General features: G+C 38.9%; 8 protein-coding genes, 1 non-coding gene and 1 pseudogene across 16 annotated transcripts; 6 read left to right on the top strand and 4 right to left on the bottom strand.

Moving 5' to 3' along the window:
- Positions 1-6,072: 6,072 nt before the first annotated feature.
- LOC122671126 (ER membrane protein complex subunit 1-like) lies at positions 6,073-27,178 on the bottom strand. Of its 3 annotated transcripts, XM_043868222.1 has the most exons (13): positions 26,924-27,171; positions 26,476-26,603; positions 26,206-26,268; positions 22,278-22,399; positions 20,371-20,390; positions 20,140-20,244; positions 19,213-20,020; positions 17,318-18,049; positions 13,424-13,645; positions 13,237-13,332; positions 12,910-13,104; positions 12,635-12,748; positions 6,073-6,500 (listed from the first exon to the last, which is right to left on the bottom strand). In XM_043868222.1, the coding sequence occupies exons 1-13, from the start codon at positions 27,022-27,024 to the stop codon at positions 6,240-6,242; spliced, it is 2,967 nt and encodes a 988-aa protein (XP_043724157.1). In that variant the 5' UTR covers positions 27,025-27,171; the 3' UTR covers positions 6,073-6,239. The 3 variants fall into 3 exon arrangements, with proteins under 3 accessions (XP_043724157.1, XP_043724158.1, XP_043724159.1); XM_043868223.1 differs by lacking the exon at positions 20,371-20,390 and having other exon boundaries at positions 20,140-20,252; XM_043868224.1 differs by lacking the exons at positions 6,073-6,500; positions 12,635-12,748 and having other exon boundaries at positions 12,926-13,142; positions 13,178-13,332; positions 26,924-27,178.
- Positions 27,179-55,986: 28,808 nt separating this feature from the next.
- On the top strand, positions 55,987-61,136 carry LOC122638309 (probable beta-1,4-xylosyltransferase IRX9H). Of its 4 annotated transcripts, none has more exons than XR_006329397.1 (6): positions 55,987-56,139; positions 57,078-58,020; positions 59,640-59,880; positions 59,958-60,167; positions 60,395-60,449; positions 60,804-61,136. XR_006329397.1 is itself a non-coding variant. In XM_043831209.1 (5 exons), the coding sequence occupies exons 1-4, from the start codon at positions 56,076-56,078 to the stop codon at positions 60,126-60,128; spliced, it is 1,419 nt and encodes a 472-aa protein (XP_043687144.1). In that variant the 5' UTR covers positions 55,987-56,075; the 3' UTR covers positions 60,129-60,167; positions 60,804-61,136. The 4 variants fall into 4 exon arrangements, 1 of the variants encoding a protein (XP_043687144.1); XR_006329399.1 differs by lacking the exon at positions 55,987-56,139 and adding an exon at positions 56,494-57,047 and having other exon boundaries at positions 57,129-58,020; XM_043831209.1 differs by lacking the exon at positions 60,395-60,449.
- Positions 61,137-64,986: 3,850 nt separating this feature from the next.
- On the top strand, positions 64,987-65,068 carry TRNAS-CGA. Its single transcript has one exon. It is a non-coding gene; the product is annotated as a tRNA-Ser (tRNA).
- A 2,273-nt stretch (positions 65,069-67,341) lies between these two features.
- Positions 67,342-68,243, top strand: LOC122670558 (protein THYLAKOID ASSEMBLY 8, chloroplastic). Its single transcript, XM_043867491.1, has one exon. It carries the CDS (start codon positions 67,385-67,387, stop codon positions 68,123-68,125), a length of 741 nt encoding a protein of 246 aa, XP_043723426.1. The 5' UTR covers positions 67,342-67,384; the 3' UTR covers positions 68,126-68,243.
- A 2,615-nt stretch (positions 68,244-70,858) lies between these two features.
- On the bottom strand, positions 70,859-75,716 carry LOC122670322 (NADPH:adrenodoxin oxidoreductase, mitochondrial). 3 transcript variants are annotated; one of them, XM_043867155.1, is made up of 13 exons: positions 75,611-75,716; positions 75,399-75,503; positions 75,071-75,184; positions 74,918-74,971; positions 74,588-74,704; positions 73,509-73,618; positions 73,342-73,415; positions 72,443-72,504; positions 72,140-72,338; positions 71,878-71,941; positions 71,700-71,767; positions 71,285-71,427; positions 70,859-71,196 (listed from the first exon to the last, which is right to left on the bottom strand). In XM_043867155.1, exons 1-13 carry the CDS (start codon positions 75,698-75,700, stop codon positions 70,966-70,968), a joined length of 1,431 nt encoding a protein of 476 aa, XP_043723090.1. In that variant the 5' UTR covers positions 75,701-75,716; the 3' UTR covers positions 70,859-70,965. The 3 variants fall into 3 exon arrangements, with proteins under 3 accessions (XP_043723090.1, XP_043723091.1, XP_043723092.1); XM_043867156.1 differs by having other exon boundaries at positions 75,071-75,198; positions 75,611-75,628; XM_043867157.1 differs by lacking the exon at positions 75,611-75,716 and having other exon boundaries at positions 75,071-75,207; positions 75,399-75,472.
- Positions 75,717-76,255: 539 nt separating this feature from the next.
- LOC122672688 (protein CANDIDATE G-PROTEIN COUPLED RECEPTOR 2-like) lies at positions 76,256-89,657 on the top strand. Its single transcript, XM_043870161.1, has 6 exons — positions 76,256-76,830; positions 82,128-82,319; positions 88,635-88,797; positions 88,886-88,988; positions 89,302-89,383; positions 89,500-89,657. Exons 1-6 carry the CDS (start codon positions 76,537-76,539, stop codon positions 89,575-89,577), a joined length of 912 nt encoding a protein of 303 aa, XP_043726096.1. The 5' UTR covers positions 76,256-76,536; the 3' UTR covers positions 89,578-89,657.
- Positions 87,494-94,269, top strand: LOC122672689 (protein PIN-LIKES 7-like). Its single transcript, XM_043870162.1, has 5 exons — positions 87,494-87,498; positions 93,364-93,468; positions 93,547-93,647; positions 93,951-94,003; positions 94,099-94,269. Exons 2-5 carry the CDS (start codon positions 93,445-93,447, stop codon positions 94,152-94,154), a joined length of 234 nt encoding a protein of 77 aa, XP_043726097.1. The 5' UTR covers positions 87,494-87,498; positions 93,364-93,444; the 3' UTR covers positions 94,155-94,269.
- A 1,215-nt stretch (positions 94,270-95,484) lies between these two features.
- On the bottom strand, positions 95,485-130,196 carry LOC122672687 (exosome complex exonuclease RRP44 homolog A). Its single transcript, XM_043870159.1, has 24 exons — positions 130,039-130,196; positions 129,802-129,939; positions 129,509-129,666; positions 129,101-129,156; positions 127,215-127,337; positions 126,905-127,035; positions 126,529-126,769; positions 125,513-125,669; positions 121,850-122,090; positions 121,488-121,644; positions 121,239-121,307; positions 119,913-120,038; positions 119,787-119,839; positions 111,388-111,494; positions 110,796-110,850; positions 110,585-110,684; positions 103,690-103,801; positions 101,509-101,629; positions 100,771-100,830; positions 100,562-100,667; positions 100,358-100,453; positions 96,341-96,422; positions 96,187-96,252; positions 95,485-95,872 (listed from the first exon to the last, which is right to left on the bottom strand). Exons 1-24 carry the CDS (start codon positions 130,090-130,092, stop codon positions 95,674-95,676), a joined length of 2,808 nt encoding a protein of 935 aa, XP_043726094.1. The 5' UTR covers positions 130,093-130,196; the 3' UTR covers positions 95,485-95,673.
- An 8,979-nt stretch (positions 130,197-139,175) lies between these two features.
- On the top strand, positions 139,176-141,221 carry LOC122672110 (annotated as a pseudogene).
- A 1,986-nt stretch (positions 141,222-143,207) lies between these two features.
- Positions 143,208-143,564, bottom strand: LOC122672109 (probable xyloglucan endotransglucosylase/hydrolase protein 5). The gene has a single exon (XM_043869607.1). It carries the CDS (start codon positions 143,562-143,564, stop codon positions 143,208-143,210), a length of 357 nt encoding a protein of 118 aa, XP_043725542.1.
- Between the last annotated feature and the right edge of the window lie 269 nt (positions 143,565-143,833).

Below are 143,833 nucleotides of genomic sequence, written 5' to 3'. Positions count from 1 at the left end.
GCATTGTTAATTCTTAATACAATCCATACGTATCGATATGGATATATATTGATCATCACCAACACCATGAATTAAATCCATGACCTTATCGGAGTTCCTGGGTAAACCTGTGGAAAAGGAGAACAAAAAACAAAAACCCCAAAATTGATTGATTTGGGGCAACCAACCAAGCACTAGACATAAGAGACATATATATCTCTTAAATCCATAATAATTTGGTAATTTTTGTATAGACTTTTGATACAAAGACATGTGATTGGGAGGTGGATGACAGTTGTAGTTGTTTGATTCCTAAGTAAGGTTCTTATATTAATGGTAGGCAGGAGTGGAGACAGAATGAATCTTATTCTGAGAAGGAATAAAGAGGTAGAGAGACCCTCGAATTGCTCATGCTACCCTAGCCTGACCAGTGAGACAGCTCGTGACTAAAGAAAAACCCATGAGACTATGAGAGGAGTGTGAGATTTGGGCAATCAATCAATCAGAAAAGGGTAGCAGAGGGAGCATCATAATAATTTTGGGTTTTTATTCCTCTGTAACCAACCATATATCATCATCATCATCATCATTGCCCCCATGAAATATTCATTTCTGCTTAACCACGTCGATTCGGTTCAGGCACTAAAAATATATGCGGTTATATGCATCACTATGCACTTTGCAGCGTGTGAGACCCACCTGCTCCTGGTGGTGAAGGATGAGTTTGTTAGACTTTTTATATTGAGTGATATATACAAAGTGTATCTGTTGTTATTGTTGGCAATAGTACATTGTATATACATTGTGTATTATGGTATGACGGTGTTCAAAGGCTGAGTTGAGCAATACGAATGTGACACAGTTGATGTGACGGTGGATATATATTGATCAGTTGGAAGAAGTAAAATGATAAGTGTATGACCTGATAGTGCAGCATGGACACTTGGCAGTTGTGTTGTCATTGTTGGTAATAGTACATTGTACACTATATGTACATTGTGTATTATGATATGATAGTGTTCATAGGCTGAGATGAGCAATACAAATGTGACACAATTGCTGTGGCGGTGGATATTGGTCAGTCGGAAGATAAGTAGAATGATAAGTGTATGACTTGGTAGTGCAACATGGACACTTGACAGTTGGGCAGTGTTCTAGAGGCTTGTGGGTATATCCGATAGTAGGTGGTAATCTAAAATGGTCCATTATAGTGTATATCAGTCCTTACAGACGGTTTGGAGGTACTAGGGAAGACAGACAATCAACTAGGACATCCGGACATAGATAAGGGCATTTTGGTCTTTTTATCAATTCTACCTAGGGGTGTAAGTTTGGCCTTGTCGACCCGAGCTCGCCCTGAGCCCGAATAAGGCGTGGGCTGGATTTTTCAACCCTGAGGGCGGGTTAGGGTTTAAATTTTCTGGCCCTGGGTCAGGGTTAGGTTGGGCCAAAATTGAGGCCTCCTCAAGCTAAAGCCCAGCTTGACCCTGTGTTAGGTTATGCTTTATAATTTATTGTTTACATTTTACAAAGGGCCGACCCGACCCAGCCCGGCAGGGTTGGACTTGGGCTGAGATATCTCATCCCGACCAAGGGTCAGGTTGGGCTTGAGTTGAGCTAAGAAGACTTAGGGTTGGGCTAGGGTTTTAAAAAACCCAGCCCAACTCGACCCTATTTCACCTTTGGTTCTAACCATTGTGGTGAAGTAAATTTTATTATTTTACAATATTGGTCAGTATATAGGAACAACAGGTGAAGGCCCGATGTAGTAGAAGTGCCAGTTTCATAGGATCATGCAATGACAACAAGTTTATTGGCATTTTTCAGAGGGACAAATGGCAGAATTGGGCAGAGTGATGATCTACATGAGAAAACATAGCTCATTGAGTTTTCTCTCAAACGCAACTAGAAGTGCATCGATTGATACCAAACCAGAAAGGGCATCCGAACCTAGACAAGGGCATTTTGGTCATTTTATCAATTCTACTTAGGGGTGTAAGTTTGGCCCTATCAGCCCGAGCCCACCCTAAGCCTGAACAGGGCTTAGACTGGATTTTTCAACCCTGAGGGCGGGTTAGAGTTTAAATTTTCTAGCCCTGGGTTAAGGTCAAGTTGGGCCAAGGTTGAGGCCTCCTCGGGCTAAAGCCCAGCCCAGCCCGGCCCTATGTTAGGTTATGCTTTACAAATTTTGTTTAGTATCTAATTATCTATTGGTTTATCAAAAAAAAAAAGAAGGGATAATTATCTATTAAACGAAAATATTTACAATTTTAAGATTGGCCAAAGTTTTTTAACCCAAAGAAAAGTCTAATAGTCAATTGAGTATGAAAAAAACCAATACCCAATCACATGAAGTAGGGCAAGTCAATCAGGCCCTAGCAAAAACCAGGGTCAATCAGGGCCAACCCAACCCAGCCCAATAGGGTTGGGCCTGGGCAAAGATATCTCAACCCGACCTAGGATCGGATTGAGCTTGGGTTGAGCTAAGAGGACTTATGGTTGGACTAGGGTATTAAAAAATCTAGCCCAACTCAACCCTGTTTCACCCCGTGGTTCTATCCATTGTGGTGAAGTAAATTTTACTATTTTACAACATTGGTCATTATATAGGAGCAGCAGGTGAAGGACCAGTGTAGTAGAAATGCCAGTTTCATAGGATCATGCAATGACAACGGGTTTATAGGCATTTTTTAGAGGGTCAAATGGCAGAATTGGGCAGAGTGATGATCTACATGTTAAAACATAGCTCATTGAGTCTTCTTTCAAACGCAACTGGAAGTGCATCGGTTGATACCAGACAAGAAAGTTATTGCAATTCTCGTATCATCGCGTAGAAAAGAAGTCAAATGGGAGAGCTTTCGAATTCTTAAGGAACATTTGTGAGTTTTACCTTCACTCAGATATGTGGAGTTAAGGCCCTCCCCGTCACGAGTATATGGCGAAAACCGCCCTCAAAAATTAGTCCACATGAGGAAGATACGAGGAAGATTTTATTTTCGGATGATTTAAAGGACTGGAGCATTTTTTATTCTGTGAGTTTGGGTACACCAAATCATAGTTTGAATGGCCCAGATTTGGCTACGACATAATATTCTATCTAGGTGGCTTAGATCAAGTTGTGCTAGATGTGCAAGATCGGTGACCCGGAATATACCCACGACAGATTTTCTATTGGACGGGCACATCGACAGCGACACACCGAATCGGAAGGATTATTGACTGGTGCTGCGGTGTCCCATCCATGCATTGACCGCGCTCTCAAGATTCCAAATGGTGCGTCGTGATTAATCCCATTTTTACTTGACGGCGTTGAGCATTTCTGACAATGCTTATCGCCCGCGCCATTTTGATCCCAGATCTGATGGACCAAATTTGAGCCATCGGTAGACCCCCGTGGTCCTGCTATGATGTTACAGAGGTGCACCATATAACCTGCGCAAATCCCCTTTGATAGGTTATCGTGAGCCCCGTAGGTTTGTGACGAAGATCGTGCATCCGATGGTCCGTGCGCTTTTTGGAAACATGATCGAACGACGTCAGTTGAAGTCACCTGTAGTCCCCTTGTGGTCCTGCTATCATGTTACTCGGGTGTACTATACACTCCTGATAAGATTCCAATCTAAGAGATCCTGTTCACCTTGCGTTTACTTGACGCGGTTTCGAGTATCTGATGGCCAAAATTCAGCCCCGCCAAATTGAATTGTGATCCGATGGTTTAAAATTGAGCCGTGACTTCGTTAATGACCCTTGTCACGAGAGATCAATTCTACCCCTGAAAGTGGATAAAAATGCTGCTGGATATTCAAACGGGCGTAACTTGCTTATTTTAAGTCCGATTTAAGTGATTCAAGTGGCTATCTTCTCCATTTGACGAGTAGATCTGCTTTGAGATTTCAGGAGGTTTTGCTCAGTTTTTTCTAAGAAAAACATATCACAACAACTTTTGGATGCATTGAAGCCATATAGATGTCCTAAAAAGATTGGTGCTGCCCATTGAAGACTACAAGTGATTCTAGGAGTTTTTGGGTTGAGAACTGAGAGATGGACCAGTGATTCCCTTTCTAATCTTTTCCTCAACCTCTTCTCTGATCTTTCAATCTCTTTAGGCCGCCGATGGTTTGTAATTGTTGTTGCTTATCACCCTTTATTTGATTTGAAACCATAGAAACCAAGTTGCTTTCCTAAAGACTCAACCGAATCTTGTTACACCTTTGCAAAATATTTCTCAGTGGATTTCTGACCTTCAATTATCTCCATCTTTCTCTTCATCCTCTCCTCATTCCCCCATTGAAAGTCCTGCATGTTCTCTTTCTGAATATACCATTTTGGCTGCAGGATTGGGTGGGGCTTTGTTATTATCTACCATAATCAGATTGCTTTTGTTGGCATGGACAATGGTATAGCAGGAAGCAAACTGAAAGCCAAGGCCAAAGCCAGGGGACTGCTCCAAGGGATCCAGGGGGCTCTGTTATTGGATAGCAAATCCTTAGAAGTATAGACAGATTCATAAGACTTGATTCAATTGGTTCCAAAGCAATCAGATCTGATATGGCCATGGGAATGTTTCCAAGTATTGTTTGATATTAAGTGTCTTTTTAAATGTTTGAGTCTCTTTGTCGTTATTGCTCATATGCAATCTAGGAAAGGCTAGGATTGAGAAAGTCAGGATGATTAATACTATTTCCAATGATGTTATGGACGTTGTATCTATTTTCTATTAAATTTAACTTTTCTTTTCATCAGAATTTTTTTTGAAGATATGAAAAAACTGTCGTACGCAATAACACTAGTGTGTAACAAATGAACATTGATGCAAAGCCATGAGCTCAGTCTCGATTGAGACTCACCTGATACTATTGGTATGAACCTCGGGAGAACTCACTCCTAAAAGCACGCTTGTAAGGCGAGGAAACCAAAGACAATATCAAACCCTACCAAGTCCCTTACGGAACCTATGAAGGATCAGTCCCTATATGACTAATTTGGGATAGTAACAGTCGTAGTGTTGTACCAAGTACAATGAATCATACAACTAGCACCAATGATCTCATAGTTAAATGTTATGGATCGCTTCGCAGGTCCTAAAAATCCTTTCACTCATCTGAAGCTTTAAAATTTACAACTCTCACACCTACTCTTTAGTAAAAATTCAAGTAATCATATGCATGCAGAGGAAATAACCATTCTAGCAGGAGATGATTATCTTTACCCAAATGCCTAGAGTTAAAAGCAAAAATGGTGGTAGCAGCACAATACTGATACCCACTCACAGTCAAACACTCTAGCTCAAATTGTTAATTAATCAGAAAAGTTAACAAGGGGTTTTGAAACTTCACCTGATAGATTACTTTCCAAATGGTGGGTTTTAAATTTCTCATCGGGTTTTTTATTAAATGGCCAACACTAACATTGCAACTAATGTTGTAGCAATACCATGAAAATTGTAAGAAAGTACTTTCACCTTTTCATATCACTGATTTGCTTTACTAACACAGCAGAGGTATATGAAAGTCAAATTTGATTACCTTCCCCTTATTTTAGTAAAAAATTAAGAGCTAAATTTTAGAAGGCTTAAGAACAAATTCAGGTAAAGAACAACCAACAGTTCTTTTTCCTTATTGGGAAATATCCTTCTCATTGCAATGTGATATTTTTGTTATTAGGAGATTACTTGATTCAGAACCAACTAAGTCATATCCCAACGATATCAGGTAGTAGATAGAACATTTGTAACGGCATAAAGTAGCACTGCTGATGATCTCAGATATATACATGTTCAGAATTTAGCATTTTCGTGATGAGTTCAAATGGAAATCCTTCTTATTTTAAAACAGCAGTACTCGCAACCACATCAGGGATGTTGCTTTCAACTTCGCATAAGGTAACACGACAGGCTGTCATTCAAATTTTGAAAAGAATAGGACATCCAGAACTTGCAGATGCTGCTTTCAACTCCATACTGGAGAACCAAGGGCATTTTGCATTCAAAAAGATATTCCCTTGAAGCTATTGCAAGATTTTCTTATGCATTTTCAGTTTTACAAGATGTAGAAATTAAAGACATTGCAGTGAAATTAAGCAAAATAGTAACACAAAAATGGATGTTGCAACTAATTAGAAGGGAAAACAAGTAATACTACAAATTGGGAGTAACCCCCTCCCAGTACTAGACTGAGAAATCTGTGAAAAGAAAATCAAAAGCAACTTGATCGGGGAATTAAAAAAATTTGAGAGAAGAGGATACAAATGGAGAGACTGACTCACCTCCATTTTTCCCTCAGTTCTTTCTTTTCCGACAGCACCCATGTTACAAAAATCGCTGCAATGAGTGCAACTATTGTGATCAAAAGCAGAGCATAACTGAAATCCTCCGTAAGCGAATCGTAAGTTCGTGAGGGTGCAATCCTGGTAAAAAAGAGATCCACTCCATATGCAAAGACTAGGGTGGTTGACTCCAGCTTAGCAGGAACCGTTAAAATGCCACGGAGCCCTTCCACTTGCAGCGAATGTGTAACATAGGACTGCATAAATGATCCATGTAACAGTAGAAATAAAATTAACCATCAAATAATAGCTAAAAAAAACACATCACTCAACATTAAAAATCAGACCTAATGATTCCCGCTTTAAACTGATCTTGAACCCATCCCCCCCCCCCCCCAAAAAAAAAAAAAAGAAAAAAAGAAGAGAGAAGTCCATCCGCCTTTAAAATTCACAGCCGAGAGATGAAAACATACCTTCTCCCCCCCCCCCCCCTTTTTCCCCCCAAAGGCCCCGACATGCAAACCACTTAAGCTAGACATAAGGTTCAAAATTATCACAGGAAATGTACACTGTTTCAAGGTATCAAAAACTTCCAATACTATGAGACGAAAACCAGATAATGACTCAAATAGAGAAAATATCATTAAATAAACTAAAATTTCAAAAAATATTTATAAGCAGCATAATTTGACCATGCATAGAGAGAAATTTACTTTACATTTCATGAATTGGATGATATGTTGTCCATCATCTTAATCTATCAATTTCTTCTAATTTCTAAAATTTGAATACAAACATTAGTTATCAAAACGGGCAAAAATTTCAGGAAAATTTCCAGCACACCCTTTATTTTTTGCCAAGAGGACAAGATGATTAGGCAGTATGACCATTGGATAGAGAGGGAGTTCTTGAATAGACCAAATGTCAAATTTATGGACCAGTTTATGTGTAAGGGCCACCATGTATGAGGTCTTCCCCCTTGTTTTCCAATGTTCCCTATTACTCAAACAATTTTCAAAGCATTATATTATACATGGAAAAATCAAATCCAGAATGACACATGAATAGGAGATGAGGTGAACAAAGCGTGAATTGCACTAACCTATTTGCCACATGTCAATCATAAGGGTGTGGGAAGGTGATGCAGTTAAGGGTGTCCAATCAGGGTCAATTAGGTCTTGGAATATTTTATTTTGGCCCATGCATGGGTTCTTTGGGCCTTGGGCTTGTTGTTTTGGGATTTAATTAATCTAATAAGCCTCTTTTATAAGCCCAAAGGTTGGGATTTAAGAGGTACACGGCATTAAGTAGATGGATAACATTATATGGGGGTCCATTAGTAGATTATTTTAGGATTAGAGAGTCTTTTAGTTCTTTTAGAAGTCTTATTTTATTATTTTTATGATTTTACTAGTTAGGAAGTCTACCTTGACTAGATTTCTGTTTCCTCTTTTATTTAAAGCTTATAAACCCCTTCCCCAACAATTTTGGCTAATGGAATAGAATTTCATTTTTACAAGTGGGTGTGTGAGAGCTTCCTCCAACGATTTTGGCTAATGGAATAAAATTTCATTTTTTACAAGTGGGTGTGTGAGAGCTTCCTCCTCCCTCCCCCCATGCTATTTCTCTACCTCCCCTCTTATCTTTCCACCCATGTTCTCCTCTATCATTTCTTCCGATTTTCTCTCCCTAGCAGCAGACCGATACTGCTAATGTTATTTTCTTTCTCTTTCTCTTTATTATAATCCTTTTCTCCTCTACCAATAGTCTATTTCCCCTTTCTTTGCTGCTGGTGTAGTTATTTTATTTTATTTTATTTTGGTGAGTACTGCTGTAGATTTTGAAATAGGTCTGTTGCTGGTTTTATTTGCAACAGCAGATCCATCTCTCTCTGATCTACATTATTTGGCAGAGCCGAAAATACTATAGCGCCTGATTTTTTTGATTTGTTTGAATCACAAATTCTTGTGCTTCAATTTCACATGGAGAGAAGCATAGAGAGATTTGTGGATGGACTTCATGATCTCCAAATAGATTTTCAAGATGTTGCTGATAAAACTAACTTCTTCTATGAGAGAGTGTTGTTTTTTTTTTTTAAAAAAAACCCGAACTTATCTGGGACCCGGGCCAGCCCCTAGCTTTTATTCAGATCCAAAAATAATCAATGAATACAAGAGGGGGACATGCCGCCTTACCTCAGCCCATAGCTAACAGCACTCACTGCCCTCAAAAGGGGAAATCCCACTCCCTATACAAGAGAAAAAACTGCACATTAAAACGTAAAGACCGGCATTCCTGCCTTGTCCTCTCTAATAATACCTGTGAAGCCCCCACCCGGCAAACTGCCCTGGTGGTACGTGACAGAGATACCCACATCACAAGCATGCTTAGCCAGCCAGTCCGCTGCTCTGTTGCTTTCGCGAAACGCAAAGGCCACATGAGCATGAGTTGTGGAGATCACCTCCAAAGCTTCGTTGAACCAGTACCTACCCTTCCATAATATGCATTTCTTTTGGTTGACCATTCTCATTGTGGTGGCAGAATCAGAGTTAACCATCACCTCCATCAACTGGAGGTCCTGGCACAGCTGCAACCCATCTCTCAGGGCTCTGAGCTCTGCTAAAGAGTTTGCAGTCTCCGTAAAAATTAGCAAAGGCTGCCAGCACCACTCCGTTCCTGTCCCTAATCACCCCACCTCCTCCACCCCGACCGGGGTTTCCTTTGAATGCCCCATCCACATTCAATTTAACAGAGTGAAAGGGAGGGCACCAGTAGATGGGACGGGGGAGTTTCAGCTTTGGTGGTGGGGCCAAAATACCGAACCATTGAAGAATTAACTCGTCCCTTGTGGATCCCTGCCTACCTAACTTGGAGGGCAGGCTCACCTCCTTAACCCAGCTTCTCACCCACTCTATAATGGCTCTTGCAGTACGCCGTCTCTCCCCATGCCTTCTGTTGTTCCTCTCCTTCCAAAGCTCCCAACAAATCAAGGCAGGCATAATCCCTATTATATAATCACTGATGCTTCTACTTCCTGCTGACTCATGCCAAAGTGCTACTCGACTTCTAACATCCTGAGAGGGCAAGAAAGGGATGTCAAAGAGCCGGGAAAAGAAAAGCCAAACCTTAACAGCCATAACACCCAAACCCAGGACATGATCCGTCGTTTCCTTCCTTGGTTGTCCACAACAGTTGCATCTGGATGCTAGGGGGATACCGAGAGCCATAAGAGATTCGTCGGTGGGAATCCTGCCTGTAAGAAATTGCCAAGAGAAGAAAGCCATTTTTGTGGGCAGCGCTTGATTCCAGATCCATTTAGCGAAGGGGACCCTAGGATAACCCTGCCGGACTCATGCCAAGCCGACTTTGTAGTGAAACGTCCATCGCTAGCAGGAGACCACACCATAACATCCTCCCTGTCAGAGAGCACAAAGTTCCCCATAGTGATACTGTTCCAAACTGCGTCAAAATCAATGATGCCTAAAATGTCCTCACTTATGAGAGAGTGTTGTCCGTGACAAAAGAATGACAAAAGATTTAGCAAACGAATCAGAAGTGGAAGAAGATTCAACGTCAAAAGAACTCGATTATTATATTCCAATTGAGGATACACAATTTAAAGAGACCAAGACCATTGATTTCCTTCTTCCTCCACAAATCTTGGATGTGAGAAAGTCGATCGTTGTTGATTTTGGTTGTGAGATGCACTGGATCATTGTACCCTCAAAGCCGATGACCGTGGGGGCCAATTGGGTGGTGGTGATTCTCCCCTTCTATAAAATTTGAGGACAAGTTTTTTCTAACACCGAGGGAACTGATGCAGTTAAGGGTGTGCAATTGTGCCAATTATGCCTTGGAATCTTTATTTTGGTCCATGCTTGGGTTCTATGAGCCTTGAGCTTGTTATTTTTGAGTTTAAACAATGTAATGGGCCTCTTTTATAAGCTCAAAAGTTGGAATTTAAAAGATACAGGGGATTAAGTAGATGGACAAAACTATATGGGGTCAATTAGTATATTATTTCAGAATTAGGGAGCTTTTCAGTTCTTTTAGAAGTCTTATTTTATTATTTTTATGGTTTTACTAGTTAGGAAGTTTATCTTGATTGACTTCTATCTCCTCTTTTATTTAGAGCTTGTAAACTCCTCCCCCAATGATTTTGGCTAATGGAATAAAATTCTATTTTGACCATGGTTCGAGAACTCGGTTTGGGACTTGGTTTCGCTCAAGGCCAAAAACCGAGTTGGACCGAGATCTCGGCGAATTGGTGTACTTTTTTATTTTTTGAACTCGTTTGATGGTTTCAGTGGGTTTTTGACCTAGTTTGATCATGCAACTTGGAATACAGTCAATTTTAGGCCATTTAAACACAATGGCACTATCAGATTTTCTAAAATCAAAGTCCAAATAGGAGTTTGACTTCGGACCCTAGGTTGGTAGGCGAACCTTGGTACTAATAGGCCCTATTCTACACATAATTTAGTATAAAAAGCAATCAAAGCATGAATACAATTAATGTAAAACAACTTAAATAAGTATTAGAAATGTAAAATACATCAATTTTAACATAGACCTCTATCAACTCCTCTTTCAATCTCACTTGAATTACTTCTCATGTATACAGTTATACATCAAATACTAATACATCATTCCAATACTAAATACTAATACGTCATTCCAAATTTTCAATTCTATCATGCAAACGAGTGTCGTGCTGGATCAAAACCTCGCAACCTTGGTTGACTCTGCTGAAGCAAGTTAGATTCTGTTTGTGACACATAGGCTTCCCATGTCATAGTGTTGCTGAAGAATCACACGTACTCTTCCACACAATACATAAAAGTGGAGTCATTAACAAACGGAAGGTACACTATCTTAGGGTATGGAAGAGGCGGGCTACAATGAGATTGATCCACTTCTACTGCCACCAGGCTGTCGAACTACCCTCGGCATGTATGGCTGGGTGGGGACTATGAATATGTCGTCCACAAAACTTGACCCAGTGCTCCGATTACCTCCATAGTCAAACTCAGATGCAGAGTGTACTAATAATGGATAGCCAAAGTGTGACAGTAACTGTGGCTGCCCAAACTGATCATAGCCACTATATTCGGAACCGGTGGTGCTCTCCTGGCCATAATCATAGTCTTCTCCAAAGTTCTTTGGATTTGTTGTAGATCTTGCGAGTTTGATGTTTGCTGAAGTATCTCCGCGCAATCCAGCGATTTTTCTATCGAAAAATGGGATCAAAACCAAGTTTTTGGTGTTTTCTGGAGCTTCTCTGCCGAAAACAGCAAGACAACCGAGAGCAGTCGAGATCTCGACTCGGTCAAGTTTAAGTCCATTTATATAAAGGTTTGATTCAATCTCGGTCAAACCAAGATCTCGAACCGAGATCTCGGCCGAGACAATGCATTCCTTCTATTTCGCCTCTAATCTCGTCTTGGTTGTGCAAAAAAGCGAGATATTACCGAGATCTCGCCCGGTGAGTTCTTGTTCCATGATTTTGACAAGTGGGTGCATGAGAGCTTCCCCTCCTCTCCCCTCCCCCCAAGCGAGTTCTCTATCCCCCCCTCTATCTTTCTACCCCACCTTCTTCTTCTCTCTCCATTCTTCCTATTTTCTCTCCCTAGCAAATCGATATTGCTAATCTTCTTCGTTTCTTTTTCTTTCGCTTTATTATCCTCTTTCCTCCTCCAACCGATAGTCTACTCCCCTTTCTTTGCTGCCGTCTTAGGTTCTGAAATAGGTCTATTTAGTTGCTGGTTTTCTCTGTAAAAGCAGATCCATCTCTATCTGATCTTGCATTAGAAGGGGTTACTAGACACATCCCTAAAATTTCTCTCTTTCTACATTAGTTGCAGTCCTCATAATCTATTGTATTTACAATATTTTAAGCAATTTACAACTGGGAAAATTCTGACCAGGATCATGTTTAGCAAAAATTTTGTTCTCTAGAGCGATTCTTTTAATTCTAGCTTTTATAGAGTGGCTTTTCCACAGTGAAATTTTTGCATCTGTCAACCCTAAAATCACTTCTTTGTTTTTTGCATCATTTATGGTAAATATTCCTTTACTATAAAAATCACTTCTAATCAATTGCTTACCACATGAATCAACAACAACAACAACTCAGCCATGTCGCCTACATGGATCCTTGCCCTCCAATCAGCTCTATTCGATGTCATATTTGATACAAGGCCTTAACTTACCACATGAATCACTCTAGAAAATTAGAAATTATGCGAAATGCGGCTGTATTTTCCAACTACATTTCTTACCAGATTAAATCTATAAATTCACTTTATGATCAAAGAATTGGCAGAGTTTTTAAAAGAGAGAAATCTCAACACTCGAGTAATCTTAAGCACCAGGGAACAGGGTAGATCACCTGAGGAATAATTGGCAACGCATCAGTCAGGGGAATAATTCCTTCTTCTTTCTCTGCTTGCGTGGGATTGATTGTTCGACGAGGATCTAGATAACGCTTATCAAGTGCCAGCACCTGCAGAACACAAATTTCCATTGAGTAGGTTGCAAATGCAGAGATATGCAACCACCATTGCTTCTTTCAAATGTCTACAGTTTTCAACTGCTGAAGCCACAACAGGGCAAAATACAGTTGTCACTTGGAAACGAGAATTTTGTTTGTCGATCTCAACCAACCTGATCACCAATGGTACCAATAAGAAGCTGCTTAGAAGTTATACCCTTGGCTGTGGATGTCACTGCCATTGTTTTCACAGAATGGGTGAAAAAATAACTCTGGGATTTCATCACTACTTCAGGCCGAGAATATGAAGATACAGGTGAAGTAAGATTGTGCTTTCCAAGGAGAATCTTCCAAACATCTTTGATATCCTGTGGATGGCAGTCAATTTGGAAATGATGGATTAACTACTTATATATATATTTTTTAAAAGATGGATTAATCGGAATAACAAATACAAAGTACAATAGGGATGTAAAACACTGGAGTCTACAGATGCTTACTGCCCGAGACTGATCATAGATCTCAATCACTGACATCTCAAATCTGTGTGCTCTGAGATTGAAATAGTGGTACACAACCCAGTTCTCACTAATGATCTGCAGACAGAAAATTGCATGCGAGAGAAATCAGTGTCATACCTAGTTCGAACAAATAGCCAAAGAGAAAATTAAAGACCAACCCACTTACAGCTTGGACAGGCCCCTGTGAACCAAGGTGAGTCATGCGGTGCAATATACGACCAGTTATGGTATCAATAAGATAGACAACCAACCAAGACTCCTCTGGAGTAACCGACCCAACTGAACAGTCACCTTTAGGTGCAACAGTAGCTACAAAGAGCAGGTTTCTGGATATATATTTAAATGTCACATCGTGATCTGCTATTACCTTTGCTTGGGTATGAACCACCTACAGATAAGAAAAGAAAAACAGTTTACAAACTAGCATATTAAACATAGATAGTAGCACAAAACAGATGTAACAAGAAAATCATCGTGCATCTAAAAACACCAAATCAGATAAATATTGAACAAAATCAGAACAATTACTATTTCATTTGCTTTCTGGTAGTATTTAAAAACTTCCTGATGCAGATTTATCACCAAACTGGGCTTCTTTGCTTAGGAATAAGTCTAAGGTTGGGTTATATACATGTTGGGCCTTTGATCCCATGGTTTTCCATATAATAGGCCACTTTTATGGGCCTAAAATATGGGAAATTAGGTTGCATACGGGATTAGTTGTTTTAGTTTCATATTTAGTTTTATTTTGGTGTTTTTGTTCATAAATTGAATCAGTTCAACCAATTGTTCAATTTAATTGATTTTAATAGTTTTCTTTTAAGTGCTTAGTGGGCCTGGATTAAGACTCTGTTTGAGTCTATTTCAGTTTCCTAGTCAGTTTAAGTTACCTAATAGGTTAAGGATTGAGTTAGGCCTTTCCTTTTTAGTGTAGGAGTCTATTTTTTTTTGAGTCTTTTATATAAGGTTGTAAGGAGGGAAGTATTGAACACGAATTTTGATATTAATGAAAAGTTTTTTGCTGTTCTTCTTCTCCATTGAAGATTTTTGTTTTGTGTTTGATCAAGGCTGGTGGGATTGGTGTTTGATCCAATCGACACCTTGTGGTGTGAAGCCCGAGTTCAAGTTCTAGTTCAAGATTTGATTTTTATTCAAGATCTACAATCAAACAAGTTGCTGCCAAGAAAATTCTGCAACTATAGTAAGTTTGAATCATCCCCAACCCCTACAAATCTTCTTCTAATCCTCTCATAGCCCAAACCCTAAGATTCCCTCTTTTGTTTTCACTTTTCTGATTACCCAAATCCTGTCCAGACCTAACCAGCCAGCCACGAGATCCCAAATTTTGATCGAAGACTCCCTGCCTTATTGGGAAACTCAATCCATGCCCCATCCTCCCATTAAAACCGTATCAAACCCTACCTCCATTAATTCCCCAAAACCCTACTTTCTGCCCAGCATATTCTGACCATCAGAAACCCTCCATATCCTGACCAAGTGTCCTATTCGCCCTTAGGGAAATTCGATCCAAACCCCTGCCCAAGTTGACCACTCTAAACCCTAGATTCTCTCATCATCCACTTTTCAAAACCCAAAACCCTAAACCTAAGTTGGTACTAATTCAATCTAACCTACTTCCCACCATCAAAACATCTCAGGACCTTCACTGGAAGACTCCCCTACATCAACTTAGCCTTTACCCTACCATCAAACCCTAACCCTAATTTCACCAAAAACACCTATTTTAGCCTAGCCGATTTAGTGTTCATAGCAGATCCTGGTTTATTGGCTTCTAGTAGGTCTCCTACCAATCTAGGACTACATTACTTCCACATGGTTGAATGTTTTTTATAATTTTCATTCACACCCACGCATCACATCTCACACTGGTTGAATCAACCGTGGTCCTTCCCTTAGCCAGCTTAAGCAATGCATAAATTATATACGTCAAATCTCATCACTGTTTAGCAATGAATGATTTAATACCGATGACAGCATATAAATTTGATCGCTCTTTGCAGCCTCATTAGAATTTGTCACTTGGACAAAGGTTGGAGGATCACAGTCTTATATTTATTCCGGTACTTAATATTTACGGAAGTCAATAAGATAATATTCTATCATGGCAGAAAAACAGAATAGGTGAAATCATGACGCTTAATTTGTTCTGCAAAACCTATTCAGTACATTTTGCAAAGCTGGCAATCGGAGAACCAATTTGGTTTTATGCCAGGGAGACCCACGACAGAAGCTATTTACCTTCTAAGGAGACTCACGAAAATTTTTAGAGCTTATAAAAGGAACCTCCACATGATCTTTATCGACCTAGAAAAGGCCTATGATAGAGTCCCTAGGGAGAACTCATTTGGCATGTCCTCAGGAAGAGAGGGAGCTCAAGTAACCTTGTGGATATAATTAAGGACATGTATGAAGGCGTGGTGACGAGGGTTAGAACTGCAGAGGGCCAAAGTAATGAATTCCCAATTACAGTTGGGTTGCACCAAGCATCAGCTCTAAGCCCTTATTTGTTTGCACTCATCATGGATGACCTAACCAGGCCCATCCAAGATGAGGTCCCTTGGTGTATGCTTTTCGTAGATGATATTGTTTTGATAGATTAGACAGTGGAAGGGATTACTGCGAAACTGGAGTTATCGAGATCCAGCATGGAATCAAGAGATTTTAAGTTAAGCAGATCCAAAACAGAATATATGATGTGTAACTTCAGTCAAACCAGTAGAGGAGATGAAGTGGTGAAACTTGAGGAGCGAGAGCTACTACAAAGTTATTCCTTTAGATACCTGGGGTCAGCCTTTAACAAGGAGGGCGATATAGAAGATGATGTTTCCCACAGAATTAAGGTAGGATGGATGAAGTGGAGAGGTGCATTGGGAGTTTTATGTGACAAACGCATGCCTGTTAAACTCAAGGGGAAATTCTACAGGACAGTAATCAGACCAGCTATGACATATGGAGCGGAGTGTTGGGCAACTAAGAAGAGTAATATAGATAAGATGAGTGGTGGAGATGGGGATGTTGAGGAGGATATGCGGCAAGGCCAGGAGAGATAAAATAAGAAATGATGTTATTAGAACCGATTTGGGTGTTGCACCAATCCAGGACAAACTCCGTGAGAGCCGCTTGAGGTGGTATGGTCATGTACAAAGGAGACCCATGGATGCACCAGTAAGAAGGAGTGACTAGATCAGTTTGACGAAGCAAAAAGAGGTAGGGGCAGGCCTAAAATGACTATTGGAGAAGTGGTAAGAAAGGATATGCGTCTAATAGGGCTCAATCATACTATGACCGCAGATAGAGTTGTTTGGAGGACAAGGACCCGTGTAGCCGACCCAACCTTGTAGGAGGATGTCTCTGGGATGCCGCTTTGAGTACTGCTTTGACTTCTTCCTTTACTTTTTTGTTTTCCTTTTTACCTCCTTTTACCTTCTTTTTTTTGTTTTTTACTTCTCTTTTTTCCTACTATTGTTTTAACCTCTATCGGATCCATGTAGCCGACCCCATTTAGTTGGGATAAGGTTATGGTTGTTGTTTGTTGTTGTTTGTAAAGCTGACAATAATAGTCATGTGTACAGCTGATGCTCCCCATATACTGTGGTTGTTCCCCAACGTCGTTCTTAACTATCATTTAGCATGTATTGTGTGTGTTGTGGGGAAGGGGGTGAGTTCGTTGTGGACCATGGTTAAAGATTACAATTTGAAAATAATTATAACATTTCAGAAGAGTAGGTGATTGTAGATCCTGAACATAATAGGGTTCTTGACAGAGAAAATTGGTTGAACTGATAAAATATCATGCTGGGTCTGTCTTCCTCAAATCACACACCATAACCCATTTTAAGCAAATTCAAAAATCTTTGAGCAAAGACTACATCAACCAAGATTGAATGAACTACCAGAAGAACCAGGATTCCTACGTAATAGGGCATTTATAATAAGCTTTATAGGCACAAACAGAAAAACAGTCATTAATAATCACCATAATACGAAGAAAACTGTGCCCAGGGAAGAATACAATAATAATACAGAAAAGAAACCAAACCTCGTTCAATTTTCTTGTTGCAGTTGAAATAATCTTCTCAGACTCTGAAGGGAATACAATAGACCACAACTCTCTGGTGCTAAAGCAGTATTCATCTGTCTCTTCAAGAAAGCAGTTGCTATGTAATGCATGCCCCCTTATAATGTCCTTCTCAGCTTCAACTGAGTACCAATATGTGTTTGGAAGTTCACTTTGAAAGATTTTAAGGACCTCAAGAGTTCTGGGATATAAATGTGCACGTCCACCAGCATCTATAAGAAGGTGGAGCCTCTGTTCTGTCGAATCTGTAAATGGCAGTGGGATAACTTGAGCAATGGAATGAGCAAGGTTGAAAGAACTTAGCTCCTTCCCAGTGTACAAATCAACAAATGAGAGAACACCCGGAGCATCAGAACCAAGCCCACATCTACCGACAACAAGAATAGATGGATTCTCATTCATTGCATGATGATGAGGAACCTGCCACTGGTATATATTAATGCCAGTGGGATACTGACAGGCTTCTGATCTACGAAGAGAAGGTAGTAAAAGAGACCAAACAACCCGTCCATCTCCTGTGTGCAGAGCAAAAAGCTTCCCTGCTCTAGTGAGTACTATCAGAAGCTTTCGAAAACCATTGTGGTCTCTCGTCATTTTGCTCTTCTCAGAGCTTTTCATCCTCATGGCTTGTATAGCCACTATGTCACCAGGGCTTGCAAGCATTAAAGTACCTTTAAGCTTTAGTATGTGTCCCTTCCACAACATAATATAACAAAACAGTCAGGCAGGAATTAATGAAGGGCACATTATTCAACTGTTCTTTCAAGTAGTTACATCTTCAATCATAAGTACAAATACATCATAGATTATAACAGTAAAGAGAGTTTCTGACAGGGTAACAAACAGAATTCCTAGTTCTGTCACATCATTGGCATTCCCCTATATTCTCAATGGCCAAAATTCCAGTTTCTCCGAAAAATGAACTGACATTTTCATGACTCAGAAGAAAATGCTTGCCTTTAAAGAATGTAAACTGTGAATGAAAAAACAAAAACAGAAAGATAATAATGATGGCAATCCAGAAAGCAACTACTTAAATAACAGGGCTGCACCTTTTATTAATTCATTGATAGTTGCTGAATGCTTATCAATGTTTTTTTTTCTTGGTGGGAGGGATTGGCCACCCCTACAAAAAAGCCTTACTATAAGATTTTTTTTATTTTTTTATTTTTTTGGGGGGAGGGGGGGGAGGGGGTGTTAAAGGCATTAGCTTAAAACTCTGGATGAAAAGTCAAGAAAGTAAATTACCAACTACTGACATACTCATTTAGAAGCACCCATAAATTGCTGTTGGGAGAATAGTCCCACATCAGTACCCCTAAAGCCTTCCGTCATCTCATATACCTGTGAGTCCCTCCACCCAATAGCTCGAACTTTTGGTTGGATATTTACAGCTATTACTTCAAAAAACAGTGAACCAAGACCAAAAAAATTGCATTGCTTGCCCCTAGAAAGAGGGTAAGAATGTCAAAAAGTTCGAACAATTTTCCCAACGAAAATAGTGACTCTTTGCTGCACCCCTGACAAGTTAAAGAATGCATCCTGTCCCAACCTACTTATCCAATCTCCCAACAGGAAACAGGAGAAGCACTTCTTAAAAGGCCTAAATATGATTCAGCACATTATTAAACTTTCAAAAGATCACCAAGAGTTCACATTAATCAGGTATTTTCTAATTCCTAACAACTAATAATGAAATTTGCATCTTCTATGGAAATGTATATGTAAATGGCCATGACCTATAATTCCTCAACAAACATGGGGCTCTTTGAAAATCTACTCAATTAATCTCATGGAAGTACAGTATAGCAAGTTCTATTTTAACTTCTAAGGAACCACCAAAAGGAAGAGCATACCTTCAGCCATTCAAACAGGTTGTGTTCCACTTTAGCTACTGATACTCCCTCCTTTTCCAAAGGGAGTTCTTCTGTTGTCACATCAATAACTGAAGCAAGCCCATCTTCCCTACTCCACACAATCTCTCCCTGTTGTAGCAACATAAGTGAATGATCTTCCAGGACAATCAAAGCCCTGAACCCATAAGTCCTGTCTGTCCTTATATAATTGTTGATGAAAACCTTCTGCACATTACCCTTTTGAGGATCCATTTCAATGCTTTCCTCAAGTAAATTACTGTTCCAGTCATTATCAAGCTTCAGTGTTAGCTGAATCCTACTTCCTACATGTTGAATCAATGCAAAAGCTTTTTGGCCCTCTGAGTATGAGAGAGCATCACTAAAAGCTGTCGGATAATTTATTTTTTCTACCACTTCTAGCTTGTTTCCACCAATCAGTCTAAGAAACACAGCAGAAGAATCTGTTTTCAGTGCAACAATGCCAGTAAGCTGTGTAGGTAATATTCTTGCCACACCAGAACAATCTGGAACAAGATCTGAAATATATGTCTGGTGAAAGTTGATCTCTCCATCCTGATAGCTTATTAAAACTAAATGTGACCCAGTGGCATCTAACATCACAAGGATGTCATCAGAGACAAATGAGGATTCTCCAGAAAATCCACCAAGAAAGGCTGCAACACTGTGCTTAAGTAACTCTCCAGTTTTAGCATTAAACTGATATGTGTGAAACTGTGACGAACCATCAAATCCTACAGCATATACGATATCACTGTCAGCTGGCTGAAAAACCCGCTGTATCTCTAAGCTGCAAATGTAGTACCACAAGATATTATTAAGGAGACATGGAGACTGAATGTTGTCAGGGAGACACCAAAAAATAAATAAACAATTTAAATAAAACACCAAATAGCAAAATTAGCTAACCTCTCTGTCGTCAACTCACTCAACTCTTTCCTCCAAAGAACCTCTCCATCAATGCTTGAAACAGCATGGAGACATCCCCTACCAAAAGCAAAAATTAAGTTGTCCAAGTTTATCTGCAAGATTACACTATCTGATGTCAAATTTCAGATATAAATGAAGGAAAGATTTTGAATTGAAAATTTTGCAGAGACTAAAAACCCCCCAACAAAACAAAAAAAGATGTTGTATATATTGCCTTTTTTAAAATTCATCTATAAGACGTAACTAACTGATGTCAAATTCCAGATACAAAAGGTAGAAAATTTGTAAATTGAAAACTTTGCACAACTATGCTTTGGTCCATTCTAATTGAATAGAATTAGAAAGGGGGTTCCGTGGATAGCTACATGTCCAACTTGGTTCCCCTATCGCAACTGTATAGCCTACCATGTATGGAGTTTTCTCCTTGTTTGACAATAATCCTCACATATTTGACTGTTCCAACTTCCAAATAATTTTTCAAAGCACTATTTTGATGTGTGGCAATGTTGGATCAGAATGGAAATCAACACATGGCTATGACAACACAAACATCCAAGGTTTGAAAACTCGGGTCTCGATGCCAACTCGGACCCCTGAAAAACCGAGTCGAGTCGAGTCGAGTCGAGATCTCGCCAAGTTGGTGCACTTTTTTTTTTCTCGACTCGAAGCCTCATCTCGGTGGGTTTTATACCTAGTTTGGGTCTGAAACTTGGTATTCAGACTATTTTAGGCCATTAAAACACAATGGCACTATCAGATTTTGCAAAAACAAAGTCCAAATAGGAATTTCAATTAATGGGAAAGCAGGACAGACACTTATGCTAGAAACCAGGACAGACACAGGACAAACACACTTATTTATACCTAATATCATTTAAGTAAATGAAATTAGATATTATTCATAAATAAGCAAATACCCCTTATTTGAATCCAATAAAAATAGTTAAAAAATAAAATTTCAAAGGGAAAAAAAGTCAACCTCCCAGTTCAAGAACAAAACCTGGATTTTCGGCGGTAGGTGCAATTTTCAACTTTCTAATGCTGGGGTTTTTCTCAAATCTAAAAATTCCATAAATCTTAATATGGTAAAACATTGCTAAAAACCAAAAGTGCGGTAAAATATTCATTTGTTTTGATGTCCAAAAATATATTTTCATTCAAAGCGATTTTGATAGCATTCGCACACACCGAATTAAGTTTGATCGGTACATAACTCCTTCAATATAAATCAGATTTAAGCAATCTTGGACTTGTTGGAAAGCTGATTGCTCAAATCTGATTTATATTGAAGGAGTTATGTACCGGTCAAACTTAATTCGGTATGCGCGAATGCTGTCAAAATCGCTTTGAATGAAAATATATTTTTGGACATCAAAACAAATGAATATTTTACTGCACTTTTGGTTTTTAGCAATGTTTTACCATAATAAGATTTATGGAATTTTTAGATTTGAGAAAAACCCCAGCATTAGAAAGTTGAAAATTGCACCAACTGCTGAAAATCCAGTTTTTGTTCTTGAACTGGGGGGTTGACCTTTTTTCCTTTTAGAATTTGATTTTTTAACTATTTTTATTGGATTCAAATAGGGGGGTATTTGCTTATTTATGAATAATATCTTAAGTAAATGAAATATAAATAAGTGTCTGTCTTGTCTATCTTGGTTCCTGGCATAGATAGGTGTCTATATACCAAGAATTTCCAGCAAAATCTCGAGAACTGGCACTCATAGAAAGGACCTATATGGGCATTTTCCTATGTCAAACCGAGATCTCGACTGAGATCCGAGATCTCGACGAGATATTAACATTTTGAGACGAGTAGGCAGTCTCGTCTTGGGATTTCGATTTCCGAAATCTTGGCGAGATATTGAGATTTTGAGACGCGTACGCAGTCTCGTCTCGGGATTTTGAAAAACCGAGAAACTCGACGAGATCTCGCGAGTTCTCGAAGTATGCAAACAACATATCCACAAAGTTATAGTACCAGTAGATACTGCCACATGACAGATTTAACTGACATGGCAGGAGAGAGAGAGAGAGTTAAATAGATATGAACCACATAATTATATTCATTTAAAGGCATGTAAAATTTATGTCATAAAATTGTATATACTGACCATTACAGATAGAAACTTTTTTGAGGGTATAGAACCCTGAAGGAGAGACTCCCACACCATCTGCCCATCAGGAAGGTTCCATGCTCTTAGAATAGTACCTCCTGATGAAAGGGTAATGACATCTGGAAGAAAAGGAATTGTCCAAACATTAGATCAGTTACTTCATTCTCAACTTATTTTCAGCTTCCAATGTTATAATGCCCACAACCCGATCATATTAGCAAAACGCAGAAAACACAATTGTGATATTTACATTAAGAGCCAAGTCAATAGTTAAGTATAATATCAATGATTTCAAGCAATCAGTGGTTACCTTCTTCAAAAGCCTAGGAGTCAAATTAGAATTGAGCACCATTTCCTGTGGGTTTCAGGTTTATAGTTTATACTGCATTCCTGATATAGGACCTACTGGATTTCAACCCCCATTACTTCCTCTTTCAATCTCATTAGCTCTTGGATCCGGCGGTAGTTTTTTTTTTTTAATTATTAAGAGGCTTTCCAGAAGGCAGCTATACAAGACCTCAAAAAACAGAGGCTATACAAAAAGACTGGAAGACTACAGGGGAAAAATCTACTCACACCTCATGTTAGCTATGGACAATGCAGAAACTTATTTGCAAATAGAAGGGCACTGGATGATCTTCTCCTTAGCCTCAGATGCCACTCTATATGTTGTCCCCGCATTGTTCAGAAAACCCAAACTGTTCAGAAGCCACATTCTAGGTGATATGGAAACAAAAAGGCCCTTTTGCCCAAAGAACCCTCCCCATCAACCCAACTTTCATTTTTTTTGTTTGGCATTCAAGATAATTTTTGCATGTCAGCAGAGTGTCAAATTTCAGTCTAAATAGATCATATCAGTACTTGAGAAATATATATTATTTCAGTCAAAATATTTCAAGTTCAAGTGGCATCAAAGTTAAAATGGTTCCAAGGAGTTTGGTCAAGATTGAGAGTAGTCATATCCAAAAGAACAACTATTTAGGCAGCACTAATATCAAACTTAAGATCAGTGAAATATGGTTAGTTTCAAATTTATGCTTGTTCAGTATACATTTTGATCTGAATGTGTTAGTTGTAACTTAGACTAGGAAAAATACAATTTCACCCTTATTGGGCAGGAAGTAGGATTTTATGTCATGGGCAAAACCAGAACCTTACTATCAACTTTTGGTAGTTTCTTTACGTCCCCCTCCCCCTTTTTTTTCTTCCTTTTTGTGGGTGCCTTATGTTCCCATTGCAGCACATGTGCCTCACTAACTCTTTTTTGGTGCAATATGATTGTTATTCATGAAAAGCATTTGAAATACTCCTATTTTCCCCCAAGTAAGAGGATATAATCAAAACCTGAAACTATTTGTCCAAATAATCCAGCACTTTTTGGTTCTTTGCAAAGCACTTGCCTAGAGAAAAAACCACATGAAACCATTCAAACCCAAGCTTCATCTTGTTAACTAGATCAAAGTCAATACCAAGAGCCTCATCTAGGACACCTTTTCTTGTCTCCTTAACCATAATCTAGCTCTTATAGATACTCTTGTTCATCAAAAGGCCTACTGAACTAGGTTAAGTCGGTTCCTCCTCCATCATGTAGTTCAGTCCAAAATCAAATCCCTCATGAACTCAGCTACTTGTCTCCCGCTTTCTTTATCTCCTTTGGTTCTTGCCTTCTAGTTGCTTCACTTATTTCAACATCTTGAAAGACTTTAGCTTTTACATCCTCCAAGTAAGCAATTACTACAACCTCATATTTTGCTCCCACTTTCAGATGCATAAATATTGATTTTTTCTCGTAAAACTTACATAGAGTCAGTTGTGCTGTAGGATTGACTACAGTTAACATGTAAGGCATTCCTTGCATTATATGTTGCATTCAATTCATGACCATATAGATTCTTAACACTACATGTAAGGATGTACAACAGAAGATCATGAATCGAATTGGACACTAGGGCCCTGTTTGATAACACTCCTGATTCTTGATTCCGCTGACTCCTATTCCACGGGAATAAAACAGGAGTGGAATTCTGTTTGGCAAATCCAGTCTAATTTCATGCTCCCAGAGAACAGATTGGACCCAAGCCCTCCAAAACCAGGATAGACTATGGACAGAATACCTTTTGGATGTTCTGTCTGTTCCGGAACAACCCAAATTGGAACAGAGCCCTATGAAATTGCCAACTGATCCCAATAATGCAAAGACAGATCCGCCACAGCATCCCTCAAAATACTCTTTTGAATCATCAATACATTACAACCAGTAGCCTTAATTTCATTCATCACACCCAGAATATAATTAAGTTCCCTCCTTCAAAATCCGATCCATCTATGTATAATCTGAGACAACTATGCTCTGTTCAATGTCTGACTTCGGCGGCAATATCTGGAACCAGATCACAGTGACCTTAGCATCCGACACCAGCAGTATGATTAACCCTCTTGTTAAACACCAAACCCTTGACAAGATTTGTGTCGTTAACAGTGCTGCCGAGCATATTAATGATCTTGGTGTCACAGAGATCGACGAGAACACGCTTGGCAGGGCCCACAACCATAGTTGTCAAGGTGTCGCCTAGGCGGTGCCTTGGATGCCTTGTACGCCTAATTGGTGTCTCCTTGAACTTTGGCCCTCTCCACCGCCTTGGGTCGCCTAACCGCCGTGACAACTATGTCCACGACTGAAAGGGCAGCATCGACAGCAAGAGGAGTGAGAAGAATTCAGCACTGACTACCAACTAACGACTTTGTTATTAAGAGAAGTGCTGGTGGACTTGATGAGCGAATCGCGATCAATGAGCTCGATAGGAACTGCCGTCATTGGTGATGATGAATTCACCGGGGGCTGTTTAGATCATCTTGACCATTCCTTTGGGGCCAAGGCTGGTTCTGGCGGCATCGGCGGCGGCACGGGCTGCGGCGATGTTGGCTTGGCGATGTCTTCCTTGCGCTTGTTATCGACGTAACTCTCCATCTTTGAGGAGGCGGAGCACGGCTGTTGAACTGTAGTTGTCATCATAAGTCTTCTGAGCTTCAAACCCTAACCCTACAAATGTCACTGATGCAGAGGATCATGAAGCTCCGAACAACTTATCAGAAGCCGAAATCCTGATAATACCGTAAACCTAAACCCAAAACCTATGAGGGAGAAGTGTGATTTCTTCGCTCGAATGGAAAGGAGAAGGGTAGAGCAGAAGTAGTGTCTAGACTCTGGAGCGGGAAATGTTGAGACAATAGAGCGTAGAAACAGAATTGACTCTGTCAGATGCATACCAAATGCTGATTTGACCTTTTTAAGCTCTGGAATAGATACCGGAACACTATTACCAAACACCAATCCTATTCCTAAAAATCACGGATTCAAGAAAAATCAATTCCACCAGGTTTCAGCAGAATAGGAGAGGGATTGTTACCAAACAAGGCCTAGCAATCCTGATTGGATCTTGATAAGGATCAAGCAATCATGGCCTATAAGGTCACAGATCCCTTAAAAATATTTTAAAGGAAAGGTGAGAAAAAGGTACCAATATCAGATTGCCAGATTGGTCTCAGCCAATCCCAATACCTGAAACCATGACTACATGTTACTCTCTAATGGAATAACCTTCAGACAGTGCATTCAACCATATCTGCTTTTAAAATGAAAATAGCCAAACCTCCTCCCCATCACCTCCAACCATTGATAATAACCATTCAAAAGAAAATAATAAAACAGCAGGCTCCTAATAAGTAAAAGAACATAGCATCTAGACAAATTACACAGAAAGTGTACTCTGATTGTTATCTTAGACACAACTATAAGGGACCGCCAAGGTAAGAAAGATGCATTCCCAACAAAACTACAAGCTTGTGCAGGCGATGCAAAAATAACCACTTCTACAAATAGAAGATAATTTACAGATAAAGGGAGTTTAGATATGAAGATAATTACATTTTCCGAGGGCAATGTCCATTTCATCGATAGTTTCATTGGCCCCGAGGACATGTCGCCAAACTGCAGTGAAACAAAATGAACCACTATATCATATATCTACTTCTTTAACAAATTATCAATTGAAGAGTATGAGATTTCTAGATCAATATAGGCTCATGTAAAACCATTTCCTCAATTTGACTTCCTACAATTCTTGGTAATAACACAACAGTTTAATTGGAAAGCAGAATAACTTTTTCAAAATTGGAATGTGCAGCTCAAACTTACAAATGTCCCCCCTACGGAGATCAAGTGAGGCAATAACATTCTCCTCAGTAGAGACAACAACACGCTTTCTACCTGCCTTCTGAGTATGGAAGACCACATGATTTACTTTTCCTATGTACTGTTGATGCCTGGAAAATAGAAATAACTATGCATATTAGTTCCTAGCTACACAGTTTGGAAAAAAATTTAGGTGCCAGTTAGACCAGGTCCCCTTAATTATCTGGAAATTCGGAAGAAAGTAATTACCATCCTGCAAATAACATAAACAGAATACTTACCAAAAATACGAACATGAAAATCAGAAAATGTATAAAGCTGTACTTTTTGAAAAAAAATCACGAAGAACAATTGAAAGATGTTCAATCGAAGTAAAAGGTAACTGAAACTCAATAACTAATGAAAGAAGAAAACTTATAATCGATGAAAGGAAAAGTGAATGAATACTAACCAATCCATGAGTCCTACTTGATCTTCATACAACGCAAAGCTAGGGTTTAGAGAGTAGCAAAGAAGCGTAAGTAGCAGAGAAAGCCGAAGCACCATGGCCATCTCGATTAACCGGAGAGAGAGAGAAATAGATCTAAGAAGCTGACTATATGAGTAGACAAGTCTCCATAGGAGCGGCCGGCTTCTGAAGATTGCGAGAACTTTGACAATGAAAACGTCTTTGATCTCCACACTGTCTAAGTATCTAACTGGATCGGGAAGGAGAAGGGGGTCGGGGGATGTTTATTCCACGCGCCGTGATGGGCGCTTGAAATACACGGTCCAGTTGGATGTTAAGCCGTACAGTGGTTCCCACTCTAAGGCAGATCTCCACGCCCTACCAGGAAGCTTGGATGTGCGATTTGCCCTGCATTTGGAATCCAGACGATAAATTTTTAAAACCGGACTGATTAGTTCGATATTGGTCCAGTTTGGATTTTCATTTTTTAGGAAAAAAAAAACTCAGATTTCAATGGGTTACGATTTGGTTTGATTAATCGAAGGATCCTGATCCTCTATTGCCGAGCTGTTCGGCAGGACCCTACTGTCAAGACACAGTAAGATGGGGAATGACCGCCTTATCCCTGCCCAAGCGTCTTGCCCGAGTGGGGTTAAGGCAATCATTTATCGCCTTGCTATGTCTGCCTGGCAACTTGGCAATTGAGGATCCAAATTGTTAATGGAAGGCTAATCTAAAATTAAGAAAAAAAATTTATAATAGATTTTGGAATAATCGCACTGAGGCTAAGTCCCATAGTCAGTTGATTGGTTGGGACACGATCTATAAACCTCTGGCTGCGAGAGGGCTTGGACACCGCAAGTCCTCAATCCATAACCAAGCTATGATTATAAAACTGGGATGGAGACTAGGGGTGTCAATTCTAGGCCCGGCCCGCTGGCCCGATCGAGCCCGCCCGGTTAAAGCCTGGCCCAACCCAACTCGATTACTAAACGTGCCAGCCCGACATGTTTAGTAATCGAACGGTCCCGGTGTGGGGTCCTAGCCCGTCGGGTGCCCGAACGGACCGACCGATTCCAGGCCCGACTTAGACCGCCCTATTGCAGCCTGACCCAGCCTGACCCGTTAACTTATAAACTTCCCCGCCCCTTCCCTCCAAATTTCATTTTTTTTGTTTATTTTTTTGTTGGTCTTTGACATTTATTGGTTAGATTTAGATGCACTTAACGTAGGTGAGATGAGGCTTAGTTTTAGTTTTTAGATCTTACTTTGTTAGATGTGCTTCTATTTGGTATTGTGTTGCTATTTTTTTATTACCCTCGACTTAGTTTGTTAGAAGTATTTCTATTCGGTGTTGTGCTGCTATTATTTTTCCCTCTACTTACTTTGGTAGATGTGCTTCTATTCGGTGTTCTGCTGCTATTTTAGTTGGTATAAGTTTTATTTGATTTTGAATTGAGGTGTACAGTGAGTGTCCAACGGTGTGATGGTTTGAACTTAAAATTCTGGTTGCATGTCAATTAGTAAACCCACACCGTTTAGAGTTAAACGGCTCATTAGCCCATTTTAGACCCGATTTAGGCCCGTTTAGCCCGAATAAGGTTGCCTCAATTAAAGATCGAACACTGACCGACCGAAATGAAATCGTACCATGCCCGCCCAAGACAAGCCCGAATGCCTAAATGATCGGACACGGTGTAGCCTATAAAATTGGTGAGGCCCGGCTAGGCTCGATTGAGCCCGATTGGTTGATACCCCTATTGGAGACTTCTAAATGAACCCTCATCTATGTGGGCCAAAATCCTAAAAGCCAAATATTTTCCAAACTCCTCAGTCTTTGACCCCCGGGTTGGGAAGAAAAGAGGTTCTTGGACCTGGAATAGTATACCAAAGGTCCTTCTTGATTTGAGGAGAATTGTTTTCCGACGGATTGGAAATGGCTGTACTACGTCCTGTTGGTTCGACCCATGGGTCCCAATTAAATTAGGACAGGTTGTGCCTCCGGTAAATCTCCCTTCTCCAAATTTCAGTTGTGTTAGTGATTTTATTATTCATAATAGATGGGATGTTCCTAAATTAGTCGCATGTGTTTCAACCATCTATTGTGCATACTATTCTTAAAATCCAACTTCATGGGGATGAAGACTCGTGGTGGTGCACACTCTCAAGGAATGGGACTTTCTCAACTAAAAGAGTAGCTTAATTTCTAATTAACTCTTCTCCCCCACAGTCTTCTCATTCCAAGTGGTGAAATTTTTTTTGGAAATTACCAATTCATCCACAATTTAAAATCTTTTTCTGGCGTGTCTTACATGCAGAGATACCAACTCGTGGCACCCTATCGAAATGGATGGTTATCGAGCCTCAATGTGCTCTCTGTAGCTCTAGTGTTGAGTCCATTTGGCATCTCTTTTTGTCTTGTGATTGGACTAAGCATGTATGGGCTTCGGGTCCCCTTGGACTGAGAACTGAGCATCTAGCTGCTCCATCTCTCATTGATCTCGTTACCTTTTTACCTGGCACTCTTCATTTTGATAAGGCTTCCCTGCGTTGGTTTTTTTTCAGTTTTTATGTTAACTTTCTATTTCGGTTGGTTTGTAAGGAACAAGGTGGTTATGTGTAAAGCTATTGCGGACCCTGTGCTGGTCCTTAACAATGTTTCCCGCTAGTTAGCGGACATGGATATTTCACCCCCCACTTAGGCTTATGATGAACTCTCTTCCCCCTTATTATTGCCGTCTCGTATCAGTAGTCAACAGCTTAATTCGAATTTATCTGGCTTGGTGGTCGTAGGAATTTTTGAACCAGATCCTAAACTAGCTCGGTGGGCTTATAGGGTTTTGATAGATGGTCAGACTATCCTAACAAATGCAGGCTGGCTGGCGGCGGCGTCTGGTCTGGAGGCGGAAGTGTATGGGTTGTGGTTTGGTTGGAAAGCTCTACAACAACACAATATCTCGGTTACCCACATCTGGGTCTCAAACCCCACACTTCTCAAACTTTTAACTTTACAATCTTTCTCCGCTATTTGACGAACTTATTTACCATTTCTGCTTAGTTTCTTAGATGCTATTGAACATTTACCAAGTCTAACTTGTCAACTGTATAGGATTGATAGTTTTCCTTCACATCTAGGCTGTACCTACGTTACCTAGTAATATAAATTATGTTTGTTTTTGTCATAAAAATTAAAAAAAAAAATTTAAGAAAAAAAATCAATAATTCTTAATACTACTAGGGGAAAAGACAGAAGCCCCCTGAAATGACCGCCATGCTCCCCTACAAAATAAAAAATTCCCTTTGATCAATTCCCCTACGCATGCTCCCATTGGCCATGTGTTGGTGCAAAGTTCACGCAAACTAGCAGCGACCCCTTGCCCTATTTATTTATAGAAAAGGTTCTCTGAGCGGCTAGAGGAGGGTATGCTGGCAGCCTCTCTCTATCTCTCTCCTTCTTACATGAAATAACCTTGTTGCCTTCTTATGTACGAAACCATTCCTCCACATCTCATTAATGTGCTCCTCATTAAGTGAACCTTCTACCTTTATTTATAGGGAAAATATAGGAACACCCCCCTCAACTATGGCCTCTTTTTATGTCCTCATCTTTAAAACCCTTCAAACACACGGTACACCCCCCCATCTATTGAAAGCATGTAAACTAGTCCATCAAACTAACTTCCGTTTACTTTTAAACGTCAATACTCATCCAACCATTTTTTAGGACCAAATTGCCCAAATTAAAAGATTGAATACGAAAATACCCTTTATGGGTAAATACACTGCTTCATCTTTAAAACCTTCTGAGTCAGTCCACCGAGTTAACTCACTTTTACCTAACTAACAGAAAAATACAAAGTTACTAAAATACCCTCTATACCTTAATACATTAAAAAAGAAAAAGACCAAACTACCCTAAATCCTCCCATCCTTCTAATTACCCCGTTTCCCAAATCTCTCACGAACTCCTCAGGTAATCTCTCTCTCTCTGTCTAGAACCCCTCCCTACTTACTTTGTCACATCTTTGCCTTCCCTATCTTTTGGCAAATAAAATCACTCTCCCACTCAATTTATCACATCTTTTGCAAATAAAATCACTCCCCCAATTTTACAGAAACAGAAGGTTTTTCTGACTTCTAGAGTTCACCTCTTGACTTTCAAGCCTTAGATTTGTTTGCAATATGAAAATTTCTAGAGCCAAAGGGAAAAAGAACAACCAGATTTAGAGAATTGTCAATAACTTATTCAAGACATATTGAATGAATCTGAAACTCTGTTTGAAGGGTCAATTCAAGATGTAGAATAGGTTTGCAAAACATGATCTAGATCTGACGGCTGGATCTCAAGTTATGGGGCATTCCTACTTTAACTGGGAACTAGAAACAACCCAAAAAATTCAGAATCGATGCAGATCTTCAGGGTTCAGAACAGCAATCAATTAACAGTCTATCTTGATGATTGAATAGAAAACTGAAATTAGGTTCAGCATATCTAACCAGAAAGTAGAAATTGTCAAAGTCGGACTAGTATTAGGAACCCATAATTTCTATTAGAACTCAAAGTTATAAAACAGAAACTGAAAAGGCATGAGTTGTATTTACTCCTAAAGGGTATTTTCATCTTTAAACTTTTAATTTGGGCAATTTGGTCCTAAAAAATGATTGGATGAGTATTGATGTTTAAAAGTAAACGACAATTAGTTTGATGGACTAGTTTACATGCTTTCAATAGACGAGGGGATGCATTTGAAAGGTTGTAAAGATGAGGGGGTGTACATGAAAACAGGCCATAGTTGAGGGGGAGTCCCTATATTTTCCCTCCATTTTGGCAGAATCCCCAGTTCTTCATCAAGCTTCCTTTCAAGAAAAATGAAGCTGCTAATCCCACCAAAGCCAGTCATGCAGGGATGACTCCAGAACATCTTGCACTTGCCCAAGAAGAGGTCAGTCTTCTCCAAGCCCAATGCCTTATTGCACCAACTTCATCCCCATGGGCATGTGAAGCTTTCTATGTCAATAAGCGTGCTGAACAAACCCAAAGAAAACTCAGACTTGTCATCAATTACCAACCCCTCAATGCATTCTTAGCTGATGATAAGTTCCCTCTTCCTACAAGACCAGCTCTTATGCTACAACTAGCACATGCTAAAATCTTCAACAAATTTGATCTTAAGGCAAGATTTTGGTAGCTAGGCATTCATCCAGAAGATTGCCCCAAAACTGGATTTTGTATTCCTAGATCTCACTTCCAGTGGAAGGTCATGCTTTTTGGTCTCAAGGTTGCTCCATCCCTCTTTCAGAAAGCAATGATGAACATTTATGCCCCAATCCAAAAGCAAGCCCTCATCTATATTGATGATATCTTTCTCTTCTCCAAGATAAAAGAAGAGCACCAGCAACTTCTCTCACAGTTTTATGATCTCACCATCCAGCATGGAATCATGCTCTCTGCAAAGAAAATAGAAATAGGTGTCTCCAGCATTGATTTCCTTGGCGTCGTCATTAACCAAGGCAAATATGAACTTCAGCCCCACATTGGTAAATCCCTTCTGCAGTTCTCTGATGGACCATTCACTGTTTCTCAGTTACAACAGTTCATTGGCATCATCAACTATATGACTGAGTTCATCCCTCTGCAAACTCAGTTCACTGGATCCCTGAACAAACTCCTCAAGAAAAATCCTCCTCCATGGTCACAGGAATACACCCAGGCTGTTCAAACCCTCAAAGACATTGCTCAACAGCTCCCTTCTCTTCAGATTCCGTTTGATGGCCTACGGATCTTACAGACTGATGCTAGTGATGACCAATGGGCTGCAGTTTTACTTAAAGAATTTCTTGATGGAACTCGCACAGTTTGCAGATACCAAAGTTCCCAATTTAAGCCTACTGAACAACATTATCACTCCACTTTTAAAGAAATTTTGGCAGTCCGATGCGGTATCGAAAAGTTCTAATTTTATCTTATCGGGCACACATTCCAAGTAGATATGGATATGCCCTCTTTCCCTTGTATGCTCCAGTTCAAGCAAAAGGTTCTTCCTGAACCTCAGCTACTAAGATGGGCAGATTGGTTTTGTCAATGGCCTTTCAAAGTTAAGCACATTAAAGGAAAGGAGAATATTTTGTCAGATTTCCTCTCACGAACCAAGGTTTATATCCACACCTCCATCCCTATTTTATGTATGCCCCTTTGGCCATCATCCAGACCTTCATCCTCTAGGTCAAATCCCCATGATCCTGGCCCTTCTCAGCCGCCTCTTATATCAGAGCTTACGGCTCTCTTGCCCACTCTTCCCCCTGAAATTTACTCTGATATTTCAGGAAGAGCCATGGTCACTTACAACACTCAGACTTACCAGTCCCTCCTTGCAGTCTTAGTCCAGAAGTATGGTCTTACCTATAATTGGCAAGTCTGTCACCCAGACTACCCTTACCTTACCCCATTCACAATCACCCACTTTTTTAGCTTTGAAAAAGAATTTGTAGTCTTCTTCTGGCATCTTTTGGTTGTTCATAAGATAGCCATGAATTTCTCTATTCATGCCCTTCTCCACTACCTCCGGTAGACCTCTACCATTTTCTATGCCCCAGCCAGAACAAACATACATTTTCGTCTGGCAGTCCCATCTCATTTTCACAGATTCCTTAGATTATTTGCACCTATCCCCCACTGGATTGATCTACTATCCCGTTTATCCCATGACCAGTTCTATGTCTCAATCCTTTTCCATTGACTAGTAGATCATATCCACCCTACTCTTGTGACCTCTCCTGTCCTAGATCATCACCTAATTGCCTAGAGCCCTTTCTTCTCCATTATTAGCACCTCTGATGTTGACCTCTTCCCTCATCGTAATGACACAAATGCTATTAGAGAAAGTTGGCACCAGTTCATGCATACCATGTGCATCGAAAGCCCGGTAGACCCCGCCATTATACCTCCCATCCTATACCACTCACACAGGTTGGGATGTCAATTCCACCCATCTCCATCATCTTGTCATCCACCATATTATGATGCACCATGCAGAGCATGAAGTTGATGCTTATCTCCAGGATCGACTAATCTCCTCTGACTCGGATTAGTCCCAACAGTTGTCCTACTCATCCTAGGAGTACGATGTCTTCTTGTCTTATTGTACTGTTTGCTTTAAGACTTTTGAGTCTGTACTATTTGCTTTCGAGTTTGTACTGTTTGCTTTAAGACTTTTGAGTCACAAGAGTCAGTACGTATTTGTAATTTATTCCTTGATATGGTTTATATGTTCGGATTTCAGAATGAGTTAAGTCCGCAAATGCTTATAAATAGTGGATAGATCCTTGGTTGTAAAAAATAAGGTTGGAAGGAGCGTAGTCTCTCTTAATAATATTTGGTTTGCTACTACTCCTCTTCTACTACACTTTTCCACCCCCTTCCCCTTTCCCTTGGTATCAGAGCCATGTTCTAAGTCCCCTTTTTCACTTGATTGGGAGGCTCTGCTCCTCTTTTGGATTGTGGTACTTATGAGTTCATCTTCCTTTGGCATGGCCTAATTATGCTCTGGAGTCGTCGTTTTAATGGATCTTCTCTATCAGAACTGGTTGAGTCTAAGTGTCTGCATATTTCAGAGTATTTGTACTTAGATAAGAGTCCTTGAGCACGATGTGGGATTCAGGCTTGATGGCCGTTTTAATCCCTGTTATTTGCTCGGAATACCTGCTGTGTACTTCTACTAAGATTTTTGGTAGACAAAGTAGTTATTTTTATAACTCATTGTTTCACCATTCGGATAGAGTGTGCATCCTTTTTAAGTAAAGCTCTTCATACAATCTATGGCTCTTGACCCACCTCGTACTTCGTCTTCACGAATGGCTGCTTCCAACTCTTCCTCTGTTACTTTTCCCCAATCCCATGCATCCAAGGTTGATTACCTGTATGAACTCAGCTATACCCCTGCTGACCAGCAGATTCACCCGACCAATTTCCCTATTCTCAACCCATATAAAGGTTTTCCTAAAGATTCTTTGTCCTTCACCAAGAAGATACGGACTCTTCTTTCCCCTAAGAAATCCCCTGACTTAAAAGAATATGTCTAGGCTTCTCTTTTCTCCCAAAATTAGGTCGATGCTTCAGGCAAAGAACAGTATTTTCTGATTGAGTTCCCTCCGGATCTTATCCACCAATGGTTGAATTTGGGTTACACTCATCTCCATCTAAGTGCTGTCAAGATGACCCTCACCTTACATGGACATAAAGGCCTGCCGATGATTATGAAACTGGATCTTCTAGATACCAGATTCAAGCTGTACCAACATGCTACAATCACAAATGTCCAGACCACTCTGAACGATGGCACGATCTTCTACACACTGTACCCAAATGATAACATCTCCCTGAAAGATCCCAATCTCCCCACAGCCTTGAAGTTTTTGATCCATATCAATGGCGCTCCACAGGTTGCCTCTTCCATTGTTGCAACCTTGCACTACCAGATCTGCTATCGCCTGCAGAATCATGCATTTGATCTACATACTAGTCACTCCAGCAATGATTCTGCCTTGTTCCTACAAATTGATTATGAGCGGACGTCGACTGTGACCTACGTTCCCCGACAGATGAGTCGATCAGATCTTATTCGTCTGATTCCTGACTCATGGATCACAACATACGAGTCTACTCATGAAGAGGATATTGTTCCTCTCCTCCAATCCATAGATCCCACTTACAAACGATTTGAAGGTGGTCGCACACAAGTCAGCTTCCCCAAACCGACTGACATGGGTCCGTTGCTCCCCTTGTTCTCTACAGAACTCCCGGATCGCCTTGCTGGTGTTCCCATCGATGCTTTTGATGCACAAGGCAATCCTGTTTATAGCTTTCAAAACTCGATCGGACACAAATGGTTCGATATCTGTGACTGCCTAGACTGCTGCCATCTAGATAATGAAGATGACACTCCCCGTCGTTACCACCCTAAGGCTAAAAAGAAAACTGTAGATCCATTGTGGCTTCGTTACCAAAATGGATGCCCGAATGTTGGCCCTCTTGGCGATGACCCTGGCAGATATCAGTTTATTGTTGAGTATGGTTTTAGTAAACCGTGCTCATTAGGATGCTGTTCTCCAAAAGTTCCTCCAGCATCTCTAGCCCCGGCCTCGCGCTGCTCACCCCTGGATCCTTCAGCTCCACCAACCCCAACGGCTCCAACAATTCCTTGCTATTTGCTAGGAAGTGGAGGAGGCTCAGGTTTAGCCTCCATCAGTATAAATTTTCCTCCTACTACTAATTACGAGGACCAAAACCAACGCAAACACAGGTGGAAGATTACTCCACCTAACACAGTTGATCAACAAGGATATAAGCTTAGCAATTCCCTAGTTGAAGCTCAGCTTAACTGGCAAGCAGAAAATGCAATAGTCCAGAACCAATACCTCAAGAAGATTGTAGTGTCCTAAGATCACACATCTCTGGCTCTCCAGAAATAAGAACTGGATGTTGCTTATTTGAAAGGCAAGATTGAAGCGTTACACCAGGAACTGATGCATATAGCCACAACAGTAAAGGATATAGCTTATGCATCCAGTCTCATTTCTGCAAGAGAAAGAGAAAAGAAGAGACTTGAAGACCAGCTCAGTTGGACGCAGGCCCCCTTACAACCGTCTCAAGATTATTATCCAGATTTTCCTCCTGTCATTCAGTATGCTGCTTCTCCGAGGCACCATAGTTTCCTGACAGAAATGTTTAAGGAACTTCAACAGGAACAGAGACGCCTAGGCCAGCGAAAGACATCAAGATCATCATCCTCCTCAAGATCAGGATCTCAACCTCAACCTTCTTCCCTACCCCAAGGACCACCAGTGTCATACCAACCATATTAATCTTATTCCCAACCCACTTTTCAACTAATTCACCCTAGACCATCTCCTCCGGCTTTTGTACCCTATGTTTCCACAACCAAATCACCATCCATCCCACCTGCTTGTTCCCCATTACTCCTTGCTCAACACCAGAATTCTTTGAGCACCTTCCTAAAGCAGCTCTAAACCACCTCTTTTCCACCAAAGATCCCTATTCTTTCCATCCAGGCACCAGATGAACCCAGCCCAGTCGTATCTGAGTCTTTTGATTCCGAATATGATTTGCCCCCCATTTTTGTCTCACAGTATGGTGATCAGGATAAAGATGATCCTACTCAACCTACTGAAGTTCTCTCTGAAGAAGATGAAAACCATCCTCCAGCCCCACAGATACCCGTCCCAGGTTTCCATCCCTACCAGGACCAGGATCCAAAGCAATTGTTCACTTTTGATGGCGCCCCATTACACAGGTGGCCTCAAAAGATTTCAGAATTTTATGCTTAGCTTACTACTGAACTTCTTTAAGCAGGCATGACCCCATGGGCGGCCATTACAAAATTCTTAGCCCGTACTTATGGTACCCTCCGAGAATGGTACATGTCCTTAGGTCCATACCGTTAATTACAATGGGTCCAGCTTAGTGTGGATGACTTTGTTCTTTAACTATATAACGAATTCATTGGCCCTCTTGAAAGCAATAGAGTCAATGCCAGAGAAGAATACTTTCAGATGAAATGTTGTTTGTTCAAAAAATCAGACCTTGAAAGACATTTCACTCGGATGATGGATCGCTTTTATATTCTTGGCGGAATGGATGATGTCCATATGAAGCAAGTATTCCTCAACTCTTTCCCAGAACCTTTAGGAAAAGATGCATTTAAGAATCTCCATAATCAGGGTTTTCAATTGCACCAGATTTCTCTTGGTCGCCTCTACCAGAAAATCCAGACAGCCCTCTAGAGACTGTGTGACCAACAGTAATTTTTCAAAACATGGGAGAAGACCACTGAAAATTAAGGGATACCTGTGATACCTCCTTTTTAAAAATCAAATGCAAAAATCAGCACTGCACTTGTCCTACAAAGAAGAAATCCCATCATTCTAGGCACAAGATCAACAGATCTCCTTCCTACCATCACAAGCACTCTTGACCATCCACCAGGCCACAAAAAGGCAGACAATTCAAATATTTTAAGAGAAAAAAGGTTCGTGGCAAGACCACAGACAGATGTTTCTCTTGTGACAAAGCATGCCACTTTGCGAAGAACTGCCCAGATAAATAGAAAAAGGCCAAACTCATGCATATGCTTACCCAGTATAATGCTTCAGATGACAGAGATGCAGATGTGGAGTCTCTCTACTCCATCGATGATGAATTCTCCCCAGATCTCCTTTTTGCTGTGGAAGAAGAATATTTTTCAGATGATGGATCCGATTTTACCTCTGAGTCCGACGGATTAGACCCCGTCTACCCACTCTCTCCTCCTTTTACACCCTTTCTGGCTTTTTCAGCAGCCAGAGTCCTTCTTCCATTAGCCCTACTGTATATAGTCCCTTCAACTTGGGACCGACCAGTCAAGATCATAGGATACTTTGACACAGGAGTTACCATGACCATTCTAGCCCCATATGTGTTACCCCCCAGTTGTTGAAAATCCCATAAGCAATATTTTATTGCCGCAGATGGTAAAACTTTTTCTGTGGATCTTATTTTCAAATCCCCTGTTACCTTTAAGATCTTCCCCACCTTGACAGTTCGCCATCATGTGTTAGGATCTTCCCTCCCTGGCCGTGATGCTCTTATTGGATTGGACTTCCTCTTTAAATTTCCATCTCTCCAATGGAGTGCCCGAGGTCTAACATATAAAAAGCATTCCTCCCATGGACCACTGTCCCCAATCTTTTTCTAATTGTTCCTTTTGCAGATATCAAACAACAGTTGATCTCCCAATGCTGTGCTGATTCTCACACTGAGTTCCTTACTAAGTGTGACCATCCATTATGGCAGAATCCCCAGTTCTTCATCAAGCTTCCTTTCAAGAAAAATGAAGATGCTAATCCCACCAAAGCCAGTCGTGCAGGGATGACTCCAGAATATCTTGCACTTGCCCAAGAAGAGGTCAGTCTTCTCCAAGCCCAAGGCCTTATTGCACCAACTTCATCCCCATGGGCATGTGAAGCTTTCTATGTCAATAAGCGTGCTGAACAAACCCGGGGAAAACTCAGACTTGTCATCAATTACCAACCCCTCAATGCATTCTTAGCTGATGATAAGTTCCCTCTTCCTACAAGACTAGCTCTCATGCTACAACTAGCACATGCTAGAATCTTCAGCCAATTTGATCTTAAGGCACGATTTTGGCAGCTAGGCATTCATCCAGAGGATCGCCCCAAAATCGGATTTTGTAGTCCAGGATCTCACTTCCAGTGGAATATTATGCCTTTTGGTCTCAAGGTTACTCCATCCCTCTTTCAGAAAGCAATGATGAACATTTATGCCATAATTCAGAAGTAAGCCCTCATCTACATTGATGATATCCTTCTCTTCTCCAAGACAAAAGAAGAGCACCAGCAACTTCTCTCACAGTTTTATGATCTCACCATCCAGCATGGAATCATGCTCTCTGCAAAGAAAATAGAAATAGGTGTCTCCAACATTGATTTCCTTGGCGTCCTCATTAACCAAGGCAAATATGAACTTCAGCCCCACATTGGTAAATCCCTTCTGCAGTTCTCTGATGGACCATTCACTGTTTCTCAGTTACAACAGTTCCTCGGCATCGTCAACTATATGATTGAGTTCATCCCTCGGCAAACTCAGTTCACTGGATCCCTGAATAAACTTCTCAAGAAAAATCCTCCTCCATGGTCACAGGAACATACCCAGGCTGTTTAGACCCTCAAACACATTGCTCAACAGCTCCCTTCTCTTCAGATTTCGTCTGACGGCCTACAGATCTTACAGACTGATGCTAGTGATGACTAATGGGCTGCAGTTTTACTTGAAGAATTTCCTGATGGAACTCGCACAATTTGCAGATACCGAAGTTCCCAGTTTAAGCTTGCTGAACAACATTGTCATTCCACTTTTAAAGAAATTTTGGTAGTCCGACGAGGTATCGAAAAGTTTCAATTTTATCTTATCGGACACACATTCCAAGTAGAAATGGATATGTCCTCTTTCCCTAGTATGCTCCAGTTTAAGCAAAAGGTTCTTCCTGAACCTCAGCTACTAAGATGGGCAGATTGGTTTTCTCAATGGTCTTTCAAAGTTAAGCACATTAAAGGAAAGGAGACTATTCTGGTAGATTTTCTCTCACGAACCAAGGTTCCTATCCACACCTCCATCCCTGTTTTATGTATGTCCCTTTGGCCATCATCCAGACCTTCATCCTTTAGGTCAAATCCCCATAATCCCGACCCTTCTCAGCCGCCTCCTATATCAGACCTTATGGTGCTCTTACCCACTCTTCCCCCTGAAATTTACTCTGATATTCCAGAAAGAGCCATGGTCACTTACAGCACTCAAACTTACCAGTCCCTCCTTACAGTCTTAGTCCATAAGTATGGTCTTACCTATAATTGGCAAGTCTGTCACCCAGACTACCTTTACCTTACCCCATTCACAATCACCCACTTTTTTAGCTTTGAAAAAAAATTTGTAGTCTTCTTCTGACACCTTTTGGTTGTTCATAAGATAGCTATGAATTTCTCTGTTCATGCCCTTCTCCACTACCTCCGGCAGACCTCTACCATTTTCCATGCCCCAGCCAGAACAAAGATACGTTTTCGTCTGGCAGTCCCATCTCAATTTCCCAGATTCTTTAGATTATTTGCACCTATCCCCCACTGGATTGATCTACTATCCTGTTTACCCCATGACCAGTTCTATATCTCAATCCTTTTCCATCGACCAGTAGATCATATCCACCCTGCTCTTGTGACCCCTCCTGTCCTAGATCATCCCCTGATTGTCTATAGCCCTTTCTTCTCCATTATTAGCACCTCTGATGTTGACCTCTTCCCTCATCATAATGACACAGATGCTGCTAGAGAAAGTTGGCTCCGGTTCATGCATACCATGTGCACCGAAAGCCAGGTAGACCTCGCCACTATACCTCCCATCCTCATCAATACACTCACACAGTTTGGGATGTCAATTCCACCCATCTCCATCATCCTGTCATCCACCATATTATGATGCACCATGCGGAGCATGAAGTTGATGCTTATTTTCAGGATCGATTAATCTCCTCTGACTCGGATTAGTCCCAGCAGTTGTAATACTCATCCTAGGAGTACAATGTCTTCTCGTCTTATTGTACTGTTTGCTTTAAGACTTTTGAGTATGTACTATTTGCTTTCGAGTTTGTACTGTTTGTTTTAAGACTTTTGAGTCACAAGAGTCAGTATGTGTCTGTAATTTATTCCTTTATATGGTTTGTATGTTCGAATTTCAGAATGGGTTAAGTCTGCAAATGCTTATAAATAGCGGATAGATCCTTGGTTGTAAAAAACAAGGTTGGAAGGAGCGTAGTCTCTCTTAATAATATTTGGTTTTCTACTACTCCTCTCTACCACACTCTTTCACCCCCCTTGGTATTAGAGCCGCTTGTATATTGGAATCCCCACACCAAGTCAATGGACGCATTGGAAGGAGTGTGAGACGATTTGTATATAGTGGGTCCCACATGGGACAAAGAGGAGAGAGTGTGAGATGACATGCACAAATGACAGTGTTTAAATCATTATTATGGGAAAAAGAACGTTGCATAGTGGTGTGGGTCTTATGCCCATACACAAGAGTGCGTAAAATTATTTTAACACCCCGATTTTTCCACCGAAATCTTTACGGCATGCTTTTTGTATCACCAAGTGTGGATCATAATTGATTCTGACGGATGTTGGAGTCGGGTGCGATACTCACAAGAAAGATAAGAAAATTTAATTTAATAATATAATATTTATGTTATCATATAAAATTTTCCTACGGAACTATGAATAATTTCATATATGTTATTGGACATAGAACCTATACATATAGTAGGTACTCCATTTACTTATAGATATAGTTAGTGATAGATACATTAATTTAAATGTGATTATGCTGATTTAACTACAATGATGCATTTAGGAATTTACCCATTTAATGTAATTATATCATGAGGTTAAAAATATGAATTTGTTTAAAAATTGAGAATTGGAATTTATAAGAATCATTTGGATTTGGTTTATTATTGGGTTCAATTGAACGGAATTGAACCAAACTATTTTGTCTTGAACCAACTGGGTTCAAGGGAGATGGACCATGGGTTGGTATTTTTGTACTTATAGGGAGTCAAGAGGGTAAGATCATAATTTTGGAAATAAAGAGTATCCAAACACTATTCTTGCATGTATGACTATTGGCCCAAAATGGAGGCAAAGACGTCTTATCAAGGGTATTTAAGTAACTTCACATGGTCAAAGGGCAACAAAATTATATGTTGGTTAAGGTAAGGGTGAAAGGATAACTTCACTTTGGTCAAGTGGCTACATGGTAATAAAGTGGTAAAAAAAAAAAAAACCATAGGTAAAATTGTAATTGCGAGGGATAAGGGTACCCATTATTCCTTGTGTCATTGACTTCTATTGTTGAAATTAGAGGTGAGAGTTGGTCAAAGAGGGCTTTTTGGTTTTTTTCATAAGAGAACTATTTGAATAGTATTCAAAGATTCACTTATTCAAAAAAACATCTTGTCATTTCGTTAGTGAAGATATTAGAGAGAAAGGGAAGAGAAGAGAAAGGAACCAAATTTTGAAGCGAAAGGGGTGAAGGGAAAAATCGTGGGAGAAGAAGAGGTCGGTTTTGAATGGTTTATTTTGCTTGGGTTTTTTGAGTTTTCACCATGGGGCTCTAACTGTTCTTCACTTGGCCTTGTTTATTTGATGTAGAAAAATGGAAATGGAAAAACGAGGGTGGGAAATTTGTACTTGTTTCCCACAAACTACCCAAATGTGACTGTTTAGTTAGATGAGGTGGGAAACTTCCAAACAAACTCATTAAAAAAGGGAAAGGTATTCATATACGGGAGATTCTCCCATCAAGTCCATTAAATAGGGGGTCTAAGGGTTTTTATGACATTTCAAATTGGCATTTATGCCAATCTAACTACATTTAATGCAGGTCGTGTACATACACGGCCGTGCATGAAAACTTTTGCCTTAAAAAATTGTTATTTTCTTTTTTCTTGTCAACCTAACCCAAAACATGTGGGACCCGCCCTCACAAGTTTCCCACCCCTTCTTATTCGAAAAACAAACGGGGCCTTGGGGTTTTGAGATAGAGTTTTAGTTTGGGGTTTTTGCTTGAAAGAAAGAAGAAGAAGCTGAGGAGGAGAAGTTGTGTCTTGGACTGAAATTGGTGGATTTTGGAGTGGTGATCTTGAGATTCTTCAACATTGGAGCTGAAGTTGAAGAGTGGAGCTTGGAACTTGAAGAATCAAGCTTAGAAAGGTGTTGGACTGTTGGTTCCTCCAAGGTGTAGGCCATCTCCCCTTCACAAATTTCTGATTTTTATTTTCTGTTTTGGGTATACAATTCTAAAACAAAAAAAGGAAGTAGAGAAGAGGTATGATAGGGAGAAGAACTTAAGGAGTAGAGTAAGAAGAAGAAGAGAAGATGGAATGGGTGGGGGAGGTGTTGCTGCATTGGCCGACAGCCAGCCCGCCTCCCCCCTCTCGGTCTTGTGTGTGCGGTGGTAGTTGGGGTGTTGTGATCCTGGAAAATTATATCCTCCAGTTCCCTGTCCGACCTAGTTCTCCCAGTGCTTGTAATAAGGGGATTGGACTCCACCCAGGCAGAGTGTTTGGGTAGGGATAAGGTGGTCATTGCGCCCCCCTTATTACAGGCACTGGGGAACTGGGCCGGGCAGAGCACTGGAGGGCACAAAGATCCTTGTGACCCCAGCCACTACCTATTGTTAAAAAAAAAAAGAAAAAAAGAAGAAGAGAGGAATTGTATTAATCTATGAAGATCTGGGAATGGGTTTTATTTTACTGGACTTTCTTATGGGCCTAGTTTAAATACTATTTGGACCTAAAACTTTAACATATAGTGTTTTTGGGCTTACATGTATGCATATGTCATAGTCTCTAAATTAGTTAAAATGAATGAATGAGATTGTTTATGTATTATGGAATTCAAATGGAACTTAATATGAGGGAATGAAGTTTGAATATAAGAGGCTAATTGAGTAACATGAACATTAAAAGAACTTAGTATATTTATATGGATCTTAATACTAGTATTATGGGCTGATTATAACAAAAACAATTTTAATATATCCTAAGCTCTTTCCTAAGCCCATATTGGTTTGTGAATGAAGTACCTATGGTAGATTAATGAATGATATAACAAGATTTAAGGTAAGGGTTTCCTGGGATGTTTTGGAAGCAGAACTCACAGGGATGGAAATATACTACCCAATCAAATATCAAAATCATGGAAGTGAGGAGTAAAAACAAAGATCTGATCAACCGCCTACTCTTTCCTAACTCTACCAAGATTTCCTGGAACGCTCTTCCAACTTTTTTGGAACTAGTTGATCTTACAACAAACTTTACTAGTACCATCTTTAGATGTTTCGAGGATGTTAAAATCATAGACATGTTGCACAGTTTGGCTCTTTTTGCCCTTACTGGGAGTACAGATAGAACTGGACATCTCTCAAGGGCAATCTTGTAAATTTATCTTCCTTTTAATTTAATTTATTTTTCATAAAAATGAAGGTAGGGGTTTCACATAATTGAGTAAAGTACAAAATAGGACTTTTTATATATCTTGTACTCCAACTAAGCTTATTATGAATTTTGGGGCTACCTTATGGGCCTCTAAATGGGCTATGAACTGATAAGATGGACCTAACATTAAAAGGGTGTTTGATACACTATTATAGTCCACCGTAGAATGAAATAGAAGTTTAAAAAAAACTGGACTGGATTCAATTTTCATGAACCAATCATATAGATCAAGCTCTTTCTCTCCTTCACTTAGCCGAGTTCCCCTCTTTTGCTCCTCTCCAAACCCCTTTCCCCATCTGTCTCGATTTCTTTCTTTCCCCGTTCTTTCTCAAATCAATTTAATACCCCTTTTTTGGTAGATTCTCTTTTTACAATCCTCATAATGCCTCTCTTTAACCCTTGTGCCCATAAACATTAATCCATGGCCTCAACTGTTGGGCCAAGGGTGAGCCCATAATTTTTGGACCAATCTAATAATCTAATCTCTCAAATGCTATGAAGAACCCAAAGTATAAAATCAATTATAGTTAAGCCCATGAAATCTTAATTAAATTTAAATGCAATACATGAGTTTAAATAAATTAAAAAGTTTCCTCAAGATAATTTTAACCACTCAAATACCATGCTATACATTAAAATATTGAAAAAAATTCTATAATCTTACCATTGGGTAAATGTACTCATCTCCGGGTTCCGTCAAAATCCGAACATGCCAGCACCTAGCAGTACCAATAAGTATTTTATAAGTCTAACTGGGTATGGGGTCTCTCAGATGCCAAAGAGGGTTAACAATTGTTTCATTTCTCTTATTCCAAAGGTGGAGGAAGCATCCACTTTAGATAAATTCAGACCTATTTGCGTGGAAAAATTCTTTAGCAAAGTGGTTTCTAAAATTCTAGCTACATGCATTTCTTCTTTGCTATCAAAATTGGTGTATAAAGAACATGGGGCATTCCAAAAGGGGAAAGTAATATCTTCTAACACTAGTATGGCTTCAAAGCTAGCGAATTTGATGTTCTCCTCAACTCGCGGTGGAGCAGTAGGCATCAAGTTTGATTTCAAAAAGTGTATGATTCCCTCTCTTGGGATTTTCTATTCGCAGTTTTGCGGAGTTTTGGTTTTAGTGCAAGGTTGATTGGTTGGTTGCACAATATTTTCGTCTCAATCAGAATTTACATTTTGTTGAATGGTGGCCCTGTGGGTTTCTTTGGAGTTCAACGTGACCTTCTCCAAGGTGATCCGCTGTCCCCAATTTTGTTCATATTAGCAAAAGAAGTTTTATTAAATATCAAGCCTCTCCCTAGTCTACTTGGTGCCTTGATTCCTTGTCATATGCTTTTTGTAGATTATATTTTTATATTCATCAATGCTTCGATCAGCTATGTCAAGCACTTGAAGTCTTTTCTTTCACTTTATCAATATTATTCAGGTCAGCAAATAAACTTGAATAAAAGTAAGTTGTTCTTTGGTAATGTGGCCATGACGAGAAGGCATTAGATATCTTTTGTTCTTGGTGTTCCTATGTATAATCTTCCAACCAAATATTTAGGAGTGGAAATCTTAAAGGGAGAGTGAAGGTGGATCACTTATTATCTTTGATGGATAAGGTAAAAAATAGGCTCTTGGGCTGGAAAGAAAAATTGTTGTCTATGGCAGGTAGGGTGGGGTTCGTTGGATCAGTAATATTTGGATTGTTGCTTCATAACTTTTCGATTTACTAGTGGTCGTCTTCTCTTATCAAACAAATGGAGGGGTGGATTCGGAATTTTACTTGGACATGTGATATAGGCTCTGTGAAAAAAAATACGGTCAAATGGGAGGATGTCTACAGGCCCAAGGAGAAGGGAGGTTTGAGAATTCGAACACTTCAGGATGTTAATAAAGCCCTTCTAAGTAAGTTGACATGGTACATAAAGCATGGAAACTCAAATTTGAAGTCTTCTTTTGGGGTTAGATTTCTTTCAAAAGAGGGTGAGTGGAGAAGAAGCTACCTTTCCTCTTCAATCTGGCCAAGAGTGAAAAAGTATGGAGACTTGTGATAGAAAAGGAGCAATGGATGTTAATGAGGTTCGTATTCGTTTCTAGAAGGATACATGGTTGGGTAATTTTTCAATAGAGGCATCGCTCTTGAATCCAATCCTGTTTGCTCCAAACTTCCATGTGAGTGATTTTATTTTGTATTTCAATTGGGTGTTTACACAAATTCAATCTATATTTTTAATGATATATTTACTACGGTGTTGGAGATAAAAAAAAACTCAATTTTATGATGGAAGATAAATGCTTCTGTAGTCCTACCATTTCGGGTCTTTTCTCCGTTAAATTTGCTTGGGAGGAAATAAGGAGGAGAAATCCAAAGATACCGTGGTTTTCCTTGATTTGGAACAAAATTTTGTTACCAAATTCCCATGAGCAAGGGTTGCATTAGATCGGTGGATGATTTGTTATGCTCTAGAAAGCTTGGCAGTCCAGGAGCTCCGTAGCAGTCGATGCTTCACTTGGAGTTTTTTGGTTTATACATTTGTATCCCTGGTTTAAATTGAATATTGATGGGTGTTCGCTTGGAAACCGAGGTAGTGCAGGGGTAGGTGGAGTAATTCAGGATTCCCAAGCCAAAGTGGTTGTTGTATTTAGTTCATTCATCGTTCTTTCCAAAAATTATGAAGCCAAATTTCAGGCTTTGGAGAAAGGCGTGGTTGTTGCCAAAGACATGGGTATTCAGGCTCTTTGAATTGAAAGTGATTCGACAACGGTGACGATGGTAGTTTACGGAGGAAAAGTCCCTTGGTATATTAAAAGAAATTGGCTTCTCCTGCAACCTTACTTATCTTCAATTCATTGGAAGCTCTCTCATTGTTATAGAGAAGCTAATTTGGTGGTAGACTTCTTGGTTAAGAAAGCAGCAAAAACAACTTTGCCTTCCTCTTCAATGAGCCTACTTTTGGCTATTAATGATATGTTGCAGATAGATGCAGAATGTAGACCTCGATTTCGTATGGTGATGGTGGTTACTATGTGACCTTCCCCTTGTTGATGGTCATGTCGAAGGTGGGGGTGGGGTTGTAGTGTTTTTCTTTGTAACTCATTTTCTATTTGTCTGGGTATGCTTGGATGTAAAACTTTTATAATTTTAACTTTTTTAATACATTTTTGCTGACCTTTAGCAAAAAAACTGGATGTTTCTTTAAAAAATGTCTCCTGATTTATCCAGTGGCTAGAATACTATGTTAGGACGCCTTAAAAGGGAGTGTCAAACCTAGCATTTTCCCAAAATGAGACTCAACGAATTAGAGATTTTAAAAATTGGATGAGTTGTTGGATATTCCTTTAAAAGGAGAGGATTTTTCATCTGAATCAAAAGATTAGAAGCTCAATTCCTTAGAACGAATTAAATGGTAAAATTTTTCATTTTGAAACAAGAAAAAGGGCAAGAGATCCCTATCTAGTTGTGTAGCACCTGCACCAATGCAAGGACCAATAAGAGCACGTGCAATAACATTTGATTAATGGCAATAATTCATGTCGGGGGGGGTTTGAGCAATAATTGGCATGGTCTTGTCTCTAGGCGCAGGAACCACACGACTGGTTAGCATTCTTTTCCCAAAAATATAAGTGTTGAGAGCACCACACCCGTCCCTTTTGATGTGGTTTTGGATTTTCTAAACTTTTTCCATTTTTATACTAATGTACTTCCTTCAAAGCCAAAAGATGAATGCATTATGTGGTCATAGCTGATTCTCTATACATTTTCCATTTTTATCACTAAAGTATGTTCATCAAAGGTATTTGTAGACTACCTCTAACACTTTGAAGTACTTGTGCTATACCATGTGTGGTGTAACATTCTGATATTGGTTGGATAGGGTGGAACTCAATAGATTTTCTACATGTCAAAATTTAATTATCCATCTCATACTGCCCATAGTATTTTGGATTGTTCCTCTTCTAATTCAGCTCTTAAACTACCATTTTCAAAATCTTCAAATTCACAGCCTTCGTGAACTTCATATTGCCACATTCCACTTTTTATTTTTTAATGGTTGATTGATTGTGAAGGTAGCAAAGGATTAGGTTAGTAGATAATGGGATGAGTACGTAGTCTCCTGGAATTCGTTGGTGTCGAAAAACCCCAAATAATAAGGGGATGAAAAAAAGAAATTTTCATAGTAGGTGATCAGTTTTTAATAGTTATGAGGCTCACATAACCTGTGAGTTTAGCTTTCTTGAACCATAAGTTGCTAAATTTTTTTGGGTAAAGATCAGCAAAATATATTAAAAGGGGCGATGTTCTTTGCCAGGGAGCACATCTGGGCACAGGCTGCGCCTAGACACATGGGGCGGGACAGGAGTGTGATTTCAATCGTAATCAGGGGGTGGTTATTTCGCCCACCCCCATGTGTTTGGGCGCATCTGGCACCCCCAGTGCAGAGAACATTATTTCATATTAAAAATACGGGAAAAAAAACACAAAATTAACGACCAGCTATATTCATTGTTAATTCTCTAATTGGAGGTTCGCTCAGGTATCTTTGAGATTCCTCAATGATATTTTTTTAATGGCCAGCTCTATGGTCCTTCCCTCTTCAGTGATGGAGGAATCTTGCTTCTGAAAGTTGACTCCTTCTGGGAAATTTTCAGTCAAGTCTGCCCAGGATGATATTCGAAAGAGAAATCCAAAGGTGCCTTGTTCTTCTATTATTTGGAGTAATTTTCTTCTCCTATATATTCTTCCTTTGCTTGGAGGTTGGTTTATGGGAAGGTTTCTGTTGATGAGGTGGTGATGGCGAAGGGTATCCGACTAGTGTCTAGATGTGAGTTGTGTCACCATGCCACTGAATCTCTTTCACTTTTATTTCTAGAGTGTGATTTTTTATGCTCAACACATTTGGCATTCTTTCTTGGACATTTTCGGTTTACAATGGTCTTCTCCTTCCTCTTATGAGGAGCTGATTCTCTAGTGGAGAGGAAAGCTAATGATGGCTGTAGCTGAAGCCTGGATTTCGAGTGGTGTATTGATTCCTTATGTTGTATGGTTGGAAAAGAATAACATAAGATTTGATAGTAAGTCTAAAGACTCTCTTCTCCTTCAATGTGATTCTCAAAAATCATAAGGAATTAACTCTCCTCTTTAAATCTCCGGTTAGCAACACTCCAGACATGATTTTTGTTCGTAAGCTAAAATCCCTATCATCCCTAAACTGACCTGGGTAATCAGGGATGTTTTTTAGCGCAAGGTCTTCAAAAATTGGACTAAGTTAAATGTGGATGGTTGCTCTCTTGGTAATCCGGGTAGAGTCGGGTGATATCCTCTGGAATGATATGTAATTGCCTATCTTTGCTTTCAACTTCTTCCTTGGTGTTAAAACAAACTATGTGGCTGAGTTTGAGGCTGTAGTCAAAGGAATTATGAGGGCTTAAGACCTTGGGCTAACTAGGTTGTGGATTGAAAGTGATTCGGTGGCTGTAGCTTGCTCTATCAAATATAGGTCGATTCCATGGTATACTAGGCAAGATTGGAATGCTCTTTGTCCATATTTTGACCGAATTCTTTGGAAAGTTACTCACTATTTTAGGGAAGTGAATCATGGGGCGGATTACTCAGCAAAATTGGTAGTGGAAAGGGGAGAGTCCACTCCTTATGTTTCGAATTTTCCTTCCTCTATGAGGGAGGCTTTATTGGAAGATTCTTTGGGATGGGCTAGATTCCGGTTTTCATTTTAAGTGTTCTTCTTTTGCTTTTGTAGGTTGAGTTGTTCCCGTTGATGGTCATGCCGAAGGTGGGTCAGCTCTTCCTTTTTTCCGTTTATTTGTATTCGTTTGGATGCTTGGACATTAAACACTTGTACTCTTCTCATTTTTTTCCCTTAATATTTCTTTGCTGATCTTTTAGAAAAAAAGAAAAAGAAAAAGAAAGACCCCTTTTGTAGATTTAGATGATCCAAAACGAAAATAAAAAGAAAATAAGAAGAAAGATGTCCTACCGGACTGACTTCTTCTAAATAAATAATTAGATCAGATTTTCCTTACAACTAGATTGACTTCTAAAAGGAAACTAAAAAATCACAATTTATTCTCAAGTATTAGATTTTCCAAATCATTGTCGAATAAACAGTAATTACTGAAACTTTCCTCCTACTTAATATCTTCTTGTTTTGCCCTCTTTTCTCCATTGAGGCGCATGCGTGATGAATGAGTATCACGATTTTCATCCTCTCAAATGCAGTGCACTGCCTAGTACACCTTTAAAGGGCATCAAATGGTGGCCACTACACTTGGGAGGATAAAAATCCAAGTCTCAAGTGCGGTGCATGGTCCGATGCATTTTAAAGGTGCACTGTGCAGTGCACCACACTTGAGAGGATAAAATTTCATGAGGATTCTAGAGAATAATTCGTAGGTTTTAAACCATTGGATCCTTTGTTGGAGAGTGATCCAACCTCTCTAGGAAACCAAAGGCTCAACAGAATACATATCCTAGAGGCTCTTTCTTTGTGAAGTTTCTAGTTTAGAAACTAAAATAGGGTTTTGAGAGAGGAAAATCAAAGGAAAAAATGAAAGAAAAAAGTGTTTTGAAGATGCTATCAAAGAAAGTTACCTCTTGTTGAGATGAAACCTAGTTGAAGAGGATGAAGGTCGTTGGAGATGGCTTTGTGGAAAAGGGGGTTTTGGGTTTTGGGTTTTGAGAAGTAAACCATACGAAAAAATAAAAGAAAAAGACGTAAGTGAAAAATGTTAGAAGTTTCTTTATTGGTGGTCCAGTTGCCAATCTTATTAGCACACACACACACAATTTTATTCTGATTGGGTTCAATAAGGCAATCCATATATAAGATAATCTCCAAATATGGTTTAAGGTATATTTTGGGTATATTTAAGGATTTTTGTCAAAGATTGTTTTCCAATGATGGGTTAAGAGGCTTAAGGTTATAAATAAGATTGGTTTCTGCCCTATTAGCAACTACACAATTCAGAGGTTCCATCACTCTTGCAATCAAGGCTATGTAAGGCAAAAGTTTTGATTCCATCGATCTCTACTCGTTGATATTCATGGCATTCATCTTCATGGCTTTAGGTACACTTTGTAGTTAGTTTATTATATTCATTATGTTTCTTAATCCATTTCATGATCATGGGTATCACAACGAAAGAAAAAAAAAAGTTGTAGATGAAGTTGTATGTACAAAGGCATCGCATGCTTCCATTTTCTTAATATATTTAATGCAAAGTCTTTATCTTCAAGCTAATTAATAATATATTTCAAATCTATTTAATCTTGCATGGTTTCTTTCTTTCTTTTGGTGTTAACTTTTCTTACCCATATTACCTAATTCCTTATCCTCTCCAACCGAAAAGTTGACTCCATGTTTGTTTTACTAGCATTACTTTGGTTAATGTTGAGATTATAGATACTTTAGGCTGTGTTTGGTATGTATTCTTGAAATGCATTCTGGATTGATTTCACATTCTCAAATGATAAAAACAACTATTTTTATCATTTGAGAATACAAAATCAACCTAGAATGCATACCAAATACACCTTTAAATGAAAATAATTTTGTATCATTGGATGATGTATGGATGTTTTTTATTTTTTTTCTATCAGTCATTGGATATATAGAGGTGAAATTTTTGTCTTCCATTTATTTGACAAACCACAAAAGAAAGAGCAAAGCCGAGAAGACCACAAGGTTAACTACCTAATTAACCTTTGCTGTGAGTTGGACCACCTAATGTTTTGGATTTTGTGCTAACTGTTCCACCTGATGCTTTACAAATGAGAAAAAAAAATAAAAAAGATAGAAACAAAATCCAAGTATTGCTATTCAATTAGGTGGTTAGCAAGGTTCTTTCAACATTTTCTAAAAAGAAACCCATTTATCAGCTTCTGACCCGTTCAACCTTCAACATATATCACACAAATAAATAATATATATACAAGAACCATGCAAATAAGAAATTGACTAGTTCTTATTAATATGGTTTCCATACATGATGGCACATCCAATTTCCTTCTTGTCATGGCTTGTGTGGTCAACTTGTTCTTAAATGGATTGCATTTAAAACTTTTGAACAATTTTTTTTATCTCTTTTGTTTGTTTTATAGATTAAACAATCCCTCATATCCTCCAAATAACAAAAATCTTTGTTAAAGTCCCAAGGATAAGAACTTAGGTGAAGCTTTTCCATCCTCCCTTTGAATGCGAAATAGAGAGCTATCCTCATGATAACTTAGGTCCAAATGGTTCAAGCTTAGTGAATGTAATGGTTTAAAAAAGGGTGTACCTAGTGTATGAGGTTTTCACTATTGTAAGGTTTGGGAAGGAATATATCAGTATATGTACATAATTTTATCCCTATTTTTTATGGAGAGACTGTTTTCTTGTTTGAACCCGCAATCACCAGGATGTAATAGGGCAACCATTCTACCCATGAGACTCACATTCTCTTTCCTCATTTAATGCCCCTATTGGATGATTCGTCACCCACATTCTCTTTCCACAATGTACCCCATGAAACTGCATATTGGAGTTATACTTATAGGGAACCTCTTCCCTAAAAATATAGTCATTAATTTAAACATAGTGGGAATTTACCCATAATGTCATCACTATTAATTATATGTATCGTGGGTACATTGTGTGTTACTGTAACACGATAGAAGGAGTCTCCCTCTATTGTGGGTTGGTGTTTAGGTTCCTAATATGTTTAGGAGTAATTAGAGTTAGTCTTTGGGTTATTTACATTCTAATTTTTATTAATTCCTATTACAAATAAGAGTATGCTATTATACTCTCTTGATATAAATAAAGGCTTTTGGTGGGGGTGGGGGGGGGGGGGGGAGAAACTGCTAGATTATCGACTTTTGTCCTCCAGACAGTCCCCCTTTCTCTCCCATCTCTTCTCTTCTCTGTTTCTATTGCTTAGATTATGTTCCAGTCATCATTAGAAGAGATTGCTCCCTTCTTGTCAAGAAACCTTTTTTGTTTGTTAGGAAGCATTTAATTACGAATGCATAATTACACAACAGGGGTGATAAACGCCACAGTAGTCATGGGCCTCATGGCTGACAAGAGGCAGAAAAAACGGGGGAAAGTCACTTTTCAAACTTAGCAAACTGAAACATCTGAGTAGTTAAAGGAAAGGAAATCAACCAAGACCTATTAGTAGCGGCAAGGAAACTAAACTGCCTGTCACAAAATTTCCTCCTCAATAAGCATGAAGGATAGAGAAGCAGTTGAGTAACGAGATCAAAGTATCAAACAATCAGCCAAGTCAATAGGAGGCATACAGCAATCCCTCCAATTGGTACAAAATCCAATTTTTTTTTTTTTTTTTTTTTTTTTGGGGGGTAGAAAAAGTCCAAAATTTATGCCTCTTAGTTTATCATTTTAACAGAGAAATGATATGCACTCCACTAGGGATTTCTGATAAATAGAGATTTTTTAATGATTTATGGATTCATTTAGAAAAGGTTCTAGAATAGCTATGAATTATTTACAAGTATAATGGATAAGATTATTGATCTAAATATAATTTTAAAAACTCAACTGAAAATCAAATGTGCACGTTAACCATCATTAATTGTTAGGAAAACTAGGTCGTTTTCGTGAGCAATATTGAGTCCAATATATTTGAAGTTGACCCATTAGTCTGATCAATTACAATTAAACAATAGTTCATATTACAAAAAAGGGAAGCAGTATTCTGTCCCAGAGTGTGGCTTACATTGGTACTATCATGTTTTTATCTCTCTCCTCTTCAAAATAAGGGGGTAGAGGTGTTTTTTTACATGGGGAGGAGAGAGATAGAATTCTGGAAGTGTTGGCGTAAGCCACACTCCCTAACAGAGATCTTTTTCCCTAAAAAAAAATTCATTTCCTTTAATGTTTCATCTTTTTGTGTCAGAAGATCTGTAAGAATTTATATTAGAGAATGGTAGGTGAACCATCCTCTATGGGTGGAGGAAAATTTTACCTTCTATTAAAATCAAAGAAAAATGAATGAAGGTATAGCAGTTGAAAAGAATCCAAAGACAAACAAAAACAAAAGAAAAAAAATGAGAAAACCCCAACCTACGGCATTGCCATCAACAAGGGAATTTCACAACAACGAAAAAAAAAAAAAAAAAAAAAAAAAAAAACAATTGGAAAACTAGTATCTTGGGCGACCCATGACATAAAAGGATTGGTTTTCTGCTTATCTTTAATATTTTACATTTTTTTTTGAGAAACATCTAATATAAAATATGAAAGATACTATTTTGCATTGATCTTATTAGCAAATTTTCTTCTAACATAGTTTTAATCTAGAAATAAATAAAGCCTAAAAAAAAATCAATAATATCGAGAGAGGGAGTATCTCTTTCTTACCCTCACTTTGCCATATAGAAAAAAACAAAAAAGAAAAATATGTCATGTTTGAGTAATGAGAATATTGTTTCTAAATCAATTAATAGTAATTTGTTTAAGATTCGCATGTGATTCAATTTCATGTACGCACATGTACATTCATGAATTTAGCTCGTCTGCAGGGAGGTGTGTACTCAGGGTGCTGCCAGGGGATATCCAGCGATTGAGCTGTGTCGCACATATCTCAGCGCATGCTTAGGGATGTGTGCAGCACAGTCCAATGGCTAGCAGTGCCCTAGGCATTCCCTACTCCCTAGAGACGATCCTGACTCTACATTCACATTTTTATCTGAAATCTCTATTTTTTAAAAGACACAGTGCAACGATCGTATGAACAAAAACAAGTGGCACTGACCATAATGACATTAACCATCTTCATTATTATTCTTTCAATTACTATTTTTAAAAAAAAAATTATTTATGGTCAAGAGATCACTACTTGATTGTGTAGGCCTTAGATCAGCGTTGAAGTCAATGAGAGTGCATAGAAGGGGCATCGATATGAGTGAATTTTTCAATTTCATAATGAGCACAGTAAATTCATGCACTCCAATGTCTGACACAGAAACCATGCGACGAAACAACATTTTTTTGTTGGGTGACTTGGGTCAAGCCTTGTTTTGTGAATCTGTTTTTCTATTTAATCATTTTCTCACAATAATATGGGAAGACTATGACTGAAATCTTTCAATTATGAATAAAAAAAACCAAGAAGTTGAATGGTTCAGATTTCAGGTTGCCTTTTGGATCCAAATATCCTATTATGTATTACTCTACCATGACGAAGGAAAACTCTCTTTCTAAATTGTAATGGAGTGAAATTTTCTTACAATCCATAAAATACCCTCCGGCAAGTGTTTGGTGACAGTCATGTAAACCAGACAAAGTTTATAATAATTTTCTTTAATTTCTCGTTTTTTTGGACTGTTTCTGCTTCATAATAATGTCAAATCCACATTTCCCTTTCTCTTTAAAGTAGTTTTTTTTAAATTTTCTTCCAATCAGGAACCCTGCCCACCCCACTTTCAAGCTCACCTTTTTTTTTGAGTTTCAGTGGTTTCGTTGTTTATAGCCCAGAAATGGTAGGCGTTTTACCTGCTAATCCACAACCTCGAAGATTCTGTAATGGCTGACCGACGGATCGAGTACTGTCCATTCTTTAAAACGAAGACCCTTCATTTATTCCTCGGTAAGGTACTTTCCCACTTCATTTGAACTGGAAATTTAAAATTTTGTCCACCCAGGTCAAGATCTTGTTTGTCCGCAGAATCTCGTTTGTTCTTTGTCTGAACTTTTTTTTTTTTTCTCTCCTCTTACCGTGCCTTTATGGTGGCTATTGGGTTTGATTTGACTGTGTTGTGGGAATAGGATAATTGTGTTTTTAGTTTGGTCCCTGTTGCGTCAATTTTAAGCCTCTTTAAGCCTTTATTTCTTTTCTGTGGATTACGAAATCTGAGCAGAAAGCTAGTATTGAAAGAGAGTTAAATCCTCATCTGGGCTTGAAGTGTTTTTTTTTTTCCTCTTTTGGGTAAATATTGTCGTGTATAGATATAACAGAAAGGGTTGGTGCGTTTCCAAATGGTGGGTCGGATAAAGTTTCATTCAGTATTTGTGTTTTAATGGGGAAGAATGTTTTGTCTATGTGAGGAGAACACCTCCATTCTTTCTTTTTTTGTCCCTCTAAATGGACTACATACTGAGATTGGGATGTTACATTTTTGTGTCCAGACGTGTTAGTCGCGGTTCCATTTCATTGGGGTGTTTTAATGGTGCTGCAAACTTCCATAATTGGAAGTTGGAAACAGAGCTCCTGTCCATGGAAATGTTCGAGGTATTCATGAGAAGACACCGAATGCTAAGCGTTTAACTCATTGAAAAAATCATGGAAGGGACATTAATGAGGCTATGAATATCTTTGTAGTGTCAACCTATTGCAGATCTTGCCATAAACATGTTTTAATCTCTGCAAGTTTTAAGCACTGATTTCCCCTTCGGAACAAATTGGAGATATTTTTTCTAGCATTCAACTGGAAAGCAGAATTGGAGTTGACTTCAATTTGGATACTTTGCCTATAGCAGTGTTGTTTGATTTCTTTGGTAAGAAATTGCAACCTGGGTTCTAATATAGTATATTTTGGTTCCTTTTAATGGCTTCATTTAGAAGAAATTTGCCTCCAGTGCCACAAGTTGTAGCTATGCAGAATGGGGAAGTGCACTCAGTGGCTTCTCCCTTGTCCAAGTCGTCATCCTGTAATCCAGGCTACCTACCATTGGGAGGATCTTTATCCTCACAGTCTGTTTTAATGGATTCCTATTCAGTTATATATAGACTTCAAGCTGCTCTTCTTAGTATACTCCCTTGGAGATATCGGCCCTTAGAGAGGTCAAAATCAAAGGGGCAACTATGGCGGAGGGCTTTCGTCCATTTCTTTATTTGCTTTGTGGTTGGAATTTTCATTGGTTTGACCCCTATTATCTCAATGAATGTCTCAACAAATCTTGGGTCCAAGAACCAGGCCTTCTCCTTTGAGGTCATTGCTCCAAATGGAAATGCACGCCAATATGAAGGTACCTCAAACAAGGGACCTTATGTTGAGACTAAAAGAGTAAAGGACAACAATGCCAGTTTAGAGACTCAGGCAGTGAAAAAGGAGTTGCTGCTTGGAATTTCTGATGATAAACAGGATACCCAGTTACCACTTCAAGATTCAGATCTTATGTACAGGAAGCTTTTGATAATTGTGACACCTACTTATGCTCATCCATTGCAAGCCTATTACCTGAATCGTCTAGCTCAGACATTAAGACTGGTCCCTCCTCCTCTACTCTGGATTGTCGTGGAGATGTTCTCGCAATCTGCTGAGACAGCTGAAATCTTGAGGAAAACAGGTGTTATGTATAGACATCTTGTGTGCTGCAAGAACCTAACCAATGTAAGAGATAGACGTGTTCACCAAAGAAATTTGGCATTGTCTCACATTGAAAGACATCGTCTTGATGGAATCGTGAACTTTGCTGATGATGATAATGTGTATTCCATCAATCTTTTTGATGAAATGAGGGAAATCAGGTACTTATTATTCCTGGATCTACTTCTCTTACATGCCTTCAATTGTTTTTATTGATTTCTTTTTCTAGTGTTGTTTTGATGTTCTATTGCCAGTAAGTGATGTCAAGTCTGAAACATTTGGTAGTAGATTTGGAGAATACATTTTTATATGCTGGAACTGGGTTGATCCTTTACAATATTAATGGTGAATGGGTACATATGTACTTACATTTTGATATAGATACATACATATTGCTATAGGCTGGATGCGTACATATATACCAGTTAGATTGAGAATCTAATAACTTCTATCACAGTTAAAAAATCTGTTTTGAGTTTTTATTGGAAGATGGAATTCTGCTTTTTCATAGTTTTGGTCAACAAGACAATTGGTATCAGAACTCCCAGTATCTTAGGATCTGCTTGTTTATCTTTCAATGTTAGAAGGGTCCTCTATCTGAAAATTACTATGGCATCCTGCTATAGTTATGATAATTCTGCAAGCATATGGTTAGAGTTTCTTAACATAGATATGAACTATTGTTGTGAAACACAGATACTAGTAGTCAATCAGGGTTCTCTGAGAAATTAAATAATTACAAAATTTGTAAAATGTTCTTTTATTATTGTCTTGAAAATGTTAGATATATCATGGCAATAAAAAAACCACTGGTACAATTAGAAGGTAAAAGAGTAGGTTTTGGAACTTGTCATCACATATTCCTGTTTATGTAGGACACTACTTTGCACCTTATGCTTTTATAGTGTATGTGATCACGCATACATTTTTCCCCCTTTTAATTTAAATTATTATTGTAAGGAGGAGGTCTGTGTGAACGTAGTATTCTCCATACTTATTTCAGTAACATGACTTTATTTTTGTTTGGACAAAACAGAAGATTTATGGATTTTTTTACCATTAGTTGATGTTTCAGCTAGTGCTTCTTCTCTCCAAAACAAGAACAAAAGTATAAGTCATTTATCATGTGAATAGGGGGGAAATGCAGGATCCTTGAGCCAGATAAAGTGGTTCTGTCTTTTTGGAGGTTTTTTATGCCAAAAGTGTCTCATGTCAAGTGATAATAACCATCTGATATTTTCTGTCTTCTAGACCAACAGAATGTTCTTGGTCTGACCTTGGAGGTCTTTCACGCTAAAAATGTCTCAGCAGCTTGTGTGATCATAACCATGTGATCTATTGCACGGTTTTGAACCACCACAAAAGATCTGGGAATAATCTATTGGAACTAATCATCTCTCAAATGTAGTGAGTGAATCCCTGGATCTTTTCTATTCATGCCATATTTAGCTACTTACCCCCCTTCCCCTTTACATATATCTAATTCCTCTTCCTCATTTCTTTGGTCAAAATTATTATAAACATAACTGAAATTTCAAATATTGCATAATGAGGAATTTGCAACTGTCTGTTATGGTTATCTGGCGTCTGTATCTTTGCCATCTAATAATCATTTATCACTTGTAGCTAGGGTCCATAATACTAATCTGAGAGATTATCCCTTTTCTTTCTTTTCATTTCTCTATCTTCATAAATCTATTTCTTTTGTGAAGGCAAGCTCTCGCCTTCCGGATCTCAGTATCTTATTCGCATGACCACCACTTTTTGTTTTGAGTTGCAGGCGTTTTGGTACATGGCCGGTTGCCTTATTAACAGCAAGCAGAAGTAAAGCAGTACTAGAGGCCCCTGTCTGTAATGACAGCCAAGTTATTGGATGGCACACAAACAGAAGAAACAGGAGATTCCATTCTGAAATGTCAGGCTTTGCCTTCAATAGTACCATACTTTGGGACCCAAAGAGATGGCACCGGTCCACTCTTGAACCCATTAGGCAGCTTGACACAGTCAAGGAAGAAATCCAAGTTAGTCTGTTCTCTCTCATCAATGTTGATCTATAAGTAGGTGTTACTTGCATGCTTATTCAGGTTGATATTTGCAGGAGACTATGTTCATTGAACAAATTGTGGAGGATGAAAGCCAAATGGAAGGCTTAGGAAAGGACTGCTCCAGAATCATGGTTTGGCATCTTCATCTAGAATCATCCCATCCTTTCTATCCTCATGGGTGGATCATGAAGAAAAATCTAGACACAGTTGCACCGCTCATTTGAAGCTTGGCATGTTGCAATAAATCCTTTTGAAGAACCAAAGTAAGCCCATTGCAGTTTGAGATTTATTAAAAAGAGATCTTGCTGCTGTGCGGCATGAGCGGCTTCTAGCTGCTGTGCCCTTTTTGTGCTATGTAGAGGTCTTTTGTTATTTTGACAGTTGGCTAGATGGGGAATCCTCTAGACAGTCACATGACAAATTTGGCGGCCTATCTCAATTGTGTGGCCCCACCATGTATAAAGTTTCTTTTCTCTTTTTTCTTTTTCAATGGTTGTAGTCTTTCAGACAAAAATGGGGTTTTCAAAGCATTCTGCTGCCATATGGTAATGGTGGACTGGGCTGAAAATCATCCTCAGAATTAATGATGACATTGACAAAACACCAATTTTGGAACCGAACTTAAAATTCTGTGGCAGGAAAAAACCCTGCTGCTGGAAGCCTTTCTGGATGCTGCACAGCTATATCCTTGCCCCCTTATTCTATGTTTTCCACCTTGCAATTTCTATTTGAATAGCCAAATTGGTACTCTTCTCTAGTTGAAAAGATTTATTATGATTATGTTATGGTCAAATTCTCTACTAGGCTTCTTAAAACATTTATTCATTTTGGTTTTAGCTCTTTTATATGTAGTTATGTACATCTATATATGACTAAATGTCAAACCTTTTGTTCCGTAGGGAAGATTGGTTTCAAGATGTGGCTATTTTCTGTCAATACCTTCTCATCTCCAGTTGGACTCCAGCAGTCTTACAGCCTTACTAGCATTAATTTATGAGGGTTTCGGGTACCATTTGGCATGGAAAGCAAGTATTTTTTGTTCTAGTCTCTTTTTTAGATTCCTTTATTTATTTTTTTTTTGGGTAGCATTTTTCTCTTTCTTTCATAGGCTAAAAATCTTTGTACAGTTATTTGAGTTCTTGATCTTCCAAGCTTGTCCTTGGTTGCTCTCCTCCAAAAGGGATATTGAAGTTGAAAACTATCATCCCAGCTAGGAGGTGCAAGTCTTCAGGTATTTTATTTCTTTCTCCCTCTCTCTCTCTCTCTCTCCCCCTGTTTGCTTCTGCTAAAGATGCCATGATCTGGAGGAAGGAAGAGATTTTCCCAAATCCAAAAGAATTTGCATTTTCACTGCTAAGCAATTACTAATGTGTAATACCAAATTTCTCTTCATTTGGTTAGCAATAAGCACCTTGTTCTGCCTAGCAACATTGATATTGGTGCTTGTATTTCTTCTTAAACTCCACTTGAGCAAGGGTGGAGGCCGAAGGCCATTCTTTTAAAGGTTTGGTCCTGAGCACTTTTGTCATTGGTCGTCTTTGGAAGTCCTCTGTTGAAGACATTAGCTGGTTTTCTACTTTAGTTCTGTACCTCATTCGTTTTTTGGAAATTGGTTCTTTAATTTTTGATGAAACAAATAGTTTCTTTAATTTGGAAAGTTGGTTAATGGTGAAATTCTAAAACTTAACGGATCAGGAAATCCAAAATTTTCTGAATTCTTACCATGAGAGTAGGTAATATATATATATGGGAAAAAGAACTCTGTTCGGGAATGTGGGGGAGCGTAGGGGTCACATGCGCGTGACAACCAATGAGAGCATGGGCTGTGGTATTTGTGGGAGCAGGATTTCTGCCTTTCATGGGGGGGGGGGGGTAGGGCATTCATTCCTCCCCCACAGAAAACATTTTTCCATATATACATATGTACACTAGCATTTTTGTGTCCATCTCTCTCCAAAAATAAAATGACTATTTTGCCTTCCCATGTATGATATTGCTTTATTGCATATCATTGATGCGTTCTCATGAGGGTTGGGCACACCACAAGCTTTCTTGGAGCTAGCAGGTATGCCCAATGGAGTGGATTGGAAGGGGAGGGCAAGGAGTCATTTCCATAGGGGGTGGGAGTGCCCAATTTTTATGTATTGACACTCCTCAATTAAGGTGTCAAATAATTTGTAACCTTACTTTTTTGTTTTGGAGTGAGATAATTTTTCTCTAGTGAGGGTAATAGTGTCATTTTATATGCGTATTAAAACAAATTGCATATGATGTCACTTTCAACCTATTTTGGAAACCATTTTATACATCTATCTTAAAGACCACCTGAGAATAAGAAAACGGGCAATTAAAATAAGGTGTCCAGTTGTAAATACATTTTTGCCAAAAAAAAAAAAAAAGGAGGTTCTAAATACACCTATAAAGGTGTCATTCAAAGACTAGATATGGCCATTTGATGTAATATAGGTTCTTTTTCCCATATTTATTTATGAGATTTTGAGTGAGCTCATGAAGGGCTTGGGGGCAAGGTTTAACAACTTCTCTTAAACCAAAGACAAATTCACAAGAGGTACTACCCATTTCGCTTGTGACTACTCTTGTGATAGTTCAGTTTGATACTCCCAATATGCGGATTCTAAAGGGGTGAGTTTGGAGTTGATCCTAACCTATGATATTTTTACACAAAATGGTTTTCCTCAAGACTTGAACCTGGGCATTTGCCGTAACCATCCAAACCTTTTACCATTGCTCTTAGCTATGATCCCTTTAATAGCTTAGTCAGCCCTCAAGCTTTCCACCCTCCCCCCCCCCCCCCTTTTAAAAAAACGAGTTTGATTGAGACTTTAAGTTGATATGAGCTATTTATTTGAAATGTGACCAACATGTTGAGACATTGCATTTTTTAGATATGGTTCTGGTAGTTACTAATTTGTATTTGTGGGGCAAGGTCTTTTGGAGGCTATTTTGAAAAGCGTTGACAATTTGATTGTGGAGAGTGATAATCAAGAGTTGATATCGTGTCTCCGGTCTGAGTCCTTCAATCTTAGATTCATTCTTTATTTTATTGTATTTGACATTAGATACCTGATTAGTTGCTTTGAGTCCTGTATTTTTCAGTTTATTTCAAGAACTGCTAATGCTGTAGCAAATGTTCTTGTAAGGAGGGTTTTGTCCGTAGCCAGAAAGACACCATGGCCTATTCTCGATTCTTTTTTATTTGAGCATTTCCAGTCAAATCTCAGGAGTGTATCTCGTTTTTTTGAATAAATTTATTCTTTAACAAAAAAAATATAAAAGGCTAGCATCAAAGAAGTGGAAAGTAGTTGCCAAGTTAGCATCAAGACCAAGTTCATACTTGGAATAGAAGCTGCATGAAGTGTTGAGAAGTCAAATTGAAGACAACTTTACCTAAGTAAGACCAAAGTGGAATATGCCTCAAAGCTTCAATGACAAAGAAAATCATCAAAAAGATTTCTACCTAGCCGTATTAAAGACATAGGGATTAGTTTATTATTTGTATCATTGTAATTAATTTGTTGTAGACCCATAGGACTTGGTCAAATAAGTCCCCAAACATGACTTATTGCTTTAACCTCACGTGGGAGACTTTGCTTATGACAATAGGGAAACGATTTGGTCTTAAATTGGTATATAAGAGACTAGGCATGATGACGAAAACAATGTTGAGGTCAAATTGGCCAAGTTTTAAGGCCTCTGACCCAAAATAGGGCAACTGGCTTGAAGCCGGTCGGGCTAAGTTTCCTGAGAAGGCTTAAAATAGGTTGCGAAGGTGGACAAAGTGTAGACAAAGTGCAAACGAAGTCCGGGCGGTATTATGGTCCACCGACCATTGTCTTTCTACTGTCCATCCTCTATAACAACAAATCCAACAGTCATATTCTATAATGGATGGTCTAAGGTGGTCGACCGATCAGTGAGGTAATCGAAACAACTTTATACAAAATAGAGGCATAAGAGATTTTTTTTGGAAACATTTTTTTTCCATTCCATCTCTATTTAAGAGAGATTTAAGGAAGTTCCACAGAGACCCTTTGAGTTTTATTAGTACATCTACTCTTGGGTTTTAAAAGGCTTTGAGAATCATTTTAGTTGTACTTTCATTTGCATATTCTAACTATCAGACGTTTTGCTTTCATTTGTATATCTTACCTTGAGAGACTTTGTAACTTGACTGGAAACACTCAAAGACTTAAAGAGAGAGTTGGTGTTGGAAGATAGTGATCTCCACAAAGTGTAATTATTTCAATGATTATTGGGGATTTTATCCACCATTAGGATTGATTTTTAGTGAGCCCGGCAAAATTACAAGATTAGTTGTGAGAGCCTTGAAAACATTAGGGTTTGGTAGTGAGCCCGATAAAGAAATATTGGGTCTGTTGTGAGTCTTGGAACAATGTTGTAAATGTTTGATTTGCACTATTTCAAGACTAATCATTTAGTGGAATTCCAAGAGTGAGGAGGCGAGGAGCCCTTGAGAGTGGATGTAGGTCAAAAGGACCGGACCACTATATATCGGGTGTCTTCTTTGTGTTGATTTTTTTTATAATGTATTTGTGTGATTGCTTTTGTTTGCATTTTTCTTTTGCAACCTCAAATCAAGTGGATAAAGTTTTTAATTAATCATTGTAGGGCAAAAGAACACTGGCTGGTCATGTAGCGCTTGCACCAGTGTGAGGATTAATGATAAAGTGTGCACGAGCATTTACCTAAATGAGATTTTTTAGTTCATTAAGGGTTGAGTGGTAATTTTGTATGGTCTTATGTTTAGACATAGAAACCATGAGACTGATTAACGTTCTTTTTCCCATCATTTTATCTGTATCACTCAATCCACCCCTTCTTGAATTGTCATACCAATCCAACACAATTTAGAAGCTACCCCTTAGAGGTGTTAAAAAAACCCGGTCAACCCGAGCCCGCCCCTCTAATTTGTTAAAAAGTGTGACCCCCATTACTTTAATCCATTCTATGATCAACAATGAAGCCCTTATGAATATTTACTGCTGATATTTTAGTTTTATTTTTTATTTTTTTAATTTGTCACCTCCTATTACATGCATAGTCGATATGTCCGAGTGGTTAAGGAGACAGACTCGAAATCTGTTGGGCTTTGCCTGCGCAGGTTCGAATCCTGCTGTCGACGGTTTTGATTTTTTCATTTTCATTTTGGTTTTGGTCATCAGCCATTGGCCTTAATCTGAATCTAATGGGGGCCAAGTCAGTTCTTTCATCTTCATTGTTTTCTCTTTTGTAACTTTTCCTTCCTCACGCCATTCCAAGGACATATCCTTCTCTTTGCTTGTTTAAAGAGAAAACTAATGAAAGATTCTGTTAGACTTGAAAGGAAATAAATATGGGATACTTCATTCTTTGTCAATTAAATCCAAATCAGGTTTTCATTGTCTCTTTGATTAATCCTTGCTCTTTATTATTGTGTTTCCATGTTACCCCATTTGGATCTTCTTCTTCTAGCCTTTATTCATGGAAGCTTAATCTTTTGTGTCCTTCTGGTTACTATCTTCTTCATCTTTATTTGTCTCTTACTTTCCATCTCTGTTACACTCTTCTCAATCCTTCTGATCGATGCATACGATGTACTCTGTTTGGCTTCTTCTTCATTTGTGATCTTGAGGGATAATTTTGAATTGGGTTTTTCATTGTTAATTTACAGGTCAATGAGTTTGGCTGTTAATACTACTTTGGCTCTCATTCCTTCATTCCAACTCGCAGTCTCAAAGCTTAAAGAATACTGAATCATCTTCTCAGAGAAATAGTGAGCAATGGATGATCAATTTTTGGATCTGTGTACGTTCAGAGCTGTTCTGAGGTGCTCTCTCAACTCAGTATTCAATGGATGAAGAAGATTCTAATAAAGATTTGCCTGTAGGGATTTTGTTTTAGTTTAATGGGAGTTAATCATTACTAATGAGCCAGCTTCTGATGCAGTGTTGCAAGTTGCAACTAACTCGGCCGCTGGAGCCGATTCACTGAGTTCACAAGCACCCAATTTGCTGCGTTACTTTAGGAAATGAGTAGGGCATTAGGATTACAATCCTCTGCAATCCCTTCATCTTGCGGTGTATTGTAGTTCGGGTCTGAGAGTTCGAAATGTGGAAGATGCTTCATCCAATGGTGCGAATTCGATTGACCCAGTATTTGTTCCTTTTTTCTTGAGCTCAGCACCATTGGATGCATATTCCATGTCTCGAGCTCTCAGATCCGAAGGCAAGGCACCGCAAGATTAAGAGCATGCAGAGGATTTTTTTTCTAGGGTGTTATTGTCACTTCAGCCGTCACTCTTCCTTATTCCTTACTAGGGTTTTAAGAATCGATATTGGATAAGAGATCCGCCTCGGATCCAAATCGTCCAGGATCAGCCAAGATGTGACAGATCTACCCTTAGCTTCCATTCAAGAATTCGGTTTTTTACCATTTTACCCTTCATTTGTATCAATCCATTGATACCTGATCACCCCAAAATCAGGAACGGCCTTGACCAATACTGATCCAATCCGGGTGATCGCCCCCATGGTTCGTAAATCTTAGATCAGATCAGTCAAAATTATTCGGATCAATTCGGTATTGCCCTAGACCAATCCTGAATAACGATCGATCATGCTCGGTATTAGTGGATCGTTCCCTGGATTGATCAACTCAGTTAGATCGCCTGAATCTTGGGATGGGATCAATCGATATTGGTCATTACGACTCAAAAATGGTTCATAATCTTGAGAATGGATTCGTCCAGATTAGTTGATTCACTCGGATCAGAATAGTATTGGCCGTGATTTTGCAATTTTCTTTTAATTTACATAATTTTTAATATTTTTTTACTAATAGTAGTCAATACGGAACCGATCAAACAAAATCCAAATTTTGGTCATTTTTTGCTGATTGTGACTGATCCGGATCGGATAGGTATCAACCGTGATTTTGCGATTTACTTTTAATTTTCATAATTTTTTAATATATTTTTTTTTTGACTAAAACTAGTCGAAACGGAACCAATAAACCAAAATCCAAATTTTGATAATTTTTTACTGATTTTGACTGATCCGGATCAGCATCGGCCTTGATCAATCCTAAGATGGACCCCGGTATTACGAATAATGATCGCCCTCAACAGATACTGATCCGATCCTAATGATTCTTCTGATCTGACACCGATTTTGCGATTCTGTTCTGGGTGGAATCGAAGGTTATAAAATGTGGAATCAGACAGTGACGAAATCGATTGGAATTGACCTTCAAGAACCCTAGAATCGATCCACATATCCAAAAACAGGGAAATTTCTAGGGGTTTGAGTGTGAATCGGCTGTCGGTCGAAATAAGGATCGGTCACGGCCGATTCAACGATCCGATTCCCGATTTTAAAACCATACTTGAATCTCAAATCTATGGATAAACCTGAAAGCCCTATCTCCATAAAAGTATGAGTCAGAGTCTCTTTCTTCGTTAATGTATATGAGAGTCATGGCTTCATCTCTCCGCTTAAATCACTCCTGCTTCTCTCCCTCTTATTCATCTCCAACACCTAAACCTCACAGAAACTGCGTCGCAATAATACGATGCGGCCCAAGGGACAACCGAGGACCGCTGCATCGCGGCAGAATTCTGAGCATAGAAGCAATTCAAGCCGTTCAAGCACTGAAACGAGCCGAAAGAGTAAACGAGACACAGATCGACGAATTCGTCTCCAAAACCCTATCCCGACTCATCAAACAAGACCTCCTTGCGTCCCTGAAAGAGCTCCTCAGGCAAGATCGGTGTCATCTCGCCCTTAAGGTCTTTGAAGCCGCAAGGTCTGAGCTCTGGTACAAGACCGATTGCTCTCTGTACGCAGACATGGTGACGGCATTGGCAAGGACAGGGATGATAGAGGAGATTGACCGTCTGATATCTGTGGATCTGGAAAGGGACGGGTTGGGCGCCAGTGAAGAACGAGGGCTTTCTCGGCTCGTCAAGGCATTGATTGCTGCGGAGAGGACAGAATCGGTGGTTAGGGTTTATGGGTTGATGAAGAGATGTGGGTGGGTATCTGCATCTGCATCTGCTTCTGCTTCTGCAACTGATGAGTATGTGGTTAAGATATTGAGCAGAGGGTTGAGGAGATTGGGGGAGGAGCGAGTTGCTGATGAGGTTGAAATGGAACTTATGAGTTCTGTCCCAAAAGGCAAATTGGATGAACTGAGGGCTTGAAATAGATGCTTCTACCCCATTGTTAGGGTAAGGTTGATTTAGATGAGGCTTGTTTGGTTGTGTACCTGTTTTACTTTTATTGTTTATAGTTTTAGAAAATTCCCAGAACAAATAAGAAAATTGTTTATGATACCAACTTAAAGATTATAGTAAATAGTTTTTTCCCTATAATACGTTCAAGTAAAAAATAAAGAGAAATGTTAACGTTACACTAGGGTTTTGGTAATCGGTATCCGTATCGGCTGGCTCGTATCGGGCTGGATCGAACTGTTTTACTCCTAAATAAAAATGAAAATTGTTGATTGTATTTACATTTTTACCCTTGATTTTTTCCGTGGATCAATATCATACTGGTCAGGAATCGGTATCAGGTTCTCCCTATATTGATACAAATCGGCCGACACGACCAAATTCGATACCGATTCTTTGAATCCTGGCTTTGTCTATTATAACTTCCTATCATCATTTTGTGATTTTGAATTCTTTAAAGTTTTTGAGGTAGTACAATTTGGTTTGGGGTAATACAATTTTCAAAATTCTATTCCTTGACAACTGTTTGGAGTGGAGCAGACCCTTTGCAAGTGCATTTTGCAACTTTTAGCAAGTTTCTAAGGGAAGGAAGCTTATAGATGGGAAAATGTGGATGAAATCGGTCTAATGGTTTGTCCAACCATAAGACATTACGTGGTTCGACCTAATAAAAATAATAGAAATATAAATGTTCACATCAAAGTAACAGACTTAAAATCATAGTTATATGTTAATTTTCAGGACTTAATTCAATCAAATATCCTCTCGTTTATTGACATGCATCTTTATTTTTTTCCAACTATCCATGTATGACTATGCACTTTCTTGTAGTCTCTCGTGTTTTTTTTTTTCAGAATTTTATTTTGCCATTTGACTAACCCTATCTAGGTTGTAACTCGACGCATACGCTAAAAGACCTTTGAGGTCTATCTGGTGACAAATTTTGATCATCAGGACATGCCACTTGAGAACTTACCCAGCACGCTCAGTTGTTGGATGTTCATTGGGCACTCATTGAGTGCACTCCTCATTGGAGAGGATTCAGATCCTGAAATCGGTCTAATGGTTTATTCAACCATAAGACATTATGTGGTTCGACCTAATATTTGTTATGTGAGATCAACTAGGGTTCAAATTTTGTGTAAAAGTAGTTCTCACATTACAATTGATCATATTGTAATATCGAGTTTTCCTCCACCCATCTCTTCATTACCTTTTTTTGTTTAGACCTCAGTTTCCCCTAACTTGTTTTGTTTGAATCCATATAGTCGACCCCATTAAGTTGGGATACTGCTGAGTTTTATGTTGTTGTTGCTTTTTTGTTTACTATTTGGTTAGGCTATTTTTGCTCATGTTAGAAGTCATATTTGAAGAGTTTACATATATTAATTAATGCAACCAACAAATAAGGCCCACAAATTTGATGAATAAAAGTTGGCTTTTTTCCCCTACGTTGTATGTGATTCAGAATAGCTTTAGTGAGATGCTAAGGCAAGTCGGTGGGATTCCAATCTAGGTCCAAGCTTGGTCCATACTAATCATCTTTTCTTTATTAATCTTTCCATCGAGACCAAGTACCAAAACAATTCTTGCATCTTCTAGTTAATGACTGTTGCTAGTTAGGGAATATCAGATTCATGAGGCTCCCACCACTGCGGGATCTGAAGAGGTTCATAATGTATGCAGCCTTACCCCTGCTTTCGCAGAGAGGCTGTTTCTAGACTCTGTTGCTCTTGATTATAACTCCATCAATGATCCGGTTCTGATCTGTGCATGAAACCCAGTTCTTCTTCAAAGTTTCTTGAATTCCTTGAAACTCTGTTTTTAATCATTGGACGTCAAATTTGATTTCACATTAAGCTTTCGATTCTGTTCTGAAATACCCTGCGATGTCAAAATCTCTTCCTTAAACTTATCTTAGAATCTTGTTTCGACCCTCATTTCACTAGACTCAGTTTTTCTGTACTTGCTCATACTACTGTCTATTTATCAGTTCAGACCATTAGTGTTGAATCAAATTTCTTTTAAAATTTCATTTCTAAACCTGTCACTGCGATTGTAGTTCTTTTTCAGATATCTAGAACTTAATCAATTAAGGCCTCTAGAAACCAATCAACTACTTGTGGCACCTCCTCTTCATTTCATTAAATCACACAAGTGGTTCAATTATCTTTATAATTTTTGTCTGTATTATATGTTCTCTTGATCAAATTTAAGTGCATCTAAAGACTCTTTGAAGAACCTATGTATAGCCGCTGGATTGTTGCAGAGGCCTGATGGAAAGACAAGCCCATAACACCTCACAGTCAAACAGAGCAATAATATGATGAAACTCCTGCACGTTTCAAAAACTGACTTTGACCCAGTGCATTTCTAATGCAGTCTGGACAGCTTCATATTGGAAATGATATCTTAGATCTCTTTATTGAAATTTCTTGTTATTACATTGGTTGAGAAAAATTCTGCAACTTCTATGTTACTGACAATTGGGGAAAGAAAGTAAAAGACTAAAGGTTTATTCATTGTTTCTTTTACAGGTATTGTTATTACTGTCTTCAAACACGATGTGCCGCTGCTCCATCATTTCGATGTTCTCAATGTAACGAGCCAGTGATGGCCATTCACAGGCACGATGGCAAGGCTCCCAAAAATTGAACACATTTCAGGAAACTGGGAAAAGAAAAAGAAAAAAGCATAAGCATAGTGGAAATTGTCAACACACTGTTGTATTCCTCTTTTGTGTTGAAAAACTCAATGATGCATAAAATTGGCAATCATAGAAACTCATTCTTTTCATCAGTGGTTTTAGTTTACGCGTTGGCAACTTTCAGCAACTCCTCCCAAGAAGTAATTTTTTCTCTTGGTTTGTTTCTCAAACTTCCAATGGTTTTCTCGTTCAAGTCGATCTTCTCCCAACCACTGAGAGGCACAAACTTGACATTTCGACTGTCCAATAACTGGGCTAGTCCTTCTCTGCCAGATTTCGGCGAGCTTGAAGGTGTCAATACTCCCTTTTCTAGGTCTTCAAGGATGCTAGCAACCTGCCACACCAGGTGCATCAGCCATACCAGTTAGATTCATGACTGTATTTTGGTTGAAACATGTAATATTGTAAAATAACATGCTTACAGTTTCTTCAGCACAGTAGAGGTTTGTGGCAACGATCCCAGTAGGCCCTCTTTTCAACCAACCAACCACGTATAAACCCTGCTCAAATCTAAGGTCTGCTGAATTATTGCTTAGAACTCGGCCACTCTGATTTGGAACAATACCTAAATGAAAGCGAAGGTCAGGAGATATTAGTTACATAGAAGTACTTTGAAGAATAGACTGGATGGAGATTTCTTGTTATTTTCTGGCAGACTATTGTCAAAAGGGTTTTTTGCAGCTGAATCCATGGACGGGTAAGCTTTTGATAAGTCATGGAAGATTGCTTTTGCCTACCATTTTTGTAGGCTTTAAAGGGGGAAAAAACTGAGCCCAAGATTTACAAAAAAATTATCAAAAAATGGAATAGCAATGATCAATGAGGCTTCCAATTTACCTCTGTGATGATCAAAAGGCAACCCATCAACTGGCACTGATTTGTAACCGATACTTTTCAACACCAACCTGCATATAGAAAGCATGCCACACACCATGTTGTACAAAGGTTAGGAGGATCAATCAACTGGATCTTGAATAGACAATGAGTGAACATCCATGGCTTGAGGTGGAATTACCCGCATTCTATGTCTTCAAACTGTCCAGTGCCCACTGCAGACTGTTTTCCAGTGCTACCATTTTCTACAATTAAACTGAAATCTACTCAGTACCTAATTTATGAAGTTCTACAGCAATGACAAACTCTGGGTAGGGGTTTTGTTTGGGGGGGGGGGGGGCAATGGCACCATAAGCACCTTAAAATTAACTAATCAAAACTCAGAAGCTAGCGATCCATTTGAAAACCTATTTACAATAGCAACATCCATTGACACAACAAACCTTGTAGAATTGTCTTCTCAAAGCGCACACCAGTAACTTTTCCATTACTGTTATCTGAATGTAAAAACCTGTCTGGTCTCCTAAAGAAAATAAAATGGAGTTCCCGCTGACACGGATGAGGATGGGAAGGTTGAGTGGCAGCTGCTTTAGAGAGTAATTCATAGACCCGCCTCTGGATTCGATTATTCTTCATTTCTTCCTTCAAAATCAGGAATGACATCAGCAAAGAGGAGGATTGCACAATCAAACAAATAATTTTGAGAGAAGACACATTAATTGTATATACAAACAGTGAAGATATACCTCATCAACTGGCGATTTAAGTAGATCGGCTTCTTGAATGTGAATATACAAATCTCGAATACCTGACATGAAGCAAGAAACTTTGTAAGTAACACAAATTCTAATCGAATGACTCATGATAACATCAGTCTTGAGGTTCAAAACTGACATAGGATCATGATGTCAGACAAGGCATACAACAACGAGACCATAAACATCGACATAAATTATGGGCCACAACTGCATCATTTGAAAAAATAGTAAGATTATAAGCATCTTAAGCATGTAATAGTAAAACCATCAAAATAAGGTACTTCATCTTTGCAAATAGGGAAAAAAAATGCTGCCTGGTTGAGTGGAGCTTGCACCCAAACACAAGAATCCACAAAATTACTGCCCTCACCCCCCCCCCCCCGGTGAAATAAAAAATCCCATCCATGAAGATGCCCCTGCATGCGCTCTCATTGGCCCTCACGCTGCTGCAGAGGCCACGTAACAAGGCAGAGATTCTTGCCTTAAACTAACTAATAACAACTTTCTCAAATGAGGTTCAAATCTCAAAGGTTGGAAATACAACTGAATGGGGAACTACTTTCTCAATCAAAATTGCATCAGTGTATTAATTTTTTTTAAAATTTATTTCAGAACCATTATCAACAGTTGTCACGACATCTAGGCAACCCTAGGCGTTGGAGGATGGGGGAAAAACAAGGCACCTAGGTGGTGCCTAAGTGACCAAAGCATCCCTCCAACAAAGGGCATGTGGACGCCTTGGCAAAACCTTAACAACCATGTCATTATCTATTACATAGACTCTCAAACTAAATTCCCAGGCCCACACCAAGAAATGCCTTCCATGAGAAAGATGGTACAAAGAATAATCAAGTGGCATCACCTGATTATAGGAAGTAGGGACTCACCAAGAATTTCACGTAGTTCTTTTGCAGTACAAGCTGCCTGTACTGGTCCACGTCTTCCAACCAAGTACACTTTCCTGTGATCACACCATTAAATAGGAAAGATTGAAGATTAAAACAGATCCTATGCTCTGACTTCCTTGCTGCTACTAAATTTTAGGATAACAAACCTAATAGAGCTCTCCTCCAAAGAGGCTAAAGCATGGTTGGCAATATCAGTTGTCGCCAGTTCTGATGTAGGTCGCAAAAGGATACGGGTAGCATCAAGAGCTACATTACCCTGAAAGTGAATAAACTCATCTGTAAATGCATAGTCCTTCCAAAACTGGCTTAGCACTTGTTTCCAAACTTCAACATTTTATCAATAGCAGATCTTTGGAGGACACAAGTGAGTTGGGGGAAATGATTTGTAACAATATCTAGAATAACAATGCTTCATAAACCAGAAATCAAACCACTGGCTGAGTTAAGTATACAAAATATAAGTCCGGATGATGTTATGTGTTGTGGAAAAGCAAAAGTCAGGGAGATAAAATATAATACATAACCATATAGGTTGCCTATCAGACCTTTTTTCCCCTTCTCTTCTTCCCCCTTTTTTTTTGGAGGGGGGTGCAGCCATAACAGAAAGTGAATAGAGCAACATGATATGAATCTCCTGACATTTATATAGAAAACACCACCGCATTATCTAACACACCATTGCTTATTTGTACCACTATGATAAGAAGAAGTTCCCTGCTAGTAGGCAAAGAAATACTTAAATCTTCAAGTAATGTCCAAGCTTAATCAAAGAAAAGTTCTGTATGTTTGACACCCACCTTTGCAATTTGAGATGGAATAATTCAAAACATGTACCTCATAAAATGGTGGAAATTGCTTTAGTAGTCAAACTGGCCAAAAATGAAACAATACCCATGCTGCAAAGGTTCTTAGACTACTTCCATTAGAGAAAACTTAATTCCTATTGTGTGGTGCTTGAAATCATAGTCATATGAAATATGAATTTTTTCAGCAGTGCCAAAGTAATTTACCATTCTTTCTGAATCATTAAAACATAATCTCCCTTTGCTCACAAGCTCTTCTACTGTTTGAAAGCCAGATCCTCGAAATAATACAACTATGTCTTTAACTATTATTTTCTAGTTCAAATAATTTCATTTATGCTACATTCTGATGTCATGAGATTAAGTGAAAATAGTTGTGACTTTGCGAGTTTGCATCATTCCAATGTAGAGAAAAAAGATACCTGACCAAGGATGATTGCTGTATCAGTACTCTTCAAATCAGGGGCCAGATTGCTATAGTCAGGGTGCCCATTGTACCACCAAACAAATTCTCTAGCCGAGTATATTCTAGATAGATCCTATAAAATAAAATACAAAGTAAAAGGATAAACAACAGAAGACAAAACTAGAGTAGCAACATCCAACTCACCGCTTAAAAAATTGCAACCCATTAATTCTGCACCTGGCCCCTTTTAGTGAGCCGTTAGAAATAAAAATATGCAGCAGATGAGGCCAGAGCAGATTACGCATAATATGATAAAAGAACGAATATTGTAAAAAAAGGAACTTACTTCTCCTGGAACACCAAGAACTCTGTCACTTTCAGCACCATAGGCAAGCACCACCTGCTCATGCACATCCAATGTCAGCAAGGCAAAAAATGCCATGTTTCTGATAAGATAATGATAATTTCCCAAATGACACATCTAGGATTGGTACCTTACCACATGATACATCTCACGGAGCTCGGAAAGTGAGACAGAACTACCAAGTGAAACATTTCCAAAGAATGAGCACCGCTCGTTCAATGCAACCCGAGAAAACTGATTGACGACAATCTGTTGCAAGTTTTCTGGTAAAACTAAAGTTCAATTAAGAGGATTGCACACTCAATTGTAAACTGTAAGGTGCACTTATCAAAAAAAAAAAAAAAAACTGTAAGGTGCAAAGCCATTGTAACATCAAACCACTACATTCGGTTTTACCTAGAGTGAAAAGGGCATTTCTAACTTGTACAATTATTATTATTGTTTTCCAAGTGGAATTCCTCACCTTTGTTTCGGGATGGTCAGGTGCTACTCCGGAGCGAACTAATCCGAAAGGCGTTGGTAATCGATCAATAATATCAACCTCTGCCCCTTGATGCCCCTTCAACATCTGGTAATACAATAGCACAGACCAGTAAAATGACTTAGAATTAACAAGCAAGAATCGGAAAAAAAAAAGAAAAAGAAAAAATGAATAAAACAAGACTAGAATCCTACTTTTTCAGCAGTATAGAAACCAGCAGGTCCACTTCCCACTATACAGACGCGGAGTGGATTGGAAGAGAGAGAAGAAAAACCCCTCCACATGCATCTCTTTGCATGAAAATCGAACCACCCATTAGTTTACGGTCTTGGGTCTCAGATTTGGATCCGGTAAGCTTATTGATCCGGTTATGGTCTTAATACCTTAGAGCCGAAACCGCTAAAGATCCGGACCGATAGCCTAGAATTAGACCAATTGACACCCCTATCCGATGGTAGGCAGTGCCCAGTGGTGTGCACTTGAGAGGATAAAAATTCAGTACTCCTAGAGGGGTTGGAAAAATGGTAAGGAGGAATTTTCTGTCCAGGAGTGTGGCATACGCCAATACCTCTATGTGTTATCTCTCTCCTTAAAATAAGGAGCAAAACTCTCTTTCCATATAGGGAGGAAAGAGATAGACTCAAGGGAGTGTTGGCGTAGGCCACACTCCCGGACAGAGTTCTTTTTCCTTATCTATAAACTTTGACATCGTCACGTATAAAGTCCAAAATTCCAACTTCCCGAGTCTCGACATCTACCGGTATCGTGATTCGTGACTACCGTCTCACACAAACGCATCTTCTGTCGTGGATCGTGATAGAGATTATCATCTGCTACAGGTTCATTGAAAATAAGGATCCATTGCTGGAGAGTTAATTCCAATTCCGAAGGCTTCCTCTTAGAGTATCGAATCTCGCCGAGTGATGACAGAAAAGCGACAATCAAGAACTTCTTCTACGCATCTCTTTATATCGTCATAAGGTTTGACCTTCTTCCAGGTTCTAAAGGGCTCTTTGCTTTCATTGAGCTCTGGTTTCTAGGGTTCCAAATTCTCCAGATTTAAATGAAGCAGGCGTCGGGTTAGTGTTTCCGTGATGTATTTTGCTATCGATAGGAGTAAATGAAAGCAATGGAAAAAGTCGCAGAGGTTCCACTTCCTTTCTCTGGGATATCGGATTCCGTCACTGAAAGAGGCGATTACAATCGGAGATTGTCCGGTTGGCTGTCTGATTGCCATGGTGTGTGGTACAATGTTTCTTTGATTGTTCCTTCGGTTCTCTTTGTTGTGTACCTCTCGTTGCAGGCCAAGAAGAGCTTCACGAAGCTCTCTCGTGGCAGATCCTACATCATGATTGCATATTACGGGTTACTATGGCTTGTTAGTGTTCTCAATATTGCTTGGTGCTCCCTGCAGGTGCGTGAGTTTTCTTCTATGTATTTATTTTAATAATCAATTATTTTCTTGTGCCGATCAGAAGAATTGTAATTGCATATAAAATTTGATTTCATCGTGTTGCTCCAGCTTGGTTATGGTTGGGGTTTCTTTATAATTTCTTAGTTATTTGACTTAATTTTCTGTTAACAGTTCTAGGTCTTTATCTCAGAACCTCTGCTCCTTTGTGAATGATTTGCTGGGAAATTTGGGGTAGAATTTGAATCATTTCAAAGTGGTACAATTAGGCATTGGCAGCCGTAGAAACAGTTTCAGATCGGTGGTTTTTCTTTGGGGGTGTGGGGGGGGGGGGGGGGAGGCAGGTATGACCTACTGATGAACATATCGTTTTGTCTCAGAAAGGAAAAGAAACAATGGGGATATAGAACCAGTTTCTCCCCTTTGTCTTATTGGTATAAATCCATAATTTAACAGTGTATAGTATGCATATTTTGTACTAAATGTGGGATTGATGCATTAAATCAATCTCAGAGGATGAGGAGAGGCAGTTCATGCTGGTAGTTGTGGGTGTGTCTAGTGCAGCTGGACCGGTTAATTTGATGAGTTGCAATTCACTGCGATACGATCAGGTTCTTGGTGCTTGTTGAAATAAAAGGATAGTGGTATCTAAAATGTCAAAGTTCCCATTTTCTCCAACTTCTTGGTGAGGGAGAGAACTTAAAAGAAAGATCTGAACGAGAAAACATTGTTTTAATTGAAATTGTGAAACTGAAGTCATAGGATTTGGTAGGACTTAGGTTCTAGTTGTGAATCTTGAGGTTTCAATAAACAATTTGATGCAGCTCCAAGAAGGAAGAAGAAGAAGAAGAAACCCTGAACTTAGGGGTTAAATAGGGAGCCGTAGGCTAGGATTTCTATTTGTTCATACTTAGTTATTTTTCTGTTTTTAGATTGAACCGGCTTAAATTGGTTGCATCCAATTGGTTCAATTGGTCTAATTTAAGTGAAATGTTCCTATTGGCTAATAGGTTCTTATATCCTATTGGCTAGTATGGAATCTTCACTTAAGTTAATTGTTCTAAGTTAGATTCTTTTATTTTTAATTTAGTAGGGGTAGTTAAGTCATTACACTGTTTTAAGTAATTAATTAAACTTAAACCTCTCCCTTCCACGTTTTTGTGAAGGAGAGGTATTTAATTTGTAGTAGGAATTGGCCTATGGCCTTATTATAAATATAAGAGATCGTGGGAGGCTCCCCCACAATTGAAATTTGTATTAAAAGACTGTTTTCTGTTGCTGGCCGACTGCTGCTATTGTTCTGCTCCTTTGAGTGTTTGCATCCTTGTGGGTACATCAAGGTGGAAGGGTGGGTGGAATCCTGCGACTCCTTACGCCGTGACGGCTGGGAGGGTCTCTTTTCGAAGGTGATTTCATCCTTCATCCCTTAACTTGCTGCCGGTGGAATCCTATAGTAAGTTGAGATTTAAATTTCTGTTTTTAGTTTCCTTCCCTCCCCCCATTCGATCCCTCTTGTTTTTCTATTTGAATTTCCAAAACCCTAGATCATCTAGGCATTATCCAGCCATCATCCTACCTCTGTTTTACACCAAAATCAGAGCACAGCCTTCCCATACCATCTCCCCCACTCGACCAAACTTGCTGCCCATTATGTCCAGCCAAACCCTAAAATCCCTCTTATCCTTTAAACCCTAAAAAACCCTAATTTTCTGCTGGGACATATTCAGCCATCAGAAAACCTCCTTGCTGCAGCCGAACCTTCCCCCTAGTCCCTCTGACACTCGACCTTAAGCCTTGCCCCTGAATCCTACTGTAAACCCTAGTTTTGGCTATTTTCTTAATTTAAAAAACCCGAAACCCTAACCCTAAATCTGCAGAATTTTGAAACCTAACCAAATCCAGATATTTTTATATCATAATGACCCTCTAAACCTGCAGATTAAAACCCTATAAACCCCATTCCCAAATTCCCATCCTAAACCCTAATTTTGCCCTAAAACAGCCCCTAATCAGCCCTAAACAGCAGGCTTACCCTAAGCTTGGTTCTACTTGGTTCCTAGTGGGATTAATTCCTATTCTAGGACTACATTATTTTGGTATCAGAGCCATGGATGAGCATGGCAACCCGGTGCTGCCACAACCAGCCGACCCTATGGCAGCCATGTTAGAGATGTTCTGCAAGTTTATAGCAGATCAGAAGGCTACAAATGATGCAATCATGACTAGATTGCAACACTTGGAAGGACAGAGAATCCCTCCGGATAGGGACAGCAACTTGCCTATAGAAGAGGACAGGTACCAACCCCATTCTGTGATACAGAGGCTGCCTGACAGAGATGGGAGCCCTAGAGATGACTACAGGGGTTATAGAGATGGAAATATAGGTCACAGGGACAGATTTAGGACTGACCGAGATGACAGGGATGATAGAGACTACTATAGAGATCGTCGGGACGGACCTAGATATGCCTGTGAGCCTTCTCGGGAACACAGAGATCACCACCGAGGCTACAGAGACAGAGGTCGGCAGCCCACTTTTGAAGAGTATATGAGGTCCTACTTCACTGGAGACCAAGGTACTAATCGACGACATACAGGTAACCAGAAGGTGAAGCTTGAGCTGAAAGAATTCGATGGTAATTCTGACCCTCAAGTGTTTTATGATTGGCTTGCTGCAATAGAAGACTATTTCGATTGGTATGATCTATCTGTAGAAGGGAAAATGAAGTTAATCCGTGCTAAGCTTGTCGGAGCTGCACGTGAGTGGTGGAGAACTGCTGAAAGAGAGATGGACTTCAATGGTACTGCACCTCGCACTTGGGAAGACATGAAATATGACCTGAGCAAGCAATACTTACCAAGGCACTTCAGGTCTCAGATGCAAGATAAATTCAACTCCCTCCGCCAAGGGACCATGACTGTAACTGAGTACATGAGGTAATTCAATGCTCTTTCTTCTCGCACTGGCATTAGGGAGGAGGGCATCCAAATGCTTTCCAGGTTCAGATTAGGACTATCAAGTGAGATCAACAGGACAATTGGAGTGGTTGATGTTGTAGATGTTCGAGATTGTTTTGAGAAGGCCTTGAAAGCAGAGGAGCTATTAACTTCATGTAAACAGCCGGGTTCTAATTCCAAGCCGGCCTACATCAACACTAGCACCTCAAAACAAGGTTCCTCTATAGGCAACACTTCTCGTCCTGTTGTTCCCCCACGTATGGATGACAAGGGCAAGACTCCTATGGGCCGAAATGACCCCTTTACTTGCTATTATTGTCAAGACAAGGGACATATCGCTAGGGACTGCCCACATAAGAAGAAGCCTCTCAACGTGGCTGAAAAAGAAGAAGTTCAAGGTGAAGATGAAGACCAAGGTGGCTTTCACATTCATGCACTTCCCCCTGATGATGATGAACATTATTTTGATGATGAAGATTTACAAGGTGTTCATGTAATTCATGAAGAGGCTGCTGTCCAGCCAGATTTGCAATCTTCTTCATCCTCCAAAGAGCTGCTGTCCGCATACAAAATTGCACCATCTGCTGAAGATGAACTCAAGCAACTCGACCCTGATTTGGAAGACCATTCTGTGATCTCCAGCCATTCATCGGGGATGAATGTTTTCAAGATGGGGAGAATTGATGCAGCTCCAAGAAGGAAGAAGAAGAAGAAGAAACCCTGAACTTAGGGGTTAAATAGGGAGCCGTAGGCTAGGATTTCTATTTTTCCATACTTAGTTATTTTTCTGTTTTTAGATTGAACCAGCTTAAATTGATTGCATCCAATTGGTTCAATTGGTCTAATTTAAGTGAAATGTTCCTATTGGCTAATAGGTTCTTATATCCTATTGGCTAGTATGGAATCTTCACTTAAGTTAATTGTTCTAAGTTAAATTCTTTTATTTTTAAGTTAGTAGGGGTAGTTAAGTCATTACGCTGTTTTAAGTAATTAATTAGACTTAAACCTCTCCCTTCCACGTTTTTGTGAAGGAGAGGTATTTAATTTGTAGTAGGAATTGGCCTATGGCCTTATTATAAATATAAGAGATCGTGGGAGGCTCCCCCACAATTGAAATTTGTATTAAAAGACTGTTTTCTGTTGCTGGCCGACTACTGCTGTTGTTCTGCTCCTTTGAGTGTTTGCATCCTTGTGGGTACATCAAGGTGGAAGGGTGGGTGGAATCCTGCGACTCCTTACGCCGTGACGGCTGGGAGGGTCTCTCTTCGAAGGTGATTTCATCCTTCATCCCTTAACTTGCTGCCGGTGGAATCCTATAGTAAGTTGAGATTTAAATTTCTGTTTTTAGTTTCCTTCCCTCCCCCATTCGATCCCTCTTGTTTTTCTATTTGAATTTCCAAAACCCTAGATCATCTAGGCATTATCCAGCCATCATCCTACCTCTGTTTTACACCAAAATCAGAGCACAGCCTTCCCATACCATCTCCCCCACTCGACCAGACTTGCTGCCCATTCTGTCCAGCCAAACCCTAAAATCCCTCTTATCCTTTAAACCCTAAAAAACCCTAATTTTCTGCTGGGACATATTCAGCCATCAGAAAACCTCCCTGCTGCAGCCGAACCTTCCCCCTAGTCCCTCTAACACTCGACCTTAAGCCCTGCCCCTGAATCCTACTGTAAACCCTAGTTTTGGCTATTTTCTTAATTTAAAAAACCCGAAACCCTAACCCTAAATCTGCAGATTTTTGAAACCTAACCAAATCCAGATATTTTTATATCATAATGACCCTCTAAACCTGCAGATTAAAACCCTATAAACCCCATTCCCAAATTCCCATCCTAAACCCTAATTTTGCCCTAAAACAGCCCCTAATCAGCCCTAAACAGCAGGCTTACCCTAAGCTTGGTTCTACTTGGTTCCTAGTGGGATTAATTCCTATTCTAGGACTACATTACAATTATGAGGATTCATTTATAAAGCAATTTATATCTGGGACTGAGACTGTTTAGTTTAAGATTGGATTGTAAAAATTCTACTACAAAAAAAAGGGGTCAAGATTGGATGTGAATTTTGGGGTCACATCATGTGCTGTTTAGATTTTAATAAATTATGGAAGATTATATACCTTTTAAGATGTAGTAGAGAACTGCTGAATTCAGGTGCTATTTTACTTGTGTGAATCTTGGTAATCAATTTCTTGAGGTGCACATGCACTAGGAAACTAATGCTTCTGATTACATGGTATTTGACATCTACTGAGATTCAGAGTCTTTTTTTTTTGGGGGGGAGGGGGTTTTCAGTATCTAGTTTTAACTTATATATGTTTTGTTTACTGGCACAGACATGGGAGTGCACTTCTGGGAAGGAATTTTCGTGGAATCTTTTATCGCTGTTTACAGCATCTGGAATGCTGTTCTTGGAAATTAGCTTGATGGCCTTTTTACTCCAAGGGAATTACACCAGCGGGTTGGATGCTCTAACACGCACTTTTGTTGTCTCCGGTATCATTGTTGGTGCAGATATACTTCTTAAGGTGGCCTTTTTTTTCATGTGCCCTAAAACTTCTTTTACTCCATCTGTGGCTAAATTAAATTGAATTTATCATTGCTTCATAGAGATTTGGCAGACTCTAGTTATAGTTCTTTTTTGTTAGAAAATTTTATTGTTGGTGTTCGAGTGGGGTTAATTGGGCTCTGTCTTCATGGTTCCCATGCTTATACTTTGATAAGGATCTTTGTAGAAGGAACCGTCTTGATGTCGGATTAAACCTAGAAAACTAAGTTTAACTACAAGGAGAGCAGAACTAACCTACGGGAGACTACAATCACACCTAAGCTGTCTAGTTGGGTGAAGGCAGCACGGCATACTTGACACACATACATGTTAGTGCAGTGATAATAGTAACAATGAACAATAGAAGTCCTAAGCTACATACATTCAGCTTTGCAATATTCGATCAGGTGCTATAGGGGTTAGGAATTAGGCATCACTGGGTCAAATATTAATATACAGGAGAATTCAAGAATCCTATAACACTAAGGCTAAGCAAACGTAAACATAGTTATAGGCAGCCAACTCCATGTTAGAATGACAACAGTTTCGATGTAAAATACCAAACAGAAAATTGATAAGGAATATTTAGGAGAGAAAAAAAAAATGAAGTAGAATTAATTAGAACCAACCAAATTTTGGCTGTGCTTGATGACCAGCTTCCATATGGATATAAATCTGTCCATTAGAGTCACTGTACAGCAGAGACATAAAAGAAAGCAAAGGAAACAGTACCGTTGGGGGGGGGGGAAGAAAACAATATCATAGAGGGGAAAGAGGAGGAAAAGAGGAGGAAAAGAGGAGGGAGAGAGAGAGAGAAAGAAGATTGAGACAAGAAGAAGAAAAAGAAGAGAAATAGAGAGAGAGACTCATGGCTGAGAGAGACAGCAGTCCTTTTCCTTCATTCTCAATAATATTCTGTCCTTTTTTTACAACCTTGCCAAAGAGGTATTAAAAGGGGGAATCTGCCAAAACTATGTGGCTGGGGTGGGTGGTTACAGGAGGTAGTTATAACTACCTCTAAAGGACAATCAAATTAAAAAAGGGGGGGGGAGAAAGAGGCTAAATCGTGGAGAAGGGGCAAGGACAATTACAACATTAAAAAAAAAATACCTCTTCTCATGCACTCATAAACTGAAAGATAAACAGAAATAATAAATAAATAGAAAATAGAAACACTAGCTAATGATAAAAGCTGCTGCAAGTGGGGTCCACAGGCTGCGCTCTAGCAATATGGTAGCCGCGGAACTCATCGTCAATCCACAGAGAAGCAGTGGATGGCTGAGATCTACGACATCTCCTCTGGTAAATGTGGAATCCTTGCTTGGATGGTATGATTTCCTCATCAACTCTCCCCGGCTTGGAGGAATTGACCTCCGGTGAATAAAGACTCTCATAGTACTCAAGCATGTCCAGGTTGAGCTATTGTAGCTCCTCAATAGTAATCCATGTGCTGTCAATCTCGGATCGTCCACGCCACTTGACCAAGAACTCTCTGGAACTGCCAGTCAGTGTAGAAACCATTGTTGTCAAGGCGCCCAGGTGCCTTGGTCGTCTTGGGCACCTAGGCGGACGCCTTGGTCACCTAGTTGGTGTCTCCTTGATTTTGCACCCTCTCCAATGTCTTGGGTTGCCTAGACGCCGTGACAACTATGGTAGAAACAACTTTCTCGTCAAGAATAGCCTCAACTTCTTCAGCTCTATGATCAAACTGGGGTATAGGGGGTAAAGTAGCAGGAAATGGGGTAGTCTGGGAAGTAGGGTCAGCAATGGTAAAAGAAAACCATCAAGATCATCTAGATAGAAAGAGGCAGCAGTAGGTGGTCCATGGTAGGGAACAAGATCCTCTACATTGAAAATGTTGTTGATTACCATACCAACTGGCAACTCAAGCACATATGCATTAGCACCTACCCTTTTAAGAATCTTGAATGGACCTGCACTATGAGCGTGTAGCTTGCCTGATTTCCCTTTGACAAAGTGTTGCGGTCTAATCTTGACCATCACCATATCACCCTATGCCCTGGATTTATATTGGTCATTGCTCAATGTTATCCTACATCTAATCTTTGCATGCAAATCATGTAATGTGTTGGCAAAAGACTCGGCTGACTGGGAGGTCCTAGAGCTAGACATGGCAGGGACAAGATCTATGGCTGTCATGGTAATGCAAAAGTTGACCTCAAACCAGGGAGAAACCAGTGAGAGAGCGATTGCAACCAGGATCAACACGATAAGGATCTATTATGGTAAGCAATAGTAGCAAACCTTGAAGATGATTGGGAATTGAATTTGGTCTTGAAAGGGTATCTTCACAATAGTTGTTGTAGTCACAGAAACAACACATCAGTGTATATCGAACAGGGAAGGGAGGAGAAGAGAAGATAGAAGAAGAAGGGGGTAGGGGGATGGGGGATGGGCTTTCTTAGCCCTGGGTCTCGCACCCACAACACTAACGCAGACAGTCTTTGAGGGAATTGCAAATCTATATAAATCTTATTAACACTAACACAGACAGACAGAGAGAGAGAGAGAGAGAGAAAGATGAAAGATACCTGAATTTGATGGATATGGACTAGAACTAGACTCTTCGAGGTTGATCAGAGAACCATAGTGCTTTGCTAGAACGAGAGTCTTCGGGTTTCAGGTTTGGGGTTTTCTCTTCGGCTTTTGGGCTTTAGGTTTTAGGTTTTAGTTTTTTATTTTCTTTAATGAAAACTCATAAATATGTATTAATATGGTAATTAATACGATGTTTCTTTAGAGTCACATATAAAATTATACTACCTGATAGAATATAGTAAGAGTAGGATTTTTTATTCATACAGTTGGATACGACAATTAATACGGGAACTTACTAACTATGGTGTGGAATAGCACATTAACCCGACTCTTTGCACTTATGGGAAGGAGGAACAGATTCATCCGACTTAATGCATCTGCTGTTGTATTCTCAACACCAGGCCTATGTTTGAGGACAAAGGTGTACTCTTGGAGAAACTCAATCCACTTTGCTTGTCTATGGTTTAGCTTCTTTTGAGCGCTCAGATATCTCAGAGCCTGGTGATCGGAAAACAACATGAATTCTTGCGGTAAAGGTAATCTCACCAGTAGCGTAGGGCCTGTACAACCGCATAGAATTCCTTGTCATATGTGGAATATCGTTGCTTGGCTTCATTAAGCTTTTCACTGAAATAAGCAACGAGGTAACCTGCTTGTCCGAGGACGCCACCTATTATTCCACAGCCAGATGCATCACAATTTACTTCAAAGACTTTAGAGAAATCAGGGAGACGTAGGACCGGAGATTCCGTCACAACTAAGTCCATTTGAACTCCTTTTTCTTAATGCAATCGGTAATGGGAGCCATGATGGAGCTAAATCGGTGGATGAAACTCATATAAAAGGTACTAAGCCATGGAAGCTTCGCACCTCATAGATATTTGTCAGTTTTGGCCACTCAACAATTCTTTGCACTTTCTCGGGATTAACAGATATTCCTTGTGCTGATACAACAAATTTCAAGGATATGACCTAACCACTCATAAATGTGCACTTCTTCATATTAGCAAAAAGCTTCTCTTGCAAAAGTATCTGAAAGACCTGTCTTAAGTGATCTAAATGAGTAGGCTGGGATTTACTATAAATGAGAATATCATCAAAGTAAACCACCAAGAACTTGCCTATGAATGGGCGTATCACCTGATTCATCATTCTCATAAAAGTACTAGGTGCATTGGAGCCAAAAGGCATGACTAACAACTTAAAGAGACCATCCTTCATCTTGAAGGCTGTCTTCCATTCGTCCCTAGGTCTAACCCGAATTTGGTGATTACCCGCCCTTAAGATCAATCTTAGAAAATATTGATGAACCAGTCATCATATCCAACATGTCAACAAGTCTAGGTATAGGAAACCTATACTTGACGAAGATTTTGTTGATGACTCTACTATCAACGCACATGCGCCAAGTACCGTCCTTCTTTGACGTGAGCAGAGCAGGTATTACACAGGGACTAAGACTCTCCCTGATGAATTCCTTCTGAAGCAACTCATCCACTCGCCGTTTAAGTTCGGTGTGCTCTTTGGGATTCATACGGTAATGAGGGAAATTTGGCAAAGAGGAACCTGGAACGAGATTGATGGCGTGCTGAATGTCACAAAATAGTATTACTCTGTATGGCACCTAGAGCATAAATAACCTCAGACTTCGTACACTCTTTCTCAAACTGTTTTTGATTCATTATGTTGAGTGTTTTCTGAGGTTTTGATTTAGATGTGATTCCCTTTGGTTCTTGGAGCTTTACCCTTTGGGAGCGCTAGGGGTCAGTCTAATCTTCTTCCCATTATGTTCTAAAACACAGGTGTTGGACTTTCCATATGTAGTCACATCTCGGTCATGTAACCAAAGCCTACCTTGGATGATGTGAGTGACATCCATCTTTAAGGTTATAGGTTGATGATTGAAAAGTGAGGATTTGGATGAGATTGATGAAAACATGGGTAGCCTTTTTTTTTTTTTTAATAACCCTTTATGGCTCCCTGAAATCAATGCACAAATTGTTGATAATCCGGATTTAGGTGTCCTTGTGGAGGAGAATCCCCAATGGTTGTAAAGGATTTTTGAACCAGGGAATAATCACCTGTCACCCTTGACGTGGAAAATGAAGTAGCCCTATAACCTGAACGTCTAAATGGCCTTCCCCAATAGTTGGGACATTATTTTTATTCCATCAATTATTGTCAAAAATACCGATAAAATTTTGAATTTGTAAGACCTTTCAATCCCCCAATCAATTTATAGTAAAGATTTCCACAGCCCTGAAAATTTTGGGACCAATGGTCCTCCATGAAGGATTGTCTACTTTATTTCCGTGGCATAAAATATACCCATGTTGAAGCCCTTATGAATGCCATTTTGTGTGTCATGTTCCTCTTTCTTTAAGATTTTTCAATTCCACTTTTATTACCATCAGTACAGAATCTTGGTTGTGAATGTGAAATCAAAGGTCAATCAATGTGAAAGTTGCAAATGATGTTCGATGGAAACTGGAACATGGAAATTGACTTTTGGTTTACAGCTTGGACTGCAAAGTGGGGTTGTAATTGAATTATGAGATCTCAAAAAAGGGAGGGGGGGGGGGGAACAGAAAAAAGGACATGTAAATAGGTGAATTTGAGGATTCTATGAGAAGGTCCTCTTTGTCCTAAATTTTCGGAGATTTGGGAATCTTTACTAAGAATATGATTGGGGGATCGACAGGTACCAAAAAATCTTACAACATTCTTTATGATACCTACCTTAATTTTGATGGGGGAGATCATCAACAAAAACTTGATGCAACTATCATTGCCTTGGTCTCCTAGAAAGCAGATGCAGTTAGCCGAAAAGATTTTGACAGAGTGGCTTGATTGGTGATGTATATTACATCATTGATAAGGTTCTGTCATGTGACTTAGACCCACAGAACATGTGCCTTTGCATATAAGAGGCATATTAAGTGAGATCCTTTTTGCAGTTCAGAATGTTCATAGCATGAAATCCTTGAGAAGGAAAAGGGCAAGCGTGCAAGATTAACCTGAGAAGAGTGTATTATAGTCATTTTATAATCTTAGGTCTGTTGGAATTGTCTGGAGTAAATTTCATGGATGCTTGAGTTTTGGGAGACACAGGATGATATTCTGATGCTCTGAGAAAATCACTGGCCAAAGTATGCATAGAAACAACGACCAGGATGGCAAGTATTAATCTGGATGAGAGAGAGCTGGTGAGATGCATTGCATCAATGGAACTTGGTTTTTCTCAACACCGTTCTTGATACCTCGAGTTTTGGGAACTCAATTATATGGAGAAATTCAATGACAAATTGCAAGGTTTGAAGAGGAATAACATTTCTCTTTGTGATTGGTTAAGCTTGATTATATCAACCTTTATCAGTATAGCAATACATTTGCAGACAAGCATGCAAATGGCAGTCTTTGAGGGAATTCGGCCATGCCAGGTTATTTCCTACATTACAGCATTTTTTATACCTTTGTTTTCTATTTTATGTACTGCCTTTTAAGGTTGTCATTCTTTGTTTCTCGGTTATGTAAAGTTGTAAACTGCTTCGTTTACTTTTTTTAAAAATGTCTATATGAAGGTTAACACTTCACTATTTAGAAGAGAGATTGGTGTAGTGTTTCTGTCCCACTCCTGAATCCTGATACAGCCACATTCGTAATTTTATAACATCCTCAAGCTATCAATCCTTTTATTTAATGTTGGATCTGATCTTGAAGGTCATTACTTTTCCAGGCAATTTATGTGTTTGCTTTTGAGATTCCGCTGTTCATTGATAGTGAGGAAACCACGCAGAGGGTGAAGTGGGGTTTGTGGGTTGTCCACAAGTTATTGCTTACAGCAGTGTATGGTGTCATTTTGTGTATGTATAACTCGAAATGGAGAGAAAAGTTACCTGGTAAAAACTCTTATCTTGTCTTTGTTATTTTATTCTCATGTACTTTCAGTGGTCTGATCTAACTTGGTCCTTTCTTGGCCTTCTACAGCTAGACCAGCATTCTACAACTACATCATTGCGATGTTCTCATTGAATGTAGCTGCATTGTTTGCATGTGGACTCATGGGAAATGATGTTGGCTTTGGTTTCTGGTATGTCTTTTACGCAAAAGTGTTCCTTTACCTATAGAGAAGGAAGAATTATTTATCCATTGGTAATGGACCCTATGAATTGGACTATGGGTTCATCATTATTAACTCTCACACCCATTTTTTCATGGTCACAAATACCCGTGTTGGGTTCAATCAGAGGATTCAGATGCCTATGGTGAGGGGATTTTTCATTCATCATGGGTGAAGGAAAATTCAGTCCTATCTCTTTTATGAGGAAAACAACATAGTTAGTACCCCGAAGATTGTTTAATTTTTATTTTTTTCCCTCTGAAGTTGATTCTTCTTTTCACAGGCTGTACAATCTCACCACTATTTGCTATCATGACTTTTATCTTCCCCTGCTGTATGTTACATTTCTGGCAGACTTCTTCCAGGTTATCTTCTCAGACATTTTTATTAAACAGTGGGTTTATTTTGTTTTCTGGTATCTGATTGAAGATTGTGATTAAAGCAAGGTTGATTTATTTTGTTGAATTTGTGATCATTTCAGGAGGAAGATATGCGATTGGAAAATGCTTATTACTCTGAGATGAAAGACGCTGGGTTCTTTGATGCTGATTGGGATTGATCTAGCAACTTGTTTATATTCCAAGATTTTTTTTCCCCCCCACACTATGTGTATATAAAACAAGGATAATGCTTGGATGGGGTTAGGTTGTACGGATTGTAGCGCTAGAAGTCAAAAGGGGGTTCCGTAAAAAATGCTACAACATGCCATTCAAGAGGTTGAAACTAACTTGGAAAATGTGGAGAGAAAACCAGTTGGTGATACTGAATGATGCAATGACTGCTACTGTATTTGGAAATGAAGATTGGTAAAAAAGCTATGGCACCCCAGTGGAGCTCAAAAGTTGTTGCAAGACTCGATCCTTACTTGGTGTTCGAAGTCCAAGTTGGATTGGATTTTTCTTTTCTAAATTTCTAGAAAACTCGGATCTTTATTGTAGCAAAACTCGAATGATCAAACTCTATTTGGTGTGTATTTGTACGTCTGTCAAATCTTTGGGTGGAACAACAAAGCCTTATGCCCATTCAAAATTCACGGTTGAACTTAACTTGGTTTATCCCAACGAGTCTTTGGTTGGCTATAGAAATCCTGTCACACCATTTCGCTATATCTAAGGTCTGATTTGGTATGATTTCTATTTCAAAGGTGGATGATTTCTATTTAAAAAATTGCTTGGTTTGATTTTTGCACCGTATTTCAGTTTTTGAAAAAGAAATCAAGTAGAATAGGAATTTTGAAATAAGTGAGGAGCTGTTTCAAAATTTCTATTTCATTTTATCTCACTCTTGCTCTTTAACGAGCACATAGTTAATTTGATTGGCAAAGTAGTAATTTCATATTAAAAATAAAATACCACCCTTCTTTTCCTAATGGTCTCGCCACCACCATAGTGGCAGTGTCACCACCATCCTTTCCAAAGAAATATAGAGAATGTATTCTTAAAAATTGAACTACCAAATGGATTGTTTTTATTATTGAAATATTTGATATTGATATACAACCAAAACAATTTCAATTTTTTGACTAAAAATCTACACGTTGACTATTTCATGAAATCAATCCGAAATTGAAATAGAAATCATAACAAATCAGGCCTAAGTTATATTACTTGTTAATCCAACACCACCAAGGTACGGTTGTATCAAGTCTACCCATGGTTTTAGTGCACAGCATCGGAATGGGTATCGGTAACACGCAAAACCGATATGATACCAATACGGTATCGGCCTGGATCAACTGTATCGGAGAAAATTACCCTTGAATTTCCTTTAAAAATGAGTTTTCTGACCATTTTACCCCTTGTCCATTCCGTGCTACCGATACGGTATCGGCACGATATCGGTATCGGCACGATATCGGTATCGGCACGATATCGGTATCGGTGACTAGCAAAATGGTACGGGCAATACGATACCAATACTTAAAACCATGAGTCTACCCCTTGTTCTTCTACCTACTCCATTGTATATAATATTGTACTACTCCTTGTATGTGTATTTCATGAAATCAATCCAAAATTGAAATTGAAATTGAAATCATACCATAATCCATATAACCCTAAACTAATTTATGATTAAAAAATATTAAAGTAGCTCATCTAACTTCTACTTTAGATGTCCTAAAACTACCACTAAAAACCAAGATTAGATGATCCTGAGATGAGAAACTTAAATAATCATCAAGGGAAAGAGATGGCCTAGTAAGAGAATGCTACGAGATAGTAGGTACACTAATTCTAGATCAGCAACCCATCAATTAATATCAGAGACTACAGCCTAAGGGTTACGAGAACAGTGGCCAAAATTACAATGATTGCATTACATCCATAAAAAATAAATAAGTGATAGAAAATATAGCAAAGATTCTATGTTGATCCGAATTATCAAATCCAGTATATGGAAGGAAAGATTGGAACAATGGAGGAGAGGATCAGCTTGGAATGCTTCAATTCTCATGCCCAAGGATCCTGCAAACCATGCATACTTCGTTAACCAATAAAGATGATAGTTGGAGATGTTCCATTTCCAAGTCAGGTAGGTTTACAACTCGATTGGCTACAAAAATTATTCAAACTCCTTTTAAGTCTTTAGTTGCAAGCTAATCATTCTTTTTGGTGGCGTTTCCTTTGGAAACTTCCTGTTCATTCTAAATTTAAAATATTTTTTGGCATATCTTACATGTAGGAATCTCTGTTAAAGCGACTATCTCGAAATTGACTCAGATCGATTCCCGTTGTACTTTTTGTGGATCGAATATTGAATCCATATGGAATCTCTTCATTTCATATGATTGAACTAGGCAAATCTGGGCGGCAAGCCCATTAGGTTTGAGAACGGAACACCTTTCACACCCATCTTTCCTTCAGCTCTGTAACTCCCTCTTATCTGACAAACTTCGCGATAAAGTCATCTCTAAATGGTTTTTTTCAATCTTTATCATTACAGGTTTTTTTATTTGGCACCTTAGGAACAAGGTGACACACAATGAGGTTAAACCAGATCCGATGTGGATTATGAATAACACCCGGAAATGGTTGTGTGGCCTTAATATCTATCCCCCAACCCCTTCACCGTTTGAATCTTGTACTTCTTTTAATTATGACTTTTCAATGCTAAAGTGTCTGGAATGTTTGCCTGTAATTCACTATCCAATTCTCATGTGCGCAAGAACATCATCATCCAATATAAACAGATCAGGATGGGTGTATTCCATTTTGATGCAGGGTGAAATTAAATTCATAGCTGCAGGTTTTTTGGGAACTAACAATTTTTTGGAAACAGAACTTTTTGGCGTACTCCAGAGATTGGAACATTCTGCATAAAAAGAGGAACTTAAGAATTCAACTGCTACTCTGAGGCCTTGGCATTTACTTATTATGCTCCTTAAAGCTCATCATGACTCTGCTTCTGGTACTCACAATACCAATGACCACATTTTGGACATTCTTAACTTTTTAACAAATTTTGTATCTATCAATATGAAGCACTTGATGCTTAGTGACAATATTGTACAAATGCTATTATCTATGGTTTAATATATTTTTTTTTCCCATAAAAAAAAAAATCACAACTCTTTGGGGTCCTCAATTACTTTCTCACAGTATCATTTTTCATTTAAACAGGGAATTTAGGAAACCTTATGTTAGTCGTTGTCCCTGCAATCTGTAATGAAGATGGCAGCCCTTTTAGAGACCGTAATAGTTGCAACGCCGTGGCTCTCTCTTATGCATCTTTCTCCATGGCAGTAAGGAAACAATTTTCCATTTCTCTTTGGCTAAAGTATTCATCATCCAGTTGAGTTAATCTTCCATATTTGATATATCTTTGATGAGAACCGTTACTTAATTTACATAATGATTTGTTTACACATTTTCTTTGAAAACATTTGGCTCAATGAATTATCTTGATCCTAAAATCTGTTAGGCCTAATATCAAGTTTATTTAAACATGGAAACATATAGATTTCATCATTTTCTTTCTTATAATGCAGATCAGCGGATTTCACATTTGGTCTTACACTTATCATCTTGTACGAAGTTCTGCAATAAGACACAAAGCAATTCTAGATGCTGAGGAAGCATTTGAAGAAGCCTAACAAAGATTTAGATGCCAACAGTGAATCCCACCTTCTCAATGTAGATTATGAAGATGAAGCAAAGCCCATTGATGAGGTTGTTAATTCCTTAATGATTTAAAGCAAATATTTATGAACAAAGAGTCCTAATAATTTAGTCTTTCTGTCAATCCTTTGACATGTCCCATGAGTTCTTGATGCAATATGAAAGACCAAGTTTATTGACTGTTTTCTGCAATACTCAAATTATTCCCATATTAGGTTCTAGCTCAGTATTCTGGGAAGGCTGGGGATGAGAGATCATCATCATGGGGAAAAGTAACAGGATTTCTCCACCAGATTGAGGAGGAGTTGATGGCACCACCAACTATTGCTGCAGTAAGTGTTTTTAAGATACTAAAATGTTCTAATTTGCTAAGGTAAAGAGACAAGCTTACCTTCTGTGTATCCTAACAGATAGTGGGATTCATCTTTGGGTGTGTGCCATGGCTGAAAAATCTTCTTGTCAGTAAAACTGCTCCTCTGCGAGCGATCCAGGACTCAATTAAATTACTTGGGTATGTGTAATGAATTAATCGCGTTCAGCACATGAATAATCAAATAGAAAACTCAACATAAATAATATGTTCTTTGTTTTACATCACTTAAGCACAAAACTCTCACCTTATTCACAATCCTCTTCTTTTGTACTGCAATATTCTCCTGGTGTCTCTGTTTGTGTCTGCCACTGCAATACAAATATAATGTGAGAGAAAAAAAAGCAAGAGCACTTGAATTAGTCACTGCTTTCCCCTTTACAGGGTCTCATCTCACTCTGGATTCTCATTATTCTAATGACATCAAAGCATCTAACTGTGTAGGGATGGCGCAATTCCCTGCAGCACCCTTATCGTGGGAGCTAACCTCATTCAAGGTGAAATAAGATCTATAACTATCCAATTAAATATGAAAAAAGGGAGAATAATTGGATTATGTATTTGAACTTATACTAAGTGTTTTCTTAAGCAGGTTTACGCTCGGCAAAATTGAGGCCACTGCTCATCGTAGGAGTCATTGTAGTGTGATACATGATACTACCTATGATTGGAATGAGTGTTGTTAAGGTAGCTGGTGATCTGGGTTTCCTCTCACCAGACCCTCTCTATCAATACGTCCTAATGTTACAATTTACACTTCCACCAGCCATGAGTATCGGTATTTTATCCTCTCAATTACACTACCCGTACTTGACGTCAAGTACATCTAATAGAAAGAGGTGGACCCCATCTCGGGCAGTATGTTCGGACAAGGGGTAGGATAGTCATTTCTGCCTCCTCTGTTAGATGTACTTGACGTCAAGTATGGACAGTGTAATTGAGAGGATAAAGATCCGTATTTACTCATTCACAAATTTCTTGTTTCATTTTAATATGGTTTCAGTCATGTTCATCATAACCAAATACCACTTAAGGGGTACCAAGTATATATCAGATAGGCCATTTTTACATTAACAGAACATATTGATGTAGGTACCATGACCCAACTATTTGATGTGGGGTAAAGAGGAGTGCTCAGTCCTATACTTTTGGACATACTTGGTTGCAGCCTTTTCACTCACTATGTGGTCCAGTGTTCATGTGGGTCCTGTCCTGAAGATTGTTAATGTATGATTGAAGCTATGCAAAGTTTTTGATGGACCAGAGCTGTTGAGAGATCCTAACAATTGAAGAGGTTACTCTTTACATTTTGATAAATTACAATCTATTTTTTTTTTTTTCAATTTTGTTTGAATTATGTCTCATTGGAGTGTAAAGGGGTGCATTGAATTGCACTGCACGGGTCAAGCTCTCTCAAAAAATTGGATAGGGTTGTATAGCAAACAGGTTGCAGTAGTGATTCCTTTAATTTATGCACACAAGTCAAAATTTACCAGGAAGGTGCAATTAGATTGCAAATCATATTTGTTTTCTTATATTTTTTTCAGATAAACAATTGGAGTCTCTTCCTGCAGTTCTAATAAATCGCACATCACCAAAAAGGATTAAGCTGAAAGATCAAACAGGTGGTGATAGCATTGCAACTGTTTACTGACCATGTTAGATTTATGGAAGAATTTCTTTGTTCTCAACAATGGCTTCGTTGAATGAAGGCTATATGTTGAACGAAGACCATAATTTCTAAAGCAATCTGCACAGGGAGGAAATCATTAACTTGAAATCTCAAGTTCTCTTAGTGTTCCTCAACAATGGCAAACTTCCCCAAGAATTAACAGTTTTTAAAAAGGCATAACACAATAAATTTGAGGTTCATTACTCAAAGGATCAGTAACTATATTACCTGTTGCATAGACCATTCAATTGAGACTGAATCTTTGATTGAGAACCTGGTCGGAACTAGGAAGACTAGAGGGAGATGTAAATAAATATCTTTGAACCCTATTCATAAATGACATGGAACAATGACAAGGGTAACCAAACTTTTATATTTTACATTGCTACAGCTCCAGTGGAGTGTTTCTTGATCATCAAACTCAGGAAAGTATAATCTACTATTTCTTTGAGAAACACCACTGAAACCAAGGATGTGCATTGTAATTGCTAACTTCTAGATAAGGTTGAGCTGAAGCTTTGGCCGGTTCGGCTGTGGCTCCACAACCTCCATGTGAATCCTCACAGTCTGGAGAATGCTGTAACTGATGCTACCATCCATCTTCTTCACCTTCTGTTGCACCTCATCCACGAACCAATCACCCCGTTCCTTCTCTCCTTTTCCCGTCAAGTACACAGGGCCTTCTATACCATATCTGCAGTATATTTAAGAAGATACAGATTCCATCATAAAATGTCTGCTTCTGATTAAAGAAACCATGGGAAATCACTCTCTCCAAAACAAACAGAAAGAATAGCTGCATTTTGGAATGAAAAACTTGAACAGGTGAATAACAATCATTAGGTCTTTGAAAAAAAAATTGTTTGATGACCACCCCACCCGAGAGGAGGAAGAAAATAAAATTGGAACTCCTAGTAATCTTTCTCCACAATTTGCAAAATGTTTGGGAAAAATTATATTCTCTGCACCTAATCATAGCACAAAAAAGATGGAAGGCATAAGACATACTTAGGCACAAAAACAATAAAGCCATTGGATCTTATCTTCACAATTCTGGCTTCAGTGTCAGTAGGCCTGCAAGAGAAAAGAAATTGTATTAAACAGCTATAAGAAAAGCAAGAATATGTATTTGGGTAAGAAGTAAGAACTGTGCACAACTTACCGTTTCCTGAAATAGATGAGCGTATGGAGCTCCACTGACGCCCGGCTAGCCATCTGGGCATTCCTATGCCGATAGTTCAAATCTGAAGAGGTTCTAAATTAGTAACGACAGCAGAAAGTAACTATCTAACTAGGTCACTGACATCTCAGTTACCACATTCAAAAGAGAAATGCTTCTAAGAGGTATGACTGCTGCATCCACAATATAACGATACAACAGTAACTTGAGAAATTTGAGCAAAACTAAAACAGGGAGATCATTGGTATCCATACCTGTTGTTTTGTCAATTTTATATTAATTTCAACACCATATTAGAAACAATAAGCTGTCGCCACTTGTGAATTATATTTGATTCATAGAAGCTACTTATTTAGGAGACTCATGGAAACATTTAGAAAATGCAAGAAGGATCTCCATATGGTCTTTATTGACCTAGAAAGACAGCGTCGTCCCTAGAGAGTTCACCTAGCAAAGTATTAGAGAACAGAAGTGTTTCAAGTAAATATGTAGACATAGTTAAAGATGTATAATGCTGTGGTGAGTCAGTGTAAGATCTTTGGGGGGGGGGGGGGAGGGGGGAGAGGTAGTTAATTCCCAATCACAATTGAGTTACATCAAGGATCAGCTTTAAGCCATTATTTGTTTGCGCTTATCATAGACGAACATGAATTAACCAGAAGCATTAAAAATCAGGTCCCTTGGTGTTTGATTTTTGCTGATGATGTTGTTTTGATGGATGAGACAATAGTAGGGATTAAAGCCAAGTTGGAATTATGGAGATCAACCTTGAAATCAAAAGGGTTTAAGAAATGTAGAACGAAAACGGAGTATATGGTGTGTAACTTTATTTACAATAGGACGGATAATGAGGTGTGAATATTGAGAGGGAGATTTTGCAAAGTGATTATTATAAGTATCTGGGCTCCAACATAAATAAAGAAGGGGAAATAGAGGATGATGTTACACAGAATTAAAATATGATGGATGAAATGGAGAGGTGCCTCCGGAGTGTTGTGCAATTGACGTATTCCTTTAAGGGTTAATCTGTTTGTAACCTACCTGGTTACAAGACAATATTGTAACCAGACTTATATACCCATCCACACAGCTTACTAATTTTTTAAGATACTGTATTCTTTTGTCATTTCCCCCTCCTCCCTCTCCCTCTCCCTCTCTCCCTTCTTCTCCGTCTCCGGCTGCCCCTCCCGCATCCCTCTCCTCTATGGCTCCCTGCTCCCACCCCAACCTCGCTACCACCCACCAACCAAATCCTGAGTTCGACCTGTTGGTGTTTCTGTCGAAGCTATGGGAATCTACAACCAAAAGATTCCATCAAAATCTGACTGTGGCGCTGTAGACAATTGCTCCCTGAACAGAGGAATTGGGTTGGTTGTAAGAACTTACAAGTAATAAAGATTTTTTTTTCCTGCAATTGAGAGCTGAGGGAATGCATAGCAGCAAGGTGGAATTTTTCTTTCCCTTTCTATTTTAGTTTTTATTTCTTAATTTCCCTTGTTCGTTCTTCAAAATTCTGATCAGCAATTTCAAGTTCTTTACTTTCTTTGGCAATACCCTGTTTAAAAAAAAGTTTTATCCCATCTAGTTTATTTCAGTCCAGATTGATCTGAAATTCAGTGGTTGACTTAAAACCTGAGTTTATTAGCCATATTAAAAATCCTTTCTTTTAACTCCTGCCTTGTTTCCATTTTATTTTCCAACCTAGCCTATCACACCCCATAATATGCAGCGGTAGATAGCACTCCCCTTGCCACTCCGACCTTGTCCATGGTTTCTTAGAAAGGTTACTGGAATGTGAAGAACATTAGTTACCGAAATCTTAAGTCACAGAGTGAATTTTGTTGTTGATTCCTGGGGAGGGAAGAGGGCCCGTGAAGTTTTGTTCCTCAACAATCAGAACCAAAATTGGAATCATCCATTTGGATCAGAAATTGGCCCCGCCCCAAATTCCACGGCTCTCCTCTTGTTGTTTTAGAACGCACAGAGGGCATAAATAGCTGAGAAGGCCTAACGGTGAAACCATGTTATTCTCCGAACATTATTGCTAGAGGAACAGAGGAATTGAATGAGGCACTCAACAGAAATTCCGCACAGCTCACACAGTCCTATTAAATCCCTTGCCATCATTGTTGGGTCCTCCGGTGAGGATCCGCCTTTCGCCAACAGCGCGACGAAACCATCGAAACATTATGGGCAACTTCTTCAAAAGCGGAGACCTTAACCTCTACAAAGGTCCACCTAATGAAACATGCACTGCCAGAGCTTCAAGAAGGACTCAAGCTGATCAATGATCTAAACCCATGTGACCAGACCGACGGTGACATTGAGCTTGTGCGCAGGAGGCAGGTGCTTGATTGAGCACGACAACGGAAGAACATCAGAGTCCGACTGTCCTGTCCTAGCGAGGTGTGCCAAGAGGACATGTTAGGTTAATGTGTAGACTTACGAATTTACTCATTCAGACCCATTAAATGACTGAAACATCATTTTATGAAGGTCAGAAATGTGTAACCTGCTTGGTTACAAACAGACGCACCCTTCCTTTAAAACTTAAAAATAAAATTTATATGACAGTCATACGACCAGGTATATGATGTATGGTGCGGAATGTTGGGCAGTTAAAAAACATCATATAGATAAACTCAGTGTAGCTAAGATGAGGATGTTGAGATGGATGTGTGGTAAAACTAGGATATATAAAATAAGGAATGAACAAATTAGAGCTGACTTGGGAGTAGCTCCGATAGATGATAAGCTGCGAGAAAGTTGTTTGAGGTGGCATAGCCACGTACAACAAAGGCCTTTAAATGCTCCAGTATGGAGGAGTGATTTGATTCAAATTGGAGGAGCTAAAACAGCCAGGAGTAGACCTAAAATGACTCTGGGAGAAGTGGTGAGGAAAGACATGAATAGCTTAGGCCTTTTAACAAGTATGGTTATGAATAGATCTGATTGGCGGGAAAGGATCCATGTAGCCGACCCCATTTAGTTGGGACCAGGCTGAGTTGAGTAGTTGATTCCAAAATAAACTAATTACCTCCTATTTAAGTAACGTTTAATTAGCTAAGGCTATGTTTGTTTCCAGGTAAAGAACATGTAACAGAAATTTTTCAAATAAAAAAAATTTCCATTAGTATCCACACGGTCAGCAATAAAAAAAGGCAGACCGTGCACGAGGCTCCCACCATTGTGGGGTCTGGGTCTCTGGGAGGGTCATAATGTACGCAATCTTACCCCCGCTTCACGAGAGGCTGTTCCCCGACTCGAACGCAACCACTACGATGCAATGGAGCAACCTTGCCGTTGCGCCGAGGTCCGAATAACCAATCTGGCTCATTAATTTGCAGACTCAAGTAGGAAAGCTATATACACTAGAAGACCATTGAAATTCGATGATCTCAATTCACAGCAATCAGAAAACACAAGAAGGCTATATTAGGCTTCAGGGTTTCTCAAATGCCACACCTGATTTGCTTTGGGTCAGGAGAAGTTTATCTACAACACATGAATTACCAGCCCCACTCCAACTCCCCCAACCAACAGAGTTCAACACTCAACCTATGAAGGGTGGTAATTACCTCACCCAATCTGCACTTCAGTGTGTTAATCAAGTCCAGTCTACTCTGAACTATTATGAATCACCCTTCTGAAATTCACAAGAGTTTCAACTCCATCAATCCAAATAAAAAATAATTCTAGATGTCTGGCTATGAAATTCTTCAACATAGGCTAGGAACAAAGGCTAGGCAATCAAGTGCCTTTTTTTTTGTTGGGGGGGGGGTGTTGAAAGATTCTATATAAAGAGTATATGCATGCAGCATAAAAGAGGAGGTGTGAATGCACAGATGGTCAATATTCAATCCATCAGCATCACATTTACCGTCCACAGACAGATACACAAGAAAACATATTGGATATACTTTCTCAACAAGAACTAATTGAAAACAACAAAAGACAAAATTAAGATATTGTTCTATGAAGAAATATGAATGCCCTTACTGTCAGCAATACTAGTGAGTTGAGGTCTGTCTTGGAAAATTGGTGGAAGCTTTGATATCCCTAAAGCTGCAGCAAGCAGCCTGTGCACAATAACATCTGCAGGAAAAGAAATTAACCCACTCAATTTCTGCAGAGCCCCATTTCCCAGTTTGACAATCCCATAAAAAAAGAAAATAAATCCTCAGTTCAATAGTTACCACTAACCCGCATATCTCCGAATGGGAGAAGTGAAATGAGTATAGATGGGTGAAGCAAGCCCATAATGGTGAAATTCTGGAGGACTGAGATCTCCACTACAGAAGTAAACTGCCTAAAGGTGTAAACAACAATTAATTAACACACCATGAAGGTTCCTCATTACCAACAAGAATGAGCACACTTTTATTCTATTACATTAATTCAAGTGACAATACCTGAGTCATGCATCTTGTTGCCAATATCCGGATCAGCTTATTGAAGTATGGATCGTCACCCTATCACACATTTTTCATTGAAGGCACATACCTTATAAGGTCAGAAATTTAAATTTAAAAAGAAATGGAGAGTCGGGGTAAGTTTGGGAACACAAGCAAAAAAAATCAATACGACAATACAACAGTATAACATATTGCCCAATAAAATGGGGACACATGTAGCTTACACACAGTTACAATATACCAAATAAAGCAACCCAGAGGCCTGAAAATCAAACTCAATAGTGCATTTATATTCCAAGAAATAAAAAAGAGCATGGCCATTCCAGAAAATGTCCAATACATATTTGCAAGTCAGGGTTTGTGAATGTGTGTGATCCTCTCTTGTTGTAGGTTTGTTCTTGAGCGGAAGAAATGGGCAGTAAAGACCACCTCATCTCTTGAGATTGGCACCTTGACCTCAACAAAATGAGTTAGATGAACAGAGGATACCAAGTAATATTTTGAATTGTGAGACTAGCATTCCATTATAGCTATTTTTCTACAGTTCATATTTTTTGTTCATACTAGCCTTACTAGGAAGTGTGGTGTCTTATGTTGTCTTGTACATATATCTTGTTAACAGAACTATTAGCTACTCACAAAAATCCATATCTGATGATAAAGCCACCCTCATTGTGGTAACAGTATAAAAAGGTTAGCTCTATCAGAAAAACACATTGGAATATACAATCTTACCACAGCACGATCAAGAGAATCGGCCAATGCTTTCGATGATGAAACATCCAATATGAGACCAATAGCAGCAGCTGTACGCAGCAATGGTTCCAGCATCTCTTTGGTAGGACTTGGATGACGCCTGCACATGTAATCAAGAGCTACAAGTGATTAATGACAGAAGAATTGGGTGATGGTAATGATGCAGTTCAAAAGAACAAGGCCAGTAGCAAACCAGGCCATTGGACTGAACCAAGAATGGACCAATATGTTTAACTTTGGATGTCCAATGGGTTATATGGGCCATAGGCTTAGTATTTTTGGGTTTACTATCGTAATGGGCCAATTCCATAGCCCAAATATTAAGATTTAACGAATATATGGGATTAATGTTAGTTTCTATTTTGTAAGTTGTATTTTTAATTTTAGTAGTGTTTCTAGAAGGGTTGAATAAATATGCTACAATCCAGCAATAGTTTATATTTTGAAGGAGACTTAAGGTGTAAGGGATTCTCCCTACCATACATAGGGGTTTCCTACTTTACGTATTTCATTGAAGATATAAATAAAGTGATGATCCCAGCGTTCGAATCACTGTTTGGATTCGCTATGGGCCCATCCAAAGAAATATAGCCCACTTATAAGAGGGTAATGGCAATCTCGTAACTAACCAGATTCTTCAAGTGGTTACCTGGTAAATAAAGGGCTAAGGACACAGAAATAATATTTATTGCATAGGGAAAAACTTGGAATGAAAATTGAGGTAAGAACAAAAGAGGAAAAGAGAGGTAGGGAAGTGAAATTTTGGAAACTTAGGAGTTAGAAATAACTCACAATAGAGGTTGTCCTTAACCTCTTGACCGAGAACAGGTCGGTGAACCAGTATGGAGTCCGGTGATTGAACTCTATCATGATGCAATTGTTTGCATGAAATTTTAAGTGCTGTATCGCAACACCAAGGCTTGCTAAATCCAACATGAGTACTCCCAAAGATCAACTTGGGAAGAAGACGGTATGGTAGTTGGGAAGAAGACGGTATGGTAGTCTCTCTCAGACTCGGCTCTCTCACCATATTCTCTCACATAGCAAAGCACAAAGTTATGTTTTTTTTTTCTTCAATCACATTAATCAAATTCGTGTACAAGGTTGTAGCCCTTTACAAACTTATATCGAAGACTTAAAAAGGCCTAACCCAATCCTAAAATATTAAGGTAACTTAAACTGCCTAGGAAACTAAAAAATAATGAAAAAAACTGACTCAAAACCCTCTAACTTAACTAGTGAAGTAAATTCCGTTTTCCTACTTTCAACCCATATTTAAGGTCCATTAAAGTGACCCATTAAGTGGCCCATTATAAAGAAAACCCATGAAATTAAAGGCCCAACACATACATAACCCAATCCAAAGCTCATTTTCAATAAAATAAATCCTTTACGTGACTTACCTGCATCATCTGTCTTGCCTCTAGATCACTTTTATAAGGACTATTTTGTTTTATTGGATGTCAATGAAATGGCAACACTTACGAATTGAAAGTGAGCGCTGGATGACAAATCAGCAAATTGTATATTTGGGAATGAAATGCACAATATTTGACTCATGTATGAAAAGATTTTGGATCTTTATGACTTCTCCAAATTTTGAATATCCAAATCTTTGTTGGCCATTTATTTAAACAGTGTCTTTGTGAGGCTTACAACCTATGATGAAGACATGTGGAATGCCTCATGCTCACACTCTAGCATTTAATGCTTTCCCTAAGTCTCAATTTTTTGCCTGAGAGAGAGAAAGAGAGAAAAAAAAATAATGAAAGGCAAGAGTAACAGCTTGTCAGCAAGCAGGCCCAATTACACCATTGCATGTTGGACAAAATTTCTGAAACTTTCCTCTTCGAAACATGAATATGTAACTCACAAGTTCGAAAACTATAAGCAGCCACCACTCTGTTGTTATAGTTCTCAAGCATTTATTCATGCACAAGATAGATATATCAGCACATTGGACTCATATTATCAAGTGATATCTCATATCATATTGCAATTGATTTTAGATGAGAATGGCAACTACTCGACTGCCTAATGCAGAACCTCAAATTGCAGCAATGAAACTCATGATCTAAACTGCATACACTATTTATATGAAGACCAGTCCTTCGGAAACAGAGGCCCTAGTTGACACTCATCAGAATGATATGCAAATACCTTAGCAGTGAACACTGAGGAAAGTGTTTCAGGATTTTTTCCGCAACAGAAACATTAGCAGCAAGCATAAATTCCTCAACCATTTGGTTTGCCTCTCGAATCTGATACATTCCTGCAGAAAGAGGTCCAGAATAAGGGATAAGATTAAAGGAAGCAAATAGAACAGAAAATAATGATAACAATAAAACATAAGTTTGAGTTTGCAGTCAAAGCCACTTAGATCGTTGGATAGATTTCTGTGTGATGCAGTATTGAAGACATACTGCAGGAGGACGACCAAGAAAGGCCAGGCCTAGCCTGGCCCTTGTGTTCAGTTATTTTTATTTCCCTGTTTTAAGTTGGTTGGTTCTATATGTTTATGTTTTCGGAAATGGGAGTTAGAGATCTACACATGAAAATGATGTAGAGGAAGTATCGGCCCAGTTCCTGGATTCTCTAGACCTACAGAATGTGGCCCAATCTGGAAGAAAGTACTAAAATTCCTAGGGGCAACTTCCGGACGGCATAACTTTACCCATACTCATCCGGTCCACCATTATAATATGTTTTCGGAAATGGGAGACACAGATCTAAATGTGAAACTGATGTAGAGGAAGTATTGGACCAGTTCCTAGATTCTATGGACCGACAGAATGTGATCTGATCCGGCAGAAAGTACTAAAATTCTTAGGTCCAACTTCCGGGCAGCATAACTTTTCCCATACTTGTCCGGTCCACCATTATAATTTGTTTTCGGAAATGGAAGACACAGATCTACAAGTGAAATTGATGTCTCGAGGAAGTATCGGATCAGTTCCTGGATTCTCTGGACCGACAGAATGTGACCTGATCCAGCAGAAAGTACTAAAATTCCTATGGGCATAACTTTGCCCATACTCGTCCAATTCGCCATTATAATGTGTCAAGCATAGGCATACAATTGAAAGAAGGTTTCTCAATAACTATTAGCCAAAAAATCCCAAAATCTTATTCTAATCGAGATACCTAACTCCTATGTGTCTCCTTTTATATTTGTAATTAGAGTTAGTCCTAGTTAGTCTATAGTTAGTCTAGTCCTAGTCCTATTTTGGTTTTCTATTATTATAACTATGTTTCTAATTTGTGTTCCTAGCATGGTATAAAATCTCGCGATATATCGGCGATATATCTCCATATTTCGCAAATCTCGACATGTCCGAGATACGAAACACTTCCGAAATCAAAAAATACAATATCTCGTCGATATATCGTGAGATATCGACGATATATCGTGGATCTCACGATATATCGCGAGATATTGAAAAAGTGACAAATAGTGTCACACTAAGGCCCCTTTTATGCCATATTTCGCAGCTCTTGGTCGATATTTTGACCGAGAGCTGCTGAAAATCAATTTTTCTCTCTTCTTCCTCATTTTTTGCTTTTCATCCTCCCTTCCAAGCCTCATCCAAGCATTGTTGAAGCTCCTTGTCGCCGGGAAGACGTCGGAGGGTCATCTAAGCTCATCATCCAAGCCTATTTTCATTATTTAAGGTAAATTCTATTTCTCTAAAACTATTTTTTTTTTAAATACTTTGTACAAATGTTGTTGGATGTTGATGATATTAATATATGTTAGACACCGGAGGCCGATCTCTGACCTCACGGTGTCGAAATTTTTTCCCATATGTATTTTTTTTATTTTTTTTCTAGTTTTAAAAATTCATTTTCCTACAACTAAAATAGGAAATAATTAGGGGTAATATGACTTAGATGGTAATGAATTAAATATATGTTAGACACCAATGGCCGATCTACGGCTTCACAGTGTCGGATTTATTTTTCTGCTCTTAAATAATTCTTTTAATTTTCGGAAATTAAGAAAAATATATAAAAAATTAAAAAAAAACAGAAATAAATAAGGAAAAATATGAGTTTTAAGTTTAAAAAATATGAAAGTTATTTCTATATGTTTTGAGATGCATTACATGTATATGATGTTTACTAATTTTTGGTTTTGTTGTGTTAGGTCAATACTTATATTAACATTATATATAAAAAATTGGTTTTAATTATGTGAAAAATATAAGGGTTAGGGGAAAAATATTAAATAACTATACAAGTGTATTAGTAAACATAATATACTCCGATTCACTGAAGAGACACAGTTTGATCATGCCACACAAGATACGGACCACGGAGCACGTGCCCCCGCACCCCCACCCTCAAGAGGCCCCCTACATACATACAACAGGAAACATAGGGGTCGACAAACACGGTTGCAACCTGATCACATGGACATTGATAACCTATCTAGCTCTGTTGGTGGTTTGAGTATGGGTGATAGGGAGGGAGGACCGACTGGACATTGGCGTGCCCCATCTTTTGACGCACATACCACTCCATTGGCATCGGATTATGATGCATCACAACCTTACGGTGGATATGGATATGGATCATCATCATATGGGCAGTTTAGTGGGGTAGGGGACTATGACTACCAGTCCCAGTCCCAGGGACATACTGGATCATCTTTTGTAGATAACATCTTTGCATACCCTAGCGGACCTAGCTACCAACCTCACCAGCCATACATGCAGCCAATGCCATCGCCTCTTGCGCCGGCGCCAACATCATATCACAGTGGATCATCTTCTTCACGGACTGGATCGATTGGTAACCCTAGTTTATATCCTAGGATAGGTTACCTATAGTATGTTGATGATTCCATTTACGTGACACTTGTGGATGACTACACTCGTTTCTTCTCCGATTCTATACCGTGGTCCACATATGTCCTTCAAACAGAGAGCAATGGACGTCGACTCCAGCGAGGCATGAGTGGGATTGATCCAGGGAGGCACAAAGAACTACTATTAGCGTTTAGCACTTGTAATTTGTAACTTAAGTTGTGATTTCATTAATCTATGTGTATTTAACTATTTATACATTAGGGTCGGCGACCGTATGTCAATCAAGGGTGCAAGCCCAAAACACCAATTTGAATTCACATTTTTACAATTTTATGGTTTAAATGTGTTTATTAAGCTTAAATAAGGCTGTCCATGAAGTTTCAGGCCTAGATATGGCCAAATACCCCCCGAGATGGACCCCCGAAATATTGCAGAAAAAATGCAATATTTCGGTCATATTTCGCGATATCTCGGATATTTCGGATATCTCGGTAGGCCCGAGATACCGATATATCGCAAGATATAGTACTATGGTTCCTAGTAGGATTAGAAATCTTTTCTTCTGATTCTATATAAATAAAGGAACTGTGGGAGGGGGGGGGACTGCTAGTTCGATTCTCTAACTCTAGGCAATCCCCTTTTCTCTCCTCCATCTTCTCTCTTCTCCATCACTCTCGATTCTCTGGTTTTCTTGTTTTAAGAAGTTACAATAGTTATTTCTTTTCTTTTATTGTTTTAAGTTTTTTATTTGGGACATCCTTTTAAATTCAAAGGACTTTTAAAAGGAGTAGTGTTTTGTAATGTGAAGTTGGCTGGGGATTTTCCCAAACCAACTTCAACTTCTAATTAATGGATATCAATCAATAAATAACATGTGTGGGGGTCATTCAGTCCATGATTTGATATATAAGAAACCCTCGTGTTTGATCAAGGATTCGACTGGTGTTTGACCCAACCATACACCTTGTAGTGGGAAGCCCTGGTGCCCTTTTCACACTCTTACCTTTTCTTCCATTAAAGGTAGTGTTTTTGTCGAGATTTTCCCTGCAATTTCTTCCATTACTGCTACTGATGCAGGTTTATCACCTAACTGGACTTCTTTCCTTAGAAATAAGCCTAGGGTTGGGTTATAGACATGTTGAGCCTTTGATCCCATGGGTTTTCTATGTAATACGCCACTTTTATGGGCCTAAAATAGGGGTACATAGATTGCATACGGGATTAGCCCTATACTTAGTTTATTATCATGTTTTAAATTGAACCGGTCCAAAACTAGTTTGAACCAGTGATTCAATTTAAGTGACTTAAGTCACCTCTTTTATTAACTATGTTTCTTTTTTCTTTTTTGGGTCCATACCTCTCCACGATTTATAGAGAGGATGTGTTTTGTAATTAGAGTCGGCCTGCGATTTGGGATTTCCTATTCCTAGGCTGCATAGGGATTTAGGCCTTTGGCCAATATAAATAAAGGACAACCCTGGGGCTCCTCTTTACCTCACTGTTTTATGAAATCTGCTCTTGCAAGCTGCTGCAACCTTTCTTCTATTGAAGATCTACTTTGTGTTTGATCAAAGCTGGTGGGATTGGTGTGTGATCCAATTGACACCTTGCATATGAAGCCAGGGTGGTTCATTGGTGGGATCGTTGTTTGATCCAATCAACACTCTGCGGTGTGAAGCCCGAGTGATTCCTCTCAAGTTCTACTTTCAAATTTTCTGTCCAAGATCCAATTTTTATTCAAGCTTCTGCCATTACAAGCTGCTGCTAATCATTTCTCTGCTACTGCAAGTAAGTTTGAAAGCATCCCCATCCCCATACTTCTTCTCATCCTCTACAGCCCAACCCTACGTTTTCCCCCTTTTTGTTTTTCACTTTCCCATAACCCTAAGTCAATTACAGAGCTAACCAGCCATCACCTCAGCCTCAAATTCAGATCGAATATTCCCCTCCCCAATTGGGAAACTCGATCTAAGTTTGGTCCCCAAACTCCCATCCAAACCCTAGATTCCTTCATCCCCACTAAACCCGAAAACCCTAACTTTCTGTCCAGCCAATTCCAGCCATCAAAAACCTACCCTAACCTAACCGAACCTCACTCACATTCCCCTTAACACTCGATCCTAACCCTAGGTCCATCCCTTCACTCTAAACCCTGAATTCCATCAAGTTACACTTTTCAAAAACCCAGATTTTGACCTAAAACCATTTTCTGCCCCAATCGGATTACCAGTTCATATCAGATCCTGTTGTACCGGCTCCTAGTTGGTCTCCAACCAATCTAGGACTACATTAGCTACCTACGTTTATTCAATCCTATTTCCACTAGGAATTACTGATTTGAAGGTGAGGTTCATAGCTGATTTACATTCCGAGCACAAAAGTTTTCACCCAGTCCTGTCAGTTTTCATATTCTGTTTTCAGATTCAAGATCTGTTGGTTGATTCATGGAGTCCTACTTCGAGTAGGATTTGTTTAAAGCTATTGAATATTGGATTCGATCCTATTTTTCTAATGACCTGTTGCTTCTGTTTTAATAGTATAACATCTAGTCTGAACTGGGTTTAAGAATCTGTAATCTGATCTTTCTCAGTATTTTAATTTGACAGTTTTGCCCTTTTCCTACCTATACTAAGATTCCCCTTCAATACATGATCTAGCCGTTAGATCTTGCTGTACTTTTCAGCAAGAGTAGTACCTGTCAATAATAGAATACCACACTCCCCTATCGTGATCTATATATAATAGAATAGCGCACGTAATCTTAACAGTAACGATATAATTGAATTTTGACACATAATATTAGTATAAGGGAAAAGTAACTTTTATGGGTTCCATCAAGGCAAGCTTGCCTTTACCAACATATCAGTCATGTGGCAGCTCTGTTTGCACTCAAATTTTGTGGAGACATTGCACATGTCATCATCTATGAGTATTGTTTCATCACAATCTGATTCTCCTACATCAAGATATAAATCTGTGAAAATTGGTTTAGGGGGGGAAAAAAGCCCTTTGGGGCAACTCAGGTTCAACTGTCGAAAATACGAAGGTAAAAGTCCTAACTTGGGCCATACAAGAAAATGAGACCCAAAACTTGACGCATGGAAAATTCCTGGTGGAAGGAGGGCTCCCATCCAATGGTTGGAGCCCTCCATATGTCAAATATTAGGCGTCACACCAAGTATGTATACATAAGCAAATATATGGTTCAGACACTTCCATCATTGAAGTCTAGGAATTTAAGAAGAGTACTTTCAGCATTGTGGCATTAAAGAAGGAAACTGATTTTCATTTAAAAAAACAAAATTGTATCGACAGGTATAATACAAGTATCATGCTCAATTTTACTAGCTGTATGGCTGAGACACTTCCATTGTTGGTCCAATCTTCAAATGAGGCATTGATGCAGATCAAGCAGATAGATCTTCTGATGGTGGGAAAGAGAGAGTAGGTGAGGAAGAGAAGAACAGAATTACAGAATTTCAGAATTGTGGCGGAGTGAGAAAGGAGAGAAAAAGAGAAAAACGAGGGGAAGATAAGGAGAGGAGAAAGCACAGACGAGAAAAAAAGTGGAGAATAATGAACGTGGGGAGGGATGAAAGGAGAGGTAACAACCTCATTCTATCCAAACAAACTAAATCATTCTATTAATCAAAACCCTGAGGAACTCTTAGCAATTACAAGGTATTATTAAAATAAAATTAAATAAAAAAAAATAACTGAAAAAGATAAAGTTAAGCGTTAAGACACACTAAAAGTCTTCCATGACTTAAACACCTATCATTATCAACAACCCATACTTGATAAGATAACTTCAAAACTAATCCTTATCTCCTACAGCCAAGGATTGTAACTGGAATTTCCTAATGCAACATAAATCTTTATAATAAAAAAAAAAAACTCCTAAAATTAGCCCACAGATTCTGGTTTCAAGAAGAACCAGAACGGAACCATCTCTTTGGCCAAGGACATGGGTTGAACCAAAAATTGACCCAAACAACCCAACCCAAATTGAACCAAACATGCTATTTACTCATGGCTGGGAAAGAGCATAACGGCACCTTCTAAAGAAAAGAGAAGCCAGCTATAAAACAGCTGTGACAATATTGACACTATACAAGATACTAAAGGTTCAACTTTTATGAGCAAGCGTAAATTTGAACTTCGTTATACATTGAAGAACTCTTATTGAGTCATTTCCCACCTTTTAGTAGCAAAATAGACATTTAGGAGAATCAGTATCATACCAATATCTAGAGGATCATGAGTTTCTGTATCGATTTGAAATTTGACTTCAGCTGAAGCAAGAGTTATAGCTCCTCTCTCAATACGCCTGAGCCTCATGATCTACACCATTGTATTTTATTAAAGATATTTTAAATGAAAATCCAGATAACTAATAAAAGAGGAAGTATTAATGACTTAACCTATGATCTAAGAAGGTGAAGATATACACACCTTTGCTAATCCATTCATATTCCGCAGATCAGTAGTTAATGGATCCATCAGGCGGCTGCCAAATATAGAAGATTAATCAAACTCCTTCAATTATGAACGGTAAGAATTGGAAACAAAAGAAATTCAAGAAAACAGCAACTGTCTACGTGACAGAAAATCAAGTGAGTTTAAAATAGGCATGAGATTATTGGTAACATGATAACTGACAACTCAAAGCCCAGGTTTGAAACACTTGCAGCATCAGCTTCTCAATATACCATCATAGAGGAATTGCTTTCAACAGAAAAAGCAGGGGGAGGTTACAACAATCTGGGGAGGGGGGTGTGAAGCAACAAAGTTCTAATATTGTAAGTGCAAAAATTCTTAATCAATGCTAACGGTCGACTTCATTCATACTACTCCCAACCCCTTTTCTGATGGCAAGATGTCTGTGCATTAGCATCAGAAAAGAGAGTGAAACACAGAGTATTATCTGCCAAAAAAATAAGTGAATACAGAAAATTTTGTGTTTTTAGAATTCCAAACTAAAATAGAAAAAAGAAATTACCACCACCCAAAAAAAAAACCAAGGGGTAGGGGAGAGAGATATCACCTATCATCCATTCTGGCTTGAGCTTCAACATAAGACAATGCCGCACATGACTTAATGACACTTTTAGTGTATCTTGTAGAAATAATCTCTGCCTCAGGAGTCATTTCCTAAAATTCAGGGAAATTTATATCCATAAATATAAGATAATACATTACAAAAGAAGCCAAACCAGCACAAAACCTGAGAATGTAGATTTTTAATTTTTATGAATTGTTTTTTTGGTTCTCCACTTATTCATGCAATAGCAATAGCATATACAGTACATATACATGTTTTAATAAGGGATACAAGATAACAGACTACAAGGACTACTACAAAGAAGTACAGAAAAGTGGATTTGTTTAGATGAGCCTTCTCTGTATTTCTTTGTATATATAAATAACTATTTTGGCAAAAAACGTAAATTTAGAATGCCATTTGGCGTGGGTTTACATATTCCTTGCTGGGAAAGGAAAAACAAACTCATTGAACCATCAAATGTGAGGAGATGACTGCTCACTATGTAAGATCAGCGTCTATGGTTCAGTCGCACATCTCAGTTCCAAGCCAAACATTCCACATGTATTAAGGATGGAGCATCAAAGAATTTATGCTTTGGTTTGGTATCGCATTAATCACTTAAGAATCACCGCCTCCTGATGCAGGAGCGCTTCTTTGGACCGGCACGCCCAGACAGATGAACTGGGTCTAAATTGGATGTTGAGTCCAATACGATATTTAAAGAATTTATTTTTTTATTTGAGATTATATTATAATCTTTATTTTATGGAAAGTAGTACCTAGTTTACTAAAGTTCCTATTTTAGAATACATGTAGAAGTCTTTTTCTTTTCTTATAAATCTGCATGTAGTTGATTTACAAGAGATATATTTGAATAAGAGATAGGTTTGGATATGGAATATTGGAAATTCAGGTTAGAACTCACGGTGTGAGTGTTACATGCTCCCTTTCTCTCTTATCTCTCTTCTCCCTTCCCTCCCATCCCCTTGCATGCGATTGTACCATTCTTCTTTCTCCTCTTTCTTCTGTGTTCTTCTCCCATCTTCCCTCTTTCCTCTTCACTCTTTCTTCCCTATTTCTGTCAGGCGGTAACAGCAGCCACAAAGGTTGACATCGATCTCTCTCAAGTCTTCTCCTTTCTTACCAAGATTCTGGGTGTAGGTTACTTACCTATAGCCCTATAGGCGTCTAAAACCCTGGAGCTTCATCTTGTAAGACCCATCCATTTGAGAGAAATCGAATCAGCAATAAAGTTGTTGAGATAGGCTAGTTACCCGATTGGGGGAACTAGTCCTAGTTGTGTTAGGATTGCAGCCCTAGTTGTGTTTGTGTTAGGATTGCAGTCCTAGTTGTGTTAGGATTACTCTTTTTCTTTCTTTTATTTTTTATTTTCCACTGTTTTATTGTATTTTCCTCCTCAGCCGAGTGCTACTCTGGGATTCCTAGTTGTACTAGGAATTCCTAGTAGGATTAGGACTGAGGAGTTTTACTTCAACTACATGTACTTTAGATTACTATAAATAAAGGGCCTGGGTGATCGATTCTGATCACTCAAGCATTCATATTCAGAGCTGTCTACATGGTATCAGAGCCATCTCTGATCTGAAGAACAGCTTCCCCTCAATTTTTCTGGTTTCCATCTTCAACATACTCTCGGCTTCTGGTTCTCTTCTTCTCCAACTCTCTCAGACTCTCTACTTCATGCAGGGCAGCATCTTTGAGGTGATTCAATGAAGAATTAGCTGCTGCCCTCCATGACACCTCTCTGAAAATCATTCAAATACTGGGGTGATCTGAACCTGCCGCAGGTTTCCTCCAACCTTGGAGATCAAGCTGCTGCCCTAATCGAGCTGGATTTCTGGTTTTATTTGGAGATTGATTCCTGCACCTTCTGATCTACACCCTATTGTTTTCAAACTGCAGATCCAAATCTGCAATTTTTTTGCATTCAAACTGCAGATCTGAATTCAATCCACAGCAGATCCAAATCTGCAATTATTTTGCATTCAGATCTGTCCCTGCTGACCTAAATCTTCTCCAATTCAGGGCTTTTATTGGCTCATCCGAAGGGGCCACTGTCTGGAGGACACTTTCTCTGCTACAAGGAAGACACTCGAACCTTGTTTCAGCCGGTTCTAAGGGCTGCAACTCATACAGCCTTAAAACCCAGGGCTCTACTCGATTAGGGTTTCCTGTTACATCATCAGTTTTTTTCTGATTTTTTAAGGAACTTTACATGATGTCTGACATCACTTCAGCTGACTCTGATGGATCTTCTCGACCAGAGTATCTTCCTTTTGCTTCTCCCACCAAACTAGATGGGACAAACTATTTAATGTGGTCCAGATCCACTTACCTTACAGTTGCTGGCCGTGGCTACACAGGACACCTTATAGGCACTACTCCTATCCCTACTGAAGAAGGAGCTGCCAAGACTAAATGGTTATCCACTGACTCCATGGTCATGTCATACCTTATTCATTCTATGCATCCTTCAATTGCATCGGGCTACCTTCTCCTAGACACTGCTGCCCAGATATGGAAGGCTGCCAAAGACACCTATTCACAGGTAGGGAATGATGCTCAGGTCTACGAATTAAGGAAGAAAATCCATGACACCAAGCAGAATGATTCAGCAATCCCTCAATACTATGCTGAACTCCGCAAGTATTGGCAAGAACTTGATCATTACTCTGATTATCAGCCCACTAATGCCACTGACATTGCTGCCTACAAAAAGCATATTGACAAAATTAGGGTTTATGATTTTTTGGCTGGACTTAATGTGGAATACAACCGAATTAGGGTTCAGATTCTAGGCAAAGACCCTTTCCCTACATTGGAACAGTCTTATGCCTTGGTTAACAGTGAAGATCGCCGAAGAACTGCTATGCTCAATACTACAATTCCGGATCGATCAGCATTGCAGACCGGGGCTGGTTCTACTCCTTCAGTTGTTGATACTTCTAAATTTGAGAAGACACAGGTTAAATGTGAGCATTGTGGAAAATTGTGGCACACCAAGGCCACCTATTGGAAGATACATGGCAAACCAGCCGACTTTGAGGCTAAACGTGCTGCTCGCAAATCGAAAAACAAAGCTAATCATACTGAAGCTGTCACTCCTACCCCTCGTACTAACACTGGACTATCCAAGGATGAACCTCAGGCTTTCCGTCATATGTTACAGGCTTCCGCTGCTACAACAACACCTGCCAATTCTTCCACTCCTCCAGGTTCAAATTTAGCTCACTCAGGTATTTCTTTTGTTGGTCACTGTGCATCGATAGTCTCCTCTCCCTGGATCATAGACTCCGGTGCCACTGATCATATGACTGGATCCTCCAGTATCTTTAATCGTTACTCTCCTACATCTGGTAAAGACAAAGTACGGGTAGCTGATGGCTCTCTCTCCTCTATCTCTGGAAAGGGCTCCATCAGTTGCACACCTTCCTTACAGTTATCATCTGTTTTACATATTCCTAAATTTACCACTAATCTTCTTTCTATCAGTAGTCTTACCCGTGACCTAAATTGTGAAGTAACCTTTTTTCCTTCACACTGTGTGTTTCAGGATCTGGCAACGGGGGCAACGATTGGATGTGGTAAGATGCATGGTGGATTGTACCTGCTTGATACTGGGAGTCTTACTTCACCACCGCCTTTGGCTTCTCCCATCCATCAAAGTGCGTTAGTTTCTTCTGAACTTCAACAATGGCATAATAGACTAGGTCACCCCCCTTTAGGAACATTATCCCTTTTATTTCCAGCATTAGCTAAAAAATGTCATAAAGATGATTTTTTTTGTGAAGCCTGTGTTTTGGCTAAACAACATCGTTCTACTTATTCTATTTATAATAAAAGAAGCTCTTCTCCTTTTAATATTGTTCACTCTGATGTTTGGGGGCCTAGCCGCAAACCATCCCTTAAAGGCCACCGTTGGTTTGTTTCTTTCATTGATTGTTATTCTAGGTGTACATGGGTATATTTAATGCACAACAAAAGTGAAGTTTTCTCTTGTTTTCAAAATTTTCATAAAATGATTCAGACCCAATACACTACCACTCTCAAGATATTGCGTAGTGACAATGGTAAAGAATACATGGATGGTCAGTTTCAGCAGTACCTTGCTGCCCATGGAATACTCCATCAGACCAGTTGTGTTAATACCCCAGCCTAAAATGGTGTGGCTGAAAGAAAAAACCGCCACCTTCTTGAGGTGACTCGGGCTCTTGTGTTTGCCCATTTTGTCCCTTCCCAATATTGGGGAGGTGCTGTCATGACTGCTGCCTATCTTATCAATAAGCTCCCTACTCGAGTCCTTGACTCTGCCACCCCTGCTTCATTACTGCAGGGGCCCTCTACCTTTGTTGTCCCACCAAAGGAGTTTGGTTGTGTCTGTTATGTTCGCAATACCCGATCTCCAGGCAAGCTTGAACCCCGTGGGACCTGGTGTATTTTTTTAGGTTACTCTCCTTCCCAAAAGGGATATAAGTGTCACCATCCTCCTACCCGTCGCACCTTCACCAGTATGGATGTTATCTTTCATGAAACTCTATCTTATTATCACCCTACACCTCTTCAGGGGGAGACTTTTGGTGAAGATGTGATGGTTGACCTTCCCATACAGACCCAGACCCGAGTCCAACTACCTATTTCACCCACCCCTCAACCGACTGTTGTTTCCTCCCCTCTCCCCTCTCCCCTCTCCTGCTTCCCCACCGGATTTTCCCCAGGGGGAGAACTTAGAGGATGCTGAAAATCCTATTGGTGATAATTCCCTTCAGGGGGAGGTGACTCCAGTCCAACAAACCATTAGGGAATTTCAGAAGAATTAACGACTCTAATCTCAAAACATATCACAGGGGACATTCCCAATACAAGCGCTTCCATCCACTGCTCCAGCTCGACCACTACAGTTGTCAGCCCTGGAACCAGATCGATCTCCAGGTAACATATCCTCTCCTTCATCTGCTGATTTACCTATTGCTCATCGTAAAGGTATTCGGGCTTGTACCCAACACCCCATTTCTCATGTAGTCTCTTATGACTCCCTTTCTCCATCATTTCGTACATTTGTCTCCTCTCTTTCTTCTGTTCGTATTCCCCAAAATTGGCAGGAAGCTTTTGCAGATGGAAAGTGGAAAGCAGCAATGATGGAAGAAATGCAAGCCTTAAAAAAGAATAATACATGGGAACTTGTGGTTCTTCCTCCAGGAAAGAAACCAGTTGGATGTAAGAGGGTGTTTGTGGTGAAACAGAAGGTAGATGGCACTGTGAATCGATACAAAGCACGTTTGGTTGCAAAAGGATTTACTCAGACCTATGGGATCGATTACCAAGAGACTTTTGCACCAGTCGCGAAATTAAACACTGTCAGAGTGCTACTTTCTTGTGCAGTGAATCTTGGCTGGGAGTTACAACAATTAGATGTGAAGAATGCCTTCCTCCATGGAGAACTTGACGAGGAAGTGTACATGGACATTCCACCTGGATTCTCTTGTGATAAGACCAGCGGGAAAGTTTGTAAATTGAAGCGTGCTTTATATGGACTGAAACAGTCCCCTCGTGCATGGTTTGGACGATTTCATAAGGCAATGGTCTCTGCAGGTTATAAGCAGAGCAACGCTGATCATACTTTGTTTATCAAGAAAAATGGTGAAAAGGTAACTCTCCTAACAGTTTCTGTTGATGATATTGTGGTGACCGAGAATGATAATCATGAAATCACCCAGTTGAAGACTTATCTTGGGCGAGAATTTGAAATAAAAGATCTGGGAAAACTAAAGTACTTTCTAGGGATAGAAGTTGCTAGATCTTCTAAAGGCATCTTTCTTTCTCAAAGAAAGTACATCCTAGATTTATTGACCGAGACTGGAATGCTAGGGTGTCATCCTTCCGATACACCTATGGATGCTACTACAAGACTTAAAGAAAAGGAGGGAACTCCTGTTGATAAAGGTCGGTATCAAAGATTGGTTGGTAAGCTCATCTATCTGTCTCATACAAGACCTGACATAGCAGTATCTGTGAGTATGGTTAGTCAGTTCATGCATGATCCACACTCCTCTCACATGGATGCTGTTATCCGGATCCTTCGATATTTAAAATCAGCACCGGGTAAAGGAATTCTTTTGTCTCCGAATGGTCATCTTCGTGTCGAAGCATATACTGATGCAGATTGGGCTGGTTCCTCTGATAGAAAGTCCATTTCTGGCTATTGCTCATTTGTTGGCGGCAATCTTGTTACGTGGCGTAGTAAAAAGCAGAACGTCGTGGCAAGATCTAGTGCTGAAGCAGAGTTTCGTGCTATGGCACAAGGTATTTGTGAAATGTTGTGGCTCAAAGGTTTATTACAAGATATCAGGACTCCTGTTCCTCTTCCCATGATGTTGTATTGTGACAACAAGGCTGCTATTAGTATTGCTCACAACCCGGTTCAGCATGATCGTACTAAGCATGTGGAGGTTGACAGACACTTTATTAAAGAAAAGTTGGAAGGAGGGCTGGTGTGTGTTCCGTTTGTGCAATCTTCTGACCAGCTTGCTAAAGTGTTTACTAAAGGCTTAAGTGGAAAGATTTTTCATCCTATTCTTGTCAAGTTGGGCATGGTTGACATTTATGCTCCAACTTGAGGGGGAGTGTTGAGATAGGCTAGTTACCCGATTGGGGGAACTAGTCCTAGTTGTGTTAGGATTGCAGTCCTAGTTGTGTTAGGATTACACTTTTTCTTTCTTTTATTTTTTATTTTCCACTGTTTTATTGTATTTTCCTCCTCAGCCGAGTGCTACTCTGGGATTCCTAGCTGTACTAGGAATTCCTAGTAGGATTAGGACTGAGGAGTTTTACTTCAATTACATGTACTTCAGATTACTATAAATAAAGGGCCTGGGTGATCGATTCTGATCACTAAGCATTCATATTCAGAGCTGTCTACAAAAGTAGTTCCTGATTTCTCTGGTAGACCTCAGTTGCAGAGATTTTATTTTGTTTTGTGATCTCTGTCCTGGATATTGTTTGTGTTGAATCCATAGGCCTTCGAGTTTACGACCTCCCCCTAAAATCCCGAGTTGATCCGTGTCCTATGGAGTGAGTTTTCTCACTAGAAAAAGATGTTTGGGTTCACCACTGGTTTCTTGTTCTTTTCCTATCGTAGGAGGTTGAAGAAGATTATCATAGTATTTTTAAAAATTTAATGTCACCATAATCCTCCTCTTTCCAATATTACCCCTCCCTTCTTCCTTTAATCTCTTTAGTCTTTATTTTATCTTTCATTCCACGTTTACCCCTGATCAATAAACACAAATCCCTTTTGAAGACTCCTCTTATTTACCTACCAAACAATCCCTTTCAATTTCTAGTTAATTACAGGATTGTCAATCCCCTTATAAACTTGGAGATATTTACAGAAATTACCATCTCACTTATTCTTTGAGTAGTTTAGCACTTGGATGGACCCATAAACGATCCAAACCGGGTTTTTTAGAGCCCGAGATTGCATTACCTCCCCATCCTACCCATACTTGCACATACATATACAAACAAAAGTCAAAACACAAAAAGATAACACCAAAAAGAAACGCTAACATATTAAAGCAGCATCTTTGCATTAGGTTCATAGTTATCAAGGCATCGCCTAGGCGACCAGGCTCTATGGTTGCCTTGGGCGCCTTGTTGGTGTCGCCTTGATTTTGGACCCTCTCCAACGCGCAACACCTTGGTCCCCTTGCCGCCTTGATAACTATGCTTAGGTTAAATAGGGACACCTTCTGTGAAAATCTCTTGGATGGGGTCCACAAATTAGAAGCCCGGATCAGTAAAAAGAGCAATACCTTGTACAGCATGAGCCAGTGTCACAAAAAATGTGGAAGTGCAGGAATTAACTCATGAGTACATATGCATCAGTCAAACAGTGCTAAATTTTGACCATAATTTGACAATTTTCTGACTTGTATTTAACCAAAAATGTAACATGTTGACCAAGCCTTCAAGTTTTTCTGAATTGATTGAAAAAAGAACCCTAGGTGTTTAGGGAGGGTATGTTCAAGAAAGATAACAGCAGATCATGTTGTACAACAACCACCACAACAATGCATTTGGTTCCAAATAGGATGGCAAACACAAAAAATCAAACCCCTCTCCTCAAACAATAATTTGCTGAAGGTAAGATCATGCAGCTACCATTCATTAATACAAATCACATAGTTCAACAGCTACTAAAATCTGCATCCAATAGAATTGGAAGAAGGTAAGATCATCTAGCTACCATTTATGAATATAAATTACACAATTCAACAGATACTATGTATCAGAATAAACATAACAATCAATAGCTACCTCTCAAGAGGTGAAAAAAATCATAATATTGAAGCTCAAGTAGATATTTTCTATAGGCATACCCAAATAACAGAAAATGCCAGCCTCTCCACATCAGATCGAAGAGAACAAATATCTGCAAAGAAAATACCAGATTACATGATGCAAACACAATAACTATCACCAATTAATTGAAGAAAAAATACAACCTTCTGTTAGAGGTTTCGGAAGCATGTCAATCCGGCGCTCAACCAGATAGACAGATGTGCCCCTTTGTGAAGCTTCATCATCAAGTGGGGTCCCAGGGTGGACAAAATTTGTAACATCTGCTATATCTGATTAATGTCATTAAAGATTTACAAAAATGTTTCATTTTGTTTCCCATAACCAATAACATGGAAGAAACCTCAAGTTAAAAAGCCCAAAGAAAAGCTAATTTTATCCTATGGACGGTGACTGGGTACGTTAAACCAGGATTGAACTACAAGTCATACTTTAATGAGTGTTTAACCAGCCAGGGTAGGATTTGGTAAACAAAACCCCCTAGAGCTCTGACTGACCCCTCCAGCCATGATGCGGAGGCCCTGTCCCAGTTACATTGTGTAACTGATAAAATTTAATTGGTAAATGAATAGTATGCTTCATGGGGCAGGCACGTTAGGGTTAAGAAATAATTAATGGTAGGTCAGTACCAAAACTAACACACTGCCATCCCTCATTTACTCCACTGGAAAAATCGAACCAATATCATTACTATCCAGACATTTCACGCATGGGGATTAACAAAACAGCAACCACATAAACATATCAGTCGAAGAAGTATCAGTAAACCAGGAAGAGAACGTGGATAATAGTTTTCCTCCAACAGGTCCAACAGGATCACTCTTTTCATCAAAACAGCAGCATCAATCAAGGCAGGACACTTAACAGGAAGTTTCAATGTTAGATTTCTATCTAGGGCATTTCCATTCTTAAATTGAAACAAATTAAAATTCTCAATTCTATACAACATTTAGGCGATAAATTAGTTTCAGGAACAAACAAATCATAGTAATTTTCACTCCCATCCCCAACCATATTTTCATATCTTGCGATGGATCCATCAAAATCATTCTTATCACTGTATCTTTTTTCTTGGTATCTTTGATTAGTTTGTTGTTTACTTTTATGGACTAATGAAATACTTATGGTTTGATACATAATAAATTTCCCATCCCATTTTATAGACAGATGAATCAGTTCGATAATTAATATCCCTCTTTTTATCAATTCTGTAATAGTTAGATCCCTCTGAATCAGCATTACGTTCAGACTCAGTTCTCCTATAACTAAATAACAGTTGGACTCCACATCCATCTTATATGATGTAAACCATAGAATTGGCAATTTTCATTTTGCTTTTTGCAATCGATGAATTATCACCATATGAAACCAAACTTCAAGTATGCTGACAGTCCTAAAGTAAACTTGGTTTCATTTTTATCCAGTTTCAGCAAAAGAAATAAAAAACTTTTAAAAAAAAATTGGGAAGATACGAACTCCCACTTCAAAATTTCCATTTGGAAGAGCTGTACAGTGTAATGCATCATCAATATCCTTGCATCCTGCAGAACCAGAAGCATCGATACAAGTATCTAAGTAATGTAATAAAGTAAACCATATAGCAGAGAAAAGTATGCAGAAAGAGAAATATCATATGCAGCATGGCATGTGACAAGTAAAAATTACATAAACAAAAACTAAATAAGTAATACAAAAAATCCATGCAAATATGACTCATATACCTGGAGGATCCACACTAAAAGCACGCAACTCTCTCAGATCTTGTCTGTTAGGATTTGCCAAATCCATGGTAGACAATGACCATGGTAAGGGTGGCAAGCAAGCCAATACTTGGGCAGAAAATGGTCGAGAATCTATGTCATTCTCAATCAAGACCACCTGTATAAGATGATCGCAGTAAAACAAACTATGAACATCTTAATCATATTTCCTATTATGATAGCTCAATCAAGTGAATCACTAGAAAAATATAAATGGACCATAACTAAAATAGAAATGTACAAGATGTGGAAGCCCCCTAAAAGTTACTGTTTTTGTTACAGTGCAGCTAAGAGTAATGAAGGTTGAGCCAGTTTGAACTTGCCTCACTTTCAGTATCTCTGTCTCCAATTTCACCTATGGTCCGCACATAATGGCCAGAAGGATATCGAGATAAACAGTCCCAAGAATCAACAGCTACAATAATTCTCTTGTCCAGAAGATTCCCAAGCTGTCGAGTTTGAATTCGAATCTTAGGAATTCTACGATCTTTGGAGACAAATAAAGCATGAGCAACACCACCGTTACCTGCAGGCATAGGCATTGGCTCCAAAGATCCACAGTAACTGCATTAAACCATTTAATTTAGATAAGCTATTAATATCTTGACAACCAAAAGAGTTAACCTCCACCAAGAAATTCTTTCAACAGGTTTAAGGCATGTATAATCAATAGATGATGGCAAAGATCCCAAATTTTACTTGCACACCCAAAAATTGATGAATTCATTCAAGCTAACACCTAATATGATCAACCATACATGAACCACGATAAATTCATTAACAGAAGTCAAGCACAATATTTTCTCCTATTAATTGGAAGATAGCAAGAAATAGCTTGTTCACGTTCTAAATTATTGTAGTATTTTAATACATTTGAGACACTCGCCTCAACATATAATTCTAACTGTAATCACTTGAATCAGTTTGCTGCAGTGAACTTTAGGATCAATGGCATTGATGAACCTTCAATGTGACCAACAAAAAAATAGAATTGTGCAAAGGTCAGTTTTAAATTCGCTGAATTATTCTACCAATTTGTAGACAGAAAAATATCATCCACTATGAGCCAGGTGACAGCGGTGAAATAAATCGGAAAAGTTCATCAAATAAGAAAAAGATTGCCAAGAATGTAAAGAATGCAAAAAGCCGACAGCAGTGAAATAAATCGGAAAAGTTCATCGAATAAGAAAAAGATTGCCAAGAATGTAAAGGATGCAAAAAGCTGACAGCAGTGAAATAAATCGGAAAAGTTTATCAAATAAGAAAAAGATTACCAAGAATGTAAAGGATGCAAAAAGAAAACATCATTCTCAAAGTTGTAAACCGAATAAAGGTGGGAGCGAAAAATCATTATATAACACAAATTAGTGCCCAACCAGCCATCACCATAGTTCTAAAACTCGTCTCAACTCGGCGAGATCTCGGCTCTCGTCTCGGTTTTCTGAGAAACCGAGACGAGATGGCATACAGTACATAAAAGTGCAATATCTCGCTGACATCTCGGATATCGAGTCGAGATCTCAGGTTGACCCATGGAAGTGACCCTTCTACTATGTATTTACTTACCTAACTCAACAGAACTCGACATATCTCGGCGAGATCTCGGATCTCAGGTCGAGATCTCGGGTTGACCCGTGGAAATGACCCATCTACTATGTATTTACTTACCTAACTCGACAGAATTCTTATATGCTTGTTGTGGAGCACTATATGCAACATTACAGCAACACTATGTCATGGGAAGACAATGTGACACTAGCGGATACTGAATACTTGATTCAAAGTCATTATGTGATGATAGTAGTAACACTGTTAAACAATTTGATGTATCACTTTAACATTTCTAATTCTTATTTAAGTTGTTTAGCTATTAATTGAATGTTTTGCTTGCTTTCTATTACTAAATTATGTGTAGAGTAGGGTATTTTAGTACGTCATCACCTACCAACCTATGGTCCGAATTGAAACTCATATTTGGACTTTGTTTTTGCAAAATCTGATAGTGTCATTGTGTTTAAATGGCCTAAATAGGCTGAATACCAAGTTTCAGACCCAAACTCGGTCTAAAACCCACCGAGTTGAAGCTACGAGTCGAAAAAAAAATGCACCAACTCGACGAGATCTCGACTCGACTCGGTTTTTCCAAGGGCCAAGTTGGTACCGAGACCCGCGTTTTAGTACCTTGGCCATCACAATTAGCTGAACTCCATTAGAACTAACAACATAAAAGGTGGCACTTCATACGAGGTATAATTTGATGGCAACCAATCATCCAATTAATAATATGGGAGAGGGTTCTCCGAGCAAGAGGCATAGTGAATTGATGTAGTGAATGCACTCCATGGCCAGGAATGGGAGGGGTTTTTGTCCCATATTGGTCGGGTAGAGTGCGGTTACTGGTCTTATGACCTTGGAAGGGCCTCTCGACCTTGAAGCTCAGGCTTTGGGGTTGGATACCATTAAATGGTATTAGAGCACCTGCCACATGGGCCAAAGCTGGGGGAGTTGATGCGATCCATGGCCAGGAATAAGAGGGGGTTTAGTCCCACATTGGTCGGGTAATTTGTGGTTATTGGGCTTATGACCTTGGAAGGATCTCTCCACCCTGAAACTCGGGCTTTTGGGTTGGACGCCATTAGGAGTGCACCACTGAGGAGCGACGAACGGTTTTGTACATAGGGGGTAAACAAGTCATTTCAGATGAGAAGTAGAGAGATGGAGAGAGAGGATTTGATGCAGGGGAGTTTATAACATACTCCCATAAGAAGAATAAACGCAAGGCAAACACGCCTTAGTGGACCTAAACAGGCCTTAGTCGCCTTTATTATATTTCTGTCGGTTTGGGTCCACTAGCCCACATCATGGGCTAGTTATTTTAGTTGTTTTTAGTTTTTTAATCTATTGCTTTAGAAGTCAAGACACTTTAGAACTCCCCCATGTTGGAGAGTTCCTTTTTACCTTTTCTTTTCAGTTTTCTAATGGCTTTTGACTTTGTATTTCAGTTTCCTAGTTGGATACCTTAATTCTAGCTATAAGTTGTAAAAGCCTAAGAGCTTCTTCACGTTTTTGATAAAAGAAAAAATTATTTGCTTCAATCTGGCTGCTGTGAGACTCAGTTAAGGGTGGGAATTGGGAAATCCTTGGAATCAGTGGGATTCTAATCCAGGTTTGCTGGTGGGAAGCCAAAGGTTACATTCCTCCTTATAGTCTGTGTTCCTTCTTCAAGTAAGAGCTGTTTCATCTGTTCTTATTCAAGCTTTTTGATATCTGATATATTCTGAGTTTGGGTAGGATCTTCAACTATTATTATTGCTCGTTACATGCTGTTCATACTGGGAATTAAATGACAGCAAGAACCCTCTCAAATAGACCTGGTGGATACCCTGTTTTTGAGCCTTTTTTGCTGAAAACGATATTGGCTGTATTAGAGAATCTGTCCATCAGATTTCTCCCATACTTTGGGGTATCAAAGAACCTTATAAAGGGGTCCTTCGACCAGAGTTTCAGATTGATCAGAACCTGTGATCTGCCAAGGTATAAAATCTTCCAAATCTGTTCTCTTTTGTTTCCAGAGTTGAGGATTTGAATTTGACTTAATCTAACCGTTGAATCGTTGCAGTACTTTGGGATTTTATGGATCCAACTTATGCCTATTACCTTTGACCAGAATCTGAGGCCCAACCATAAAGGTTGACTTTGACCTTATTAGTCGACCTAATTTCTGGTTTAGAGTTTTCTTGAGATCCTGTTATAAGGGTGTGTGATTCTGAACCTAGGGTCCATCCTACCTACCCCCCACCAGGGTTATAGTGTACCCTCCGCAGTTGGCTCAAATAACCTTTTCCCTAATAATATATACTGCTGTTTATCAATATCATTTTCCCCTTGGATGCAAAATTGAAATGATAGTCACCAAATGAAGCATGAGCATAATGTTATTGCAGAAAATCTAACTAAAGAAGATATGTATATTCAACTGAACTTACGAGTTCCAATTCCGCTTGATAATACCAACAACACGCCCAGATGGACGACAAGAAGCAGAATTTGCATCTCCAGTAGAACCTGGAGTTGAAATTGTATTTCTAGGTGCATCATCAGCACTGTTTGGAACTAAATGAACATCTTCTTCCTCCTCATCCTCTGAAAGGGAGCAAAATGCTTATAAATATCTGACTTAAACAACATACAAATGTGCATAACATATTGTCTATTGCAGATGTGTGGCTCTAAAATAATTTAAATAAATAAAGCAGTATTGGTTATGATTGTCAAAATGCTGGGACTTCTTAACATGTGGCTTTGAATGACTCAAAATACAACAACAACAAACTCCAACCTTAAAAATTTTAAATGACTCAAAATGTTTACTATATTTACTGGTACTCATAAAATTGGGACTTCTTAACATGTGCCATGTGCTTTGAATGACTCAAAATGTTTACTATATTTACTGGTACTCAGAGAATTTGAAATGCTGAATGACACAACAGATATAGTACATCATCTTCACCATTATCAGTTTTAGTTTTCCGATTAAATAGTAAATAGAGTAATCTGTGAAATGCAGGTCTAGAACCTGCAGCAAATTTCTCAGAAAAGTCAAAGTTTTATTCAGAGTCCATTATAATAAACAAACAATAAGCTGTTTAATACCACAATAATCATGGATTGTTCATGCTACCTTTCTTGAGCTACAATACATCTGTTTGTCTATGTATTACCAATTTAACCATTTATTCATTGTGTCAGCTGGTCTTAAGTAGTTAAACAGTTGAACTGAAAACATCCTAGACTAATAGATGTTCAATTCATCATATATATAACCACACCTTCCACAGCCATTCCTTCATTATGTCATTCCAACTTAACGGCGGTTCACAGAGTCTTATACAAATTCAACACTTTTATAGTGCAAATTGAATTATGTAGATGCATTGGAATTTGTGTTTAAATTAGTATCCACATTCCCCAAGATATATCTCACGAAGAGCTAACGTACCATCATCTGCAATAGAAAGGGACTTCTCCTCATGCCACTGATCTTGAGGCAAGAGCTCTACTGCCACTATGTCACCATCAAAAGCCCTATTCATGTTAGCCCGACCATAGATAATTATTTCATCACCAATGCTCTCACTTCCAACGTATGCTTCAAATGGATTATAACGGTTGACACGGAGCTTTCCTTGATGGTAAATACCACGATGCAAGCCCGAAGTAATTTCTGACATGGGTTTGTGCTGTAAAAGAGTGAAAAGTGTTGAAATTTGGTAACTCCAATAAAAAGTTACACGAATCCTTTATCTCAGCCAAACAAAGATACATTAGGACATACTCAACAAGTAGGACAGAACACGAACAGGAAACTAGATTACCTCACTATAAATGATTTTCTTCTTTGAGGGCCTCTGATCTTCAACTTCCTCCATTGCTACATCTTCGGAGGAAGGTTGCACAAGGAGGTCAAGCAGCTCTGGTTGACCCAGTGATTTAACATACGATTCAACTGAAACAAGCAGAATGTTCCACCAATGAATTTGTACAAGATAAAAGGTTACCATCAAACAAATTCTAAGTTTATAGCTTTAAAAAAATGAGAAAATATCGGAATAACAAGACATTCTCAAAAAATATCAGACATAGAAAGGAATAACAAGGAAGAAGGATAAAGAGGATAAGAAGTACCTGTCTCTGCACAAATTCCCTCTTCAGTGGCCTTCCTCTTATTCTCCCTGTCATTAGTAATAAGTAAGACTCGCGTACTGCCTCCAAGATGATTTTGATACCATTGAGTCGCCACACGAATTGCTGAATGCAGTTCTTGGATGTCAGAAGTCGAAATTTTATGGCAAGGTACACAGGCACCCTTCCCCCCCACCCTTTCCAAAAAAAAAAGACGGAAAGAAAAATAAATACAGAAAGAATTGTAGACAACAGATTTTTTTGTTTTGGAACAAAGGCTCATACCATATCATTTCTCATCTATGCATGTTGCATGAATTATAACTGTTGTTACCGTTATTGACTTATTGTTACTGACTTACTGTTGCATTGTCTATTTAAGTAATTAGTTATTTGATGAGAACATCAATCAGGGATTTAGAACATATCAGAGGAGAAGTCGACGTACACAGCCATACATCACTTCATTGTGGCTAGGTGTCCCTTATTAACTTAAGTGGATGCATATTTTTGTTTACGTATGGTTATGTGTAGCTTGTTTTATTTTGTTGTATTTTATTTTATTTGGTATCAAAATTGTCGTGTAATAATGTTGTAAGGGAGTTATTGTTGAAGAAGTAGTTATTAGGGAGTAGTTATTGATGGAAAAGTAGTTATTAGGGAGTTATTTCTGTCTTTTTTTCATTTTGGGTTTTAAAAGACTGCATTTTGGGAGGGAAGAGAGGGAAAAGATGTTGGAACTTGTGAGATTTTCTCCCATTCTCTGCAGCATGAGTGATTCCCTACAAACTTCGGAGTGACTCCAAGTTGGTGTGAAGCCAAGCCCTTTTTCTCTTCCCTAACTCTTCTCTCTTAATCTACCACCCTCTCCCTCTCCCACATTCCTTTTCTACCAGTCCCAATTTTCTCACTTTTGGCTTAAATTATAGCCTCAAACACAATGGACATTCATCAATTGAAAACAAGGAGGTACTGAGGATACATTCTCGGCGTTTGATAGTGCTTGGCACTTGATTCAAACACTTCAACTCGTGGGACAGTAAAGGAAGGTACTGACCTATCCTGTATCCTTTATTAAATTTCCATGAATCATAGAATGCATTTTCTACACTAGTATTTTGGAAATTTCATCATTTATGGCTGCTGTTAATTCTGATTTTCTGCACGTATGTTGTGAGTTTTGTGTTAGTAGACCTTCCCAAACCCAAATTCACTTAATCATCAGATTTATATTAGATTTCCCAAACCTGTCCTGCCCTATTATTACTATTATAATGAGATAACTATTCCTTCTAAACTACTCCAAATATATTAGGGTCTTAATCTGACATTCACCACCTTTCATTTTGTCGTAGGGATCGATCTTGTCAATAAGAAAATTATAAAAGGACAATATGCATGCCCCTTCAACTTAATTGTCCCCTCCCTCTCTTGACTTAGGAGACATCAAATAGGACCGCAAACCAAAAAGATAAGAAAACATTGAACAAGCACTTAAAACATCACATGGATTAAAGGGAGATTCATTCACCCTTTTGTTACTCCATGATTGGAGATAATAGGATACCTTTCATATAGCTGCAGGGAATATTACTTCTGATATGGAGATTCAATTAAATAGAATGGGAACCCATGGGGTGGGAATAAGACATTGCAACTTAAAAGCACTTAAAAATATCAATAATCTTCATTCAGTTTTCTTGCTAACAAAAAAATGATTTGGGAACAGAGGGAGAGAAAAGCTGTCTTGATTTGATATTTTCCATCCTTCTTTGAGCTAATGGAATTGTTTAGAGATATTCGATCTAGGGAAGAAAAAAACTGGAGGGAAGGGGGAGTGGAAGAAGTCTTCTTCCACGAATAATATTGCATGAGAGAAAATAGCATACCTCTATCATTCCGATCATTTGGACTTTCTCCAACCATAGCCTTGACATATGTGTCCCTGTGAAAACAAAAATAAACCCAAAAAAGGGTAGTGCAGCCTTAATACTCCTCCAAACAGCATTGGCAAAGACAGAGAAAGTTTACAGCCAGAACACAGTAGCATCCCAAGCTTCTTTAGTCAGTACTTCAAGATATTAAACACTAAGCATTGGTATTGAACCAATGTATAAACTTCCCAATGATTACTTCTTTTATTCCACATTTCCAATAGCTCTCTTGAACTCACGTAAGTTTATAAAAGTAGTAATGAATGCAAGAAGGGGATGAGAGGAGGCAAAATCATAAACTTAAATGCCATAGTTCCAGTGAGTGTCAAACTAATCTGAGTTGCAATACAAAAATGAACTCACTTGTGGTGCTCATTGGAAAAGACAAAGAATTTCCGCAGAGAATTGCTGCAAATGGCCCTCATTCTGTTGTAAACTGAAAGATTCTTATTCTTCACCTCTTCCAGCACAACCGAAAGTACAACCACATCATCGATTGCCGGATTTTCAAGCAAGTCAATCTAAAAAAAGAAGCTGATTGGAGTTCAAGACTGAACTTGTAAACTACTTAATCTAGAATTAGAAAAAATAAGAAAAAACAGATAAGAAGAACAAAAAAAGGAAAACAATAAACTAATTGAACTGAGGGAACAGACCTGATGAAGAACAACATTGGTATCAACAATCAGAATCGTTGAAGCATATGAGCTCAAACGAGCAACTGAAGAATCGCACACTTTGCAGATAGAAGCTCCGCAGTAGATATCATCTCTGAGATAGTGCTCTCTTACGACCTGACAAGAGAACAGAATCCTTTTTGGTCTTATAAACTGAACAGATATGAAAACTAGGGTTAGTGTTTAGAAAAAAAATATATCGAGTATGATTCATACCTTGATTACTTTGCCTTGCTTTGTTTTCCTAACGAACGATTTGCTCTGCAACATCTTTATTCTTCGATTGCTTTGAAGGTAGTACAACGACGGTTCAAAATTTCTTCTCCACACAAAAGTTCCGTCTATCTGTTTAAAGCTTGGCAAAGTTTACGAAACTGGGTGAAAAGGCCAGATTTTTAAGAATCGAGAATCGGATCAGTGAGTCGACGGGTTCAGATCTAAATCAGCCGTGATCGATCTCGATTTCTACCGATTCACGCCCAAAACCCTATAAATTCTTGTTTTTTGAATCTGATAACTGATTATAGCGGCAAGGGTGTCAGCCAGTACGGTTTCGATATAGTACAAAAAACAGGTATCCAATATCGATACTGTACTGTACCGTTTAAGAGTCATATTTCTAACATCGATATCATACCTATAAATATGGTACAGAAACGATATGGGTTCGGTACAAAAACGGTATTAGAAAATAGTAAAAATTCAGTACAAATTGGTGTAAGGTTGAGGTTAATAAAAAGCTTGAATGGTTCAGATTGCAGAGATCTAGAGTTAAGAGAAATGAAGAAAATGCAGAGTATTAACAATAAAGAGAAAAATAGTTAAACCTAAAAATGATTATTGGATGCAAAACTTGGCAACAGCAAACACAGGATCTTATTTATTTAAAAATGATTCATTCACTGAAAAACTATCAATTGCATTGGTAAAATAAGGTTCCAGAGGAGATTCACAAGTTCATCGTATGGAACAGTCGAATAGAAATTCCCAAGCTCCAGTCGACCAATGGCAGTCGGCAGTCGGCACACTTCATGTCATCACATTGCACATAGTTCACTCCTTCACTATTCAGTGTTCACAACGAGTCGCGAGGATGCCAGGTAGGGGAACAGGAAAGGCTGAAAGAAATTAGAGATTCATTTAGGTTAGGGTTTCTACTTCTACGGTTCTACCCTTTAGCCTTTAGGTTTTTTTTTTTTTTTTTTAACAAGTTTACCCCACCCACACGGTACGATTTCGATCCGGGTTAAGTATATATCGACGGTTTTAATTTAAAAATCAATATCGTACCGTATCGAGGTCAATACCGTACCATTTTATAACGGTATGGTTTGGTATGGTTTTATGCAGTCAGTTTCGTTTTCAGTTCCAAATTAACACCCTTAATTATAGGGTTTGAGCACTGATTCGAGCCGATTACGATCCGATCTGGATCAAAATCACCAATGACCAATTTCATCCCTATTAATGTATTTAAAAACCTTGGGTCTAGGCCCAAGTAACTTGCCAAAGGTCTTCTAGCAAGGTATCTGGCTCTTCTCCTGCAAAGCCAACACCTAGGAAGTGCATCCAACAGTTGGGCTGTTGGGCACGCACCAGGCTGCACATCAGGTCCCACACAGGTACACATCCATGTGCATGACCAGTAGCCCAGCCATTGGATGCCTCAGTGGGCACTCATTGGGGGGGGGGCTTGCTGGAGAGGAGCCCAATCCTCTAGCAAGTCTAGACGGAATGCCATGTTCTACAATAGGAATTTGTTAATACCCCTATTGTTTCTTATTATGCCCAATGGATACCATCCAAACCCATTGGTTGTGGGTATGGAAAAACTAGGTAAGAAAATAAGGGAGAGTTTTTTCTAAACAATTGATGCAAAGGAGCACACCAATGGTATCGTGCATAGGAGGGCAGCAATGTCACACCCCGAACCCACCCCCTTGGAGGATTCAATGGTTGACTCGAATATTCGAAATATTCGAAGACCTCCAGGATCCATATGCAGTAAATACACATCACAAGCACAACACAATATCGAGATAACAAGTGTTATATTGATCAGAGTGCACGGAAAATAAATATTTACAAATTTCATATATATTAATTTACATTGAAAGTCCCAATAGCCCGATATCCCTAAGTTCACAATCATCAGCCCACACACTACTATTCTAAAATATATACAATGGAAACTCTTCCACCAAAAGGATAGTGTTAAACAAAAGAAAACAAAAAGATAACACCACGTCAGTAGTCCCTGTCCTCCAAGTAATCCTCTCCGCCACCATTACATACACCTGTAAGATCATCAAAAAGAAAATATTCCACAGGATTGAGCTCCACTGAGCCCAACAAGTAAAGGATAAACCACACATAATCATATGCACATACAAAGCAAAATCCTAGATGCATAGATTCAATTTTTAATCTTAATTTCACCTAAAAACAATGCATAAGTCTTTAAGTTTGTGCTACGCCAACAACTCAATAAACATTCTCGGTTCCTTCACACTTCCCCGATACGTAACCTCAATTGTTGTAGGGAGCCCACACCGGTCGTAGTATTTTGTTTATTTATTTTTTTATCTCCTCGTGGCCCATGGGTAGGCCCCGATAATCATAGCCTGTGCCCCATCCCGGCCTACACCACACTCCTCAGTGACAGGGAGCAATGATCACCCAACACCTAAACTCCTGCTAGTAAGGGTTGTGTTGAGCAGTGAAGGCCACTGAGAGGGGGGTGAATCAGTGGACTACAAAAATCTTTTTCCCTCAACAGTTTCACTACCTATTCACCTATTGAGATCTTTAACACTCACCACAACCACCCACACAGTTTTCTCAAAATACACACAGGAATACACTCACAACCTAATAGCAATCCTGACTCAGTCTCATACAATCACAGTCACTGATACTGTTGCCAAGAGATGCTAAACCAAGTGCTGCCAAGAGTTAATGCTATCACACAATATGGCACTCAACCACACACACTACTGACACATATAATCACATACACACCCCAGCCTGACAATCAAGGGCTCTACCAGGTGTGTACACTCATCTTGCAGAAAAGCACTACTAACCAACGCAAGCAAGCATCCACAACACAGAGAAATACGTGCTTTGGCAAGTTGCCTATATGCACGGAGTAATGGTCACTTGGACTTCAGCATCTACTCATCACTAATTTTTCCAGCATAAAACTGAGAGGCCGCACCCACGGTAGATGATGTTTTAGCCATTCCTATGACTCAGGACATCTGACCTGCTTCTATCTCTAAGTATAGAGATAAGGGTGTTACGCCAATGGTTTTCCAGCACCCACTGGTAACCAACACTATGTCCAGATGCAACTGGACAACTTAATAAAAATAATTGGGCTTATACAAATGCCTTACATTGTCAAGCACATCTAGCATAGGTCTCAACATGCATCCCTACTGCTATTGCTAGCATATACAATAAATACCGAAACACAAAATTTACAAAGTCAAGAGATAGAAATTCTCACAACCATGCAGTGTATCTGATTCCTGGTATCCGTAGATAGAGTCTGGCAACTCTGGTAGCTCACTGGAATCTTCAACTTCTCCCAATTTTATGGAGAACTGGAATCTTTAAGTGTGCACTGTTACTGGAGTCCTGGAGTGGTTCCTGGCAGTGTGGGAAACCACTGTCTTCTTCCTTTTTCTTTCTTTTCTTTTTATTTCCTTTCCTTTTTTTTCCTTTTCTCTCCTTTCTCTTACTTTTCTCTCCTTTCTCTTTCTTTTATTTTCCTTTTTTTTCTTTCTTTCTTTCTTTCCTCCTCCGAATCTGAGATGAGTTGCTTTCTTTTTCTCCTTCCTTTTCCCCTTCTTTTTCTTTTCTCCTTCCCCTTTCCTTCTTCCTCTTTTCCCCTTCTCCTTCCTTCTTTCTTTTATCTTTTCCCCTTTCATCCTTGGCAGCAACCACGAAGAGAGGTGTTGGTTCTATGATTTCAGACCATCAATGGCATCAAGGAAGGCTGTACACATGAGATAGAGAGGGAGACTCAAACCATAGATGTATACAACACCTATTTAGGGTTGCAACCCATATTCCGGTGACCTCTGCTTCTCTGAGTACACCAATGGGTTCCTCTCGAAAAAATCACCCAAAAAAAAAAAAAAAGATTACCTCATTTGGATATCGGACAAGTGAGATATCGCATTTTGAAGTTAGGCCATTCGCAGGGCTTGCAATGGAATCTAGAGGGCCGTGTATAAGTGCGCGTGCAAGCATTATATCGGCATTTGATTCTACGCTACACCAGTGCACCGGTACACTTAACAAGGTCCGTCAGATCTTGTTGTTGAACTCCACATTATTTTCGTACGTCAGATCGCACAAGATATTGTCTGTCAGATCAACATCACGTGATAGAGTCAATGTCAAAGGTTGATAGTGGTAGGTTGACGTTTCACGCTCCTATTGGCTGTCTCGTATCAGATCTGTCGGTGAAGGCGGGAAAGATCTTAGACCGTTGGATCTTCATCATTTATATCTTGAACTAACAGGGCTCATGAGATCCTCCCAAAAAGAATCTTTTCTGGGCACTTCTGTACACAGGCGCTGCACGTGATCAGGGATCACAAGGGTCTACAAATCTGGATCATATCTGACCGTATATTCAAATTTAAAAAACTTGGAACGATGTAGATTGCATTATCAGAATCTTTTATTTTCTTGACCAACCAGAAAACCCAAAATGGAATCTAAGCCATAACTTCTTCGTTTTAGCTCCGATTTGAGCGCCGTTTGCTGCCACTTGTGATGATGAGCACTACCAATCAAAATTAGCCAAATAAGCAAAATCCTTACTGATTTTCTCAGGGAACCCAAAAACAATTCAGAATGACTAAATTGCCCTTCATTTTAGGTGACCAAACGGGAATCGATGTAACTTTGTCGTTCGAACTCGGAATTGCGCGATTCCAGTTGCGTTTCAAAGAGGACTCGACGAACTAAAATATTCATGTGGAATGCTCTATCTAGTTCTGTCATTATACCCTCAAAAAATGCCGACGAACATGCTGCCAGTGCGGATACTTATAAAATCAACATTCTTAATGCACCTAGCCTTTACCCAAGGCTGTTTAAGGCTTTCAAACACTGCAATGAATAATCTCATGCTGCAACATAATCCCCGGATGCTCTAGCATCATTGCCAACATGTCACATCAATGTCAAATGACCAAAATGCCCCTGTGAGCTGTGTCAACACTCTATAGACCTCTGTGACTGACAAAATCACCAACATACTACTGGATGCTCTCTGTCACTTGTCTAGGCCATTTGTACTCTCTAAGATTACATTAATGCCCCTGAATGCAGTCCATGCCTAAAATGGTAGAAATGCCCCTGGATGACTCCCAAACACTATGGGACCTCTGTATACACTGTTGAACCCTTGTAATGATGTCACTACCACTGTGAACACTTTAAGAACTACTGGGGATGCTGGGGCACTATCCAGTCACTGCCTGCACTGCCATAAGCATGTCTACTCAACCAGAATGCTGCTTGAACTGACCTGAGCTTTGAAACTGCAACAAGATACATTGTGTTGACCACAACAACACACATGCACTGTGTTGACAACAATGACAACCAACACACACTTACTGCCATCTACACTGTGTGTTCAACAAGTTGTATCACCAAGGAATGATATTCCTAGCTCTACGCAGACTAGATGGCATCGTACGAGGTGTACAGTGTTCCCGCGTTCTATACTACGGCTCACCATAACTCTCATTTTCAAGCCGACTATAACATCTATTCTAGCACAAGATTTATATTTCAAACCATTCAACATCGCATCAACATAAATCCACAATTCCATATTCATAAAACATATCCATCAACCAATAGATCATTTCCAAATAAGAATAACAATCATTCATATACATGGTTCCTAACAATCAATCTAAATGAAATAAACATTCCAAAATTAATTCAAGTATATCCCCACTTACTTTGTTAATCCGAAAGTAAAAACTTGAATCCGATCTCTAAAAGTTCCTGCTAGCCTTTGCCGCGATGATTTGGTCCTAACCTATAGTGATTGATCAATGAAAAAGCATTAAATCACGTTTGGGGACCTTAGGGAACCCAAAGCATACTTAGGACTTGATTTGGGGTGATTAAAAGTAAAAAACAAGAGAAACAACAATGCTAGTCGATCTGATTGGCTAATGAATTTATTACTCTGATCGACCAGTAAGAGTCAGAGGCAATTCAGCTCGACTGGCAGGATGACCTTTGCCCAGTAAATTAGCCATATCTCGGCTGATAGACCTTCCGTTTGTGCCTAATCTTTGTGTATTGGAAAGATAACTGAAATTCCCATATTTTATGTGTTTATATCTTCTCTATAATCTCATGATAAGTTGATTCAAATTAGGCTAGAAATTGTTGTACATAGTTTTGGGTTAAAAAATATCATCCATCTTTATTTGTTACTTTGATCCATATAGAAATAGAATTGGAAAATATATATTTCTAAAGAAATGAAATCCTACAAGGCTATCTTCAAACAAAACTGAAATCATTTTATTTTTTAATTGAAATGAGGGAGATATGGTCTCTTGAATGGCCGAAGGCTTCGGCCATTTAGTTAGTTAGGAAAACTCAGCAAAATTGGTGCTTTGGAATAGGGTTTTGACCTCTGTTTCCTTCAAGATTTCAGATGGGTTTTCAATGGGGGTTTGAACCCATACAAAAATGATCAACATAATACCACTCTCAACTAAACTTGACTGGATCCTATTCCAAACATGGTTACCTTGGTCACTTCTTCCTTTCTTATTATTCTTCTTCTTTCTGGGCTCTTGGCTCGACTCTTCAATAATACAGAAATGACTTAATCGATTGAGTCTCTAGTCTAGTTAAGAAAAACTTGGCCAAATCCCTTCGAAGGACAGCTCCTCCTTGCATGGGCAAGGTGGCTTTGTCCACCTAGGCACCTCTTCCTTCCATTGCCACCTCTAGGTACCAATGTCACCTCTTGCTTCACTATCTACTTAAAAAATAATACAATATAACCCATATGTTATATAAATTATATATATATATATCATACTATTATATAAAGTGCACGAATTCATGGTTCATGACTACTTTTTCACTTGATTATTTTATTTATATTTTGTATTCAAATATAATGTCTCTCTCATTATCTTTCTTGTCATTTCTTTTTGTTTCCTTAAAATTTTCGGTACCCTTTTATATTATTTTATATTAAATAATCTTTAAAATTTTAATTTCTTAATTATCTTTTTTTTTTGGTAAGATCAGAACGTAAACCCTCTCCCTCTCCACGGTCTCCTCTCTCCCAATCTCCCAATCTCAGTCCGTCTCACGTCTGCCTCTTATTCACTGCAAAATCAAAACTCTTTCCCTCAGAGCTAAACCCTCTCTCTATCCACGGTCTTCTCTTTCCCAATCGCAGTCCCTCTCATGTCTCAAAGAAATCCTCACCACTCCATACGTCTTCACTCTCTTTCTCATTCAGACAACCACGGTTCATTCTCCTTCTTTTTCCACCTCTTTGATGTAATGTATTCCTTTTTATTTAGTAAATACAAAGTTCTGGAGGACCGACACGAAAGGATCGTGATTGAAGGGTTTTTCGTTGCTGGGTGTGATGCTTTCCTTCTGCAAAATCAATCTGTGAGATTTCGGTTATGGCCCAAAATTGACTTTACAATGTTGATTGCACTTCCCGTTTCTTTTGTTTCGTTTAGAGTTTTTTTTTCTTTCAAAACTTAGATTTCATGATTCGTTTCTCATGTCTCTGACTCAACTTGAACTTAATAACCTCTCCGTTGGCAAAGATGTTGGAAAGGCCTTTGGGCTCCTCACTGGTTTGGCATCGGATCGTCTCTCTACACCTATAATACTTCTAATCGGTTCAATCGAAGGCCTCATTGGACATGGAGTTCGTTTCTCCACAGAGTTTCATTTTGATCCTAATTCAGTTTCCCTTTGCCTTTATATTTGAGCTTTAGTTTCTGGCTCCCCCACCCCTTCTTTTCATATGATAATTTTAGAGGGTTCTGCTTATTGCTCTTTTGTAATTTGATTTTAGAGTTGGTCTTATCTTTTTTTTTTTTAAAAACTCTTGTTGAAATGAAGTTGGGGATTCTGTGTCTATCTTAGATCGGCTGCTCGTTGGTTGGATCTCTCGGCAGAATGTACAATGGTGTCTTGCTGATCAATTTGGCAATAGCATTGTTTGCCCTTGTTGCAAGTGAAAGTAGCAGCTAGAGCCTTGGCCGGACGTACGCTGTTCTTCTTTGCTGTGCTATACTGCTTGATGTCTCGTGGTTCATTCTCTTCTCCGACCAGATATGGTGTGTCAACTTATACTTTCTTTCTGTCTACCTATCTCAATCAGTATTGTTCATCCTTCTACAGAAGTTTTTTATATACTAAACATTCATTTTAGATTCTGGAATCTGTCATTTCACAAGTTGTTAATATTCCCTGTAAATTTAATTAGTGTGGCTGTTATGGTTTTGTTTAAATGGTCGTACCTTGGAGCACTTGTAAATGTTGTGTATCAAATATCTTTGCCTATAATGTTAAAGAGGTGCTGAACTAGACAGGATCTTGCATCATAATTAGTTTTAGGGTTGCATGGCAATACTGGTGCTCAAAATGAACTATGATTTTGTTTACAGCATAGTTTGACAATTTGTCCAAGGTGGAGGTGAATTATGTGAGGATTACTTCTTTTATATGTAATATGTACAATGTAGCGTTTCTTGAAGTAGCTGTTCATATTTGGACTCAGACAGAGAGAGAGAGAGAGAGCAGAATAATAAGTTACTTCACCATTCATTTTTAAAAAGTAAATGCTACAGGATGAGAGGGTTCAAATCAAAGGAATTTGCTTCTCAAGTGTTTAATTGAAAATGTATGAACATAATTCCTTTAATTATTAATGTATAGATTTTCATAAGAAACTAAGTCCTTGTCTTCGAAGGATCTGAGCTTAGCATTTGGATTCCTAATATTTTTTTCATTTTTTCATCTACATGAACATTACTAAGAAAAGTATCTGAGGAGTTCTGTTTATGGCCTCTGTGAGACTGTCGATCAGACTCTCTACAACTGCTGGCCACTCAGGTTTTTATCGAGTTCTGTATATTCTGGCTCTGATTATGTGAAACTTCTGAGTCTGATTTTCTATGACAGCTGGTCTCTCATTTTCCACCAAGTTGTTGGCTGTTATTGTTGGTCCGATATTTTCCATTTACTGATATCTTCTTGTGATTTTAATTGAGATCTTTTCGATAGCACCTAATCGATGTCTTTGAACTTCAACATTTTCAGGGTTCTATTTTATTCCGGGAGCATTGAGTATTGAAAAACAATGCCACTGGATTAGGGAGAGCTTATCAAGTTTCCCACAGCCTCCTAACAGAACCAACCACAATGCAATTTATGGGCCTATCCATGTTTTATTTACTGCAGCCCAAAATAACAAGTTTTTTGAGGTTGAGAGTTTGGTCAGGGATGGGGCATCTGGGCCTTATTCTGGTGGCAGTAATTTAGAGTCTTGTAAGTGGCAATTTTGTGATGAAACTGTTGGAATACCCCGGGGGAATTCAAGCCGATCAATTGCAGCATCTGTTCTTTTGTGGAAGCTGAGGTGGAGTACCCTTGAACTGGTCAAAGGTCATTGGAAATTTATAGCCATCATCCTTTCTTTCACTTTTTCTTCTCTCTGAGTTATTGATAGATATGTGTTGGCAGTTTGTTTTAGTAACTTGCAAAGTTGCAAGAAATTTTAGAATCATTTCACTGCAAGATTCATCAGCAATCAATATATTTTTCATGAAAAGGAACTGACAGGTGTCTGTCAGCTATCCACCAAGACAAGTGAGATCATTACATGACGCCATGAGTTAACTTCTTGTTAGATGTTATATACGCTAATAAATGATTTATAAATATGGGATCAGAGTGAGAGAGCAGTTAATTGCATTAGACCGAGATTGAAAGTTCCTATGAAGGATTACTAAGTTCCTGTATGCTGATTATTAGCAGGACTCATATAATCATGAACTTGTGCCCTTAAGCAGACATTGATGAATATGTGCATTTATGTAATTCAGGAATTAATACACCTCATGATTTATGTATTCTTTGAATTGATGCATGTTCATTGTGCAGCAAAACTACGGTGTTTCTCTCCAACATGACAAGATCCCAGTGGCACTTTGTGAACTTGCTAAAAGAATGGCAGTGCAATGGGAAGAATTCCGCCCTTAAGCTGCAATAGTTGATCACTTCAGTTTAGGTATCCACTAAGCAGCTCATACATTTTCAAACCTAATTAGTATATTGAATAGATAATAGTACATTGTGATGTTTTTTAAGTTTTTTTTGTGTGGATCCTGTTGAGTTGTAATAGCTGCATTTGACATTTCATGCTTCATCAGGAGACATGCTTGGAGGCCATGTAAATGACATGTAAGCAGATTGGAGTAAACCTATAGTAAGCATCGGGTATTTTGTTGTATATTATTCTTTTCTCATGTGTATAATTTTCATTTTTGCAGTCTGGAAATTTATTATTTATTCGTTTATTTTCGTATCCCTCAGTTTGGGCTGCAAGGCTATTTCTCTACTGGGTCAAAAGTCTACGGAGGATCCTTCAATAGCAACGTTCTTTTGAAGTGGTGATATTGTACTCATGGTTGGAGAAGCAAGGGAATGCTTCCATGGTTAGTATAACCGTTCAGCTCTTTTAGAACAAGATAGATATGTTGGAAAATGATTGTGGCTACTGAAATCCACCACCTTCTAAAATTTTACTACAGAAGAAGTTAATATTATGTATCAGGTTAGAGCGTAGGGTAAGCATTTACATAGTGGTCCAAAGGCTGATATTGCATGGGGGGTTTGCTTGGACCACCCTTTAATGGATCTTTCTTAACATCTGAATCTGAAATGGGTTTACTTTATGATCTGAAGTTCACATGCAGCCAATTTCTTCCTTTCTTCCATTGTTAAACAATGACCAGTGCAATGACCTGTTGTAGTTAGGGTTTTGCCTTTGAATGTCTCCATATGCACCTCCTATGATGAAAGGTCCATGATTTCCATTCCAACCGTGACCAAAACTGAGCTCAGCGATTCTTTTGTCAGTCTTTGCCCTTTGACAATGGGTTTGTGAAGATTGTAGTTGCAGAAACTTTAGGGATAAATATATTACCATGAAACTATCCTTTTGATTAGTTAGAATTTCAGTTCTTGATATTTTTAACAAACGAATACATTTGTAGGGAGACTCAATTATTTTTAAGAATTCAAAGTTTAAGTACATCAAATGAAAATGGAAGTGCACATAAAGACTTTGACATTGTCATGCAGATTGAAATTATCATTATATATATGCGGGCACTGTCAGTTTCTGACAGCAATGAATAATCACTGGTAATTGTGATTTGTGGGCACTGTACATTTCTACAGGAGATTTGAATAGGATATTTGTAATTATGTGAAAGTCACTGTATGGATAGTGATGTTGACAACATTTCCTTAAAATTTCAGTTCAACAAAGATGCCATGTAGCGGATATTAGGACATTTTTTTATTTATAAATCATGTACATTTAAGAATATTGGAACTTTCAGGGCAATAAAATGGGCCTCCTACAAGATGAAAATTTAATGCCGTTTACTCCAAATCATTTTAACCTGCAAAAGATAAATTATAAATCTTCTTTGGCTTTCTTCTATATATCCATACAACTATTTAAAATTTGCAGACGGTTCGCTTTTTTTTTTTTTAAATTTAATTTGCTAAATGACCATATTCCCTCTCAAATAAAGTTAGTTGTTTGTTGTTTGATTGGTCTTCATTTTGACTATTTATGGTTCTTATTCTTAATACAACTTCAGAGATTTTTCTTATTGAAGGACGTTGATGCTGGGATCATGAAAGCCATGAATCACGTTGAATTCTCTCCTAAGGAGAGGCATATCGATCAGAAGTGAGTTTATTTATTCAGTTCAATTAGATTTTGTTTAGTTCATTTGTTTTAAGATTATTTATTTTGGTGGGATTCCATATTTGGGGGTACATCTTCTGAAGTTTCCTTCTTTTTGATGAAATGAATTCCACTTCAGGGGTTTGGGCCCGTGCGGATCGACGTTGCTTACTGTATACATGCTCCTGCCAAACGTTTGGCTAAGATAAGTACTGATTGGTATGATTTCTCCCGTTCTTTGAAAAACAACAGGAATGTCGGATTGTTTTTCTTTTGTTTTCTTTGTTTGATATTTAGATGGGTTTGTCTTAATAGAATAGTGTTGGGTCAATTGTTCCCTCTTTTTTTTTTTTTTTGGGTTTTGGAGTTCTAATATATGGTTTAACAAAGACTGGGAATTGAGGCAACAGGCCATGCTTAGATATCAAAATTTGATATCTTCATTGATCATTTGGAACTAAGAACCTCATTTGAAAATATGAAAATAAAGAGAATAAATAGAAAAATAGGCAAAACATGTAGGTCAAGGTGGGGGGGTTAAATGTTTGTTGATATACCTGACCTTTTTTTTTTTTTTTAAATAACACTGATCGATGAACGATGGTCATATTCTGTCTCCTGCTGTTTCTTTTGATATCATTGCCCTCTTCTGTAATCAAAGCATCCTATTGGGTAATTTGGGTATCTGCTCTCTTCTCTTCTGCCGTAGCTCTTTGAGATAATTTCTGATTTTCTTTTTCTTCTGAAAATATTTTCTTCAAACTTGAAATATTATGCCGCCACAAACTTTGAGTCTAGAAATACCATCGTCTGTTAATTTTCCTAATCTATTTATGTCCCCAATGGTTTCCTAGCCAGCGTACTCATGGTTCTATTGGCAGTATCCACAAAAAATAGAAGAAAGAAAATGGTCAAAAAAAAAAAGAAGCCTTTATGATATAATTTAGCCCTCACTCCCTCTTTCTCTATTCTCTCTCTTTTCACTTTATTCTCTCTTTCCACTTTCCTTCTCTCTCAAACTTATCCCAATTCCCAACTCTATACCCCTCTTTCCTCTCCCACGTTTCCCTCCCCTCATTCCTCTCTCGATCTCGCTCCAAGCAAGGCAAGCCAGAGCTTTTCGATCTCAATAATGGAACCATGCAAGTTATGCTCAGCAACTATAATCCCATCGTCACTAGCCTCTTTAATTGTCCCTAACAAATAAGGGTAACGTCCCTACGTTCTTTTTAGAAAAAAGCAAGCCTTTCTTTTTAGCCTCTCAAATATCTCTTTGAAAAAAAAAGCCATTTTCATGAATTCAAACGTCTCTGTCTTTGGTGCATTCGGGGGACATGTGGTAGGGTACCTCACCCTATCACTGCAGTAGTTGTAGATAGTGTATTTGGAGCGAACCCACCTGAGCCTCCGCCACTGAAGGGCATCCAGATCTTGGAATTCCCTCTGATCCCACCACCTCTTTCCCCTGTGTGTCACAGTAGTTGGCGTTCATCGACGCCTCGCACCTGTCCACGTGGAAGCTCTTGTAGGTGGTGACGAAGGGGGCCTTGGACCAGTTGGTCTTGTCAAGCCCTCCCCTCGTGGCCCAGTCGTCCGCATTCCAGAGGCTTCGGTATATCTTCATCGGCTGGTTCAATGGGAATTTCACTCCCACATCTTTGCTGTTCTTGAACACCCTTATCGGCACATCGTCCACCAAGAACCTGCATGCCATGCCTCCCATCATCTTCATCATCTATCATCATCATCATCATCTTCAACTATTTTCGTTGCAGTCATTGTAATTACATGTTATGCAAAGCTGTTACTTTGCTTTGCCATTTAGGGGGCTTCTTATTCGCTCAGTTGATAATTTGGTTTCTAATTCCCGATCGCTACAGATGCTTGATATTTTGCCCATCTACATTTGTGACTGCTCTTTTTCCTTGAACTCTTTTACTAATTAGGTACTCTATAAATAATTAATTTCCTATTTCAGAAATA

Source organism: Telopea speciosissima, chromosome 8 (genome assembly GCF_018873765.1).
Source record: "Telopea speciosissima isolate NSW1024214 ecotype Mountain lineage chromosome 8, Tspe_v1, whole genome shotgun sequence".
Classification (NCBI taxonomy): Eukaryota; Viridiplantae; Streptophyta; class Magnoliopsida; order Proteales; family Proteaceae; genus Telopea; species Telopea speciosissima.
This window is presented reverse-complemented; position numbering and strand designations above follow the sequence as displayed.

Excerpts from the sequence above, each read along its gene's own strand:
- LOC122671126 (XM_043868222.1), bottom strand. The coding sequence starts at position 27,024 with ATGGCCATGGTGCTTCGGCTTTCTCTGCTACTTACGCTTCTTTGCTAC. Across the intron at positions 12,749-12,909 it reads TTGGTACCATTGGTGATCAG|GTGCTGGCACTTGATAAGCG; the intron begins GTTGGTTGAGAT and ends TGTGTTCTGCAG. Across the intron at positions 6,501-12,634 it reads CGTTGCCAATTATTCCTCAG|TCCTATGTTACACATTCGCT; the intron begins GTGATCTACCCT and ends TCATTTATGCAG.
- LOC122638309 (XM_043831209.1), top strand. The coding sequence starts at position 56,076 with ATGGCTGACCGACGGATCGAGTACTGTCCATTCTTTAAAACGAAGACC. Across the intron at positions 56,140-57,077 it reads GACCCTTCATTTATTCCTCG|GTATATTTTGGTTCCTTTTA; the intron begins GTAAGGTACTTT and ends GGTTCTAATATA. Across the intron at positions 58,021-59,639 it reads GATGAAATGAGGGAAATCAG|GCGTTTTGGTACATGGCCGG; the intron begins GTACTTATTATT and ends TTTGAGTTGCAG.
- LOC122670558 (XM_043867491.1), top strand. The coding sequence starts at position 67,385 with ATGTATATGAGAGTCATGGCTTCATCTCTCCGCTTAAATCACTCCTGC.
- LOC122670322 (XM_043867155.1), bottom strand. The coding sequence starts at position 75,700 with ATGTGGAGGGGTTTTTCTTCTCTCTCTTCCAATCCACTCCGCGTCTGT. Across the intron at positions 75,504-75,610 it reads GTTTCTATACTGCTGAAAAA|ATGTTGAAGGGGCATCAAGG; the intron begins GTAGGATTCTAG and ends TTGTATTACCAG. Across the intron at positions 71,428-71,699 it reads GCCTTTTGATCATCACAGAG|GTATTGTTCCAAATCAGAGT; the intron begins GTAAATTGGAAG and ends GCTTTCATTTAG.
- LOC122672688 (XM_043870161.1), top strand. The coding sequence starts at position 76,537 with ATGAAAGCAATGGAAAAAGTCGCAGAGGTTCCACTTCCTTTCTCTGGG. Across the intron at positions 76,831-82,127 it reads TTGCTTGGTGCTCCCTGCAG|ACATGGGAGTGCACTTCTGG; the intron begins GTGCGTGAGTTT and ends TTACTGGCACAG. Across the intron at positions 82,320-88,634 it reads GTGCAGATATACTTCTTAAG|GCAATTTATGTGTTTGCTTT; the intron begins GTGGCCTTTTTT and ends TTACTTTTCCAG.
- LOC122672689 (XM_043870162.1), top strand. The coding sequence starts at position 93,445 with ATGGCACCACCAACTATTGCTGCA. Across the intron at positions 93,469-93,546 it reads CACCACCAACTATTGCTGCA|ATAGTGGGATTCATCTTTGG; the intron begins GTAAGTGTTTTT and ends GTATCCTAACAG. Across the intron at positions 93,648-93,950 it reads GACTCAATTAAATTACTTGG|GGATGGCGCAATTCCCTGCA; the intron begins GTATGTGTAATG and ends CTAACTGTGTAG.
- LOC122672687 (XM_043870159.1), bottom strand. The coding sequence starts at position 130,092 with ATGTTGCAGAGCAAATCGTTCGTTAGGAAAACAAAGCAAGGCAAAGTA. Across the intron at positions 121,308-121,487 it reads TTTTAGTGTGGATCCTCCAG|GATGCAAGGATATTGATGAT; the intron begins GTATATGAGTCA and ends CTGGTTCTGCAG. Across the intron at positions 101,630-103,689 it reads CCTCAGTGTTCACTGCTAAG|GCGTCATCCAAGTCCTACCA; the intron begins GTATTTGCATAT and ends TTACATGTGCAG.
- LOC122672109 (XM_043869607.1), bottom strand. The coding sequence starts at position 143,564 with ATGGCATGCAGGTTCTTGGTGGACGATGTGCCGATAAGGGTGTTCAAG.